This window comes from Rhinatrema bivittatum, chromosome 5 (genome assembly GCF_901001135.1).
Source record: "Rhinatrema bivittatum chromosome 5, aRhiBiv1.1, whole genome shotgun sequence".
Classification (NCBI taxonomy): Eukaryota; Metazoa; Chordata; class Amphibia; order Gymnophiona; family Rhinatrematidae; genus Rhinatrema; species Rhinatrema bivittatum.
Genome location: NC_042619.1, coordinates 307,162,417 through 307,298,214, shown reverse-complemented (window position 1 = coordinate 307,298,214; position 135,798 = coordinate 307,162,417). Strand labels below are relative to the sequence as shown.

Sequence of the window (135,798 nt, the reverse complement as noted above, 5' to 3'; positions counted from 1 at the left end):
TTAAAGAGCCATGTTTTTAAACTTTTTCTAAAGGTTTTGATGTCTCTTTGTAATCTGTTTCTAGTGGCATGGTTGTTCCAAAGTATGGGTCCTGCTAATGATAGCGCCCTTTCTCTCACTTGGGTTAGTCTCACTGTTTTGACTGAGGGAATTGTTAGGAGTGCTTTGTTGGCTGATCTCAGGTTTCTGTGAGGGACGTGTACGCGAAGGGCTGTGTTCAGCAATTCTGTTTTTTCGTTATGTATTAATTTATGTATGATGCATAGTGTTTTGTATTGTATTCTTTGCTCAGTGGGTAACCAGTGTAATTCAGCCAGGGTTTCGGTGATGTGGTCTCTCTTACTTTTACCAGTCAGAATTCTTGCAGCAGAGTTCTGTAGTATTTGGAGTGGTCTTATTGTGGTGTGTGGTGTATGGTAAACCCAGAAGTAGGGCATTACAATAGTCAGTGCTTGCAAAAATTAAAGCTGGTAACACTGATCGAAAGTTGGTAGTTGTTAGTAGTGGTTTAAGTCTTCTGAGAGTCATGAGTTTGGCTTAACCTTCTTTTATTTTTAAAGATATATGTTGTTTCATGCTTAGTTCCATGTCAATTATCACTCCAAGGTTCCGTACTTTCTCTGCTAATTCTATTTTTTGGTTGTTTTTGAGTGTGATTGGGTTTTGAATGATCTCTTTTTTTTTTTTACGTTCTAAATGTAGGAATTCTGTTTTCTCTCTGTTAATTACTAATTCCATTTGGTTTAGTAGCTGTTTGATGATATCTAGATATATGTTATCTCTACATCTCTCTCTACATTACTGCTTCGCTGGAATCAGGTACTCGCTCCTCGAGGGCCTGCCCTCTGCTCCGGTGCCAGACCTCTCCTCTAGTGGAATCTCTGCTATTGCTAGTGAGTACAACACTACTGCGTCTCTCTGCTCTAAGGGATCAGGTACTCGCTCCTCGAGGGCGTGCTCTTCCTGTCTCGGAGCTCTCCTATTCTACTTGGGACTCTGAATGCTAATTCTATTGTGTGCTCATAACTCTGTCTCTTTCCACTACAGCACTGCCTACAGAGGATCTGCAGTTCCAGCGTCCTGTGAGAGACACACCCAGCCGGGATCTACAACCACTACTCACTACTGCTACCTCTGGTGGTTCCGTATACCGTTTAATAAAAGATTCAAATCTGTGTTTGTCTGTCCGGAGTTTAGCCTGACACTGTGGTCCCTCACGGGACTGGCCCCCGTGGGCGTGGTCAGCTGCCACAGTGTCCAAGGATCCACCCAAACACCAATAACCATAACAGATTGCTAACTCCATGGAGCTGGCTCAGCTCAACGCCTTGCAGGCCATTCCAGGCCTGGCCTTGCGCACTGCTGATCAACAAGATGCATTGGAGAAACTCACTTCTGCATTTCATCAGCTGCACGCACAGAAGAATCAAAGTTCCATATCCAGTAATGAAGGTCAGTTACCTGAAGTAACTATAAAGACTATGGTGCCTCTTGCTGCTCCAGTACGTTTTTCTGGAGAGATTCACAGATCAAGAAGCTTCTTAAACCAGTGTTGTATGCATTTTTGCAATGCAACCTACTCATTTCCCCACAGCCTATGCCAAGACTACTTATATTCTATCCTACCTGGATGGAAGGGCTCTGACTTGGGCTTCCCCGCTGTGGGAATGCAAAGATCCCATACTTCAGGATATTGACGGATTTAGGGACTGGTTTTTGATGATCCTGCTCGATATACTGTTGCTGGTTCTACATTGGTGGACCTGAAGCAAGGCAAGCGACCACTGGCTGATTTCGCTATAAAATTCAAGACTCTTGCGACTGAATTACATTGGGACCCTAGATGCCTGAAAACTCTCTTCTTCAAAGGTTTGGATTCCTGCTTGAAGGACGAGCTGACTGTTCGTGAAACACCTGACTCGCTGGATGAGCTAGTGGCCTTGGCTACTAGAATTGATGACTGGCTTCGTGATAAGGTGCTAGAGCTCAAGCCTTGTAAAGGACCTGCTCAGAAGGAAGTTCGTGCTAAGCCTGCACTCAGGATGGTTCCATTGACTCCCGTTGCCAGTGCGGAAGAACCGATGCAACTTGGTCGCAGTCACCTGACATCCAAAGAGAGAAGACTTCGGAAGAGGAATGGATTGTGCATGTACTGTGGACAAGCTGGTCATGCAGTCCAAACATGCCCGATACGTCCAGGAAACGAGTGGGCCTAAGTCCTGTGGGAGGACTCTTCTTAGGCCTCACTACGTCCTCTCCTGCGCTCTCTCTCCCTGTCTCTCTGATCTGCGGACCGTTGGAGTTTCAGACTCTTGCCCTGGTGGACTCAGGCACTTTCACCCGGTGCTTATTTTTATAGGTGATTTTCCATGTATCCGCTCAAAAGATTTTTTTCAGCAATAATCTTTACATTTTTATATTTTAACAATTATATAGGAAAACGGGTGGTAGTTTCATATATTATAAGCAACCATCCAGGTGCCAATGTTTTCTTATGTAATCATTAACAACCTCCCGCCTCCAATTTTTATTTAATTTTATAGCATTAAAATATATTGAGCTGGATCATGAAAAATCCCATTTTTTTATATATGTTTAATTTTTATTTTTTATCCATATTGTTTCAATAAAATCTTCTTTTTGTGGCTAGCACTTTTCTATATATGTCTTTTCAGCCGCCAATGGAAGAATCACGTTTACTTAGCTTTAATGAATATCTTTTGTACTCCCGACTTGCGCAAGTTTCGACATTTGCTGTCTTCCTCAGGGTATATTCATTCTTTAATTGATCTTTTTCAATAATAAAGATGTCAAAATTCTCCGGTGCTTTCAAGAGCCTCCATCTTCATTCAGTTCCTGACGGCATCTGTACTCTCTCTTACTTCCGCGTTCCTTTTAAACCCACTTCCTGGATTCTGTCCTGACCTATCAACAGTCTTTAAATCAGTGAAAACCAATCTAATTGGTCGTTGAGTCCTAATGGTTGTTCCGTATGCAGTCTGAATATCCACGCTTGCTCACGATGGTTAAGAGCCGATTGTCCTCCTTGATTTTCCCCCATACTGTCAATGACAGTCCATTTCAATTGTTCAAATGTATGTTGATTTTCCAAACAATGCTGAACAATACATTTGAACAACATACATTGAACATACATTTGAACAATTGAAATGGACTGTCATTGACAGTATGGGGGAAAATCAAGGAGGACAATCGGCTCTTAACCATCGTGAGCAAGCGTGGATATTCAGACTGCATACGGAACAACCATTAGGACTCCTGCCTTGTGCTCTGGCAGCAGGCTATAAACAAATTTCACTGCTAAACGTGGAAAAAAAAATTTATCAGAATGAAAATCCTATTGTTTGAGTGTAGTCAAAGGCTTCTCTTCCTTTGCTTCCAGAGGCAGCGTGATGACCACACTCCACACTGTGCTGCATCTTTTGGATTCTGCCAGCCTACCAATTAAATGGTTACACACAGCACTTATCTCCCAGTGATTACATATGGCCTGGGGATGTGGGCAATCACTTCAAAGCAGAGGCCTTCTGTATGGCACTGCTGTCATTTCCTGTTCTACATCTGCTCCCAAACATTTCTTCAGACACAGAATAAATTACAATGGACCCACTTTAGTTAATCTACTATAGCAACAGTTAGTTTAACAATGTTATGTTTCATAGGGAGAGAGGGCTTCCAATTGCCCAAATGGCTGAAAATCTGCAGGGGCTTCCAAGTGTGTTTACTTAGCTGGGTTAAAAAGGTGCATTCTCAGAGGCAAGTTTAGATCAGGGTCGAAGACAGCACATGTACTTGGCATATTCAACAAGTACATGCACTATCCTCTGGGTAACTAACACACACACACACACACACACACACACACACACTGAAGTATGCGGCTGCTTTCAGCTTTCTTACTTCATGGCCACTGCTTTTCAAAAGCAAATAATGGCACATCATTTCCCTTAAACATTTTTGGTGCAACACATGGGGGCTAAGGGCACCCATGCACATTGCAAACACAAGCTCAACATTTAGACACCATCTTTAAATATTGGTCACTACTTTCATGATGAATAAATGCTATCATCTTGGCACTCATACATTATATGGTGGATGAAGGAAAATTAGTATCCTTACCTGATAATTTTCGTTCCTGTAGTACCACGGATCAGTCCAGACTGTTGGGTTTGGCCCCCCCTCTAGCAGATGGAAACAGAAGTTTAACAACAAACTCTGCCTTAACTGGGCTGGTGCCACCTACAGTCTGGCAGTATTACTAAATGTCAAAGCAGAATGGATTATAAAAACCCCACATTATCTATATACAGAAACCAAACAACCGGAAAAATTGGCTCATGGAACCCCCAGATGGGATCAGCACCCAAGGGCTGCAGAATAACACAATTGGTCTGCAAAAAGCTAGACAGGAATACAATAGCGAGGACTCTCCAAACTGATAAGACCCTAACGAGGGCGGGACTCTGGACTGATCCGTGGTACTACAGGAACGAAAATTATCAGGTAAGGATACTAATTTTCCTTTCCCTGTACGTACCCAGATCAGTCGAGACTCCTTCATCTACTTGGGATGGGATCAGGAGAGGCCCGCACGCAGTACTCATGCTCCGAATGCCCCTGTCCCTGATGCCTGAACATTCAAACGGTAATGTCTAGCAAAAGTGTGGAGCGACTTCCACGTAGCCGCTCGACAAATTTCCTTGGGCGACACCTGATGACTTTCTGCCCAAGAGGCAGCTTGAGATCGAGTAGAGTGAGCCTGGAGACCCACCGGTAATGGTTGTCCACTTAACAAGTATGCAAAGTTTATGGCCTCCTTCAACCAGCGAGCAATCGTGGTCTTAGAAGCCACATTACCTCGATGAGGTCCATTCCAGAGTACGAAAAGATGATCGGACACCCGAAACTCATTAGTAAATTCCAGGTAACGCAGCAAAGCCCGAACATCCAAGGTCCGTAAATCCTTATAACTGGGGTCCGACCGGTCCGAAAAAGCTGGTAGTTCCACTGACTGATTCAAGTGGAAAAGAGATACCACCTTGGGTAGAAAGGACGGAACCGTATATAAGGAAACGCCTGAATCAGAAATCCGCAAGAAGGGTTCCCTACACGACAACGCTTGGAGCTCTGAAAGCTGACGAGCTGAGGCAATTGCCACCAGAAATACTACCTTCAAGGTGAGATCTTTCAAAGTTACCCTACGCAAAGGTTCGAAAGGTGCTGCCCCCAAGGCTTTAAGAACCAAATTCAAATTCCAAGACGGACACGTTTCCCGGATAGGAGGCATCAAATGCTTCACCCCGCGTAAAAATCGGGAGACATCCGGGTGTGACGCTAGGCTTAGTCCATGTATGTTACCATGCAAGGAACCAATCGCGGCCACTTGCACTCGCAAAGAACTCCAGGATAAGCCCTTTCATAAACCATCCTGGAGAAAACCCAAGACATCCGAGACTTCCGCTCGGGTAGACACAACACCAAGCATCAAACACCTTCCAGATCCTGACATAAGACAAGGAAGTGGAAACTTTACGGGATTGTAACATCATGGAAACCACCGCATCTGAATACCCCTGGGACTTCAGACGTTGCCTCTCAAAAGCCATGCTACTAGACAAAAGCATTTGACCTGATCGAAATAAACCGGACCCTGATGGAGCAAGTCCGGTAGATCCGGAAACCTCAAGGGGCAGTCGATGGCCAGATTGATGAGATCTGCGAACCATAGACATCTCGGCCACTTGGGAGCGACGAGAATGACCTCAGACGGATGCACTTCTATTCTGCAAAGAGTGCAGCCGATGAGTGGCCAAGGAGGAAATACATACAGAAGAACGCCCATCGGCCATGGAAGAACCAGCGCGTCCATACCCTCCGCACATGGTTCCCTGCGGCGGGCAAAGAAGTGGGGCGTCTTGCTGTTCTTGAACGTCACCATTAGATCTACCCAGGGTGGCCCCCACCGAGCGCAAATGCGAAGAAAGGCTTCGTCCACGAGCTCCCATTCCCCTGCATCTATGCAATGTCGACTGAGAAAGTCCGCTCAAACGTTGTCAACCCCGGCGATGTGGGAGGCGGCTATACTGAACAAGTTCCATTCCGCCCAAGAGATCAACAACTGAGCTTCCAACGCGACTGGTCGACTCCTCATTCCTCCCTGTCAGTTGATATAAGCCACTGTGGTCGCATTGTCGGAGAGGATGTGTACAGACTTGCCTCATAGCATTGGAAGAAAAGCCTGCAGAGCTAACCATACCGCTCGAGTCTCTAGACCAGCGGTTCTCAACCGGTGTGTCGCGACACACTAGTGTGTCGCCAAGCACCGGCAAGGGTGTCGCGTGTTCCCGGACTCTCCCGCTGCTCTTTCTTCCCTGCTGCCGTTGCCGCCGGGCTATCAGCACGTTCAAGCCCAGCGGAACGGCAGCGGTGCAAAAAAAAAAAAAAGCTGTGGCATCCGTGGCTGCCCTTTACTTCTTCCCGCGCCTGCCCCCCCCCCCCGTGACCCGGAACAGGAAGTGATACGCGGTGCGCGGGAAGAAGAAAGAGCCGAGTGATAAAGTAGCAGCGGCCGCTGCAGCATCGGCCCCCGAGCAATTGAAGCAGCCGGTAATCGGGAAAGGAGAGAGCAGCAGGAGCCTCCTGCGGCCGATGGGATTCTTCTTTCTTGGCCTGCGGGGGCTGCGGCAGCTACCATTTGTGCTCGGGGAGGGGCGGGGAAGAGGAAGTGAGTGAGAGAGAGAAGCAGCCAGCCTGCGTGTGATTGAGAGCATGTGTGTGAGTGAGAGAAACTGGTCAGAGAGCTGATGTATGTGTATATGTGAGAGACAATGAAAGTGACTGCTAAAGGAGATGACTGATGTGTATGTGAAAGTGTGAGACATTAGTCAGGGAGGTGACTGATGTGTGTGTGTGTGAGAGAGAAAAAGCATTGAAGTGAGAAATCTGGGTATGTGAGAAAGCATGGGCGTAAGAAGCCTGGTTGGGTTGGGGGGGGCGGGGAGGTGTGTGAAAGAAAGCATGGGAGTGAGAAGCCTGTGTGTGTGTGTGCATGCATGAGAGAGAGACTGGTGTGTGTGAATATGAGAGAAAGAATGTGATTCAGGGAATGAGAAGCCTGTGCAGTGGAGAGCGAGCATGGAAATGAGAGAGAGAGAGAGAGACTGGTGTGTGTGTGTGTATGTATGTGTGTATAACAGAGAGAAAGTGATTATGGGAATGAGAAGCCTGTGCATGTGAAGAGAGTGAGCATGGGAGTGAGAAACCTGGGTGTGTGTGAGACACAGCATGTGAGGGAGAAGCCTGTATATGTAAGACAGAACATGGAAGTGGGAAGCCTGTGTGTGTATGCATGAGAGAGATCAGGTGACTGGTGTGTGTGCATGTGTGTGTGTGTGAGAGAAAGAAAGCGATTATGGGAATGAGAAGCCTGTGCATGTGAAGAGTGAGCATGGGCGTGAGAAACCTGGGTGTGTGTGAGACACAGCATGGGAGTGAGAAGCCTGTATATCTGAAAGAGAACATGGAGTGGGAAGCCTGTGTGTGTGTGTGTGTGTATGCATGAGAGAGATCAGGTGACTGGTGTGTGTGTGTGTGTGAGAGAGAGAGAGAAAGTGATTATGGGAATGAGAAACCTGTGCATGTGAAGAGTGAGCATGGGAGTGAGAAACCTGGGTGTGTGTGAGACACAGCATGGGAGTGAGAAGCCTGTATATCTGAAAGAACATGGGAGTGGGAAGCCTGTGTGTGTATGCATGAGAGAGATCAGGTGACTGGTGTGTGTTTGTGTGTGTGTGAGAGAAAGAAAGTGATTATGGGAATGAGAAGCCTGTGCATGTGGAGAGAACAAGCATGGGAGTGAGAGACTGGTGAGTGTGTGTGAGACACAGAAAGTGATTATGAGAGTGAGAAGCCCGTATATGTAAGTAGAACACGGGAGTGGGAAGCCTGTGTGTGTGTATGGCATGAGAGAAACTGTTCAGGAAGGTGACTGGTGGGTGTTTCAAAGACTGTTTGGGAGATGATTGGTGTGTGAGAGACAGAAACTGGTCATGGGGGCATGACTGGTATGGTGTGTGTGTGAGAGACATGGGCACTAAGGAAGAGGTCCATGAGTATAGAGCTTAGCCTCTACTGCTGCTTCTGCTGTGTGCTATGGCCTGCATGGAAGAGGAGTAGGAGAGCTGCTAGAGGGGGTAAGTAAAGGTGGCTTTTTAAGTTTATTTTTCTTGATTGACTGCCATTTTAATTATTTAATATTATGTGATGTGTCTGCTTTTTTTGAAATATTTTATTAGTGTTTGGAGAATTTTTAATAGTTTTTATGAGTTTTTAATTGTTGGATGTTATTCTGTTCATAGCTGTTTAGAAACATTTATTCTGCTTATTAGTATAGTTTTACAATTATTTCTGTTTGGGGATCCTTAGCTGCTTGTTAGTTCTGTTTTCCTAATAAGAGGTGTATTGGTGTTTAGGGTCTGATGTAATATTTGTAGTGTTGCCTTTTCATAGATAGGGTTGCTCCTGTTTGAGTGTATTCCATAATACAGGTGTAACTGTGTGTGGATTAGTTTATGTGCATTACTACAGATCCTGGGAGTATGTTAGGTCGGTTCTGTGTCTGTTACCGAGATGAGATATTTTACTAGCATGTAAGAGTTTTATCAGTCTTATTTGTTGTGTTTTCTCAAGAGGACATGCATTGGTGGTAAACTGCTGTCTTTTCATAAGTAGGGCTATTGAGCCTGGAAGTAGAAGGAGTTTGAGTTGCTGTTACTGAGATGACACCAGAACCAGAATATCTTTTTTGTAGGGTGAGTTGTATGGGGGATGTCATAATTCTGCTTTACATCCATTATTGTGGGTCAGGGGGGTTCCCGTGGATGCAAACTGTACTTTTACATCTAGCCCCGTGATGATCATGGGTCAGTGTGTCACGCATGTGAGAACCATCTGTCAGGTGTGTCCCTACAGAAAAAAGGTTGAGAACCACTGCTCTAGACGGTTGATGGACCAACATGCCTCCTGCGGTGACCACCTGCCCTGCACCGAGGTCCTCTGACAAACCGCTCCCCAACCATAAAGGCTGGCATCCGTGGTGACCACCGTCCACTCCGGAATAACCAAGGGTACACCCCACCATAGGTTGTCCCGGTTCAGCCACCAGGCCAGGCTGGAGCGAGCGTATCCCCGCAATGGCAATGGAATGCGAAACTGTTCTGAAACTGGCTTCCAGCGGGAAAGCAAAGGCTTGCAAAGGCCTCATATGAGCGAAAGCCCAAGGAACCAATTCCAGAGTCGAGGTCATGGAACCCAGCACCTGTAAATAATCCCAAACTATTGGTGGAGACTTGGCTAATAATGTCCGACTCTGACCTTGAAGTTTGATCACCCGTTCTTCCGTGAGGGTGACCATACCTCGCCGGGTGTCGAACAAAGCTCCCAAAAACTCCAAGGACTGTGTGGGAGTCAGGCGACTTTGACAGGTTGACTACCCAACCAAGGTTGCGTAGCAACTGTAGAACCCGACGGACCACTTCCTGACACTGCAGTTCTGACTTTGCCCGAATCAGCCAATCGTCCAAATATGGGTGGACTAGATATCCTTCCGAAAGGACTGGTTCCTGCCCATAGGGCGGGGCGCTTGATAGTTGTTTCTGTATGGATTGAAGCGCTGTGAACTTCTGCCCCTGGCGGGCCGGGGGAAGGGTCGCTGGTGTCTCCTCGTCCTGTCCTCCAGTAAGTGCAGCAATGGGGACTCGCCCCATTTGTTGGCCAGTTTCTCTAGCTTGCTGCCGAACAGGAGGGATCCTTTGAAGGGCATCCTTGTGAGGCGAGTTTTGGAAGATGCGTCGGCCGACCAGCTTCGGAGCCAGAGTTGCCTCCTGGCAGCCACCGCAGAGGACACTCCTCTGGCCGCCGTGCGCACCAGATCTGAAGCAGTGTCCGCAAGGAATGACCCTGATGGTTCCATGACTTCTCCAGGGGTGTTGCTCCTGGTCTGAGATAAGCAGGCACGTGTCACTACGGTGCAGCAGGCCGCTATTTGTAGGGTCATAGCGGCTACGTCAAAAGACTGTTTAAGGATGGATTCCAGACGCCGGTCATGTGCATCTTTCAGCGCTGCTCCTCCCTCCACTGGGATAGTGGTGTGCTTCGAGACCGCGCAGACCATGGCATCAACTCTTGGGCATGTGAGAAGATCTTTGGCCGCCGGGTCCAGGGGGTACATGGCTGCCATAGCTCGTCCCCCTTTGAATGTGGACCCTGGAGTGCTCCATTCCAGGTCAATTAGCTGCTGGACGGCTTGTAACAGTGGGAGGTCTGGCAGAGGCCCTCCAGTAGGGGATTCGGCTTGGGCCCCCCCGAAGCATCTGGGCCCGGAATAGCAAGCTCCCTCAAGCTGTGGGTGACCAGGTCAGGGAGCTCGTCCTTGGTGAAGAAGCGTCTCATGGTTCGGTGAGGCTGTCCCCGGGGGGAGCTCGTCCTCTTCTAGGGGCTTTGCTTCCTCTTCAGAGTTGTCCATGTCCCCATAGGTGGGGCTCCTGGGCATTGGAACCCTTTGTCTAGGCCTCGAGGGGCCCGGGGCATAAAGATCCTCTGGCAGAAGATGTGGCTGGTCAGCCAGGAGTTCTGTTTGCATGTGAACAAAGGTATGTAGCCCTTTGAAGAACTCCACCCATGAGATAAGACGCTGGATCCAAGCTGAGGGGAGTTGGGGCCCTGGGGGTCCCCGTTTGTGGGGGTGTCTCGCTGGGAATTGCAAGGTCCGGGGTACCCACTGAGGAGCTATTAATTGGCCCTGATTGGGACTGGCCCTGGGCTGGATCTCCCAGGGCCTCCTCGCACTGAGCGCACAGGGCATTGGCCTCCTCGCTTTGTGCAGCTCTGATATGGCATGCTGGGCAGAGACCTTGAGCCTTTATCTCTGTTTGTGGTGGTGCCATGGTTGTCGGCACGTAAAACCTTATGCGCTCCGGTGCGTCTAGATGTGCGTGTGGGTTGTGCGTGCAGTCATGTTATGCGCTTAGCCTGGTAGGTGCGCGGCGCGCGTATATCTTGTGTGAGCTGCCCTTGTGCGTGTAACTTATGCGCACAAGGAATATGTGGGTGTAACTTTATGTGCACATGTAATTTCTGCGCCTAAGTAAACTTGTGCCCGGCCCGAGACTACGAGTGGAGCGGCGAATAGGGCCAAGATGGCGACGGCGACCACGCGGGCAATATGGCGACTACCTCGGAGGGTCTCCACGTGGGTAGACCCTTGGATCTAACCGGGGCCCGGCCCTGCTAGGGCGGATCAACCTGGCTGCACTGGTCCCGGCCGGCGACCTGTGCGACTCCTCAAACCTCGGAGACCGGAGTCGGCGCTGAAGATTTCTACCTTACCTTGTCTTCGGCGCTTCCCGCTTTCGTTCCAGGCGGTCTCCGGCTGCGGGGGGGAGAGGGAAATACCTTCACCACCACACTCGAGGGGGGCACCCGCTGCCTCTCAGCCGTGCCCGGGGGCTAGGTCCTCGCCGCGATTCGGCCGCTGGACCGAGGCTCACCTCTGAGGGACCACGGAAATCACCTCGGGAAATCTCAACTGGGGGAGGGACCCGAGGGTATCACAGCAGGAGAGTGGGGCTCGTCTTCAGAGGTAGGTTTCGTCTTCAAATTTGGGTTTTCTTCTTGAATTGGTTCTAATGCTGCAAGAGCGTGCAGATAGTCCCTAACTGCTATGGAGACGGAAAATACTGAAGAGCTGCACTTCCTGCAGGGGTATATGTACTAGGGGCTGACGTCAGATTGAAATCTGATCCGTCTCCAACTGCTATCAGGCGTATACTATACCCATTGGTCCTGAGTCCATCTGCTACACGCTAGGAAAACATGCTTATTCTGCCGCCCACTACGGGGACCGAGGAATGAGCCGGCACCCCATCATTGTGAAGCCTTCCTACTTGGTGCTCCCTGTCCGGATCCGGGTCTACTGAACCTTCTTCCCCGAAAGGATGGAGTGTAGGACTACTGTCTATTGGCATTGTGACGAAAGGAAGAACCCGAACCTCTGGGTGTCCGGGTCCGGCGACCTCCTTGAAACCAAGACCTGGAAGGGAAGGACCCTCTCGACTTCGGCTTATCCTCCGGAAGGCAATGCCCCTTGTTCTCGCCCAAAGACTGCACGAGGTCCTCCAGCTCCTTGCCGAAAAGAAGTTTACCTTTAAATGGCAAGGACCCCACCTGTGCTTTCGATGAAACGTCCACAGCCCAGTTCCGAAGCCACAAGAGACGCCGAGCCGATACCGCTGACACCATGGTTCTGGCCGATGTGCGAAGCAAGTCATGAAAGGCATCCGCACTGTAGGCAATGACCGCCTCCAAACGACCAGCCTGAAGGGATTCTTCCTGGGATAAGGACTTGTTGGTCAGGAGCTGTTGAGCCCACCGGAGACTTGCTCGCAACAAAAAATTACTACATATCGCTGCCCGAATCCCTAGGGTGGATACTTCAAATATCTTTTTTAAGTTGGGCTTCCAGCTTACGATACTGCAGGTCCTTCAGGGCCATGCCCCCTGTGACTGGAATAGTGGTCTTCTTGGTGACTGCCATCACAACTGAATCCACCTTCGGAATCCTCAAGAGTTCCAAAGCCTCCTCAGGCAAAGGATATAGCTTATCCATGGCCTTCGCCACTTTCAGTCCCAAATCCAGACTGTCTCACTCCTTAAAAAGTAAGTCTGAGGCTGAGAAATGAAAAGGGAAAGCAGTAGGAGGGCCTCGGGAGCCCCAAATACACCGGGTCCTTAGCGCCCAGGCGAGACTCCTCCTGGGGAAGCTGAATACTTAATTCCCCCCCAGAATAGCCGGGATAAGCGGTCCTAGCTCATCCCTGCGAAAAAGACAGACTACCTTTGGATCATCCCCGTCCGTCCCATGGGCTCCCTTCATACCTGCTTGCTGCCGCCCTGCGTCTCCCTCCACCCCCCGCGGGGGCTGAGAGGTCCCCTCCAGTTCTTCTTGGTCCTTGGACTCTGAAGGGGAGGAATCTGTGTCGACCACCTGCGCTCTCAAGGGCTTCGGGTGTGGGACCGGGAAGGAATCCGCATCCTGCGGAGTCTGTGCCCACTTGGAAGGACCGGGCAGTGAATCCCCCAAAATAGGTCTCTTCTTAGCCGCCTTGCGTGCCCTAAATGCCTTATGCATAAGGAGCACAAAATCAGAAGAAAAAGAAGAATCCGACGAAGAATCATCCCCAGTCCCTGCAACATCCGGGTCAGCCTGTGGCTTGCCTCCAACCGCGGCCCTATCCCCCCCTCAGGGACTCCGCGCTGCGGGGACAAACAAGGAGGTAAAACTTTCTCCCTCTGCAATGTCGGCGCCACTGGGGAGGGAGACAAAATGGAGCCCGGAGGCAGGGTCGCCTGCCCTGAGGCATTTAAAATGGCGCCCGTCCCCGCTCTGTCTAGGAACAGGGCAGGGATCACCTCCGGTAGCTGCCCCAATGCACCCATAACGGATTGTACCCGAATCAGGACTCCCTTCGGAGCTGCTGAGGCCCCTTCGCTGCCGGAGACAAACGCGGTGCATAAATTTTCTCGACAGGCGCGCGCCATGCCGCAAGTCCAACGCAGTATAACAGGGACGAAAAATGAACCCCTGCAGCCCGAAAATGCAGCGGGACGGCCCAAAAGAACCCCCCCTCGCAATCGGAACGGCTCATGGAGTTAAACAGCGCAAAAACAAAAAAATTGACTTTTTTTTTTTTTTTTTAAAGTATCTGTCCGGCACCTCTGGGTCCTGAACCTACCGGGAGGAATGAGCCGGGCTCCCCGGTGTCACCCTCAGTAGTGGTATGTGTTGGATGATGGGTCCTCAACCCCCAACACCCACTGCCTCTGAAACCAGGGAGGATGGTCCCCTCAGGACCTCACAACCCCCTGGGAGGCGGGAGACCCTGACCTGCAGGAACACACTGCGGTCAGCCTCTGTCCCTGGTTTTTTGTTTTTTTTTTTATTATTTCTTTTACCTTATCTCTTTTTTTTTTTAAATTTGCCAAACCCTAACTAACAAGCAGGCCGATGGAGTGCACTGTTAACCGGCATTTGGACGCGCGTTTGACGCGCTAGCTTTACCCCTTATTTGGTATTAAGTCGGAGGGTGCACAGAAAAGCAGTTTTTACTGCTTTTCTGTACACTTCCCCGGCACCGGCAGAAATTAACGCCTACCTTTGGGTAGGCGCTAATTTCTTAAAGTAAAATGTGCAGCTTGGCTGCATATTTTACTTACTGTATTGCGCGGGAATGAGTAATAGGGCCATTAACATGCATTTGCATGTTGCGGGCGCTAATAGTCTTGGGGGGTTGGACGCGCGTTTGATGCGCTAGCTTTACCCCTTATTCAGTAGGCGTTAATTTCTGCCGGCGCCGGGGAAGTGCACAGAAAAGCAGTAAAAACTGCTTTTCTGTGCACCCTCCGACTTAATATCATGGCGATATTAAGTCGGAGGCCCCAAAAGTTAAAAAATAAAAATATTTAAAATGGGCCCGTGGCTTGAAAACTGGACACTCAATTTTGCCGGCGTCCGGTTTCCAAACCCGTGGCTGTCAGCGGGCTTGAGAACAGACGCCGGCAAAATTGAACCCGCTGACAGCCGCCACGCCTGTCCAAAAAGAGGCGCTAGGGACGCGCTAGTGTCCTTAGCGCCTCTTTTTACTGTGGACCCTAATTTAAATAAATTTACTGTATTGCACAAGTGTCCTGCGATTTTTACTGTATCGGCCCGTATGCTAGGCCCTAACTCAGACTGTAGGTTTGGCCCGTCTTCCACCTGCTGGAGACAGAAGAATACTGCCAGACTGTAGGTGGCACCAGCCCAGTTAAGGTGAAGTTTGTTGTTAAACTTCTGTCTCCATCTGCTAGAGGGGGGGCCAAACCTAGGAGTCTGAACTGATCCGGTACGTACAGGGAATGGCAGAAAAAGGCCAGGGACCTACCCAGCCATTGCTGACCATAATCACTAAACATATATAGCACAGATTTGTCTTTCTTGGCCCAAAAGCTTCCTCCTGCTCTTTTGGGCCTCCAGCTCAGTCACAAGCAGGACTGGGATCTTGGTGCAACACCCCAAGGTTTTCTTACCCTATTTTAAGTCGCCGTCCCACCTCACTTAACCCAGTCATTGCACCACTGTCCACTTCTGGAGCCCTGCAGTCATGGCTCCCAAGTTCAGGCACTAAGTGTTGCCATTGCATAACTGGAACTCTTGCTCCCTGGAAGCTGTGACCACTGCCGCTGCAGCAGCCCCAACCCAGCAAGTGGCAGACTGGACACAGCAGTGCCACTGAAGCACTGGGCTGGACTTTACTTTTCTAAACAACTTTACATAGGCATTGCAATAAGCAACCAGCATTCTATTCACAAGTTCATTCTATTAGATATGCCCTCCTGCCCGGAAGGAAGGAAGAAAAATTGATCATCAGCCCCCAGAAGCCAGGAAAATTGTCTTTTTTTTTTTTCCTTCAAAGTTAAAAATCCAATATTGCTCCTCTGTACTTAACTGCTAGAAAGACTTGTCTTGGCTCATATTTTGCCCTTCGTACAAGCTGTCATACCAAGTGACGAGGCAGGCTTCAGACCAGGCCGGAGGTGTGGTGGGTTTTTGCTTATGCTTGCATCCATTTCAAGATGTACCTCTCTCACACACACACACCCGCACAGAGACTCCCTCTGGGCTCTTGCACACACCAACACACCCGCACCCAGGCTCCCTCTGGGCTCTCGCACACGCACACACACACACACCCTCACACAAGCTTCCTCTCTCTTTCGCACACACAGCTTTTTTGCCTCTTAGGCTGTGCATTCTCTGCTGATCTTTGCCACTTCACTCATGGCCCAGCTGCTGCCACAGGCCAGATTGTGCTTACTTGTGGACCACAGGGCCTCTCTCTCTGAAATTCTGCACAAAAACTAAATTCTGTACTCAGCCATAGCACAGAATTTCCCCAGGACTATGAATTGTTTAGTTTACAGTAGTTATGGAAAGCACCTCTTTGAACATTTTTCACATTCTGCTGTATCAGTCTTGTACACATTTAAAAAACAATTTTTCTATTCAACATGATACTTTACCCCTTTGAGGGCCAAAAAAATGTATTGGAGACACAAACTATAGAAGTGTAAATTAAAGTGAAATCCAACAATTGGCTGTCTCCACTGCCTTGAATTATTACTTGGTGGAAGGACCTTTGGCAGCAATTACAACTGAGGCTGTTGGGATAGGTCTCTACCTACTTTACAACCTAGATTTGTCAGACCATTCTTTACAGAATTGCTCAAACTCTGAGAAGACTGGTCAGCCTGATGTTGGTGCTGGGCAAAATGGTGAAAGCTATTCTTAAAACAAATTACTGACCATGTCCTATAGCTAGTCACATTTTAATATGGGAAATTCAATATGGGTTTTGCAAAGGGAGATCTTGCTTTACCAGTTTACGCTCCTATCACCCACACAGGGGACGTGCTCTATATAATAGAAAGCAGTGCTCATCTCCCACTTTTTCTACTGGTAGCTACTGAGCAAAATGTTTTTCTATGAGATGCAGTGTAGTCTCTAACACTGTTCTTTGAATACTGAGTCAAGCAGAAGTCAATGAGGGAGATCCATGTTACTAACCAGGTGGATTCAGTGTTTAGTCATGAGGAGATGCACAATGGCACTGCTTGTAAGGACTTCATCTGTCAGACTATCCCACACCCCAAATCAGATTCCATAAGGTACAGCACCTGCTGGGGCTACTAATACATTGTTTCCCCCAAAGTTAGATGATTGTGCTTTCTCTTTATTTTTCATACAGGTAACTTATCTTTAACTCCAAGTTGTTCATGGGCACTCAGCTTTGGCACATTTCTTGTGTTACAAGGTTTAATAGATTAAATCTGTTACGGGCCAAAGAGCGGGTAAAGACAATCACTAACGGGCCGATACAGTAAAGTCCGCGGGAGAGCGGACGAACGCCCGCTCTCCCAGCGTGCGCAATTCTGTATTTAAATTAGTTGACGTGGTAAAAACGGGGAAAAGGAGGCGCTAGGCACACTAGCACGTCCCTAGCACCTCCTTTTTGACAGGAGCAGCGGCTGTCAGCGGGTTTGACAGCCGACGCTCAATTTTGCCGGCGTCGGTTCTCGAGTCCGCTGACAGCCACGGGCTCGGAAACCGGACGCCAGCAAAATTGAGCGTCCGGTTTTCGGCCCGACAGCAGTGGGCCGAATTCAATTTTTTTTTTTTTTTACTTTGAGACCTCAGATTTAATATCGCTAATTTCTTCCGGCGCCAGGAAAGTGCACAGAAAAGCAGTTTTTACTGCTTTCCCTACCTTTGGGTCGGCGCTAATTTCTGAAAGTAAAATGTGCAGCTTGGCTGCACATTTTACTTTCTGTATCCCACGTGCATACCTAATAGGGCCATCACGTTGAGGGCGCTATTAGGTGCCGTGGGTTAGACTCACGTTTTCCTCCCCTTACTGAATAAGGGGTAAGGGAAAATGCGCGCCCAAGAGCAGGCTAACAGTGCGCTCCGTCGGAGCGCACTGTACTGTAGCGGCCTGTCTAGCAGGTAATGTGCATGTTAGAGAATCAGCCTCATTGAAAATAACAGGGCCTATATTGAAGTACTCACTAAAGGGTGTACATCAATATAGGCTATATCTTTTTGTATTAAAAGACATTTTGCTTTAAACAGGCTTCTTTTTAAACAGAAAACCTAGTTTAAAAAAAAGAAGCTATCCACCTTAAATATATATTTTTTTTAAATCAGTGGTTTTCATTTACTGTTATATTAGCCTACAGGTATGCACAGCACCTACATAAGATTTTTGCTGCATAATCATCTAACCTTTATAAGCAGAAAAAGTAATCAAGTTCATACAACTCTTTATTTTATTTTTTAAAAGTTAAAAAAACAAAGATGAACTAGACCAAGTCTTGTTCTTTTTTTGAACCCAGGATGTTTAGGTCAACTGTAAATCCATGATTTCCCTTCCCTTCAAATGCTATGCACATGAAGTGCTGCTGGTGGATCTGTGGTACCCGGACCAGACTGCACAGACAGCCTGTTGCATTTCTTTTCCTCCTATCTTAGAACTACTGAAAAAGCAAGTCTTTATGCAAAGGATTGGTTAGGCAGCTGCCTGTGGGGCCCCTGACCACAGGTTTACAAGCCATGCCAACCGAAATCAGGAACACAACCCCATCCAAAAAATATTTCAAATCCTATTTAGCTTGCATAAATTAAAATATACTATTCGTAACTTAAAACTGATACTTAGTGCCTCAGCCCAGAAATGACAGTTCCACCCACAGCCTGAGGATTTGCTGCGGTCTGTCATTTTTTTTTCCAGTTAGGGATTGATGTGACAAGTGAGACCTCTTACAAGCAAATTCCAGAGCTCTACATACTCGTGTATTTATACAGAATAAGGGAATTCTATCCCGAGGAACTCTCTCCCACTAAGCAGATCCCGCTCTGGCTGGAAGGCACTCGTAGAGAGAGGGCTGGTACAAGCTGACTGGTGCAGAACCCCCACAAGCCCTCAGCATCTATTGCAGTAGAGCAGGAACAAAAATGTCCTACTTTAATGAATCCACTGCACCATAAATGACACCATTGTGGGAAAGTAGGCGGCCCTTTTACCAACTGAACATACTTTACTGAACCTCTGCAGGATTTCTTGCCTTCATCTGCATCATGAAAGAAACAGAAAGTCTGAGGAAAACTGAACTCAGACTGAGGTCTTTTAATAAACCAACCTATAACTGTAAATGTGAATTCTGAGTTGTGATTTACCTAAAACATTACTCACAAACCCAAGCTAAAGCTATCCCTCTTCCCTATGTTTTACAAGCAGAAAGTCAACTAATACTGTTCAGTCCCCGCTCTGCTGAGGCTCCACCACAGGAAAGTAGGTCTGATCCACTCTGCAAGAACAGTCTCCAGTTCCAGGGAATGGGCTCAATGCTGCACCTGCCTCTTCACCATCTCTTCCTGGATTCGCTGTTTCAGTACCTTCCTCATTGCTGGCTCCAGCTGGTTCTTTGAACAGATTTTTTCTGTCACCTCATCTGGATCATCCTCCTACGGAAGCAGCCAAAAAAAAAACACAAACAACTTACAGTTAATGCCCAGGCCAGTTAATAGCTTGCACAAAGAGGTCAGGTAGATGTTAAACAAGACAGCAGAAAGCACAGAGCCCTGGGCGACCCCAGTTGTCACATTATGCCATGACTGTGTTTACTTGTTGCATACAACTCAGTCAGATAAGATGCAAACCACTGCTGGACTGGTCCTGAAATTTCAATCTCTGCAAGAAACTTAATAAGATGGAATAATTAAGTGTATCAAAGGCAGCAATGATAGCAAGAAGCACCATTACACAGTATGTACTCCTATTAAACCCACATCCGATGGTATCAGTACTGGACAGTCACAAAGTTTCCTTGCTAAATAGTTTTCGGAATCCAAACTGAAGTTGGTCCAAGGAAATGTATGTGTAGTTACTGTACAATAAAGGGTCTATGGACGGCCTTCTTTAAGAGAGGCTGAATTGAAGCCTTCTTGAAAAAAAAACCCTCCTTAAGAGAAAGGTGAACAACCTTTACTATGGAAATGCTCAGATCTTCCTGTAGAAGCTTTATTAAAGGAGGATGACCCATTAAGCTGGCAAGTAGATGGATTTAACTTCGCCACAATCTGTAGAATTTCATCACTTGTGAGTACAGAAAAAGAACGCCATACTGAGATGGCAGCAGCAACAGCAGCATGTGCTCCTAAAGAGGGATTACACCCCTGAAACCTACTGCAAATTGTAAAACATTTTATCTTTAAAAATTTGAGCAAAGATCTCCTAAATCTCTGATTTATATGAAATAAATGGTCTTTTTCTTTATTCTCAGTAGTTTGAGAAGTCAAGTTCTTGACTAGGTGGAATAACTCATACAGGTTACTGTCCGAGGCAGAAATCTTAGCAGGAAAAAAAACTTAGCCACATTTTCTAGTTCTATAATTTCTAATACTTAATATGCATTTACTTGCTGAATCAGCTAAACGATTGTTTGATATGTTCTCCTTTAGCTATGGAAGCTGGTCTAATCACGTTAACCAATCACCCTGTTCCACTGCGATATGTCTTGGTGTGGATCAAATGTTCCCTGAGCTAGGATTAGTTGAGTTACTGTAAATCCATTTCCAGTCACTGCTTGTTTCTTTCTAACAATACTAGCAGTGAGCCTGCTTTTGTCTCCAGCTTAATTACTGGTAATTTACTGTGAGATTGTTGTAGTCTAAGTCTCTTGCATATTATGATACCTTTGCCAAGCATTTTTTCAATGAACTACTGTGGTTGCTGGCTCATTAATTAGCTTTACCTCTTGGTGATTGTAAATTGGGTTTAGCTTAATTAGGGGCGGTGATAACATTGATTCTCTTTCTTTTTGAATTTCTTGTTCCTACTCTGCCTCTGCCATGTGTGCTGTGCCTGCCGTGTTACTCAAGTTCCTGATTCTCTGCCCACCTGTCCTTTCCCTTTTCTGGTGTGACCCTCGTTGTGCCTGGGGTGATTTGAGGCTGATGCACAATTCTGCCTGCTGGACTGCATGCCGGCACATGGCAAATACGTGCTGTTCGGTTTGCTGCAAGGAACGCAGCTTGTTGCAACCACAGAATGTGGGCCTGGGTCAGAAGGCCATCTCGCAGAATGAGATTCAACCACCAAGGAGAACAGATGTTGGGTGCAGGTGGTTTAGGAAGGATAAGACAGGCTAGAATGACATTTAGAAACGGTTAATACTTGGCAAAGGTAACTAAAGAAAGTGTATATAAGCCTTGTAAGATCTTATGCATTCCACTTTAACTGATGCCATAGTGTATAAACCTTCTTTTGCATTGTACTTCAACACTTCTTGTATTGCTAGTTCTCAACATTTTCATACTGCTCAGATGGCAGGTTTTGTTCTTACTATACAGTTATCCCCTTCAAATGCTTCCTATTTATATCCTTCTCCTGCTTGCCCTATTGCTTCTTCTGCAACCTGTTTATGGTAATCACACTGTTGGTTTTCCATATTCCGTTCCCCCTGCTTCTAACCTCAAACATACTGAATTTGGTTATTCCCCTTTTATGGTTTTTCTGTATAATGTATCTCCTTTTAATGATATGTTCCCTCCTTGTCCCCAGCATTTACTTCGCCAACTTATTCTTGTTTTTATTGGGAAAAATGGACCATGTGTGATTCTTTACCTATTCTCTGCATTTCTTCTATTCCTCTTCCCTCCTCACCTACCTGTTTCTTTTCTCATTTTGATTCTATTGTTGACTCTTGACTCTGAGAACATATATGGCCTCAAACAGTTTTCCTATAATGCTGCCTTTTATTGTTTTCCTTGTACCCATTAAGAACAATTCATTCCTCTTGCAGATTGCTGTTAGTTTCATACAGTACCCCCCCTGCTCATGCATTGTAAATCACAACTTAAGACTAAATGTCATGATAATGTAGCCGCACGTGCAGCTCGACAGAGCTGAATGACTTTTAGTGGAACCCAGGCTAACTGATGAAGTGTGTGTGTGTGTGTGTGTGTGTATATGTATGTACATATATATATGTACCAGTGGCGTAGCCAGAATTGATTTTTTGGGTGGGCACAAGGTTAACATGGGTGGACTGTAGGCATGCAGGTCTACTAGTTGTTTTTTTACTGATAAATAATGCCAAATTATGCAGCATAGCATTCACATCTACGCCTAAGTATGAGGTTTACTTAATGATACAAACATAATTCACGGTGATTTGTGGTACTTTAGCCTTCTTATTATTACGATTTTATACACGGCTCCTACCTGTCCATAAATTTTGAGAGAGTGGTTGTGTTACTTATATTTAAATTGCTAACATCTCAAAATATAGATATATATTTTTACCTTTGTTGTCTGATCTTTGTATTTTTCTAATCAGTTGGTCCTGGTCTCTTTTTCCCATTTTTTCCCTTATAGCTCATTTCCTAATTCCTTTTCAGTGTCTTTCTTCTATTACTGTCTTCTTCCCTTCCACACACACATACACGCTTTCTCTCACAGACTCCCTCTCACACACTCAAGCTGTCACTCTCATATGCTCTCCCCCCCCCCCCCCCCCCCACAAGCTCACATTCAAGTTCTCACTTTCTCACCCCTCCCCAGGCTTATATTCTTATGCACACACAGACGCACATCCAGGCACCCATTCTCACCCACACACATAAACCCAGACTCCCATTCTCACCCACAAACCCATGCTCCCAGTCTCACCCACACATATTCAAGCTCCCATTCTCATCCATACATATACACATTTAAGGTACTATTCTCACCCACACATACACACATTCAAGCACCCATTCTTATCCACATATTCAAGCTTCCATTCTCACCCACCCACACAAACCCAGGCTCTCATTCTCACCCATATATACACACATTCAAGCTCCCATTCTCACCCACCCACAAACCCAGGCTCCCATTCTCAACCACACATACACACATTCGAGCTCCCATTCACCCACATATTCAAGCTTCCATTCTCACCCACATACACACCCAGGCTCCAGTTTTCACCCACACACACTCCCATTCTCATCCACACATTCACATTCAAGCACGTGCACAGCTTCCGCTTTCTCCCCCAGAGCAGGAAGATCAGCTGCCTCTCCTGCTGCCACCGGCCTCCTGCTATCTTTGGGCGTCGGGCCGTACTGCCCGCCGAACTTCCTGTCGGGGGGGGGGGGGGGGAGCGGAAGCGCAGCGCACAACGTCCGCTTCCTCCCTCCCCCCCCCCAGCAGGAAGATCGGCGGGCAGTACGGCCCGACGCCCGAAGATAGCAGGAGTCCGGTGGCAGCAGGAGAGGCAGCTCATCTTCTTGCTTTGGGGGAGAAAGCGGAAGCTGTGCGCGGCGCTTCCGCTCCCCCAAACAGGAAGTTCGGCGGCCGTTTGGCCCGAAGATAGCAGGAGAACGGGTGGCAGCAGGAGAGGCAGCTGATCTTCCTGCATTGGGGGGAGGAAGCAGAAGCTGCGTGCGGCGCTTCCGCTCCCCCCCCCCCGAACAGGAAGACCGGTTGGCCGGTCTTCCACGCCTCGCGCTTCCCCACGTGTGCCGTGATGGCGGGCGAGGCGTGGGTTCTCTTGTTCGCTGTCGCGGGGATGGGATCCCGCGACAGCCTTGCAGTTCCGGTGCCAGTTGGGTGGGCCTGGGTCTAAGTTGGGTGGGCACCTGCCCACCCAGGCCCACCCGTGGCTACGCCACTGATATGTACCTCATATACACATATGTATATGAGATTTCAGCGTCGAATGGAGAAGGTCGAGAGCTATGGCTGGAGCAGATGGCAGTGACCCCTTCTAGATGGCAGCGGGTGACAACCAGCAGGGAAAAGACTGAAGAGGCAGGCTGGAAATCATTTTTCTACCATCTCTGCTGCAAAGGAGAGCCCAGAGTGAAAACTTTTGTATGTTAATGTGACTGGGTTCTAGTTTTTGGTGCAGTGCTGTACTAGAGGAAGCCTTTATGCTGCACTGTATTATGGGTGTAAGCTGGGGAGCTGTTTGGGGAAGGATTGGGGTGATTTTAGGTTGACAGTGGGGTTGTGATGTAAATTGGGCAATAATGGAGATGATTTGAAGATACAGGTAAAGGGAAATTTTTGGTCAGAGGGTCTGAAGGAGGGGGAGGTTTCTCTTCATATGGTGGGGACCAACATGAAAATTATTTCATTAAATACAAAGGGGGCTGAACTTTCATGGTAAGAGGCATCTTATTCCAGGAAGCTGAGAGTTTAGGGCCCTCAGTAATCTTTTATCAGGAGACCCATTTAAGAAGACGCAATGAAGAAGTTTTGCGTTCTGTTCTCTATCCGTGAATTTTTTTTTTTTTTTTAAACGACCACGGTGAGGCATAAATATAGCCATGTGGGGATTTTAATATCTAGACACTTAAGTGGCCCATGTTAAAGCCTCTATGAGGGATACAGAAGGCAGATACGTGGCTGTCGAGATGGTGGTAAATAGGGTTCTTTACACCCTACTGAATATATATGCACAATACAGGCCAGGGCTCCTTTCTGAATAAAGTTTCAGTTCTGATGTTGGAATGGGCAGAGGCATAGATGCTGATTTCTCACTGAATGTGGGACATATGGAAACAGATTTGCTGTGATAGTCCAGCAATCTAAAAATGTAACAATACTGTATTTTAAAAAACCTCTTAAAGTGAGAAAAAAAACCCAATCATATACACACATGCTGAATGTGGGACATATGGAAACAGATTTGCTGTGATAGTTTTTTTTTTTCTCACTTTAAGAGGTTTTTTTCAAATACAGGAATGGGCAGAGGGTCATCTTATTATAAGAGGTGATTTCAGTCTTACCCATTTTTGGATAATTCTAAGCGAGGTGATACTGAGTCTGAGCACCTTCCTGGTCACCATAAACAGATGATTGACAGAGGTTTGGTGGACATGTGGAGTTTTAAATTTTGATTAGAATCTAGGTTATATTTCTTTCTTATAGATAAAACATTGGTGGCTACGACAGTAGATATAGGGATAGGCAACATTACTAGGTCAGACCATGGTCCTGTATGGGACCGGATGCAGTGGGAAAAATTGTGGTGCCTAAATTTTAGCCTTCTGGATGTTGCAGGTTTTATGAAGCAGTTGTTGGGGGACATGAGAGAATATGTAAGGAAGAACAACACTGGGTAATGCAATAACCATATGGGAATGTTTGAAAGCAGTATTTAGAGGTAAATTTCCAGGGCCACCTTTGCACAAAGATAGAGAGAACTCTTGGGTTTATTTTATTACAAAAGATAGCAAAGTTGGAACTGATCCATAAGCATTCCTTAGATTGTGAGGTGTTGGAGAAATTAGAACTGGTTAGGCAAGAGCTGTGGTCTTTAGACCTAGCTTATTGCTCATCAGTTAGAATTGGTACAACAGGAGGCTTTTGAACATGGAGACGAAGTGGGATGATTTTTAGCTAGGAAACTGAAAGAGAGCAACCCAATCATATTACAAAAATCAACAATCAAGAAGTTTTTGTTTGATTCCAGAGGGATTGGACGAAGACAGTAGGGATATGTTGAATGGGGCAATTAGGGCCAAGGAGATTGCTCTGGTTATAAGAGTTGAAATCCAGCAAGGCACCAGGGCTCGATGGGTCCACTGGTAGATATGTTTAATGTGTTGGCGAGGGATGGGAAGTTGCTGTCTGCCGCCAATATAGCAGGAATAACTATTTTGGCGAAGGAGGGGAGGGATGCCACTTTATGATCAATATTGCGCTAAAGATATTAGCAAACGTTTTAGTTAGTAGATTGGGACAGATAGCTCAGAGCTTGATTCATGGGGACCAGTCTGGGTTTGTGCCAGGGAGGCTTGCATTGGACAAAGTCTGAAGAGTGTCTAATCTGATGGTCTGGATCGGACAGCAGCATATTGCTGCAGTTTTGTTGCTGGTGGATGCTGCAAAAACTTTTAACTATCGGGAGTTTCTTTTTTGGGTCCTGAAAAGAAAAAAATGCAGATGGGTGCTACTTTTATTACTTGGATCTGGAAACTTTATGCAGGGCCGCGGGCTTGTATAAAAATAAATGGTGGCTATATAGAATGCTTTGAGGTCCAGAGGAGCACCTGGCAGGGGTGCCCTTTATCCCCCTTCTTGTTTGCATTATCGCTGGAGCATTTCTGGGAGCGGATACGCAGAGACAAAAGGATGAAAGAGGGCACTTGTTATATTTCTCTCTTTGAGGATGACCTGTTTACTTTAATGGAGCTGGAGGCATCCTTGCAGAGGTTGCTGGGAGAAATGCGGAGCTATGGATTAATATCTGGCTTCAAAGTGAATGAGGATAAGTCTGAGATTTTAAAACACTATGCACAATCCACAAACTAATCTATGAGGAAAATACCGATTGGCTAAACACTGCACTACTACTACATGTCCCCCAGAGAAATCTAAGATCAGCTAATAAAGCTCTACTAACCATCCCCTCTGTAAAGACAGCAAAACTGACACAGGTAAGAGAGAGAGCACTATCCCTGGCCGGTCCAATATTATGGAACACACTACCACTCAAAATAAGACTAATGAAAGATCTAAAACTCTTTAAAAAAAAAGCTTAAAAACATGGCTCTTCAAAAAAGCTTTTCACAATGAGTGGGGAGTAAGGAATACTAGTGGACAAGAAAGAGAACTCCGGCACACTGTTAAAAGTCAACAAATAGCAGTTATCCCTCCTTTATTATTTTATCTCATACCTAAAGATTAATTTAAGAGTATAGTATTCTCTTATATGGATATCCTATTATTCATATAAATGGAATTTCCAATCCACAATCCAAATAGCGTATATTATTTGAATCATGTAACCGAAACTTTATTGGCACCTACTAGCTAATTTATAATCCTAACCAGACTTATGTGCCTATCTGTAAACCGTTGTGATGGTATACTACTAAACGACGGTATAGAAAAGTTTTAAAATAAATAAATAAATAAATCTCACTCTCCAATGAGGGCATGGATAGTTTAAAGGCCTTATTGCGGTTCAAAGTTGCCAAGGGGTGAGCGAAGTAACCAGAGTTCATATAGGACCTGATGGGGACCAATTGTTTAAGTTAAATTATGGAGTCTTGATTAATAAGATCTGAGGATTTAGACAAGTGGGAACGGTTACAATTCTCTTGGCTGGGATGGATTTCTGTGATAAAATTGAATGTTTTTTTCCCAGGCTGTGTTATTTTTCCATACCCTCCCGATTAGCATCCTGACATGTTTTGAAATTGAGAAAAAAAAAAAAAATTGTTTCATTTGGAGGAGGTGTCCCCCAAGTATAGCTAGAAGGATGCTGTTCCAGACTAAACTGAGAGGGGTTTGGGGTTCCAAACCTAGAATGCTATTATGTGGCATCTCATTTACGGGCTCTCAGACTGGCAGAGAGCTAGGAATGTGAAACCTTGGATTAGGCAGGGTGTGTTCATTTGGGCACGAGGGTTTGGCAAGGTGGGAGGGGGGATATAGCTGGGTTGTCTCCATGTTCTAGGGTGACCTTTGAGATTTGGATGAAATGGAGAAAGGTGCTAGTGGGGAATTCACATTTTTATTATAGTTTGTCTATTTCACAGAGATTTTCCCCCGGGCAATACACTGGCAGCCTCTTTTCAGTTGAGGAAGAGAGGTATCACTAGACTAGAACAGGTCTGGGTCGGGGGTCAGAATGTGATATTCTGGGACATCTTTAGGAATAGATTTTCAGTGATGCAGTTGTTTCACTTCATGAATCAAAAGGCAGGCTCTGTTGGACCTTCGGAAAGGGAAAACTCTTTTGAAAACTGTGTGTGAGCAAGTGGACAGATTGAAGAAACCAATTTCTAGAGTATATGGGATGTTAAATGGAGAAGGATATGGGAGGAAATTTGGGATCTCTGCTTCTTGGCTAACAAAAAATGTTCAGTCTACAAAATATTGTACAGATGGTATCTGTCCCCTGATTGAAGATTGGTGTTGGAAGGGTTGTGGTGATAGAGGGATGTTCTTTCATATGTGGTGGGGTTGAATTGTGATGAGGAAAATGTGGGAGGAGGTTTCTCCTCCCACATTGAGGTATTGAGGTGACTAGTGACCCTAAATTGTTTCTCCTGGGGATTAATGATGATAACCCGAGAATGAGTACAAGCTGTTTAACCAGCTGGTGCTGGCCACAAAGTGTGAGGTGGCCTATAAATGGAGGGAGAAGCTGTTGTCCCAAATATTTGTAACATCAAGATGAATTTAAATAAGGTTTGTGTTATGGGAAAGTTGACAGCAATTAAAAATAAAAACCTTAAAGGATTCCAAAATATTTGGAAGCCATATTGTAGGTGGGTGGATACCTTTGAGAAATCTGGAGTAGATTTGAAAGAGTCATGACAAGTATACCTCCTGGGCTTAGTCACCACTTAACACGATATGTAATATTCTTGCTAGTTTATCTCACTCTTTTGTTGTGCAAATAGAGGGAAGGGTGGGGTGGGGTGATATAGGATAATAAGATGCCAGGATATTGTTGTCTAGTTTTTTTTTTTTTTTTACTTACCTCATTGTGATGTTTTCTGCACGGTATTTGAGTATCTGATTTTCTAATTCAATAAAGAAAATGGAAATGGGGGGAAAAAAAACAAAACCCAAAAAACCCCACACACATCCAACCAGCAATCCTCTGCTGTGCCCGTTAGGGCGTGGCTGCAAAACTGCCCTGAACGCAGGTGGACAGAGCTAGGCGTGATTCACTTCACTAAGACTGTTATACAGAGACAGTCTGGTTGCCTATCAGTCAAAAGATCAACCATAGTGTCATTTTTTTTCTCATTTGAATTCTGACCTGAAGAAGAGAGTATTAGCTATCAAAAGCTAATCAAGAAATGCATAATGTTAATCCATTAAAAATGTATCACCTTATATATTTCTTTAGTTTTTATTAGCCTTTTATTTCTGGGATTATATAAGTCATAAAATATGTCCAGACTGGGTGGAAGTCTTTAAACATTATAATACGGAGTATCTGAGGTGATGTGGGACTATGTTTAGTCAAGAAATTTTTATTTTATATTGTACTTATTTTTGTATCTTGTTTTATGTGGTATTTTATTCCTGTACTTTTGAATTCAATATTGTATTGTTTTATCATCTTTTGTAACTGGAGGGGCAGAGTTGTAATGGGATTGGCTATTTTATTGTATATTTTATTTGAATTTTATGCTAGTGTTATTGTATAGGTTTTGTCGTACCCTGTCCAGGGTCTCTAGGTGACTGGGCAAGAAATCAACTTTTTATGAATAAAATAAATGCATTCAAAGCTGTAGCCAAGCTCTGTGACATCGCTTCCCATAGCAAAATACGATAAAATGGCTGCTGCCCTGCATGCCTTTGGGGAAGACACCCCAGATAATGTTTTTATTCAAGAGTGACAGGGGAATATTTCAGGAAAAATCATTTAAAAATTCAAAAGGTTGATTTTTGATAAATATTGTCCTAGCAGAAACAACAAATTATGGAGGATCAGGTTGTTCATACGGCATTGCTCAGGGTGCTCAGAGTTTCTATATTCCTGCCAGATATACCTGTCAAAACAATTAAATTGGTACATCAGTTGATATATGCTGCCCGATGTGAAATTGCAGCTTCATGGGGAAAACCGTGTGCTTTTCATAATTGTGTTTGGAAAGTCTTCTTTACGGGGAAATTGACTGATTCAAAAAGAAGCTTGTATAACCCGCTCTTAATTTATGGTAGCCTTATCTTACCTTGGCAGGGTAAATCTACATAATTCGGGTGTTATTATATTTGTAATCACCTCCTTGTGCAAGTTTACACTGTGAATTTGGGGGGTGGGGTAGGTGCAACTTATTTTGCTATTATGTATTAATAATAGTTCAATAAAAATTTAATTGAAAACCCCCCTCCCAAAAAAACCCAAACAACTATCTAGGAAAGATTTTCTTACATAAACAAATCCTCAATTATCAGTGGTACCAAGAAAGGAGTGATCATAGACGTAAGCTATACAAGGTTTGATACAATATTTTTAAACTTTGTTGGTGGGGAGTGAGGGGGCTGATTACTAATAGGAGGTGAGTAATTTCTCATCTTTCATCTCTCCTTACTAAACTGGAAAGAAAGAAGTGTTGTCCCGTTTCTCTGTCTTTACCTAACTGGGTAATCCACACACACCTTATGCACAATTACAGATGTGATTTCTCCACTGTCTGCTTCATACTCCAAGCAAAACAATTCTGACCCTGGAGGTTCTGGGTCAGCACTGGAACTACTTTCATTGGATTCCTCATATTCCATGCCTGGTGCCAGGTCTCCTCCTCCTGAAGGAGAAAGAAATAGAAAAAAAATGAATCCACCGAGGAATGAGAAATCAGACCGATTACTAGTCAGGTATCTAATTCTCATTCTCATGTGCGGACACCTGCAAAATGGCAGAAAGCACTCTAAAGCAGTGGTCCCCAACCCTGTCCCTGGGGGCCCACCAGCCAGTTGGGTTTCAAGATATCCACAGTGAATATGCATGAGAGAAAATTTGCATGCACTGCCTCCATAACATGCAAATTTTCTCATATGCATATTCATTGTGGATATCCTGAAAACCCGACTGGCTGGTGGGCCCCCAGGACAGGGTTGGGGACCACTGCTCTAAAGCTCTCTCCAAGAGCTACTGTTGCCAGGACGACTTGCTTTATTTTCTGGCTCCCTGAAGGTCATCGTAGAAAAAATAGGCAATCAAATATTCAAGGCACCCTTTCACTTTATGTCTTTGTTCCCTGCCTCCTTCCCATTCTCTGCCAATGCAAAGTCAAGCCCTGCAGCATCCTCTGCTATATACCAGGACAGACACTCACAAAGCTCTAGCAACTTGCCTCGGTCTGACCAGCTCGACATCTGCTATTACATTACTGTACATAGTCCTCTGTGAATGCACTTGGCTCCTAAACCATAGATCCTCCACCATCCCTGTCTGACTCAATGAATCACTTGTTTTTGGATGGCAAGATGAAACATTAGCAGGAGGCTTAGAGACAAATCAGAAAGAACACCAGACTGACTTCGGCAAGACCAAACTGTGGTCCACCGGCAGACAGTGAAACTATCTGGATGTTCTTCAAATTTAGCATCAATTCAAGTTTTCAAAGAATCAATCGAAATAATGTTCTGCAAGCAGAACTCCAGACGGTGCTACCACAGCATCTTTCAAGAGAAATCAGAAGAAAAACTTATGGCGTTTTGTTCTTCCATGTTGGTAACCAAATGGCACGAGTTAAAATTCGTCCTGCAACCAGGAACTAACTTAACATTACTGTGAGCCAGCACGGAAAGGAAAGGGTAATGGCCTCACCTCTGTGGCGAGGATGGTAGACCTGCAGATCTGGTTTCTTTGGCCGGGAGGGCAAAGGTGTGTGCCTTTTCTTTTGTTTCTCCTTGGCCTGTTTCACCTCTCTGTCATAATCATCCCTGAAAGGTGATGAAATAAAAAGATCATTCTCCCAGAAAAGCAGATGCAGATCAGCCATAATCTAGGGGAAAAAAATGAATGTGGGTTAAAAATTCCTGCAGCACTAGTGGGGTAGAAAAAGCAAGCTTGCTTACCATAAAACAGAGTTCTCTGTAGGCAGCAGGATGAATTAGTCATGATGTGGGAGCCGACATCCGGCTGCACTGAACGGACCTCTCTTACGGCAAGATTTACTAAGACTTTTCTCCCATTCTGTCTCTATGGGAAAAATGAGGCCCTTAACTAGAGGAGCTTTTGCTCTGCTAAGCATGTGAGAGAATTCCCATTCAGACGTTACCTTGTGAACCCCCTCAGTCAATTTTAGAGCTAAATTTAGCTTGGTAGTTGACTTTTACAGTCTAAGATATGAAGATCTCTCTCACCTTCATGTGTGTGCAGCCTCAGGAAGAATAAAAGCTTGACTAATATGAAAAGTTGATATTACCTTCAACAGAAGCTTTGGTTGGGTGTGAAGCACCACACTGTTGTGGAAGAATTGGAGCAGATTTTAAAAAGATAGGCGTGCAGGGTACATTTGTGTGTGCTACCCGGCGCGCAGAAATGTATGCCCAATTTTATAACATGCGCGCATGTTATAAAATCAGTGGTCAGCGCGCGCACCTTGTGCGCACTGAGCCCTCAGGAAGATCAGCTGGCTTGCCCCGTTCCCTCCCCCCCACTTCCCCTCCCTTCCCCTACCTGTCCCACCCCCCAGCCAAAAAAAAAAAAAAAAAGATATCCTGTACCTTTGGCGGGCGTAACTTGCGCGCAGCGGCCGAGTGCTGTGCCCGCGATCCCCCAGCTGCTGTGCCGGAGTCCTCGGCCACGCCGCCCGGACCGCCCCACCACACCCATTCAGAAAAGCCCCGGGACATACACGGTCTCTGGGGCTTTACGCGCGTCGCCGGGCCTTTTGAAAATAGGCCCGGTGCACGTAGGGCTTTTAAAATCTGCCCCATTGTGAATAAAGTGGACAATGAACTAAAGCCTGAAGCTCGCTGACTCTTCTGGCTGATATTACTGCTACTAGGAATATTATTTTCAATGTTAAAATTTTTTATTTATTTATTTATTTTATTTAGCATTTGTTTATATACCGAGGTACAGCTGACATAGCCTTCACTCCGGTTTACATTATAACCAAACCAGTTACATTTAAATTCATAACAGTGTAAAGAGAATGAATCAGAACATTAACTTAAAAAGTCAATAAATTTGAGAGAAGCAGACTCCAATAGTTCATATGGTGGCCTATTCAGTGGTGCCAGAGCCATGTTTAGATCCCAGGAAACAGGTGGTTGTACAACTGGATGTTTAGTATGCCATAAGATTTTCATGAGTTTGAATACTAACAGATGAGCTAAGATAGGCTTACCCTCGATTTGAGGCTAGTAAGCAGCTATGGAAACAAGGGTACTACTTCTCCTTATGACCTTGAGCAAGTCACTTCACCCTCCATTGCCTCAAGTACAGACAGATTCTGAGCAAACTGGGGAAAAGGGAAATACCTGCAGTACCTTTAAATAAAAAAAAAAAAGCAGCAGAATATAAATCAAATAAATAAAGTTGTACTCTCACAGAGGAGCTGCTGAGGCCTGAAGCAGAAAGAGTGAGCAAACAGTTCAGAGAAAGTATGGGAAGCCAGGAGAAATGCAAGCATATCCAGACTCCATAATCTTGAGAACCCAGCAATCTCTGGTGATCTTGCAACACTCCTCCAGGAAGTGCTGGATAGGCCTCCCTACTGGTGGGAATAGTTGCTGGGTTTGAAATGAAGTCAAAACAGGCTTGGGCTGGCATTGCTGTGCTGCTTTCAGTTGATGTCATTCATGCTGTCAAGCATGAGCCAGAAGTAGTAGTTATTGTGGAAGTATAGGTAGAATCTGGTATCGCTGGAATTACCGAAGGGGCATCTCTGGAAATATGGCCTTTGAAAATGTAGATGTGCCTTGCAGAAGACTAATGTTACTGTCCCATGGAGGACAACTGGACTGTCATGTGTTGATCCTTTATTTGAATCTGTTTCTCCATGCTTTTCTCCAAAAAAAGATAGTCACCAATGCAGGGATGGTTTACCAATTTGTTGCAGACATTATCGCGCAGATTACTGGCTCTCAACCAAGCCATGCAGCGATGGATGATGAGGAAGAGTGTGCCATGATATTGAATGTCTCCGATGAATCGAATAAGATAGCGTATACGCTCTTCGTTATCTAAGAGTGGTTGAGGGTATGCGATTCTACCTTCACTGACCAGAAGAAAAGGTTTCAGTTTTTGTATACAATCATAAATATTGAACTATGTAGAATTAGTAAGTGGAGATTCATGCACTAAGCACAGAGCTTTGGAACACTTTTTTTTTTAAACCAAAATTGTCCAGTAGCCTCGAAACCTTTTCTAGCAGAGTTTCAAGAGCCTATTCTAACACAATTAACTGATGATGTAATTACAATATTCCAAACCCTGGGGATTTTTGTATTCAATACTCAAGGTCTATTTCCTGTGCCCTAGTTACAAGGAAACTAGGATTTCCCCCACATTTTGGTTTGCAATTCTTGCAGGATATCATGGATTAGGATTGCTGCTGGCTTCACAGGTGTTCCAGAATTTAGAGGAAGCCAAAAAGACATTTGCGCACATTAACTTGAGTGCTTTTCCCAGCTTGTCCAGAAATATGGAGTAAGAAAGGTCCTCTACTGGAGACCCCTTTCTGGAGGTCAGAAAGGATCCCTGTTGACCCCTCTTCAAAGCCTAAAGGAGTGGGAATTGATCCAGGACCCCAATTATGAAGATGACTGAGAAAGGTCCTTGATTGCCTTGGAGGGAATACTCCTGTGAACATCCTGAGACTGGCTGGGCTCTGCTGCAAACAAATGCCATGGACTAGAACCATCTTGCAGGGGTTCTGATGGCGTAGTTTAGTTTATTTATATCTTAATTAATCACAATTTTTACAACTGGGAATACTGGGACTCCTCCTCGCAAGAGTAAATTTAATATTCCTAGAAAGGAGGGATTGTAAGGTACCCTCCTCCTTATAGTAACTACTACAGAGGTAAAAAAAAAAATCCTTCACCAACTATCTGCCAAAGGGTTGATGTGCCCTTTGTTCAGCAGTGGGTGGTGGAATATTCTCTTTTGATATCAGAATGGAATCTTTCGCATATTCTGGGCTCTGCAAAATTTGAATTGGAGGCCAATTAGATGTAAAAGGTACCAGAAAGCAAATGGGATCTAGGTGTAGCACGTGTTCCATTAATTTTGTTGGCATAAGGGCTCTGGTAAGTAAGAGGGGTAGCGGTATCATATCCCATTCTGCCCAGGCCAGCAAACAGCTGCATCAAAAGCACTGAACACAATGTCTCAACGATGAAGCTACCTGCCCAGATGATAAAATGTTGAATTTTACTTTCTAGGGCTCAATGCATTGAGGACTGTGCTGATGCACCCGAGCCTTGGTGGTTTTTTGTACGCCGGCTGCAGAGTAGCACCTCTTCAACACGTCGCTTATTCGACCCAGAGAATTCTGCTTGTTCCTCTAATGGGGGGAGATATTTTGAAAAGCTCCTGTCCAACTCTGTTCCATGGGAAGCAGATAAGGCTGTGCTTCAGGAGGAGGACGGACTGCAGCTTGTGAAAGACTTATGCAATGCCTTAATTTTCCAGGCCCTCGATCTTTGGATACTCATGGACATCCATCCACAATGGTAGCAGTTGGCCTGGTCGTGTCTGCTCCCAAATATTGGTAACAAAGGTCATGTTCATTGGTAAAGAACATTTTTCTACCACAAATATAGTTCTTGAACCCACTCACCATGGATTACTTCTTACCAGACATAGTGAAAAAGATGGTCTTCATTTTTCTTTGGTAGAACTGAAAAATGCTGTTTGGAGGCTACTGAGGCAATTTTAAAGAAAATTGTGATCGACCCAAGATGGTGGCGTGAACGGTCGCAGAGGTAATCACTCTGTGATTATACATTACCTGGAAGAAGAGGCCTCCTAAAAGAAAAGGCAAGGTTTGGGTTTTCCCTCCGGAGTCCACCTTACCTCCTGGGCAGAAGCTGATAATTCTTTTTTCCGACGACGACGGTGGAATTCAGAGGTGAAACTATCCCCGCTTCAGCATCTGGAGAGGGAGCTTTGGTGCTGTATGGGGAAACTACTCTTAGTCCACCCCCCGATTATCGGCTCCCACTGCTCCCAGCATCGCGGTTGCAGTCACAAGAAGCAGCGCAGGAGGATGACATCATCGACCTGGCGGGAGGGGGAAGCAGAGGTGGAGGAATGGAGCAGCAGCCTCAGTTCTCCTCCAGTATGCTGGAAACAGCATCGGTAAGGGTCCCAGAGGAGCTTGAATCATCTATATCCCCGGTGGATGCTGTGGAGGATTTCAGCGGCGCAAGCAGTGGAGCTTCCAGGTGTGGTGGACGCTCGGGAAGGGGGTGAGTTTTTTCAATTGCCCCCGAAACTGGCCGTAGTGACCCTGGATGCTAGCCTAGGAGGGCTAGTGAAGGATTGTGAAAGCAAATATGTAAAATTAGCTTCGGAGATACAATCCCTTAACCTTAATTTGGGAGGCCAGATTAAGGATCTTAGCAAGAGAGTTGAAGTGGTGGAACAAACTATATCACAAGTTCAGACTATCAACTTTGTATTCCATAATTTTTTATCAATTTAATCTAAAAGACTAGAGTCTCTGGAAAATCATGTTCGACACCTTAATTTGAGATTAAATTTTCCACGGGTTCTGGGAAAGAACACTCATAGCACGCTCAGAAAATATTTTATGGAAAATTTAAAATTTAAAGAGACGAAACTTCCTCTGGTTAATAAGGCATATTATAGATCAAAAGCCAGGAAAAATATTAAAGATAATCAGCTGGAAGTTCTTGACAACTTGACTCAGTTTTTGGAAAGTTCAACAGAAGAGATTCTAGACCAAGGAACGTTACTTGTCTCTTTTGTGACAGAGAAAGATATTAATGATGTAATGAGAAAGTATTTCCAAAATGTATCCCTAACTTTTTATGACCAAGTTATTAAAATATTCCCCGATTTTTCTAGGACCACCCAATTAAGGAAAAGGTAGTTTTAGTATGAAACTTCAAGTATTAACCTTAGGCTATATGTTTATATTAAAATATCCTTGTAGGTGCATGGTTCGAGGAAAAGATGAATGTTTTGTTTTCACTATGTGAGAACAGCTGAAATCCTTCTTAAATGCCAGGAATTTGAACATCAATCCTGTGTAATAGAACCCGTAAGATAATCATTTAGACTTAGTTTTTGGGTACTTGCCAGGTTCTTATGGCCTGGATTGGCCACTGTTGGAAACAGGATGCTGGGCTTGATGGACCCTTGGTCTGACCCAGTTTGGCATTTTCTTATGTTCTTATTGTAATACACCGTATCCGTTAAGCCAGTTTTTTTTCCCCGTTTCCTTATATTCTTCCTTTACATTTCCGGGTCTGGGTCTTTTATTGCCTTTGTTTAAAAAGAATATTTACCTCGCTGAAAGGTGTTGTAATTGGTAATAATTTTTCCTTGATTATGTTTAATGTAAAATTTGATATTATACATATCATTTCTTTTCTGATGGAGTAAGATGTATGCTTACTTTATGAAAATTAATAAAATATGAATTATAAAAAAAAGTGATCAAGATTTTCACAGAAAAAGAGAGCGATAGAGGTACATGTCCATACTAGTGCTTAGATGGAAAAAAAAAAGACTGAGGGGGTTTAAGATGCAATGCTCGAGCAGGAATTCCTACACAAGCCCAGTAGAGCAAAAGCAAAAATCTGGATGACATCACCCATGTCATGGCTAATTCAGCCCTGCTTGTCAATGGAGAATGCAGGGGGGGGGGGATTTTTTGGCTCCCCCCTTTTTTTAAAATCCCAATATATATTGGTCTACTTATCTCACAACAGTTATAAAATGGAGAAATTACTTACCTGATAATTTCGTTTTCCTTAGTGTAGACAGATGGACTCCGGACCAATGGGTATAGTGTACTCCTGATAGTAGTTGGAGACGGATCAGATTTCAATCTGACGTCAGTCCTAGTACATATACCCCTGCAGGAAGTTCAGCTCTTCAGTATTCTCCTCGAAAAGTAATTGTGGATATATGCATGACTGAAACTTGGATAACTTGATTACTTTGAACTGGTTGAATTGGTTATAGCTAGATGCTGCCAGTGCCCTCAACCGAGAAACGTCGACACCGGTAGGGTGGGTGTCCTAACTGGAGGAAAGCATGGCTTACCCGTGAATAACTCGCTCTCGGGGATGTCACCCGAGAATTCCATGAATGATGGCAGCTGTGGGTGGGATGCTGAGTCCATTTGTCTACATTAAGGAAAACGAAATTATCAGGTAAGTAATTTCTCCATTTCTTAGCGTGTAGCAGATGGACTCAGGACCAATGGGATGTATAAAAGCTACTCCTGAACCAGGTGGGAAGCTACCTGTGGTCCACTTAGTACTGCCCTTGCAAATGCTGTGTCCTCTTGAGCCTGAACATCCAGGTGGTAGAACCTGGAGAAGGTGTGGATGGAGGACCATGTCGCCACCCGACAGATCTCGGCAGGTGACAGCATCTTGGTTTCCGCCCAGGAATCTAGTGGAATGGGCTTGACTTGTAAAGGCAGCGGCTTGCCTGCTTCTACGTAGGCTGCCTTGATAACTTCTTTGATCCAGCGGGCTATGGTTGCTCGCAAGACCACTTCCCCTTGCTTCTTCCCGCTATGAAGGACGTACGGATTCCGACCTTTCCAGGTATCGGACTAAGAGTCTACAGACGTTGAGGTGACAGACTGCAAGACTCTTCCGAATTCTTATGCTCATCTGGTGATGGTAGCGAGATGGTTTGGTTGAGATGGAAGTGAGAAACCACTTTGGGAAGGAAGGACAGGACCGTGCGTAACTAGATGGTTCCCGGAATGAGTCTGAGGAATGGCTCCCGGCAGGACAGTGCTTGTAGCTCGGAGATACGATGGACCGAACAAACTGCCACCAGGAAGGCTGATTTCAATGTTAATAGTCAGAGAGACAGGCCGCGAAGAGGTCTGAAGGAGGCTCCTGCTAAGAAATCTAGGATCAGGTTGAGGTTCCATAGAGGCACCGGCCACTTTAGGGGCGGTCGGATCTGCTTGACTCCTTTCAGAAAGCGGGAGACATCCGGGTGAGAGGCTAGGCTGCCACCCTCACTCTTGGTTCTGTAGAATGACAATGCGGCCACCTGTACCTTGATGGAGTTGAGAGACAATCCCTTCTGTAGGCTGTTCTGCAGGAATTCCAAAATCGCAGGAATTTTGACTGAGCGTGAAATGTCGTGGTCCTCACACCGGGCTTCGAATACTCTCCAAATCCTTATGTATGTTAGGGATGTGGAGAACTTGTGTGCTCGGAGCAGGGTGTCAATTATTGCCCCTGAGTATCCGCTCTTCCTCAGGCAAGACCTCTCAATGGCCAGGCCGTAAGAGAGAATCGAGCTGGATCTTCGTGGAGGATCGGCCCTTGTTGGAGCAGGTCCCTGTATGGTGGTAGCGGGAGGGGGCTCCCTGTCAGCAGCCTACGCATGTCTGCGTAACATGGTCTTCTTAGCCAGTCCGGGGCCACTAGAAGTACTGGTCCCTTGTGGTGTTCTATCTTGTGGATGACTGTGCCCAATAGGGGCCCCGATGGGAAGGCATATAATAGAGTTTCCTGTGGCCAGGTCTGTACCAGGGCATCGATTCCCTGGGACTGAGGTTCCCGTCTGCAGCTGAAGAAGCTGGGCACTTGGGCGTCGGACTGGTTTGCCAGGAGGTCCATAGTTGGTGTTCCCCAATGGTTTACTATCAATTGGAATGCTGTGGTCAACAGTCTCCATTCTCCTTGGTCTAAACTTTCTCTGCTGAGGTAATCCGCAGCGACGCTGTCTTTCCCGGCAATGTGGACGACCAAGATCTCTTGAAGGTTTGCCTCCGTCCATGACAATAGGGGGTCTATTTCCGGAGACACCTGATGGCTTCTGGTTCCTCCCTGACGGTTGATGTAGGCCACTGTTGTGGCATTGTCCGACATGACTGATTGATTTGTCTGAGTCTGTGACCGAACCATAGGCAGGCTAGTCTGACTGCCCAGGCTTCTAGGCGATTGATGTTCCATCCCGACTCTTCTTTGTTCCAGTGCCCCTGGGCGGTTAGCTCCTGGCAGTGTGCTCCCCATACTCATAGGCTGGCGTCTGTGGTGAGCAGGATCCAGGTTGGTGAGGATAGCCTCACTCCCTGGCTCAGATGGTCTTCTTGTAGCCACCATTGTAGTTGGGTCAGAATTTTGCCCGGGAGCTGAAGACGTATGGTGTGGTTCTGGGACAGTGGATTCCATCGTAATAGTAGTGAGCGCTGTAGGGGTCTCATGTGAGCTCTTGCCCATGGCACTACTTCCAGTGTGGATGCCATGAGGCCGAAGACTTGGAGGTAGTCCCATGCTGTGGGACGAAGCTCGCTCAACAGGGTTCGCAGCTGGGTCATCAGTTTCGATCTCCTTGTCAGTGTCCGGATGACCTTGTCTTGTTTGGTGTCGAACCGAACTCCCAAGTGTTCTAGAGATTGGGAGGGCTGCAGACAGCTCTTGTTTGTGTTGACCACCCACTCGAGGCTCTCTAGTAGAGTTTTTGACTCTGTTGGTCGCCTGGTGGCTTTCCTCTGGGGATTTCGCCCTGATCAGCCAATCGTCTAGATAAGGGTGTACGAGGATTCCTTCCTTCCTCAGTGTTGCTGCCACTACCACCGTGATTTTAGTGAACGTCCGGGGTGCTATGGCTAACCTGAATGATAGTGCCTGGAACTGGTAGTGGTGGTCCAGGTTCGTGAAGCGTAGAAAACGCTAATGCTCGATAGACCGGAATGTGTAAGTAGGCTTCCGACAGATCCAAGGAAGTAAGGAACTCTCCCGGTTGTATTGCCCTTATTACGGAGCGTAGGGTTTCCATGGGAAAGCGAAGAATCTTCAGGTGGCGGATGACCGACTTGAGGTCCAAGGTGGGCCGGAACGTTCCTTCTTTCTTGGGAACAATAAAATAGATGGAATAATGTCCAGTATTTATTTGTTGTGCGGGCACCGGTGTTATAGCCTCTAAGGCTAGCAATATGGTCAGTGTAGCTTCCACTACCATCCTCTTGGAAGGGTCGTGGGGTAGGGGGATTCCACTTGTCCGGAGGGAGGTGGTGGAAATCCAAGTAATATCCCTCTCGAATGATGGCTAGGACCCACTTGTCCGAAGTTATTTCGACCCATCTTTGGTAGAATAGGACAAGTCTGCCCCCTATGGCTTCTTCCTTTGGATGGGTCAGCTGATTTTCATTGTGAGGTGTGGCTGGGACCTGGGCCCGAGCCGGTTCCCCTTTTGTTGTGCTTGTTCCGAAAGGACTGGCTCCTGCCTGCAGGGTGAGCCGCTTGATGTGTGCTTCTGTAGGGGTTGAAGAGCTGTGATCCTCTGCCCCTGGAAGTTCGGGGGAAGGGTCGCTGGTTTTTTTTATTCCTGTCTTCTGGTAGCCGCGGCAGTGGGGATTTGCCCCATTTGTTGGCTAGCTTCTCTAGTTCGCTTCCGAATAGGAGGGTTCCCTTAAAGGGCATCCTTGCGAGTCTCGTTTTGGATGATGCATCGGCTGACCAGCTTCGGAGCCAGAGTTGTCTTCTGGCTGCCACGGCTGATGACACTCCTCTAGCTGCGGTGCGCACCAGATCAGAAGCAGCATCTGTGAGGAGTGATACTGCTGGTTCCAGGGCTTCCCCGGGAATGTTGTTCCTGGTCTGTGATAAGCAGGCGCGTGTCACCACTGCACAGCAGGAGCGATCTGTAGAGCCATAGCGGAGACGTTAACGGACTGTGTGAGGATGGATTCCAGACGTCTGTCTTTAGCATCCTTGAGTGCTGCTCCTCCCTCAACTGGGATAGTAGTGCGCTTCGAGACTGCACAGACCATGGCATCCACTTTCGGACATGCCAGGAGATCTTTGGCAGCTGGATCCAGAGGGTACATGGCTGCCAGGGCACACCCTCCTATGAACGTAGTCTCCGGGACCTCCCATGCCAGGTCAATTAGCTGCTGGACAGCTTGTAATAGTGGGAAAGGATGGGAGGTCTGACAGAGTCCCTCTAGGAGGGGATTCGTCTTAGGTTCCGCCGAGGCACTAGTGCCCGGGATAGCAAGCTCTTTCAAGCTGTGACCAGGTCTGGACCAGGTCTGGAAGCTCGTCCTTGGTGAAGAAGTGCCTCATGATTCGGTGGTGCTCGGTCCCTGAGGGGAGTTCCCCTTCCTCCAGGTGTTCTGAATCCTCATCTGAGTTGTCCATGTCCCCGAAGGTGGAGCTTCTGGACTGTAGAATCACTTCTCTGGCGGAGGTTGTGGCCGTATTATCGGAGGCCCGGCACAGTAAGCGTGTGGCTATGCACGTCGCTTGTGCGCATGGTACTTGGGCGTGTGACTTTGTGCGCACAGCTCGCCTCTGTGCGCATGGGTCGGGGCAGCGGACAGGTCAAGATGATGATGGCGACCAAGTGGACAATATGGCGACCACCTCGGAGGGTCTCCACGTGGGAGGATCCTCGGATCTGACCGGGGTCTAGCCCGTCTGGGGCAGATCAACCCGGTGGCACTGGCCCCGGCTGGCAACCTGTGCGACTCCTCGAGCTTCGGAGACTGGAGACTTTTAGATAGATTTCTACCTTACCTTGTCTCTGCGCTTCCCGGTCTCGTTCCGGGCGGTCTACGGATGCGGGGGGAGAGGGAAATACCTTCACCGCCACGCTCAAAGTTGCACCCGCTGCCTCTCAGCCTCACCCGATGTCGGAAGCTAGGTCCACGCAGAGGGTCGGCCGTCGGACCGAAGCTTACCTCCAAGGGATCGCGGAAATCACCTCGGGAATTCTCAACTGGGGGAGGGACCCAAGGGGTGTCACCGCACGAGAACGGGGCTCATCTGTAGAGGTAAAATTTCTTCTTGTTTTGGTTTTCTTTGGTAAATTACTCTAACGCTGTGCTAGCGTGCATAGAGTCCCGAACTGCTATGGAGACGGAAAATACTGAAGAGCTGCACTTCCTGCAGGGGTATATGTACTAGGACTGATGTCAGATTGAAATCTGATCCGTCTCCAACTGCTATCAGGAGTACACTATACCCATTGGTCCTGAGTCCATCTGCTACATGCTAAGAAATACTTTAATCTATATAATACGGCATTGGCAAGCTTCATCTTTACTAAGAAGAAAGAACTGTGAGGCCTTAGAAGCTTTTTGACCACTAAACAAGACAAACAGATGATCCAATCTACAAAAAGCATTTGTGATCTTCAAGTATCTCAAGAGAGTCCTTCTGACATTTACAACATGGAACTCCTGAGACTGTGCCACAGAATCAGACTGTGGTCTCTTGAAAACTGGCAACTCAATTAACTGACTTAGATGAAAAGCAGAAGTCCTTTTGGCAGAAAAGATGGAACCATGCAGACAGAAACCCCATCCTCTGAAAAGCAAAGCAAAGGATCCTCTGACTAGAGTAAAGGAGCACCCCTGCTTGCACCTTCATTACGCAGTCCAGGGAATAGACAGGCTTCCGGCAGATACACAAGCCACAGACTGGATGCCAGTCACGCTTCTACTAGGATATCCAAACCCCATGTGTCCTTGCTTTCCCTTTTTGGCTGAAGAACTTCTTTGTCTAGAAAGTTCATGGGGCTGATCTGAAATCCACTCATGGAAGTGCAACACCTGACCCCCAGTAGGGCAAAGGCCACTTCTGCTGGTCCTTACCTTTCAGGATCCCCAAACTGTCAGCTTAAAGCATTCGCCTGTACAATAACAGTGTTGGTCATGTGGGCTGTTGCTCAGTCCTGCAGGGGAACTCCATCCTAGACTAAATCAGACTCATTTATCAGGATACCTGAGAGCTAATTCCCTCAGTTTGTTCACATCAGCTAAAAACATTCTATTGCCCACTATCACATGGGCTGCCTTCTTTTGAGCTAGCTTTCTAGAATGATAGACCTCGACCTATTGGTTCTCAACTAGGATTCCTATTTCTGCTTCAGTTGCCCCGGATAACAACTCCCCTCTTAATCTGTAAAGCTAATGCCCAAGGTGCAAAACAACCCTGACGGAGACTAAAGATCTGTTCCCTTCAGGTTCCAACTGTGAAAAAAACCCCATTTGCTAGACTCCTTATAATCTCCCTAGAGAGAGAGTTACTCCTGGGGGAATTCTGCACAAAAAAATTTAAAAATTCTGCAAAAGTCTATAAACTTTATATTGGTCAAAACAACACCATTTATATGACAGTCTAAGTAATTACATTTTAAATTAATACAGAAAAAAGTTATTACTTACAGATGCAGAATTTCCCTAGAAATTCACTATAAGTGTCCCTTCCACTTGTTCTCCCTATTCCCCTGGCCATTTCGCCCTCTCAGACCCCAACTCCTCCACCTGCCAGTCTCTCTTCCCTCCACTCTATCGCCAGTCCCAGAGTTTGACCCCACCCACTATCTCACCCTCCCCTCTCCCACAATCACCTTTCACTCACACACATTCACTCTCACCGAGGCCTTCATCGTCATGTGCTCTGTTCGTGGAATGCCAGGGTCTCCTCTGCCATTTTCTGTGCAGAAAACGGTACTTTTGTGCTGGGGGGGAATTCTGCGCAAATTCTGTGCTCTGCAGTAGTGTAGAATTCCCACAGGACTAAGAGAGGGAAAAATAGCTTGCAACTCTAGGCTAATGAATATCATCCTGAGAGGAGAGTGACTTGAAAGATGCACTTGGGTCTGTAACTAAGGTACTACATTCAGGTCCATTGCTCTGGATCCTAGAGCCTGAGATATGGAATGGGAGAATTTGACACCAAGAGTGAGGCCTTGTACCATGTCATCCAAAGGTCACTTTTTCTTTGTCAAAGCCATGAGGGCTTCCTTATACTCCAAAGGCTGGGAAGGACTAATTGCTATGCGAGATAATTATCAGTCAGCCTAAGGTTTCCACCCGTACATTTTTGGGCTTTCCTGCTTAATCTTGGTCGTGAATGATCAGATGTCTGATTAAAGGAAAAACAAGACTCCCCCCATGTATAGGGAGGTCTTTATACTCCTTGATCAACAGGTCTCTGTAGTCCTGGTTAGCACAAGGAGAGAGCCTTGCAGCTGCTAGTGAGGAATCCAGGATATAACATCTGAAAATCTGGACGTAATTCTTGAAGAGAATAAATGGGAATGCCCCTATTAGTACTGGGGGAATTCTGCGCTACTGCACAGTGCAGAATTCGTGCTGAATTCCCCCCTGCGCAGAATTGCCAAATTCTGTGCTGAAAATAGAAGAGGAGACCTCGGCATACCGTGAATGGAGCGTGTCCGTGTAAGCTGCGGGATGCACTCCGTTTACGGTGAAGATGAAGGACCCAGTGCGCCGCTCGTGGCAAAGATTGAAGGCTCCGGTGAGAGAGAATGTGTGTGCGAGAGAGGGGAGGGCGAGAGAGAGAGCAGGAGGGTGTGAGAGAGCATGGGAGGTAAGAGAGGGGAGGGGATGCTTGAGTGTGGGTTTCAGAGAGAGGGAGTCTACATGTGAAGGAGTGTGTATGTGTGTGAGAGATTGGGAGCTCATGTGTATGTGAGAGTGCTAGCCTGTGTGAACGGATTGTGTATGTGTGAGACAGAGCCTGTATGAAGGGGTGCGTGAGAGAGAGACATAGGTAGCCTGCGTGAGGATGTATGTTTGGGAGAGAAAGGGAGCTTGTGTGGGTGTGTATGCAAGAGAATGAGGGAGCCTGTACAAAGTGTGTGTATGTGTACTAGAGAGAGGGAGCATGTGTGTGAGAGAGGGAGGGACAGAGGGAGCCTGTGTGAGGGGCAGTACTGAGAATGGGGTCAAACTCTGGGACTGGCAATAGAGTGGAAGGAGTTGAGCCTAGATGTGGAGGAGAGAGATACTGGCAGGTGGAAGAGCTGGGGCCTGAGCAAGCAAAGTGGCCAGCGGAGTAGGGAAAGCAAGTGGAAGGGTCACTCTTACAGTGAATTTCTAGGGAAATGCTGCATCTGTAAGTAATAACTTTTTTCTGTATTAATTTAAAATTTAATTACATAAAGACTGTCATGTAAATTGTGTTATTTTGACCAATATAAAGTTTGCAGAATTTTAAGTTTTTGTTTTGTGCGCAGAATTCCCCCAGGAGTACCCTGTGTGTCTATGTGGGGAACCACCTATAAGATAGGGTCTGCCATTTTTCATAGGTTCCACAAGAACAGAAGAATTCACTGCCTCTACTAGGAAACCTGAAGAGTATTACACCTCTGACTTTTTTTTTTCCAAGGAGGAGATAGAGCCCCAAAACCTCTGACTGATTAAATCTAATACTATTATCCCTGAGGCCTACACTGAGGGCACAAGGAAGCCCCCTAATGGTGTTCCACCCCACAATGCAGAAGAGTACAAACTGTTTCCATAAAAGCGCACACCCAGAAGCCTGCCACGAAGTGGAAACTGCCCCAGCCAGATTCATTATCCTGGAATATTTCCACAAGAGAGAAAGCTGCCTGAACAGATTACTTGTAGCTCCCAACCAGGTCTGGCGCTGACGGGGGGGGGGCTTCCGATAAACGCCTCTAGCTGGTCTCTGAACTTTGGTCTCTAAACTTCAAGACCACTCCATAAGACAGTTCTCAGCGAGGATAAAAACTATACAAAGGGGAAACTGGAGAAACAGCAACTGTAGCAACAAAATATGTAATAATTTGTCACCAGGCCAAAAATGACCAGGGAGAATACGGACAAGCACCAAAACCTGAAAGTTGTCCCAACTGTACTTTCTATACCTATCACTTTACTGTCATTTTGTAGTTTTTCTTCTTCTTTTAACCATGTATCCTACTTGGGCAAGAAGTATAAGATTATCATACCACTAAAGTTATTTGCATCTGAATCTATAAAGTTTATAAAGATTACTTGGGGCGAGAGGCTCTTCTCCCCTATAAAGAGCAACTGTATTGTGTTCATCTTCACAGACTGCCTCTTCCACATATATCCTCCGCCCACTTCCGGGCTCACCTGGCGATCTGGTTTCTGCGGATGTGGTGCACGAAGCCGTGGTTCATGTCCAGCCTGGCTCCCGGCCCCACTTTGCCAGACGAGTCCGGCTCCTGCACCTCCTCCCTACCCATGGGAGAGGGGCTCTGAGAAGCAGCCCGGGGCCTTCCCGGCGACTTCTCATTCATTCATTCAGCCGCCGGCGAGGCCGAGCGGCCTCGCAGCCACTAATCACTTTTCCCCGCCCCGCGGGACCGTTACCAACCACCCAGCGCACTAGAGGGATGACTGACACCCGGAACACGCTCAAGTTGCCAATTAGAGGGCCGCTATTTTTATACAATTAAGATGAGGGGGTGGTGCGAACTCTTTGGCCAATCAGATTCATCCATTTAAGGACGGGGGGCGGGCGATAACGAAAGAGATCCTTGAAACGCAAATTCCTGGGCGAGGTGTCCAACCTCGTTTTGAATTATAGCGTCACGATTACGTAAGGCGGAAAGATTGGATGGGTTGTATGGGCACGGTCTCTCGTCCTGTTCTATAGTTTTCATTGGTTGAGCCTGGCAAAAGAAGCGGGGGTTCAGCTCCAGAATGAGGCTTGGAACGCAGAGAAGGCCTGAGGGTTTGGTTATTTGCTGTGTTGGCTGCCGGTGCCGGAATTTTCCGGCGTGAGAGGGAAAGTAACATGGCATTAAAGCGGCGGTTGAAAGCTGGCAGCATGAAGATGCCTCTGTGGGTGAAGCGGGAGCGGGATTTGGAGGAGGATGAGGACGATGATGAGGGTGAGGGAGTCCTGGATATGTCGCAGTCTCTTGTATATTTCTCCCCGGCCTCGTAATCAGGAGCTTTCTGTCTGTGATCTGTGGCTGCACTTGTTGAATAAGGAAGGGAGAGGGAGACGTGCTGTGGGGACTCGCATGCCTGTGCAAGAGAATTTGGCACTCTAGGCGAACCTTTAGCCCTGCACTCATCCCCCAACTTACCTCCTGCATAGGACTCCCTCCTATCGGCTGCAGTAGCTCCAGCACAGCACTTCCTTATTTGGCAGTATTTATTCTGACACAACAGCCCTTTGGACCTTATGTTTGTCGGATTTTTCCACTCCCAAAATGTTGGCGTTTTTAAGCGACCTCCTAGTTTGCCTAATGGAAGCACTGGCCTTGGGTTAAGCGCTCCTGGAGGGCCCGTTATCAAGATTACTGCTTTGCTTACGGTTGTGCTCTTGCATGAGGTTTAGGAGACTTTGAGACAACAAGTTATGTCACGTCCAACTGTGCAGGAGTCTTTAGGGTTCTCATTTCTGAAGATCTCGATGTATCGCAACATTGTAACCACCAGGCCCTAGCCAGAAGGATGTTAGATTGCATAGGGAGAGGCTTAACCAATAGAAAAAAAGAAAGTGATAAGGCAGTGTCACTGGTGAAGCCTCATGTGGAATATAGTGTCCTCTTCGGGAGGTCAAATTTGTGGAAGGATATAGAAGGTAGCCCAATGAAAGGTTACTACAACAGTGAAAGAAAGGTCTGCACCTAAAGCTATGAGATCAGACATGTAGACCCTGGAGAAGAAGAGAGACTGACCTGACATGATAGAAACTCAACTCAAAAATATAAATAATGCACAAGAAGTATCTTTTGGTGGAAAGTTCTAAAACATGGCTTCCCATACCTGCCCTGGGGATCCCACAGCATTTGGGTTTTCAGGATGTCTACAATGAATATGTATGAGGTAAATCTGCATATGCTAGATTTATGCATAGTGGATATCCTGAAAACTTGATTGACTATAGGGCCTCTAGGACAGATTAGGGAAGCCCTGTTCTACAACAAGAGGTCACAGTTTCAATGGGGTAGATTTAGAGCAACATCAGAAAATATTTTTTCTCACATGAGGTAGAAGATGCATGGAATGGACTCCCAAGGAGATGGTAGAGGCAAAAAACGAACAGTTAAGAAAAACCAGAAAACAAAAACGAAACAAAACCCTGAGATAAGTACCAAGGATCCCACCTGCAGAAGAAGTGAAGGGAAAGCCAGAGATCAGCTGGGGTTTGTGGTCGTAGTAGTCAGGGAAGCCATCTGGGCAGACAGAGTGGGTCTTGCTGTCCTCATCTATCAGATTTTATGTTTCTGTGTACACTAGAGTTCCTATCCTGGAGCCAATTAATCATTGCTCTTGGGACCCTAATAAGTCATATGACAATCCTGGTGTATATAGGTATATTAGACAAAGTGAATTTGAGGGAGCCTATTTACTAAAATATGTCGGTGAGCTAATTCATTTTAGTAAATATGCACCTAAAAGGAGTGAGAGAGTGAATAGTGCTTTTCTGCTTCATTCAGTGGAAATATTTTAAGCAGCTTTTAGAAGATAAATATTGTGTAATGTTATTTTATGAGCTGTATTACAGCACTGCTGTGTGATGGGCAGGTGGGTATGGTAATACTTTTGAACAAGTATTACCTCTATTCAATTGCCCAGTAAAATAGCTTACAAGATTTTTTGGCCGTTGAATACATGTTGGCTCATATACATTTCACATTTTGTAGATATCTGCATAATTGTAAATGTCTGAATAAAATACAAGACTGTGTTGGTGTGTGTGTATATATATATTAAAGAGCTTAAAAAAAAACTAATTTCATAGTTACAAACAAATTTTTATTGCATATCAGTTATTTTAAAAATGTTTGAGTAAGCATTAGAATCTGTGTTAATTTCCCAAAATAGATTATACATTAACACAAGAAAAAAAGTAGTTATCCAATCATTTATACACTCACCATTTAAAAAAAAAAGTATGTACAAAAATACATAACTATGTATTACTATTTCAACAACCACAGCAAACAACAAAGTATATTGAAACTTAAAAACAAAATGCAAGCAAGTTTCTTATATATTATACGATTTTCAAATACTGTTTCTCATAATCTATTTATGAATGAAGTTGCTAATCTCACTCTGATATTTCTATTGAAATACATTTATGTATTTCCATAAATGGATGTATTGATTTGACAACCCGTCAATACTAATGACAGTCTATATTGGATCCAAACAGTATGTTCTCACATATTGTGAATCTTTTAAAGGTGCAATCTGTTTCTTTTCCAGTGATTAGCAAACAGCAAATGAACCCTCGGTGTTCTTCCAGCTGTTGCAAGAGGTTATATGGACCTCCACAAAGGCCTTCATTTCACCCTAACATGGGCTTCTTCAGGGGGATTTACCGCTATTATGCAGTAGGTTATCTGACTGATGAGTTGGTTATTCTATTAGGCAAGTAGCAATACACGTCCTATGAACAGTTGAAAATGCCCGTTTTGTAATGAAGTTGGAGACTGGGACCCAGTGTGATTGAAGCCCAGTTGTGAATATTACTATGATTAATCCTGTTGAATTGTAGTTGATTGCTGTTTCCCCCTGATGAAGCCCATGGTAGGGTGAATTGAAGGCCTTTGTAGGGGGTCCATATAATATCTTGCAACAGTTGGAAGAACACTGGGGGTCCATTTTATGTTTGCTAATCGCTGGAAAAGAAACAGATTGGACCTTTAAAAGATTCACAATATGTGAGAACATTTATGGAAATTACAGTTACAGCATATTGGAGTGAGATTAGAGACTCTGTTCATAAATGGATTATGAGAAACAGCATTGGAAAATCGGTTAATATATAAGAAATTTGCTTGCATTTTTTGAACATTTCAATATACTTTGTTGCTTGCTACTGTGGTTGTTGAAATAGTAATCCATAAATATTTGTGTTTTGTACATTAATTTTTTTTAAAATGGTGTGAGTATGAATAATTGAATAACTACTTTTTGTCCTGTGTTTGTTTTTGTATAATCTATTTTGGGAAGTTGAGTAAGCATTAGAATCTGAGTTAGTTAAACATTTTAAATAATTGATATGCAATAAAAATGTTTATAACTATGAAATTAGTTTTTCCCTGTATGTACCTGGATCAGGCCAGAGCTCTGGGTTTTGCCTCCCCACCAGCGGATGGAGACGGAGAAGTTTTGACTGACTGCCCTGTACCTGAAGGTGCCACCTACAAGTCCGTAAGTATTTCTCTGTCTTCAGCAGATAGTGGAGGTGCAGAACCTACAGTCGGAGCTTAGTAAAAAAAAAAAAAAAAGTTCTTGAACGCGTAGAAGGGTTGGCAGGTCCTGAGGGGACCATCCTCCCCTGGTATTAGAGGCTCCCGCATGGAAGGGTTGATGACCCGTTGACCACTTCCTACAGCGGGGGAATGATACCGGGGAGCCCTGCTCACTCACCCCAGGAAGGATAGCACCTGCACAGGTTTGAAAAAAAACAAAACAAAAATCGAGGAAACTCTGAAACAGGAGAAAATCCTTACTGTGCGCTTCCTCCCGGGGCTGTTTTTTCCTTCGCTTCGGCAGCTGACTCTTTGACCGTTGCGGTTTCTTTCTCTTTGACTGGCCCCTGGTGTTAACGTGAGATGCCGCGTGGTGCGGTCTGCTGAGTGTCGCCTGGGGTGGTCTTTGTTCCTCGTGCCTCCCCGGGGGGGTGGAGAGGGCACGTTGGTAATTGCCGGGGGTGGTGGCTTGGGGTTACACTGAGTCGGGAAGGCCTGGGCGCTCGCAGCTTGCCTCCTCTGATCCGTTCCCGCTCAGTGTGGGAATGGATGGCATTTTGGCTTCTTTTCGCGAGGCAACGCTGGCAGGGAGAGGGGCTTCCCCTCCTCTTTCCCCGCAGCAGGAGGCCTCCGAGGGGGGGGGGGGTGTGATCTTAAGGACTCGGCTGTTGTGAGTGAGGATAGCCCTGCATGGGGCTTCGGACTCCTCATTTTCTTCCAAATTTATTTTGCTGCTGCATAAGGCCTTTAAAACCAGGAAGTTAGCCAGGAAGAATTCTGAGGGGAGCTCTCGTTGGCGCTCAGCACCTCCTTCGGGCAACTTTGCAATCCAGGCTCCCAACAGATCCTCTGAGGAGAAGGTAGCTCCGAAACTTAAGTGCCCCCTTTGGACCATGTTATCCCGCTTGCCAGAGGATTCCTTCGACGAAGATTCGGCGCATGATGATCAAGGGGCGAGGGGCAAGCCTCCTCGGGGCTCGGACATGGAAGGTGACAAGGACCTTCCTGCAAATCAGGGGTCCCACGTGGTCGATGGGGATGACCCTAAGGTGGTCCGCCTCTTCAGAAAGGATGAGCTGAGTTCACTTATTCCTGTGGTTCTGGAGGAATTGGGCATTGATAGCCCTCAGGAGGACTCTTGCATGGAATCGATCCCGTCATGGTGTATCTTCATTGCCCGACCAAATCTTTTCCCTTCCATCTTTCTGTCACAGATTTGTTATTTCGTGAATGGTATACACCGGATTTAGGTTTAAAGGTCAGCAAAGCAATGGACAAGTTGTACCCTTTGCCAGCAGAGGCTTTGGACCTCCTTCGTGTTCCCAAGGTGGATGTGGCACTATCGGTGGTCACCAAGAAGACTACTATCCCAGTGACGGGTGCGACAGCCCTCAAGGATCTCCAGGATCATAAGCTGGAGGTTCAGCTGAAAAAGATTTTTTGAAGTCTTGGTGCTTAGAGTCCGGTCGGCCATGTGCAGCAGTTTCTCCTTGAGGGCAGGACTGTGCTGGGTGCAACAATTGCAGAGTAGCACGTCTCTGACAGAGATGGAAGCTGTTCAATCTGTGCGTCTGGAAGCCACTGTTGCTTACAGTGCGGATGCCCTCTATGATTTACTGCAAATTTCAGCCAGATTTGTGATTTCAGCTGTCTCTGCCCGCAGGCACCTCTGGTTGAGGAACTGGTCAGTGGATATTTCCTCTAAAGTTCAGCTGGGTTCTTTGCTCTTCAAAGGCAAATTGCTCTTCGGAAAGGACTTAGCGGACATGATTCAATCCTTGGGGGAGAACAAAGTCCATCGGCTGCCGGAAGATAGGCCCAAGGGGTGAGGCTCCTTTCAGCCTAGTCGCGTTTCCGAGGGAACCGTAGGTTTTGTTCTTCCCGGTCTTCAGGCTCTTCATCTAGGCAGAGCTCGAGCAGACAACAGTCCTGGTCCCAGATGATTTGGCAGAACAGGGATCCCCCAGTCCGCAGGAGGAACTAAATCCTTCCAATGAAGTGAGGCCGGTCCATTCCTCGATTCCGGCGGTAGGGGGCAGGTTGTCTCTATTTTATGAGAAATGGACCAGGTTGACGACAGACCAGTTTGTCCTCAGTGTGATAAGACAAGGCTATGCGTTTAGATTTTGCTCAGCGACTTCACAACCGCTTTCTCGTTTCCCCTTGCACGTACGCAGAGAGGCAGTGAGGGACACATTGCTGCGTCTTCTCGAGCTCGGAGCCATCATTCCTGTACCCCCAGTGGATGGGGTGCTATTCCATTTACTTCGAGGTGCCAAAGAAAGAGGGTACTCTTGTGCCCATCCTCGACTTGAAGAGTGTCAAGAGATGCCTTTGAGTTCCACGGTTTCGCATGGAAACCTTAAGGTCGTCATTGCTTCAGTGTGCAAGGGGGAATTCCTAGCGCCCTGGATCTCACAGAAGTGTATTTACACGTCGGAATTCATGCAGATCATCAGAGATTCCTGTGGTTTTTCATCCTGGGGCAACACTTTCAATTCAGCGCTCTCCCTTTCGGCCTTGCCACGGCACCCAGAACCTTTACCGAGGTGATGGTAGTGGTGGCAACACAGCTCCGAAAGGAAGGGTTCTTGGTTCATCCGTACCTGGATGATTAGCTGATTCGAGCGAAGTCAGAGGCTTTCTGTCACTCGGCGGTTCTCCGGATTCTGCAGTTATTGAGGTCGCTTGGTTGGGTAGTCAATCTTGCCAAGAGCAACCTGGTTCCCTCTCAGTCCTTGGAGTTCCTGGGAGCCCGATTCGACACATGAGTGGGGAGAGTGTTCCTTATCGAGGAGCGAATCAGCAAACTGCAGGGACAGGTTCAGGAATTGCTGTCCAAACATACTCCCAGGGTCTGGGATTACTTGCTTCCACCTTGGAGTTGGTTCTATGGGCCTTTGCACATATGAGGGTTCTTCAGTCCGAATTACTGTCGCATTGTAACCTGGTGTCTGAACAATTTCATCTACCACTGCCTCTTATGGACAATGCACACTCCAATCTCCATTGGTGGCTCCTCTCTGACAAGTGCTGCGTCAGGGGCCCATTTGTTTGGAAGAGGCAGATTGCTTTTGTCTAGCGGCATGGCTTTTGAGAGTCAACGTCTGAAGAACAGGGGTAATTCGGATGCGGTTGTAGCTACCCTTTTGCATTCCAGGAAGACCTCTACTTCTTTGGCCTATGTCAGGGTATGGGGGGTCTTTGAGGCCTGGTGTGTAGACCACAAACTTGAGCCTACTCTGGCTCAGGTACCTGATTTATCTTTTCTACAGGCCGGCTTCGCTAAGGCCTATTGGGTAGCTCTTTGTGGGTACAAGTAGTGGCCCTCGGTTGTTTTCAGGGCAAGATACAGGGGGTAGCCTTAGCCGCACATCCGGATGTGGTGCATTTTCTCCGAGAGGCAAAACATTTGCGTCCTTGGGTCAAGAATCCTTGCCCTTCATGAAGCTTAAATTTGGCTCAAAGCTTTGTGTGCAGCGTCCTTTGAGCCACTGAAGAGGGCGACACTGAAGGACCTTACGTTGAAGGTGGTGTTTCTTGTGGCTATTTCCCTAGCTCGCCGGGTGTCAGAACTTTAGGCGTTATCCTGCAGGGAACCCTTTTTAAGGATCACAGACTTGGGAGTCTCGTTGCGAACAATTCCTTCCTTTCTCCCGATGGTGGTTTCCTCTTTTCATTTGAATCAGTCAGTGGAACTCCCATCCTTTACAGATTTGGACTGCTCTGATCCACTGTCTAGAGACCTGAGAAAGTTGGATGTCCGCAGGGTGCTGTTGCGTTATCTGAAGGTTACAAACAGCTTCCATATGTCGGACCATCTCTTTGTATTGTGGAGTGGCCCCAAAAGAGGACACAAAGTGTCTAGGGCGACCATCGCTCGTTGGTTGAAAGAGGCTATTGGTTCGGCGTACCTGCTTCATGGCCGGGCGCTTCCAATTGGTCTTTGAGCACATTCTACCCATTCACAGGTAACCTCCTGGGCAGAGTGTCAGCAAATTTTGCCGCAAGAGATTTGTAGAGCAGCCACATGGAAGTTGTTGCACACCTTTGCTAGACATTATCGCTTGGACATTCAGGCCCCAGTATTTGGGGAGTTTGGTGAAGGTGTGATCCGAGCGGGACTCTCAGGGTCCCACCCCACGTAATAAAGCTTTGCTACATCCCAGGAGTCTGGACTGATCCGGGTATGTACAGGGAAAAGAAAATTGGTTCTTACCTGCTAATTTTCGTTCCTGTAGTACCACGGATCAGTCCAGAGTCCCGCCCTTTTCAGTATGTGAAAATGGAAAGTCCGCTTATTCAGTGCTGTTCTTTTCTTCTTTGCAGATTAGTTTCAAAGTTTCCAAGTTTTTTTCATGGGTTCTGCTCCCGCTTGGGGTTAATGAGCGGACTGACTGAGGGTGGGGTTTTTTCCCTTGTCTTTTCGAGGATGAATTTGAAATTTATAGTGTAATACTGACGGGAGTGGAGGTGGCACCTTAGGGTATAGGGCAGTGTCAGTTAAACATCTCTGTCTCCGTCTGCTGGTGGGGAGGCAAAACCCAGGACTCTGGACTGATCCGTGGTACTACAGGAACGAAAATTAGCAGGGAAGAACCAATTTTCTTATTAAGCTCTTTAATATCTGCAGAGAGGAGGATTATTGTGTATCTTAGATTCCTCCACACTATATATATATTTTTTTTTCTTGTGCCAATATATTTGTATATATATTTATATATGTGTATAAACATCAAAGGCTGGTCAGACAAACAGATCACTTGATTTGGTTGATGTATGCTTCTCATTTTTGTTTTATGTTTATGCATAAACTCTTGTTGAATGACTAGTCTTTGGAGCTGTATATATGTCTGAATCGACTCGTGGATGAAAGTCTCGTGCTTTTAAATGAATGTGGAACATCTGCATGTATTAAATCTCTCTCTCTTTTTTTTTTTTTTTTTTTCCCTTCCCCTGAAAATCCCATCCACCACCATCAATAACAGTTTCAATGAGGTATCGCAGGTACGAGCCTGAGGATAGGCGGAGCAGACATTGTCCATACCTGGACACCATAAACAGGTTAGTGCAGCGAAAGGAGTGCTTAGAAAGATCTGCTTAGAGTTGTCTGGTTGAGAGTCAAAGATATGGGTGGAAAAACTTGTACAAAACTTGGATACCAGACAGAAAGTTTTAGGAGCCTGGCAGTGTTTTTTCTTAACTTTTTTTTTTTCCTCAAGTTTTGACTCTTTGCTCTCTTCTTCTTCTGTTTTCTTTCCTGCCCTCCAGCTGCTACTCCCCTCCTCTCCAAGTATATTCTTCCAGCCTCTCTACGTGCCATGCTGGCAGCTGTCCTTGAAGCTCAGTGTGGGTCTGGCTGCAGTGATGGCTTTTCTGCCCAGGCTGGTGGCAGGCACCCAATTTTAAGTGTCTAGGGTTTTTCCACCCTATTCAAACATATATTGATAAAACATATGATCTTCCTGACTTGTAGAACTTATTCAGCATGATACCTTTTTCCTACTTCCCTGTACGTACCCAGATCAGTCCAGACTCCTCGGTTATTCATTCCTGCCAGCAGATGGAGATAGAGAAGGTTTTACTGACACTGCCTCATAAACCCCAGGGCCACCTGCAGTTCCTCAGTATTTCTCTGTCTCCAGCAGATGACAGAGGGTGTGAAGCCTGCAGTTCTCCACTTTTTTTTCTTTTCTTTTCTTTTTTTTTTTTAAGGACTGTGTTCTTTTGAGCCTTCCTCCTGGGGGTTTCTTTTTGTTTGCTTGTTTCAGGATTCCTTCAGGGTCCTACCCTGTCTGGTAGAGGCAGGGGGTTGTTTCCTTCTGTGTGCCTGTTTATGTGCCTGTGGGGTGCACATATAGTTGTCCAGATCCCTCCACTCAGGCGGCTTCAGGCTCCAAGGGGTTGTTTTTTTCTTTAGACCCTGTTCCTGAGGCTGCCTGTTCCTTGTTATTACAGGGCTTAAGTCTCAATGTTTGTTTTCTGGTAAAGTTTTTGTTTAAAAAAAAAAAAAAAAAAAAGACTCAGGCAGCAGCACAGCAGGCAACTTCCTCCTTTTTGCCAGTAACATAGACTCAATTCGGGGGGGGGGGGGGGGGGTGCTGGAGTTGTTTTGATTTTAGTTCGGTTTTTTCATGTCAGCCTTTTTAGTCTCCCCTTGCTGGCACTTTTCTCCCTCCACAGTATGGCCTGAGGTGCCGCATGTAGAGCGTGTAGCTCTGTATGATCTTGGCTCAATCGAGCCAGTCTCTGTTCAGCTTGTTCTGAGGGCAGTGGGGGCGGAGGAGCCCTCCAAGCGGTGTCGTGGCTCCAGCGATCACAGCATTAATTTATGCTGGGACTCTGTCCTCGGTGCTGCTTCTCTCCTCAGATGGCGTGGGAACAGTGGCCATCTTGGATTTTTCTGTTGCTGTTTTCACGCCATCAGGGGGTGTGGGGGAGAGTCCTCAAAGTTTGTCTCTGGCCTGGTCCGACTTGGCACTCGATCGGGAGGGACCTGCTGCTTCACGATGCGTTTTTTGGCCAGTCAGCATCCAGCGTGGGCTGTCAGTTTGGACAGGTCCGTGCAGGCAGGGCCTGGGGGAGCAGCTGGAGCGGCTTCTGGTTCGGCCCAGTTGACTAGGCCTACGATCTCCCTGGTTCAGAGATTGCTCGCTCTGCCGAGAGATAGCTCTGAATCCGATCAGGCTCCCAGAGTTTCAGGGGAGGAGCCTGACCAGGGGACACTGGTGTGTCCAGTTGACTGGCAACCAGTGATGAGATTCTAGCAGACGACCAGGGACTCTTTGCTCCTGGCTCAGAGGATCCGAAGGAGGTTCGTTTTTTCAGGAGGGAAGAATTAGAGGTTTTGCTCCCATTAGCTTTTCAGGTGTTAGGAGTTAAGATGCCCCAGGGTGACATGGATTTAGAAGGGGCGGACCCAGTCCTTGATGGGGTGAGGGGTCCCCCAGCTTCCTTCCTATTCCATAAGTCGGTACGAAAGTTGGTTCGCTACGAAAGTTGGTAGGAATGGGGGACACCCGATGCGGGTCTGAAGGTTGCTCGGACCATGGGGAGGCTTTATACCCTGCCAGAGAAGGATTTGGAATACTTTGCACTCCCGAAGGTCGATGCAGCGGTGTCCGCAGTTACTAAAAGGACCACTATTCCTGTGGTGGGTTCCGCGGCGTTGAAGGATGTGCAGGATCACAAATTAGAAGTACACCTCAAGCGGATTTTTGGGGTCTCAGATTTGGGGTTGCGTGCAGCGATTTGTTCAAGTTTCATGCAGTGTGTGTGCCTCCTCTGGGTGCAGCAGATGCAGGATCTTCTTCCCAAGATGGGGGAACACACAGATAGTGTCGAGTGAGTCAAGGCGGCGATTGCTTTTGGTGGATGCTCTCTATCATTTGGTGCGTACCTCCTCTAGAGCTATGCTTCGGCTGTGGTGGCCAGACAGTTACTCTGGTTGCATAACTGTTCAGCGGACGTCTCCTCAAAGGTGCAGTTGGGCTCCTTGCCTTTCAAAGGTTGCCTTTTGTTTGGAGAAGACCTCGAACAGCTGATTCGGTCTCTTGGGGAGAACAAGCCCCTCTGTTTACCCGAGGATAAACCTAAAGTCAAGAGATTTATTCAGGTTAGGTCCAGGTTCCGGCCCGATAGAAGATCCAGACCAGTGAGGCCTGTCCCTGGGTCTCAGAGGCAATTCACTCTAGGGGGCAGTCCTTTCGAGGGGCTTGCAGGCCTTTTCGGGGAGCCGCAGGAGGATCTGCTGCCGGTGGCAAGTCCTCGCAATGAGGCAAGGCCGGTGCTCTGCATCGTTCCTATTATAGGAGGCCGCTTGGCTCAATTCTACGACGAGTGGACCAAGGTTATGCAGGACCAGTGGGTGCTCATTGTGGTAAAGGACAACTACATGTTAGATTTTGCTCGACCCATTCGTAAACTTTTTCTAATTTCCCTCTGTGGTCTGTTTCGGACTGGGTGATAGTTACCACTGATGTCAGTCTCTCTGGCTGGGGAGCGGTTTGTCAACATCATTCAGTCCAGGGTATCTGGTCTGCGAGAGAATCTGCATAGTCTATCAACTGTTTGGAGACCAGGATGTTTTGTCTAGCTTTGAGGGACTTCTTGCCGTTAGTAAAAGGGCGCTCGATGAGGATTCTTTCCCACAATGTGACGATGGTGGTGTATATCAATCAGCAGGGCGGCACCAAGAGACAGTCAGTAGCTTGGAAGCATGAGTCTTAATTCGTTGGGCGGAGTCCCACCTCTAGGGGATTGCGGCATCTCACGTAGCCGGGGTCGAAAATGTTCAAGCGGATTTCCTAAGTCGGACTCAGTTAGATCCAGGCGAGTGGGAATTGTCAATGCCGCGATGCAACTAGTCAGGAAGCATTGGGGGGGTCTCCTCACGTGGATTTAATGGCAACTCGTCAAAATGCCAAAGCATTTCTGTTCTTCAGTCAAACGCTCTAGTTTCTGTTTCTGTTCTTCAGTCAACGCTCTAGTTCTGTCTTGGTGGCAGGGGGCACTACTTTGTGTTTCCCCCTTGGCTGTTAGTGGGTAAGGTGTTGCGCCGCATAGAGAAGCATTGCGGAGAAGTGATTTTGGTCGCTCTGGAGTGGCTGCGGCATCCATGGTTCGCAGATCTCGTCAACGTAATGGTGGACGGGCAGATTTGTTTCGGTCATCTGAACAGTCTTCTTTGTCAGGTCCCATATTTTCAGATCATGCCGCTCACTTTTGCCTAGCGGCTTGGTTTTTGAGAGGCAGGTGTTGAGGAGTAAAGGTTATCTGGAATCTGTGGTCACCACCTTATTGCAAATCAGGAGGCAATCCACTAATCTGGCTTATGTTAGAGTATGGAAGGTGATCAAGGCCAAGACTTGACTCTCAAGGTAGTTTTTCTGGTAGCAATATGCTCTGCTAGGTGGATATCAGAGTTGTAAGCTTTGTCCTGTCAGGATCCTTTCCTTCAAATTTTGGATTCGGGGGTTTCGTTGAAGATGGTATCTTCTTTTTTTGCCTAAGGTGGTTTCATCCTTCCATATAAACCAGACAGTTGAGCTGCCAGCTTTTCCATTGGCAGAGGCATCCATTCCACATGCAAAGGAGCTCAAGAGATTGGATGTTCGGCGGGCTGTATTGCGTTATTTAGAGGTGACGATTGATTTCGGGAGGTTCGACCACCTTTTTGTTTCGTGGTGCGACGCAGAACAAGGTTGCAAAGCTTCTAAAGCTACTGTTGCACGTTGGTTGAAGGAAGCCATTGGTTCCACTTACATTACTGCCGGTCGGGAGATTCCGGAGAGTTTACGTACTCATTCTATCTGTTCGCAGGCGACCTCCTGGGCGGAGGCGCAGCTGGTGTCTTGAGATGTGCAGAGCAGCAACTTGGAAATTGCTACATACCTTTGTGCGACACTATCGTTTGGATGTGGGAGATTCAGGTTCTCCTTCCTTTGACGAGAGTGTTCTGCGAGCGGGACTTTCCAGGTCCCACCCTACATAGGGGGCTTTGGTAGATCCCAGGAGTCTGGACTGAACTGGTTAAGTACAGGGAAAGGAAAATTAGTTCTTACCTGATAATTTTCGTTCCTGTAGTACCATGGATCAGTCCAGAACCCGCCCGTTTTCTGAGAGGAGGAGAGTCACCCGCTCAGTTCTAGTTTTGTCTTATGAATGCAGATTTGATTGAAACAGTTTTCATAGTTTTGCAATATGTTTGGCTTACATGTTTTTGCATTGGATTTTTCTACTTTCTCCTTGGGTATAGATCTATACTGAGGAACTGCAGGTGGCACTGGGGTTTATGAGGCAGTGTCAGTAAAACTTTCTAGGCCTCCATCTGCTGGCAGGGATTAATAACCCAGGAGTCTGGACTGAACTGTGGTACTACAGGAATGAAAATTAGCAGGTAAGAACCAATTTTCCTTTCCTTGTTTAGCACCTCATCACACAAAAGGCAAACCATAATTAGTAACTGGTTATTTTTTTCAAAAGTAACAATTTATATAAAAATATGTTCTGAATTGTGAAGGGTTTACTTTGTGAACCTGCAGACATTTTTAGGCAGCAGCTGCTATGAATGTAAGTGTTTTGAGTCTACCACATTTTCCTTTGGGTCAGCTAAATGTTGAATTGTCACTGGTCTGGTTGGTTAGCACTCCATGAGGACTCTGAGGGAAAGATTTGTTTCATTTCAAAGCAGTTACATTGCCTTAAAAACCAAGAGTTACATGAGGATTGTTCTTGGCTGGGGCGAGTAGCTAATTACAAAGATTGTCATTATTGCTTTTTAGTGTTTACAAGGGGGGCAGCACATTGGACATTGCAGACTAGACAGCGCTATGCAGGGTACCAAACTCATTAAAATTTTGTTATAGAGATATATGCTGGAGAATTTGGTCAGTCTAATCCTCTGAATCATAGTACCGCTGTATTTTATGGACCTGGTAATGGTTTTAATGTTATAGACTTGATAACTTCAAAAGCTTTCTTTTCTGCTCAGGAGTGTTCTGGATTTCGATTTTGAGAAGCTGTGTTCCATCTCCCTCTCGCACATCAATGTCTACGCCTGCCTGGTGTGTGGCAAGTACTTCCAAGGTGAGTGCAGAGACGCATCATGTGTCACTTCTTGCTTTAGAAACCTCAAGGTTGTTTGCTCTAAATCTCAGGCCCTTCTTGTCCTCGTACCCAAGAATCCATGTCTGTTAACAACCAGATGAATTTGAGGAAAATGTTGTGCAGCTGATTGCTCAATGATGGTCATTTTATATTATTTATTTGAGAATTGTCCTTGGAGACAGAGTACATTTAGATTGAGACTGAAAAGATTTGAGCACTTGCAGAAGGAAACACCACTTGAAACACTTATTAATTGCTTGACAATCCTTTATGTGCAGTATATCTATAGTGCCTTATACAGAGTGTCTTACAGTAGTACTACTGATCTCCTGGGTTTTTTTTTTTTTTTTTAAAAACACCATGAAATCTGCATTCCCTGTATGCACCTAGACCAGTCCAGACTCCTGGGTTTTGCATCCCTGCCAACAGATGGAGACAGAGAGAGTTTTACTGATACTGCTACATAATCCCTGAGTGCCCTGCAGTTCCCTCACTATTTCTCTGTCTTCGGCAGATGGTACAAAACCTTCAGTTCTGCAGTTGAAAAAAAAGAAAGAGCCTTCCTCCCAGGGGGTTTCTAGGTCCTGGTGGGACCATCCTCCCTGGTCTGAGGTGGACAAGCTGGGGGTTTGTGACCCTTTAATACACTCTGTCCTTAGCTTCGTGGGGTGCAAATCTGGTGGTTCAGATTCCTCCCCTTCATGAGGCTGCTGAAGCAGCTTGAGGCACTGTGAAGCAGCCTAAAAACAGCTTGTTCCCACTTGCAGCTCTGTGTTCCAGCTTGCCTCAGGGAAGTATGCTTAATTTTGCTGTTGGCTGTAAAGTTGTTTAAAAAAAAAATTTGGAAGTTTTTCAGGTTTCCTGCTTGTGGCGGCTAGTATATTTTTAGAGCACTTCTACTCAGGGGCAGAAGGATTACAGAGGGCGGCTGTAGCTGAGGGGATCCTTGCAGTTGTGGCTATGTGTAGCATGGCGTTCTTGGTCTGCCTTGCTTGCACATTGTCTCAATTGCATCTCAACGGGGCTGGGTTATGCGTGGGCTGTGCGCCGGGTGGAGAGAGGTCTTTGGGGAGACCTGCCACTGCATCAAAAGAAAAATCTGCGCTCACTCCTGCTCTTCAAGTCACGTCAGGGTTCACAGCAGGCTGGGGCTTCTCTTTCCATCAGCATGAGATCGGCGGCCATTTTGCAATCTCTGATGGTTTTTGCAGCGCTGGTAGGGGGAGGGGGATTCCCCTCAGAGGCTATCCCCAGCATTTTCGGGCTCTGGAGAGGAACATGGGGGCTGCTCTGAAGGGGAGAATTTTCCTGGTATCTTTATTCCTGAGCCCACTCAGCCTATTTCTGGGTCTATGTGGCCTTTTTCCACGGACTTTATTCTGTTGATGCATGAGGCCTATTTAGTTAAGCAGCTCTCTAGGGAGGCATGATCTGGGACCTGGGCCCAGCCTTCAGAGAATCCGCTTCTGAGTCACAAGCTCGGGTAGACAAAAAGGAAGTGGCCTTCGCCCGTCCTGCATAAATAGGACCTTGCCTCAGGGTCGGGAGACGCAGTACATAATTCTGATGATTTGGATGTTGCTACGGAAGTACCAGGGGTGCCCCAGGGGGTTGATCCAGGCAGCACGGATCAGGTGACGGATCCAGAGGAGATCCCTGTTACAGAGGGTGATGACCCCAGGGTGGTCCATCTTTTTCATAAAGAGGAACTGTTGGGAAGGAGTTCTGGTACATCCCTATCTGGATGACTGGCTCATTCAGCAAAGTCGGAGGGCCTTTGTCGTTACTCGGTATAGAAAGTGCTGTTGTGCTTAGAATCTCTCGGCTGGGTGGTGAACCTGGCAAAGAGCCATTTTGTTCCCTCGCAGTCCCTAGATTATCTGGGAGCTCACGTTGATATGTGGAGTGGCAGAGTGTTTCTCATGGAGAGAATGCTGAAGCTGCAGGGGCAGATTTGTTGGTTGTTGGGACTGGTAGTGCCCAGGGTCTGGACTATTTGCAGGATCTGGGCTCTATGGCTTCGACCTTGGAGTTGGTGCTTTGGGCATTCGCACATATGCGACCTCTTCAAAGTGTTCTTCTCTCCCAATGAAATATGCTGATGGAGGAGTTTCATCTTCCCCTGCCACTTCGAGGGGGTCAGCAGGGACAGTCTATCATGGTGGCTTCTTTGGTCCAATCTGGACCATGATTTGGAACTAGAGGTTCCGGATTGGGACCAGCCTGTCCAGTGGGGGGTGGTGTATCAGCATCAGTCAACGCAGGGCTAGTGGTCCACGGAGGAGGCTTCTTGGTCTATCAATTGGTTAGAAACCAGAACGGTACATTTCGCTTTACTTGCTTTTCTGCCGCTATAGAGATGTTGGCCTGTAAGAGTCCTGTCTGGTGACCTATATCAACCAGCAGGGAGCAATCAAGAGTTGGGCAGGAAGCTCAGGAGTTTTCTCCGGGCGGAGCAACACTTGGAGAGGATAGCGGCGTCACACATCACAGGTGTTGACAATGTGCAACTGGATTTTCTGCGTCACAGGATATTGGACCCTGGAGAGTGGGAGCTATCTGAGTTGGTGATGCAGCTCATCTGTGAGACTTGGGGTTGTCCTCATGTGGATCTAATGGCATTCTGGTTTTTCAGTCGGCAAAGAGAGCACGGAACGGAGGTCATCGAAGCTCTGGTTGTTCCTTGGCCTTGGAAAGTTCTATTTTATATTCTTCCTCCATGGTCCCTAGTAGGCAAGGTTTTGCGACAGATAGAGACATCCAAGAGATGTAATTCTGGTGGCACCAGAGTGATGCCGATCTTGGTTCGCAGATCTCATCAACATGGCTGTGGATGGACTGCTGCGCTTTGGCAATCTAGCGAATCTTCTTCATCAGGATCCAGTATTTTTGGATCAGTTTTGTCTAGCGGCCTGGCTTTTGAGAGGCAACCATTTGAGATGCAGGGGGTATCCCAAAGCAGTAATTGCCACTCTGTTACAGGCTAGGTGAAAGTCCACATCTCTATTGTATGTGCAAGTCTGGAAGGTTTTCGAGGCCTGGTGTATTGCTAACTGGGGTACAAGCTCTCAAAGCTGCTGTGCCTCAGATTTTGTCCTTTCTTCAGTAGCGTTTAGTCAAGGGTCTGGCTTAAGGAGGCGATTGGTTCGATTTATATAGCTAAAGGTTGACTGGTCCCTGAAGGTTTCAGAGCCCATTCAACACGATCTAAGGTGGCTTTGTGGGCCGAGGCTCAGCAAGTTTTGTCTCAGGAGATTTGCAGGACAGCGACTTGGAAGTCGCTGCATGCTTTTGCTGGGCACTATTGTTTGGATGTTGGGGATCCGGCTTCCAATACCCTTTGGTAAGAGTGTTCTGTGAGTGGGACTCTCCTGGTCCCACCCTGGTTAGGGAGCTTAGGTACATCCCAGGATTCTGGACTAATCTGGGTACGTAGAGGGAAAGGAAAATTGGTTCTTACCTGCTAATTTTCGTTCCTGTAGTTCCACAGATTAGTCCAGATTCCACCCAAACTGTGGAAAAGGAGTCGTCAGCTTGTTCTGTTCTTGGCATGGAATGCATAATTGTCAGTTGGATTCAAACTATTGGTTTTGCGTTAGACTTGTAAAGAGGTCACCATCCTCCGGTTCTGGGAGGAAGTTAATAATTAGTTGAAGATTAAGTGGTTATTTAGAAATATAGTGTTTTGGCTTGGGTAAAGGTCAATACTGAGGGACTGTAGGTGGCACTCAGGATTATGTAGCAGTGCCAGTAAAACTCAGTCTCCATCTGCTGGCAGAGATGCAAAACCCAGGAGTCTGGACAGGAATGAAAATTATCAGCTAAGAACCAATTTTCCTTTTTTGCCGTGAAACTTATTTGTTTGTGGATACTTTGGAGATTTTGACATCTCTGTCATGAAAAAGTGACACTGCACTATTTCAGGTAAAACAGTTTTTAAATTCTTGCATTATCACCAGCCTCACCAGTTGTCATTGGATTTATCAGTCTAGAGCAGTGGGTTCTCAACCTTTTTTTCTGTGAGGACACACTGAGAGATGATACTCACATGCATGACACACTGAACACATGACCATCATGGGACTAAATATAAACATATGCTCTGCATCAACAACAGGGGTGTACAGTGAACTGTACAGTGAACTGTACACCCCTGTTGTTGATGCAGAGCATATGTTTATATTTAGTCCCATGATGGTCATGTGTTCAGTGTGTCATGCATGTGAGTATCATCTCTCAGTGTGTCCTCACAGAAAAAAAGGTTGAGAACCCACTGCTCTAGACTGATAAATCCAATGACAACTGGTGAGGCTGGTGATAATGCAAGAATTTAAAAACTGTTTTACCTGAAATAGTGCATGAAATAGTTGATGCAGAGCATCTGTTAAATATAAACATATGCTCTGCATCAACAACAGGGGTGTACAGTTCACTGTACACCCCTGTTATATGTAAACCGGCATGATGTGTTTGCAACATGAATGCCGGTATATAAAAATTTTAAATAAATAAATAAATAAACAGGAATCTCCCGCTTCCTAACAATGAAAGCATACATAAAAAAGATATTCAGATTCTGGTGTCATCTTAATAACAGCATCACAGACTCCTTCTATGACCATTGTAAAATAATACAAACAAACCCCACTCTGTACATGTCTATCAAACCTACCATACCTCAACAGCACTAACTCCAAGAAATGAAACAGTAATAGCCCTATCCATGGAAAGGCAGCAATTCACCACCAGTGCAATATCATAGTGAGAAAATACAACAAATAAGACCGCTACAAATTCCTACATGCTGCATCTCAGTCACACACATACAGAATACAGACAGACCTACCTTCATCTAATATAGAATAAAATACCACAAATTACAAATGCAGAAACAAAAACTGGAATGAAACACCAAGACCTGCATGCAGTGCAAAACTGGAGAACTAGAAACAGAAATATATTTCCTCCTACACTATGCAAAGTTCAAAGATAGAAGAAATGCATATTCTCAAAACGGGCAAATTATGGCTCTTGTACCACGTTACTCCCCATCATGCTCCCATCACCCCTCACTTCTCCTAACTACTCAGTCGTTCCTTCACATGCTCATATCCCAGTCCAACATTTGACACCACCCACCCCTGCATCCTCTTCCCCGTGCCACCTCTCTCCCCTGCTCAACTCTCCCTGCCCTTCCCTCTCCCCTTCTCCCCCAACCCAGCAGGTCCCACACCTCCATCTATCCCTCCACTTCCATCTCCTCCCTGCCCAGCAACCCCAACCTCCGCTCTCTCACCCCTTCCTACCCAGCAGACTCCTGACTCCCTATCTCCCAAGGCCTTCCTGCCTAGCACATTTCCCCCTCCTCCTGGCTCCCAGCCAGAAAAAGCCTTCAGTCCAATCCAAAGTCTCCCTCCTACTTTATCAGCCGCAGATGAGGGCAAGAAGCATTGAGGAGAGGAAGAAGATGAGGCAGCAGCAGCGGAAGTCAGCAATGGATCTATAGATCATGCACCTCTCTCACTCATGCTCCTGCTTTCATGTCCAGAGAGCATCAGGAGCCTCACTGCCAAGCCAGGGAGATGAATAGCCTAGTGGTTAGAGCAGTGGTCTACGAACCAGGAGACCAGGGTTCGAGTCCCGCTGTCGCTCCTTGTGACCTTGGGCAAGTCACTTTACCCTCCAAATTATGGCTCTTGTACCATGTTACTCCCCATCACCCCTCACTTCTCCCAGGTACAAAACTTAGATTGTAAACCTTCTGGGGATAGGGAAATATTTACAGTACTTGAATGTAAACCAATGTGATATCTCAGATCAAATGTTGCTATATAATAAATAAATATTAGGTTTTTAAAAAAAATATTAGATAAAGTTGGTGACTGGCTGGTCCCATGTGAACAGGAGTTGGTGATATCTCGCTCTGATCTGGGTGAAAGAGAAGGGAATAATCTCCCACTGGGCCAGGAAGAAGAGAAGGAAGGAAGAGCAGCTTCCTGTCATAGCCAATAAAGGAGAAATCAGCCAACTCCTGCCCAGACTGATGAGGAAAGAGCAGCCTTCTGCTGGGTCTGTGACACACCTTCCATGACCTCGCAACACACTAGTGTGTCCCAACACACCTGTTAAGAACCACTGGTTTAGAGGACACGTTCTCCGAATAGTGGAATTTTATTTATTTATTTAGATTTTTATATTCCACTTTTCATACTTTTTTCAGCACTTCAAAGTGGATTACATTCGGGTACTGTAGGTATTTCCTTATCCCCAGAGGGCTCACAATCTAAGTTCATACCTGAGGCAATGGAGGGTAAAATGACCTGCCCAAGGTCACAAGGAGTGACAGCAGCACTCGAACCCTGGTCTCCTGGTTCATAGCCCACTGCTCTAACCACTAGGCTACTCCTCCACTCCACATTCATACACCCATGATCAGGAATATAAACGAAAAATCATTTCAATCCTCAAACAGAAATTAATCATTGTAGAATAAAACAAAAAGCATAGGTGACTTTGTACTGTGGAAAAAGTGACAAACTGTTTACTGTTTGATCCTTTAGAGGCTGATCTTTTATTTAGCTTGGAAAATCTGTTACTGTTTGTGAACCTTCAGGTTCTCAGATGTCCCTTCATCAGAGGTTTTGCAATCTGCCATTATGTGATACATTGTTAACTTGGAAACCTAATGGGAGAAGGCTCAGTTGGGTGGAGCTTGGTCCCCTCCTCTACCAAGCTCCACTCCAGGAATACACTTTTTTTTTTTTTTTACACTTCTGCCACTTTATTTGCAGACATCTGTATCTTTTTCCTGGGACGTTGTCTGTTCTGGCTTACTTGGACTGCCCAGCCCTTCTGTCCATATTCTGCATGAGAAAGGGTCGACTTCATTGCACTGACCAACAGATCTTGAACCATTCCACGCAGTAGAATCAGTGAAGTGTAAAATGGAAAGTCAGTGTGCCAGAGCAGGCACAGCTCTGAGCATCAAGTCTAAAGTAGGAGTTGGCCCCTCCTGAAATGCTGGTATATTTCATTCTGTTGCTGTTGCTCTCTCCTCCCCTGTGTCCGCAGGTCGAGGATTGAAGTCTCATGCCTACATCCATAGTGTACAGTTCAGCCACCACGTCTTCCTCAACCTACACACCCTGAAGTTCTATTGCCTGCCTGATAATTATGAGATCATCGACTCCTCCTTAGAGGATATCACGGTACTCCTCTTCCTGTTCTCTCATCTGTTGGCTTGCTCTGTTACGGTGTAAGATCAGGTCACTCCCCTGCACTTCTTGGAGTTAACATCAAAGGATTCATTCTGTAGCAGTTAAGGATGCAGCCTTACAAACACTAACCATGTTAATTCGGCTATGATCAGAATGGTCTTCACTATTCTAGTGCTGTAGAAACATGGGGTGAATGTAATGGAAGCTGGTACAGCATCGGGACACATTGGGAATGGGCAAGGGGGAACAGTGTCAGTTTTTTTTATCCAGTGACATCAGAGTAAATGAAAAGGCAGTGAGACGAAGTAAGTTTTCCAAGGTATCGGAGTCAGCAAAAGAGGAGTAATTAGAATTCCAGAAGTTATTAAATATAATCCCTATTGCTACCTAAGGTTTCTGTTTCTCCCTTGAGTTCTGGATTTCAGAAGCAATAAACAATGATTTGTGGAAAGAATAAAGAAGAATCCGGCAATGTGGTTGTTTTTTTTAATAAATATCATGAATTAGTTCCATAGTTTCTAAATGTACTTGTATATAATAAGAGATGTTACTCATTGCTCATATTGATGCATTGTGTACTGTAAAATGTTGCTTCCAGTACTTCTTAACTTCCAACATACACTGTAAGAGACATCACATAAAATCCTTTTTTTCCATTGTTCTTTTCAGTATGTTTTGAAACCCACATTCACAAAGCAGCAGATCACCAATTTGGACAAACAGGCAAAACTCTCCCGAGCTTATGATGGCACTACCTATCTGCCAGGCATTGTGGGATTGAACAATATCAAGGCCAACGATTATGCCAATGCAGTACTCCAGGTATGCAGGGCTGGCGGATGCACTAGGTGAACTGGGCCTAGGGCACCGACCATTAGGGGGCACCAACGCTCTCGCAAGCCAATGAGGCAGGATGAGTCGGCTGTTTCAGGCGACAGAATTTTGAAGTGGCAAAAAAGTGCCCCTTCAAAATTCTGCCCAGCCTCCACCTCACCCTGCCTTCCCCCCCTCCCCCCCTCCCCCAAGACTTATGAAAACCCCTGGTGGTCCAGCAGGGGGCCCTGGAGCGATCTGCCACTAACCAAAATGGCACTGGTAGCCCCAGTCACATGGTATGGGCTAAAGGCCACCAGTGCCATTTTGGTTGGTGGCAGCCGATGGCCTGGGAGCGGCAGATCGCTCCCGGGCCCCCTGCTGGACCACCAGGGGTTTCGTGAGTCTTGGGGGGGGGGGGGGAGTCAGGAGGAGGGGTTATTTTATTTAAATTTGGGGGGCAGTGAAGTGGTGGGGGAGCGGCGGCATGTGGTCCCCCCACCCTTGGATGTAGGAGTCAGGGGTGGGGGTGGGGGGCAGCGCAAGGCAGAAGGTGCCTAGGGTGTCTAATCCCCTTGCACTGGCCCTGCAGGTATGACCAAGGCCTGAGATATTGTGAATAGGCAGAAGGTGTAGCCTCCCAGGAGGCCGTTCCTTTTTATATCTCGGGTGACTTCAAAGGAATGTTTATATTTTGGGAATTTCATGTTTTGGTTTACATTTTAGAGGTTAATGTGTGATTATAGTTATGGCTTTACATGTCCCACCTTACAGCATACAACAGGAACCAGACTGACACCACAGGATCTTAGTGACCTGAACTTTAGTCCCCTTTAACCTTCCCTGCCTTAAAAGTGGGAGTTGCTCTGGGAGCCTAGCTTAAGGAGCAAATCAGATTTCACTCATTGCTCTTCTGTGGGCATAATAGGAAAATCAGCTCTCGAGTTTAAGGCTCTCGAGTCTTCTGTGGCAGAGCACAGTTTTGGGGAAGGATGGTTCTACAGTTATTGATGAAAGCTGGATCCACATTTTTTTTAATTAAATTATTCTATTAGGGACTCCACAGATAGTCATGAGAAGAGCATAAATGTGATCCACAGGTTAGAAGTTACTTGCACAGAATGCAGATCTCGGGAAGACTTGTTTCAGGAGCTGACAAGCATTCTCTGATGTTGATTCTTTAACTTTTTACTTTTAAGGTCTCTTTTTTTAGAAGGTAATTTATATGATCAGAGTCTCCCTTTTTAGGGAATACAGCAATGGCTTTTTGGTTAACAGCTTTAAGCCTATAACAGTTTTTTGCTAAAATAATGAAAATGATCCCAGTCCTATGAGCAACTGATGTGCTTTTTATGATGCCTCCACAGGCGCTTTCCAATGTGCCCCCCCTGCGGAATTATTTCCTGGAGGAGGAGAATTACCGTACCATTAAACGTCCCCCCGGAGACATCATGTTCCTGCTGGTACAACGGTTCGGGGAGCTGATGAGAAAACTCTGGAACCCCCGAAACTTCAAAGCCCATGTATCGCCCCATGAGATGCTGCAGGCGGTCGTACTGTGCAGTAAAAAGACCTTCCAGATCACAAAGCAAGGTACACAGACTAGGGGAAGGCAGGGATGCTGACTCTACTAGATGCTAAAGGTGATAATCTTGCGCAATGAAAAAAACATCCAGATCGCTAACTAAAGTGCAGGAGCTGGGGAAGGGGAGACTACAGGGCCTAGTTGTTCACATTACTCTGCTCCTCTACAGTTTGTTCGTGGTTTCAGGCTCTGCTGCTATAGTAATTGTAATTAATGATAAATAAGAATTGTCTGTCCACTTTGCTCCTGCTGTTGTAACACAACATGTCCTTCTCATTCTCTAATCAGCACCTTCCCTCACTTGTACCACTCCCCTTTGTATTCTGACCCCAGGCCCTGCGTGACCGGGTATGCATACCGTGCATTTGCACTGGGCGGCAGGGCCATCGGCAGAGCTCAACCTGCTGGCAGCTGAAGGAGAGGCTGGGTGTTTTTATTTGTGTGTGCGTGCACAACTTCCACTACCCCCTCGTTGGGCCGAGGTGAAACACATCCCATCATGGCCTGTTGCCAACAGAGGAGGCCCTGTATGTATATGTGAGCTTGAATGTGTGGCTGTGTGAGAGCCCATGTGTCTGTGAGAGCCTGTGTGCTTGCATTTTGGATATTTTATTTAACTGTTTGAAATATTTATTATTTATTTATTTTGAAAATCTGTTTATTGAATGCAGAAAAACATATACAATTCCAATCGAGGGAGAAAACCATCCCTCCTCAAAGGTAACAAAAGAATCCACATACATCAATGTCAAGATAGTAAAGTCATACAACAAGCTGGCGAGGATGTGCTTTCTGCACTTATATAAACGCCCACCCCCCACTGACCCTGAGATCGGCTAACACTTATTGTATTTTTAATGTGTTAACAATGGCACTGCGGATTCGGCTTGATACAGAGTCCAGGTACGGCTTCCAAATTTGCAAAATTAGTTTTTGTCTACTTCAGTTTTTCTTAAGAACGGACAATTTTTCCATCAGCACTAAATTATGCATCTGATTACGCCATTCCAATAATGAGGGGCTATCGGGAGATAACCAATGTATTAAAATACACTTTTTAATCACAGCAAGCTTTTTGAATAAACAATAACAAAGCTTTCTCCGCTATTTCATATTCATCGAATATATCTAAAAGACCCAAGGATGCATCCAATGGTACCTCCCTTCCCGCCCACGAAGATATATGCTGGAATACCTCGTTCCAAAATTTCTGGATGTTCGAGCAGGACCAGAGACAGTGGAAGAGAGTGCCTTCTGCCCCCCCCCCCCACACACACATTTTAAACAAGTTGGGCTTTGTATGATACCCGATTTATATGTTTGAACTGGAGAGAAATAAAGTCGGGTGAATTACCTTAAACTGTGTTTCTCGCAAATTAGCACATTCAGTTATGCTCCCCAACCCAATTAGGGCAAATCTAATGTCATCTTCTTCCAGTTCCACATCTAAATCTCTGGCCCATTTTGAAGTAACAGAAGTAAAGGAATCGACCGACCAATATTCCATCATATCACTGTAGAGAGTAGAAATTAGCCCAGCTTTTGATGGGATTTTAAAAAACATCCCTTCAAATTTCCCAGCTGGCAGAATTGTGAGATTTCTTCCCAACAGGGATTCAATATAGTGACGTACTTGTAGGAAGGCAAAGAAGTCTTTATTATGTATTGCATATTTTTCTTGCAGCTCCTGAGAGGTGATCACCCCCTGATATGAGTCCAATAAAAATTGGCCTATAGTTTTAAGACCAGCTGCCTCCTATTTATAGAAAACTACCTGGGTCAACCCAGGGGAGAAGTCACAGTTTCCTCGAAGCGGCAAAAAGATCGAAACTTTGGGGGGAGCGCGCATACTTAATTTGAGCCCATGCCCAAGCCTGCCTTACTGAAAGAAACAACGGATTCACCGGAAGTCTGAGAGGCATTGCTCGTTTACCACTGTCAGGTCGATCCAGTAAAGTGTGCTCCGTCGGAGCGCACTGTCACCCTGCTCTGGACGCGTGTTTTCCCTTACCCCTTATTCAGTAAGGGGAGGAAAACACGCGGCCCACCCGCGGCACCTAATAGCGCCCTCAACATGCAAATGCATGTTGATGGCCCTATTAGGTATTCCCGAGCGATCCAGTAAGTAAAATGTGCAGCCAAGCCGCACATTTTACTCTAAGAAATTAGCGCCGCCCAAAGGTCGGCGCTAATTTCTTCCGGCGCCAGGGAAGTGCACAGAAAAGCAGTAAAAACTGCTTTTCTGTGCACCCTCCAACTTAATATCATAGCGATATTAAGTCGGAGGTCCCCAAAAGTATAAAAAAGTAAAAAAAAAATAAAAAAATTTTGAATTCGGCCCACGGCTGTCGGGCCGAAAACCGGACGCTCAATTTTGCCGGCGTCCGGTTTCCAAGCCCGTGGCTGTCAGCGGGCTCGAGAACCGACGCCGGCAAAATTGAGCGTCGGCTGTCAAACCCGCTGACAGCCGCCGCTCCAGGCCAAAAGGAGGCGCTAGGGACGCGCTAGTGTCCCTAGCGCCTCCTTTTCCTCGTTTGCACCGCGTCGCCTAATTTAAATACTGGATCGCGCGCACCGGCGAGGGGCCGGTGCGCGCGCCGGGAGAGCGGGCGTTAGTCCGCTCTCCCACGGACTTCACTGGATCGGGCTGTGTGTAAGAGAAATTTATCCCTTAAAGGACAAGTCAAACTATCATCCATGGTAACATCCCTCACCGTACTTATCCTGCTGAGCCAGACATAAGCTACCCGAAGGAGACATGCCACATTATAAACCCGAAGATTGGGAACCCTAAGACCCCCATCCCACATCCACAATTGCATTTGGGTCAATTTCATATGCGCTCTCTTATTGTTCCAAATAAATTGAGAGATTAAAGTGTTCCAAAGTAGCACACCTTTGCTTGTGAGCCAAATGGGTAATGTTTGTAAAATATATAGCCATTTTGGTAAAATAACCATCTTAACCAAGTGAACCCTTCCAAACCATGATAGTGGAAGAAACCTCCAGCTCTCCAGCAACCATTTAGTGTGATTCAGTAAGGGGTTAATGTTAAGCTGCTATAGTTTGGAGGGGTCCCTAGGGACCTGTAGGCCTAAATATGTAATTTTCTCTTCAGCCCATCATAAAGGAAATTCCCCTTGCAATGTATGTCACAATTCCCCAATAAATCCAGCACTAAGGATTTATCTGTTTAACTTCAACCCCGAGATATTGACAGTCACTTAATATAGATAACAAGGGCTTTAAAGAGTGTAGAGGATCACCCAAGGCCACTAATAAGTCACCCGCAAATAGAACCAGCTTAACCTCACAGCCCCCACATTTCCTAGCGTGTAGCAGATGGACTCAGGACCAATGGGTATAGTGTACTCGTGCTAGCAGTTGGAGACTGATCAGATTTCAATCTGACGTCAGCACCTAGTACATATACCCCTGCAGGAAGTGCAGCAGATCAGTATTTTCCGTCTCCAAAGCAGTTAGGAGCTATCTCACGCTCGCTGAGCGTTCTACCAAACAAATTTAAAGAAATATCCTACCTGAAGACGAGCCCCGCACTCCTGCGGTGATACCCTCGGGTCCCTCCCCCAGTCGAGTTTCCCAAGGTGATTTCCGTGGTCCCTCGGAGGTAAGAGCCTCGGTCCGGTGGCCGATTCGCGGCAGGGACCTAGCCCCCGAGTGAGAAGGGCTCGGGCGTGGCCTAGAGGCAGCCTCGGTCCGGAGCCATTCGCTGAGAGGACTTAGCCCCCGAGCGAGATGAGTTCGGGCGCGGCTTAGAGGTGGCGGGCGCACATCCTCGAGCGCGGCGGTGAAGGTAATCACCTTCTCCCCCCGCAGCCGGAGACCGCCCGGGTCACAACCGGGAAGCGCCGAAGACAAGGTAAGACGTACATCCTTTACTTACTGGTCTCCGAGGATCGAGGATTAGCAGGGTCTGCCCACGTGGAGACCCTCCAAGGAGGTCGCCATCTTGCTTACCTGCTCGCAGTCGCCATCTTGTCTTTGTTCACCGCCCTCCGCCCGCTCGAGCGCTCAAATAAAGCTAAGCGCTCAAGTAACGGGTGCGTATATTAGGCGCCCAAAAATAGTTGGGCGCCCATTAAGCTAGGCGCCCAAGGATTGGGCGCGTATCATAGGCGGCCAAGGTTTGGCATGTATCATAGGCGCAGATATTTGGGCGCATATTATAGGTGCACATTAATAGGCGCACATCCTTAGGCGCACGTTGGTAATCCTCCGCACTTAAGCCTCGCGCACACTACTAAGCGCACATCTACGGCTGGGAGCGCATCGGCGCACATAGATATCAGACGCAATGGATCGCACAAGAACCCACGCATCCGCAGAAGCGGCACCTCCAGAGTCAGGCATAATGGCTCTAGGCCTCTGCTCTGCATGCAACCTCAGAGCCGCACAGAGCGAGGAAGCAGACGCCCTATGCGCCCAATGTGAAGAGGCCCTAGGAGCTCCAGCCCACGGCCAGTCTCACCCACGATTAAGTGCTAGCTCCTCAGGAAACACCCTGGACCTAGCAGGCCCCAGCGAGACCCTCCCTCAGACGGGGACACCCATAGACCTGGCACCCCTCAACTTAGAACCGGCCTCGCTCTCCTGGGTGGAATTATTCAAAGGGATCCACGCCTTTGTCAGGATGCAGTCTGAATACCGAGCAGACCCATACCCACCGGAAGACCCTCATGCCCCAGGACCCTCGAGGGCTAGGCACAGGCTCCCACCTCCCAGAAGCCCCACATACGGGGAAACGGATTACTCCGAGGAAGAAGTTGAGCCCCTCGAGGAGGGAGAACTTCCCTCTGGGACAGAACCGCATCGAACCATGAGACACCTTTTCGCAAAGGAGGACCCTTCCGGACCTGGTATCTCAATGCCTATCGGAGCTCGCTATCCCGGGCCAAGGCACCCCGAGGGAACCTAGAATGAACCCCCTGCTAGAGGGCCTCCGACAGATGGCCCACCATTTTCCCCTCCTACAGGCGGCACAACAGCTAATCGACCTGGAGTGGAATGCACCAGAGTCCTCATTCAAAGGGGGTCGAGCCTTATCCACCATGTACCCCCTGGACCCAGCGACCAAGGAGCTGTTAGCATGCCCCAAAGTGGACGCCATAGTTTGCGCAGTCGCTAAGCGCACCACCATACCAGTGGAGGGAGGGGCGGCCCTCAAGGACGCACATGATCGGCGCTTGGAAGCCATACTGAAACAAGCCTTTGAGGTGGCAGCCATGTCCCTTCAAATTGCGACCTGCTGCACCTTGGTGACACGTTCCTGTTTATCTCAAGCCAGGAACAACACCCCGGGAGAAGACATGGAATCAGCTCTCTCCTTCCTCACGGACGCCGCCTCCGATCTGGTACGCACAGCAGCCAGGAGAGTGTCATCCTCAGTGGCAGCCAGGAGACAACTCTGGCTGCGAAATTGGTCGGCCGACGCCTCCTCCAAGACACGCCTTACAAGAATGCCCTTCAAAGGTTCCCTCCTGTTCGGCAGCGAACTGGAGAAATTGGCTAACAAATGGGGCGACTCTCCATTACCTTGTCTGCCAGAAGACAAGTCAAAGAGAAACCAGCGCCCCTTTCCCAGGCCATCCAGAGGCAGAAGCTCACAGCGCTTCAACCCTTATAGGAATACCTACCAAGCACCTCGTCCTCCGGCCAGAAACCAGTCCTTTCGGAACAGGCACAGCAAGAGGGGAACCGGCGTGGGTTCAGGTCCCAGCCGCACCCCACAATATGAATCAGCCGACCCATCCAAGGGAAGAAGCCATAGGGGGCAGACTAACCCTATTCTACCGCAGATGGGTCGAGAGAACTTCGGACAAGTGGGTCCTAGCCATCATCCGAGAAGGGTACTACCTAGACTTCCTTCGAACCCCTCCGGACAAGTTCGTGGAATCTCCCTGCCACGACCCCCGCAAAAGGACGGCAGTGGAGGCTACGCTGACCAGACTCCTCACCCTACAGGCCATAACCCTAGTGCCTTCACGGGAGATAAATTCTGGACATTACTCCATTTACTTCAATGTGCCCAAGAAAGAGAGGGCACCTTCAGGCCCATCCTGGACCTCAAGTCAGTCAACCGACACCTAAGGGTCCCAAGATTTCGCATGGAAACCCTGCGGTCAGTCATACGTGCAATACAGCCAGGAGAGTTCCTCACATCCCTGGACCTGTCAGAGACCTACTTGCACATCCCCATCCATCAGGAACACCAGTGCTACTTACGCTTCAAGGTCCTGAACCAACACTTCCAATTCCGGGCACTACCCTTCGGGTTAGCCACCGCTCCGCGGACCTTTACCAAGGTAATAGTAGTGGTAGCGGCGACACTCAGGAAGAAAGGAAGGAATTCTCGTCCATCCCTACCTGGACGATTGGCTGATCAGGGCAAAGTCACTGGAGGAGAGCCACCGAGCAACCAACAGAGTCATAACTACTGGAAAGCCTAGGATGGGTAGTCAACACGAACAAGAGCTCCCTACAGCCATCACAGTCGCTGGAATACCTAAGAGTCCAATTCGACACCAAGGAGGACAAGGTCAGCCTGACCCCCACGAGGAGATCAAAACTGCGGAACCGACTCCAGACCCTGCTGAGCGCCACCCGGCCCACAGCTTGGGATTACCTACAAGTCCTCGGTCTAATGGCATCCACATTGGAAGTGGTACCATGGGCGCGAGCTCACATGAGACCTTTGCAACGCTCTCTCCTATCTCGGTGGAGTCCACGATCACAGAACTACACTGTACATCTACCTCTACCGACCAGAGTGTGGACCCAGCTATGGTGGTGGCTACAGTCCAACCACATGAGCCGGGGATCAAGAATATCCTCCCCAACCTGGACCCTGCTCACCACAGATGCCAGCCTAAGCGGATGGGGAGCACACTGCGAAGAGCTAACCGTCCAAGGGCGGTGGAACAAAGAAGAGTTGGGGTGGAACATCAACCGACTAGAGGCACGGGCAGTCAGGCTAGCCTGCCTGCGATTTGCCCACAGACTTCGAAACAAAGCGGTCAGAGTGATGTCGGACAACGCCACCACGGTGGCATACATCAACCGACAGGGCGGAACCAGAAGCCAACAGGTATCCTTAGAAATAGCCCCCCTGATGTCCTGGGCGGAAGCAAATCTCCAGGACATCTCCGCCGTCCACATCACCGGGAAAGACAACACCACAGCAGTCTTCCTCAGCAGAGAAAGCCTAAACCCGGGAGAATGGAAGCTGTCCTCCACAGCCTTCAAGATGATAGTGGATCGGTGGGGGACTCCGGAAATGGACCTACTGGCGAACAGATCCAACACTCAAGTACCCAGATACTTCAGTTGCAGGCGAGACCCACAGTCACAAGGGATCGACGCCCTGGTAAAATCTGGCCACCGGGGACCCTGCTATACGCCTTCCCCCCCCCCCCCATGGCCCCTGCTGGGCACAGTCATTCACAAGATTCGGCGACACAGAGGTCTAGTCCTGGTGGCCCCGGACTGGCCAAGAAGACCCTGGTACGCAGACATGAGAAGACTACTGGCAGGGGATCCTCTACCCCTGCCCCCACACAGGGACCTACTACAACAAGGCCCCATCCTCCACGAGGATCCAGCTCAATTCTCTCTTACGGTCTGGCCATTGAGAGGGTCCGACTGAGGAAGAGGGGATACTCGGGGTCAGTAATAGATACCCTCCTCCGAGCACGCAAGTTCTCCACATCTCTAACGTACGTAAGGATCTGGAGAGTATTTGAAGCCTGGTGCGAAGATCACAGCACCAAACCACATTCCGCCAAAGTTCCCATAATTTTGGAGTTCTTACAGAATGGACTTCAGAAGGGACTGTCCCTCAACTCAATCAAGGTTCAGGTGGCAGCCCTGGCATGCTACGGTCCCAGGAGCGAGGGCAACAGCATTGCCCCCCCACCCAGATGTTTCACTCTTCCTGAAAGGGGTCAAACACATTCGCCCCCCTCTGAAGTGGCCAGTGCCCCTGTGGAACCTCAACCTAGTTTTGGAATTCCTAGCGGGACCTGCCTTCAGACCCCTTCGAGGCCTATCTCTCCGTCTACTAACCCTTAAGATGGTGTTCTTACTGGCCATATGCTCGGCCCGCCGGATCTCAGAGCTACAAGCGCTGTCCTGCCGTGATCCATTCCTCAGAATCAGCCCAGGGATCATCCATCTACGCACGGTTCCCTCCTTCCTACCCAAAGTAGTCTCACACTTCCACCTCAGCCAAACCATATCATTACCAACCATGGAAGGTTTGAAGAAGTCGGAAGAAGGTCAATCCCTGCGCCATCTCGACATCGGCAGATTGCTATCCAAATACCTGGAAATGTCGGAACCAGTACGAAAGACGGACCATCTGTTCGTCCTTCACAGCGGGAAGAAGCAAGGGGAAGCGGCCTCACGGGCAACCATTGCCCGCTGGATCAAAGAAGTCATCAAGGCGGCCTATGTAGAAGCGGATAAACCACCACCTCTACAGGTCAAGGCCCACTCTACCAGAGCCCAGGCGGTCTCCTGGGCAGAAACTAGATTACTGTCGCCTGCCGAGATCTGCAGAGCGGCAACTTGGTCCTCCATCCATACCTTCTCCAGATTCTACTGTCTGGATGTTCAGGCACGGGAGGACACAGCATTTGCAAGAGCTATCCTAAGCGGACCTCGGGCAGCCTCCCACCCAGTTCGGGAGTAGCTTTTATACATCCCCTTGGTCCTGAGTCCATCTGCTACACGCTAGGAAATGGAGAAATTACTTACCTGATAATTTCCTTTTCCTTAGTGTAGACAGATGGACTCAGCAGCCTACCCTCGGCTGCTGTTATACATGGTTGTTCATCAAATCAAGGTAAGCCATGTTTTTCCTTACATAGGGCATCCACCTGCCGGGTGTCGACGCTTTCCGGTTGAAGATACTGGCGGTCTCCAGCTATAGCCAATCAATCAGTTCAAATAATCAAATTTTAACGTTGCACCTAAATTATCAGAGTTAAACTCATTAAGTTAATCAATCACACGCATATCCATACTGCTTTGCAAGGAAGAATACTGATCTGCTGCACTTCCTGCAGGGGTATATGTACTAGGTGCTGACATCAGATTGAAATCTGATCCGTCTCCAACTGCTAGCACGAGTACACTATACCCATTGGTCCTGAGTCCATCTGTCTACACTAAGGAAAAGGAAATTATCAGGTAAGTAATTTCTCCATTTTCCAATAAGAAGGAAGCTGCAGAACTTTGGAACTCATTATATTAAGCTGTAGGTAAATAGACTCTTGAACAATGTCAGGAAATTATTTTTTCATGGAAAGGATGCCTAGAATGTCCTCACAGGGGAGATGTGAAGAAAAAAATGGTGGTAGAATTCAGAAGGGTTTGAGATAAATGGAAGATCCCTAGTGGTAAGAAGATGGAAACAAAGCACTGGGAGTAGCTCTTGGTAATGTTTCTGCATAGGGGTAACCTAGACAGAATGGCTGTTGCCTTCTTGCCTTCTGTTTAGGGCTGAATCCCACACAAAATAGCAGTTATATTCCTAAACACCTTATTGGGCAGACTGGATGGGCCATTTTGGTCTGTGTGTGTGTGTCCTGGGAGGAGCACATCCTGGTTTATAGATATGACTTTTCCTCCCCCTCAACTGTGCTGCTGTCAGAATGGAAAAGCAACACAAGGGAGAGACAAAATGGCTGCCCGTTGAAAGTCACGCAAACGCTCCGCTCTGACTTCTCAAGTTATCTCCTTGCTGAAGATATTCCTTAAACGATGATTAATATGCCTCACACGAAAAGAAAAGCAATATTGAAGTTTCCTTTAATTACCTTGAGTAAGGATATGTCGCAGAGGAGCATTTCAGAGTGTTTTGCTGGGCCCCCAACTACTCCCGTTGAGAGGACCGCTGAGGGAGGGGACCTGAAGTGAGGTCTCAACTTCCACGTCGAGGAGATCTCGTTAAGCCCGGGAACGCTGGATTCATCATCTCCCCCCGGTACTGGTGAACTAACACCAGGGAAAGAGCCGGGGGAAACCCTAGAATCTGCCATGGTATCAGAGACTTTTCAGAGAGCAAGGGGAGAGAGCGCTATGAGCGTGGAGAAGAAACCTTGTCAGCAGGCAATACTAGAGATGCCTGCTTGTGGGGCCTTCAGAACCTCTCCCCTAACACTTATGGAGGCTAGTATGTCGGTTTCGAAGGACTCTGATTGGAACAACAGGCATGAATCGGGGGCAAACCTTAGAGCACAGGTCAGTGAAACTATAATCATTAAACCACCTGTAATCACTACAGAAACTATGGAATCTTATCATAAGGTTAGATTCATCAATATCCTTGTTGACTCAAGCAGTGACAGAAACAAATAACGCTCTCAAATTGAATACAGAATCTCTAAAGAGACAGGAAGGGAAAACTGAGTTTGGATAGTCGTCTTACTCAAGTTGAAAAAATTCAATATCAACAAATGCAGGCTGAGAGAGAAACTATAAAAAAGATTGAATATCTTGAGAATAACATCCGTGCATTAAATCTGAGAATATTAGATTTCCCTATTATAAAGCAGATGAACTCTGTTGAATTGTTTGAAAATTATATATCACAAGTTTTGAAGATACCATCAGGATGTATGCCAGTGGTTGTTAAAGCTTATTATATTCCCCAGAAGAAAGAACAAATGCAATCTGAAGGAACTGAAAGAGAAGATTTACCACCGTTGGAAACATCCATAAATATATCGTGTGTCTATGGGAAAATAGTTGAATAAATCGAGCAGTGGAGGGTGAAGTGACTTGCTCAAGGTCACAAGGAACAGCAGTGGGAGAAGTGGGTTTCCTGTATGTACCCATGTCGGTCCAGACTCCTGGGTTTTACCTTCCTGCTAGCAGATGGAGACAGAGAAAGTTTCACTGACACTGTACATAACCCAGTATGCCATCTGCATACCCCCAGTATTTCTCTGTCTCTAGCAGATGGTAGATGGTGTAAACCTACAGTTCAGAGAGAGGAGAAAAAAGATTAAAAAACAAAATTTCTGGATCCTCCCAGGGAGTTGTGAAGTCCTGGTGGGCCATCCCGCTTGGTTTGAGGTAGATAAGCAGGAGGTTGGTAATCCTTCTGATAGCTCAGTCTATGGGGTGGACATTTGGTAGTCCAGATCCCTCATACCTGAAGGCTTCTTTCAATGTTTATCCTCATTTACAGGTAAACAGACCTCAGTTAGGTTAGAAGCATTTATTGGTATACAAAATAACAGTATCGGGAAGGAGAGACAAATGACTGACCTGACAGTCGCTGTCAGAGCTCCTTCAGTTTTCTGCCTGCACATTATCTGCTTACATAGAGAATTTTTCTTTGTTTACCAGCTTCCTCTTATCTCAGCACATCATGACAGTTGGATCTGTTTGTTTTCATCTTAGCCTAGCCCAATATTGTTGCCCCAACGTTAGTATCTTTCCTGTTCCCACAGGCAGTTATCTCTCTTCTGAGTTTCAGCCCCACCATGGTGCCTGTGCTCATGAGTCTCTTTTGTCTGGTTGTCAGATCTCCCTGCTGTCGATGTTTCTTGAGCAACCCAGTTGCACTTCTGCACATACACAATATGTCTGCTAGAGTTGTCTCTCGATCTGCAGATATACAGCCCCCACGAGACAGCGTAGGAACCTGCTGGCAGTTCTGCACTGCAAGCCCAATGGAGCAGGGAAGTATTCCTTTTATACGGTTTGTCCCGGGCTGGGTTGCTAAAGCTTGGTGAAAGGATACGGATATAGCCAGTAGCCTGACTCTATTCTGATCTGCCATGCTAAAGGCACTCCTGGACCCAGAACCTCTGCACCAAAGGAAAGTATTGGTTTCTGTGTATCTTTATTTATTTGTCCTCAGAGAGTGAAAACAAAAACAAAAAACAAGGAACTAGTTAGAGGAATCTGTGCAGCATCGGGGTTCTGGGGGGAGCTCAGTGAAAGGGGTTTTTCAGAAGCTTCTCTGCCTGCAGAGGAGAAAGGGTGTTGACTCTGTGGCGCTGAAGGACTCTTCCCCTGCTTGCCGTTGAGGTGCTGGTGGTGCCACAGGTGTGGGGAGGAACAGCATGCGTGTGCAGCAAAATTAGCATGGTGTTTGGGAGGGGGGAGGTGTCTGCATCGAGCATGGCCGCGTTGGTAGAACAAACCTCACGGGAAACGGGGTCTAGCACTGAGGCTTTCCCTGTCAGCGAGGAAATTGTGGCCATTTTCAATTCCCTAGCAGCATCGGTGAGAGAGACAGGGGAATCCCCTCTTCAACTATCACTGGTGGGTCCTTGTCCCACGGAGGTGCAGAAAGGCACTTGCACCAAGGAGTCGTTTCTGGTTCTGGTAGAGGTCTTCTACTGGTTTTAACTTGCTTATGCTTAAAGCTTGTTTAGCAGGATGCTGACGCTCGGTCCCAGTCTCCAAGGATTCTCGGCCAGTCAAAAGGCCTGAGCTGTTGAGAAGTTCTTCAGGCCTTCGATGATTTTTAGTACCACATGTTGAATGGATCCGGGCCTAAATGCGCTGAAGATGCAGGCAGGCTTTGCTTAGCTATGAGATAGGCCTTGGCAGTGGTTCTTTTCCTGCTTGCGTAGGCAGGTGCATGCGCATGGACCTGTGCACATAAGGCCGCAGCCTAGATTTAAGCACGTCCATCTATGACCTAGATTTGAGCACTTATTTGCGTAGGTACTTGTGCACGTAAGGCCATGACCTAGACTGGAATGCGTATTTGTGCAGGTACTTGTGCATGTAAAGCCATGACCCAGACTGGAATGCATATTTGTGCAGGTACTTGTGCATGTAAAGCCATGACCCAGACTGGAATGCATATTTGTGCAGGTACTTGTGCATGTAAAGCCATGACCCAGACTGGAATGCATATTTGCGCAGGTACTTGTGCACATAAGTCTAACCTAAATTTGACCATGCATTTGTGCAGGTAGCTGTGCATATATGATCACAGCCTATACGAGCACGTATTTGTGTGTGTGTACGCCCAGGTGGCATTGATGAGCGTGCAGGAGGCCACCTAGCGATGACGTTTAGGAGAGCTAGGTGCCGCGGATCAACAGGTCCAAGCACCTTGCTATCTGTGAGGCTTGTCTGATAGCAATACAGTTCTCACTATCTCTGTGACGGAGCTGTTTAGCTGCTCAAAGCGATTTGACTACTACAGCTTTTGCTCATGTTGGGACATCCCCTCAGCCTGTGGTGTTTCTGGAGGGGAGTGGAGTGGGAAGTGAGGCAATGGTCAGTTATCCTCCTCCCTTGTTCCTGAGGGCAGAAGCTTCCCTGAGAGAGAGAGAGGTTGGAGCGAGCAAATTTAGGCCTATGGGTTCCGGTATAGATCCATCCTCCTCCTCCTGGGTGGAATGTTTCCAGGGCCTGCAGACATTTCTGCAGGGGCGCCAAGTGAAGGCGAAGCAAACTACTATGTAGGGATTGCATGCTCGGGCCTCCCATTTGTCAATCACAGCGGGTAAATGCAGGAAGGCTGTCCCTGGTAATGTTTAAGGGGATGTGGATCATGAGACATCAGAGGATTCCGATGGAGAATTGGCTTTCTCACCTTTTAGAAGAGTGAGAAATTGCATTTGATTGAGAGCCACTTCGTACTCTCCTCAGACCTTTTCTTTTTTCACAGATATGTCTTGTTGAGTTTGTTGGCTCAAACTCTGAACACACAAGCAAATTTTCAAACAGCTACACACATAAATAACAGAGCATAAGTAGTTTCCGTGAGCTGGCCGGCTGCCGGTGGGCGCTTCCCCGAGACAGAGCCTAATGGCCGCTATCCCGGCCAGTCTCCATCCTGCCACTCCATGCCCATACCACGGCCTGCCCCCTTTTCAAGGCCCGGCACTTCTGCACCTATCGGGCCCTTCCAAATATGCGAGCTGGGCCAAGCACGTAACCCCTGTTGCGAGCAGAAATACCGGGCCCTGAAAAAGGCGTGGGGCGGGATGGAGACGGGTCGGGACAGCTTGTGCCGGCTGGCTGCCAGCATGCGGAAACTACTTGTGCTCCGGAGGAGCAGTCAGTAGTAAAATAAAAAAAATTGGCAATAGTTAGCTTAGGTTTAGGGGGTGGGGAGGAGAGGAGAAGAGGGAGGAAGATTAGGTAGGGGGGTAGGGAAGTTCCCTCCAGTCCACTCGAATTAAGGAGCAAACTGGGGAGGGAACTAGGGGAGTCCTGATTGTATCGCCACATCTATTTAGCAAAAATCCCCCCCCCCCTTGCGCATGGCCATTGGATTTTATAAATGCATGTGCATGTTATAAAATCAGTGCATGCCAGAAACCACACACACATGGACGGCCACGTGCTGCTTTTAAAATTGACTCCTTAGTGTGGTCAGAGGTCAATTTTAAATTAAGCATCCTGTTTCTTTCTCCCCCTGTATCCAATTCAAGAGATATAGAATTTAAAGAAAACCTTGAGCTGCATTTACCGTTTCTTCATGGAAACTCTGAGGTCCGTCATAGTGGCTGTACGTAAGGGAGAGTTCTTGGCATCTCTTGCCTTGACAGAGGCATATCTGCACATAAGCCATCAGACTGGAGCACCAGAGATTCCTGAAGTTCATGGTACTCGGAGAGCATTTTCAATTTCAAGCCCTTCACCTCGTCTGGTGATGGCTCCACATACCTTCATCAAGGTGATAGTGGTAGGTGCGGCCCCATTGCAAAAGGGGAGGGTGTGTTGGTGCATCTGCATCTGAATGACCGGCTCCTTCGTGCGAAATCAGAGGACCTCTGTCCACAATCAGTACAAAAGGTTCTGATGCATTTGAAGTCTCTAGAATGGGTGATGAACCTAGCAACGAGCCATTCGGACCTCTTTCAAACTCTGGAGTATCTCAAAGCTCAGTTCAACACACTGGTGGAGAGAGTGTTTCTCAAGGAGAAAGAGTGCTGAAATTGCAGAGTCAGATTAGGCTTCTGCTAGAGCTTTCTGTGCCTAGGGTTGGGGGCTATTTACAGGTCCTGGGTTCTATGGCATTAACATTGGAATTAATGCATTGGGTGTTCCCCAAGTTAAGGGGAGCTTAGATACATCCCAGGATTCTGGACTGATCTGGGGCATGTACAGGGAAAGGAAGACTGGTTCTTATTTCCTAATTTTTGTTCCTGTAGTAACACAGATCAGTTCAGAAACCTGCCCATTTACTGGGAGGGAGTCCACTGCTTGTACTGTTGCTTTATATATAGTGCTGAGTTGTTGGAGGTTTTCAGTGCTGATCGCTTATGTTAAATTTGGAAACTTGTTTTCCATTGTTTTTTTGGGCAAGTTCTCCTTCTTCTGGCTCATTGGAGGGCAGGGAGTTTGCTTAGAAATTTGGTTGTTGTCGTCTTGACTTGGTACAGGTCAATACTGAGGGACTGCAGGTGACACACTGGGTTATGTACAGTGTCAGTGAAACTCTCTCTGTCTCCATCTGCTGGCAGGAAGGCAAAACCCAGGAATCTGGACTGATCTGTGGTACTACAGGAATGAAAACTGGCATGTAAGAACCAATATTCCTATTTGAAAGCTGGCGTCCCTGGCTCTCAGTCCTCTTCTCTAACTATTACGCTGCTCCTCTACTGGCAAGTTGCTTGTTCACAAAATTTGTGGCAGCTGATCTGTCCTGTGATCTTTTTATTAAAAAGTCATATAGTCATTCTTTCTTAACCACTTTTTCTTTTGAGCCATCTTTCTCTGCTCTGTCCTGTGCAGTTTATTTATTTTTTCTCTTGTCTGGTCCTAGTAGTGTGTGTGACGCAGTTTGGCCCCAATGCAATAAGAAGTGAATGAAAAATGCTAGGGGTGTGCATTCATTTTCGATGTATTGGCAATCCGCAATGTATATGTTCCTGTTTGTTGTATTTGTGGGGTCATGAAACGTATGGCGAACCCCCATGAATACAATGTATCTAACGAATAAAACCACCCCCCTTCTGCCCCCCCCCCCCCCAGACTTACCAAAAGTCCCTGGTGGTCCAGCGGGGGTCCTGGAGCAATCTCCTGCACTCAGGCTGTCTGCTGCCGGTATTCGAAATGGTGCCAATAGCCTTTGTCTTCACCATGCCACAGGGACTACCAGTGCCATTGGTCGGCACCATCTTATGCTCCTACCATGTGACAGGGGCCGACCAATGGCACCGGTAGCCCCTATGACATAGTAAGGGCAAAGGCTATTGGCGCCATTTTGAATACTGGCAGCCGATGGCCCGAGTGCAGGAGATCGCTCCAGGACCCGCGCTGGACCACCAGGGATTTTTGGCAAGTCTTGAGGGGGTCAGGAGTCGTCGTCCCCCCATCAAGGCTTGCCAAAAGTCCCTGGTGGTCCTGGAGCGATCTCCTGCACTCGGACCGTCGGCTGCCAGTATTCGAAATGGTGCCGATAGCCTTTGCTCTCACTATGTCACAGGGGCTACCGGTGCTATTGGTTGGCCCCTGTCACATGGTAGGAGCACAAGATGACGCCGACCATTGACACTGGTAGCCCCTGTGATATAGTGAAGGCAAAGGCTGTCGGCGCCATTTCGAATACCGGCAGCTTGATAGCCCGAGATGGGGAACTGCCTGAGGAGCCTCTTGAGGATTTTCCGAGGGTTGGGGACCTGGATAGGGATCCGGATAAGGACCCTCTGGAGGAAGGGAAAATTCCAGTAGCTGTTCTTCTTTCAGTTTGTTGAATTGATGGCTATTATTACGCAGGTCTCGGCGGAGCTGGGAATCAAAGAAAAGAGAGCAGAACCAGTTGAGGAGGAGGATCCTATTTTAGAGGGGCGTAGGGGCCTCCCCTAGGACCTTTCCCTTTCATTGGATGACTAAGGCCATAGTCTTTGCAGAATGGGAATGCATACTGAAAGTACACATCTTCTTTACTCACACACTAAAAAAAATTAACTCCCAGTGTAGTAAGATAACGTATGCTGATGCATCAGGGGTTAAACCTCCACACGCATAAATACAAAAATCTGAGCATGTATGTGCATTGTGTCGAAAACATGATTTGTGTGCATGAAAGTTGTGCTCCTAAAGGTTAGGTACATAAAGTTAGAAGCACAACTTCTGTGCTCCTGACTCGTGTTTTGTGCATACAGCTTTTGTGTGCACACATTGTTTTCTGCATACAACCATGCACATATATGCACAAATGGTATGTTTTCCTTATTCTGCTAGACCAATCCAGATGTGCTGGGTTTATGCCATCCTGCCAGCAGAGGGAGACAGGACCACAATCTTTTTAGTAACTGCATCGTTGCCTTAAGAAAAGGTGCTGATTGAATTATTTACCAGTATTCTCTCTTCAGCAGATGTACACAAATCCCAGATATCATAGCCTCCAGATTCAGCCCCAGATGCTCTACTCCACCTCTGACCTTGAGTTAAGCCTATGCATCTCTGCACTGGGGAGTTACAGCTAATGCCTTCATTAATATAGGATTTACATGGAAGAGTGCCAGTTTGTGTGCAGTTTTACTCATGTTCATGTGCATATTCTTTATGCACTGAACTCCTTTTAATAGCAGAAGTAAAGTTGTATGAACAAAAGTGTGGGCACAGTTGAAGGCACCTGAATTATATCTGAACCCTTGATAGCAATCAAAGGGTTTTGGTAATAAAATATACAGCACTGAAAGCACCAGTTGGGCAGAGAATGTGGGGGCCACATTTTCATATGTGCCTGAATTTGCTGATGACTCTTTAAAGAAGAGTTTGGTTAAATATTGTATATTTTATTACATGTTTATATTGCACTCTCTCATCCTTCTGTATTGTCTGTCACAGGTGATGGAGTCGACTTTCTCTCCTGGTTCCTCAACGCTTTGAATTTGGCCCTTGGTGGGACGAAGAGAAAGAAAAAAAGTATGTGACATGGGACTACCCCCATTCCCTAAAGGGTTTTCTTCCAGTTTGCCAGAGGAAGTCTTAAATAACATCTCATTTAGCTTTGGGGACTGATGTTATAGCAAGGCAGACTATAATCAATTTTAGCACATTACACGGCAGGACGCCTTTAAGAAGCTGGCTCGGTGGTACCTTGCACATGGTTTCTGTGCTTTTTGACAGTGCAGTAAGACTGGAAATACAGCTCTGCTCTGGGGCTGAATCTGAGGGCAACCTTCCAGTGCTATTGTAAGTTCTTGTGTCCTTTCAGTTTTCTTTTGCCATTTTTACAGAGTTGGTGGCGTAGGAATGATGATGGCACAGAGTAGCACACATAGCCCCTGAGTGTCAGGTAGAATAGGAAATGGGAAGCTGATGGCAGGTAAGTGCTGGTGCAGCAGCAAAGGATCCCCGGGATAACCTGTCTCTCCTTCCCCAGAGGGTGCTCTTGTGTGTCTTCTCTCATTTGCTGGGTGTCCTTAAGCAAGGACATTACGACAGGAATATAATCGTGTGAATTGTTTTGTACAACGCTTTTATAAACACATTTAGATTTTGTTTTGACCCAGCAGGTTTTTCCTGCTCCTTTGGACTTCCAGCCCAATTAGAAACAGCCTCCATTGGACTTTGAAGCCATGAACCTTAATTTGCAATTATCTTACAGAGGGAGGGTTTCAGTTTATTTTATAACTTCCAAGCCTCATCTGGTTCAGCCTCAGCAGTGGTGGTCCTTAGACTGTAGCTCCCTCCAAAACCTGGGTCGCTTGCACCGAGTCTGGCTAATAGGTGTTACAGTTGTGCAAAGATTAAGATTAAGGCTCCCCACCACCACCACCAGGGACTGTGGCCAGCCACGGGGAGAGCAATAAAGCCCTTTCTGCATGTAAAATGTTGTTCCCTGTGCGTTCCCAGATCAGTCCAGACTCCTGGGTTTTGCCTCCCTGCCAACAGATGGAGACAGAGAAAGTTTCACACACACTGTACATAACCCAGTGTGTCCCCTGCAGTCCCTCACTATTTCTCTGTCTCCAACATGTGGTAGATGGTGTAAAACCTGCAGTCTGGAGAGAGAGAAAAAAAAAGATTAAAAGACAAAATTTCTGGATTCTCCCAGGGGATTTGTGAGGTCCTGGTGGGGCCACCCCTCCCCTCAGTTTGAGGTGGACGAGCAGGGAGTTGGTGACCCTTCTGACAGCTCGGTCTGGAAGTCCATGGGGTGTACATCTGGTGGTCCAGATCCCTCATCCTCCATGAGACAGCAGTGGAACCTGGCAGTTTTAGACTGCAAGCCCAGTGGAGTAAGGAAATATCCATTTTATATAGTTTATCCTGAGCTGGGTTGCTAAAATTTGGCGAAAGGAGGAGGATATAGCTAGTGCTCTGGCTCTTTTCTGATTTGCCATGTGGCCTGCATTCCTGGAACTGGAACCTCTGCACCAAAATGAAACTATTGGTTTCTATGTATCTTTATTTGTTCTCAGAGTTAAAAAAAAAAAAAACCAACCCCCCCCCCCCAAAAAAAAAAACAAACAAGGAACTAGTTATAGAGAAGTTTGCGCAGCAGGGATCGGGGGTGGGGGGGAGCTACCTTAACAGCTTGGGGAGCTCAGCAATGGGTTTTGTTTTTTTTTAATTTAGCAGTTTCTCTTCTTGCAACGGAGGCCAAGTGTTAGCTCTGTGGTGCTAAGGGTCTGTTCCCCTGCTTGCCATTGAGGTGTTGTGGGTGCAGGGAGGAACAGCGTGTGCATGTGGCAAAAGCGGCATGGCATTTGGGGATCTGCATCGAGCATGGTTGCACCGGTAGAACGAGCCTCACAGGCGTCGGGGTCACCCAGGAGGCGTGGAAAAGCTTTCCCCATTAGTGCAGAAACAGCGGCCATTTTTTATTCCTTAGCAGTGTTGGCAGGAGAGGCAGGGGAATCCCCTCCTCAACCCTGTTGGTTTTCTGTCTTGCGGAGGTGCAGAGGGACACCGAGGAGGAATCTGTTTCTGGTAGAGGACTTCTGTCGGTTTTAATTTGCTTATGTGCAAAGCTTGTTTAGCAGAACAAGCAGCGAGGAATGCTGACTCTCAGCCCCAGTCTCCATGGATTCTCAGCCAATCAAGAGGACTGAGCTGTTGAGAAGCTTCCATGATTTTCGGTGCTGGACATTGAATGGATCCAGGCCTAAATGTACTGAAGGTTCAGGCAGGCTTTGCTTAGCTGTGTGGTAGACTGTTCGTTTCCCGCATGCGTAGGCGTGTGCGTGCATTCTCGCTGAATGGCGATTGCATACGCAGGGATCTGTGCGTGTAAGGCTGCGGCCTAGATTTGTGTTTTATTTGTGCAGGTAATTGAGCACGTATTTGCGTAGGTACTTGTGTGTATAAGGCCGCTACCTAGACTGGAGCCTGTATTTGTGTGGTTACTTGTGCGAATAAGACTGCAATCTAAACTTGAGTGACCACAGCCTATACGCGTATTTGCGCATGTACATCTGTGCTTATGATTGCGACCTAGTCTTGAGTGAGTATTTTCGCATGTCCTAGAGGGGTATGCATGTTCGCCTTGTGGCATTGGTGTGCTCACAGGAGACCACCAAGAGCTGAAGTTTGGAAGAGCTAGGCACTGTGGGGATGTCTTGCTATCTGTGAGGCTTGCTGTCAGATAGCAATTCAGTCCTCACTCTCCATTTGTGTCAGTGCTGTTTAGATGCTCAAAGAGATTTGACTACTAGAGCTTTTTCCGATGTTGGGACATCCCCTCAGCGTATGATGTCTCTAGAGAGGAGTGGAATGGGAGGCGAGGCAACGGTCAGTTATCCTCCTCCCTTGTTCCCAAGGGCAGAAGCTTCCCCGAGAGAGAGAGAGAGAGAGAGAGAGAGAGAGAGGTTGGAGAGAGCAAGTTTGGGTCTATGGGCTCCAGTATAGATCCATCCATCTCCTCCTCCTCCTCCTCCTAGGTGGAATGTTTCCAGGTCCTGCAGACATTTCTGCAGGGGCACCCAGCAAAGGCAAAGCAACCTACTATGTAGGGATTGCACGCTTGGGCCTCCCATTTGTCAGACATGGCTAGGAAATGCCGCAAGGGGGATGTCCCTGGTAATGTTCAAGGGGATATAGATCATGAGACATCAGAGGATTCGAATGGGGAATTGGCTTTCTCACTTCTAGAAGAGGGAGAAATTGTATATGATTGAGAGCTGCTTCGGACTTTGCTCAGATCTTTTCTTTTTTCACAGAGATGCCCTGTTGAGTTTGTTGGCTCAAACCATGAACATGGTTAGTGTGGCCAGAGGTCAGTTTTAAGTTAAGCGTCCTCTTTCTTTCCCCTTGTATCCAATTCAAGAGATGTTGGATTTAAAGAACTTAAATGCGGCTCTCAAGGTTTCCTGTTTCTGCATGGAAACTCTGAGGTCTGTCATAGCGGTGGTATGCAAGGGAGAGTTTTTGGCATCTCTCGTCTTGACAAAAGTGTATCTGCACATAGCTATAAAGCCAGAGCACCAGAGATTCCTGAGGTTTATGGTCCTTAGGGAACGTTTTCGGTTTCAAGCTCTTCGCTTTGGCTTGTGACGACTCCAGTGTATCTTCACCAAGGAGATGGTACTAGGGACAGCCGAATTACAAAAGGAGTGTGTGTTGGTGCATCCGTATCTGGACGACTGGCTCATTTGTGTGAAATCAGAGGACCTCTGATAGGTACTGATGCGTTGATGAAGTCTCTAGGATGGGTGTTGAATCTAGCAATGAGCCATTTAGTTCTCTTTCAAACTCTGGAGTATCTGGGATCTCAGTTCTACTTGCTGGCGAAGAGTGTTTCTCATGGAAAGATATTGCTGAAATTGCAGAGTCACATTAGGCTTCTGCTAGAGCTTTTGGTGCCTAGGGTCTGGGACTATTTGCGAGTCCTGGATTCTATGGCATCAACATTGGAATTAATGGATTGGGCGTTCGCGCATATGTGGCCTCTGCAGGGGGTTCTTCTCTTCTGCTGGAATCCGTTATAAGAAGAGTTTCATCCCCCTCTTCTGTTAGAGGGGGAAACCAGGGACAATCTTTCGTGGTGGCTTACTTGCACCAATCTTGAGCATGGTGTGGTATTGGAGTTTCCGAATTGGGTAATATTCACCACTGATGCAAGCCTCTCCGGATGGAGGAGTTTGGTAAAATCAGTAGGTACAGGGACAGTGGTCAAAACAGTAGGACTTATGGTCTATCAATCAGTGAGAGACGAGAGCAGCACATTTCGCATTGCTTGCCTGTCTGCCAAGGTTACACAGCCATCCAGTATGGATCCTATCAGAACATGCGACAATGGTCTACGTCAACCGTTGAGGCAGAACTAAGAATCAGACGGTGGCTCGAGAGGCCCGGGAGTTGATTCTCTGGGTAGAGCATTATCTGGAGTGGCCAGCAGTGTCTCACATCGCTAGAGTGAACAACATTCAGGTGGATTTTCTCAGTTGGAGAAAGTTAGACCCTGGGGAATGGGAGCTCTCAGAGGCAGCGATGTATCTCATTCACGGAAGATGGAGGGTATCCTAACTAAAGAGAACACAAAGGCATCATGGTTTTACAGCCATTGAATAGAACATGGTACCAAAGGAATCTGAGCTCTGGGTCTTCCTTGGACTCGAGTGATTCTTCTTTGTCTTCACTTCATGCATCTTGTGGACAAGAAATTATGGAGGATAAAGCAACAACGAGATCCTGGTAGCTCCAGAATGGTCACATTGACCATGCTTCCCGGATCTGATGACCATGGCCATAGACGGGCCCCTGAGTTTCAGACATCGGTCGAATCTTTTCCACAAGGGCCTAATATTTTCGGGTCAGGTGGCTCAGTTCTGTCTTGTGTGTTCACTTCTGAGAGGAGACGACTGAGATGGAGGGGATATTCCGAAGCGGTTATTTACACCTTTTTGCAGGCTAGGCAACCTTCTACATCTTTGATGTATGTGCGAATTTGGAGTATCTTCAAGTCCTTGTCTGCTGTAGACTGACTGCAACCTCAGCCTGTTCAGGCTATGGTGTCACATATTTTGGCTTTTCTACGGGAAGGTTCTAGGCAAGAGACTGGCCTTTAACTCTGAGAGTCCAGGTAGTGATATTAGATTATCTCCGGGGTAAGGTGCAAGGGTATCTTCTGTCTGCACATCCGGATGTTATACGGTTCTTTTGGGGCGTTAAGAACTTGAGTCCTGAGGTGTGGAATATTTGTTCATCTTGGAATCTGAATCTAGTCTTTAGAGGATTGTGTGAGGCTCAGTTTGAACCACTAAAGAGAGCTTGGTTAAGGACTTGACTCTTGAAGTGGTTTTCTTGTGGTTATTTGTTCAGCCAGGAGAATTTTGGAGCTCCAGGCACTGTCATCTCGAGATCCCTTCCTACAGATATCTGATTCGGGGGTATTTTTATGCATGGTGCCTTCTTTTCTGCCTGAGGTAGTAACAGCGTTCCAGGTTTTCCAGATTTGGATTCCTGTACACCACACACGGGGGAGCTTAGATTCTTAGATGGGAGGCATGCATTATTGAGTCATCTGAAGGTCACTTATGATTTCTGTAGATTGGATCAACTCTTTGTACTGTGGATTGGTCCAAAGAAGGGAGGTAAGGTGTCTAAGGCTACAATTGTATGGTGGCTGATGGGGAGTCGACTTACATTTCTAAAAGAGCAACTGCTACCGGGGGGGGGGGGTGGTGTTAGGTGCGCACTCGATGCTTTCTTAGGCGACTTCCTGAGCTGAGTCACAACAGATGTCTCCGCATGAAATTTGCTGAGTGACTACTGGGAAGCTGTTGCACGCTTTTGCTAGGCATTATTGCTTGTATGTTGGGGCTACAGCTTCCATGTGCTTTGGTGAGAGTGTTCTACCCGAGTTAAGGGAAGCTTAGATACATCCCAGGAGTTTGGACTGAACTGGTTAAGTACAGAGAAAGGAAAATTGGTTCTTTCCTGCTAATTTTCATTCCTGTAGTACCACAAATCAGTCCAGAGACCCGCCCATTTACTGGGTAAAGGGAGAGTCCACTGCTTGTACTGTTGCTTTGTATATAGTGTGGAGTTGTTGGAGGTTTTCAATGCTGATTGCTTTTGTTAAATTTAGGAAACGAGGTTTCCATTATCTTTTTTTTTTGGGCAACTTCACTTTCTTCCAGTTTGTTGGAGGGGAGCGAGTTTGCTTAGAAGCTTGCTTAGAAATATATAGTTGCTGTCATCTTGGCTTGGGTACAGGTCAGTACTGAGGGACTGCATGTGGCACACCAAGTTATGTACAGTGTCAGTGAAACTTTCTCTTCATCTGCTGGCAGGGAGGCAAAACCCAGGAGTCTGGGCTGATCTGTGGTACTACAGGAACAAACATTAGCAAGTAAGAACCAATTTTCCTTTATGCTCGTGTAAATGGGCTTTTTGATTATTGCCACCCTGTACACAGGTAAAAGTACTCGCATATATCAGCAGCATGGGCATTTATTCCAGGGGTGGGGTTTCGTTGGAAAGCAGTTATGTGGGTAGTTTTAAACTAAAACTACCCATATAAGTTTGCCTTAAAAAAAACAAAGTACCTCATAAAAAGCAGGTGTAGGTTTGTTTGAGTACTTTTTTGTGGGAAAATAAAGCAAAACCACCCAGGTAATTTTTCATTTGCTTCTTTCAACAAACCCCACAAGTAACAATTTCCTGCACGGTTTGCCAAAATGCAGGCAGTTTAATTGTCTACTTCTGAATATATTTTACAGTTTTTAAATTCATTAATTTGTTGTGTTTAGCTTTGGATGCTGATTGTGATTGCTTCTAATTTTTCTTTCTTTGGGAAAACTAGGTTTTTTGTTTGTTTTTTTTTTGGAGTAAATGGATAAGATTTTGAAGTTTTTGCTTTCTATTTTTAATAAGTTTCAGTTCCCTATAATTGGTCTACCTGGGGTATACTAGGATAAAGCTAAGTGTTTTTCCTAGATTCTGGTGACTGATGGGGTAACTCGGAGCATGAATGTTAAAGAGTTCTCTCTTTTCCAGCAATTGTGACTGACGTGTTCCAAGGATCCATGCGCATATTCACCAAAAAGCTGCCACACCCAGATTTGGTAAGTTTCTTCAGCCACTTGAGTTTTTGCCTGTTCTGCTTGTGGCCCACCTCCAAAGAGGATGCTGGGAGCAGAATTTGGATCTGAAGCCTGGAAGGACATCCCAAGCTTTATCTTTAGCCTTCATAGAGACTGCCTTGTCCCCTCATCCATTAGCATTTGACTGTATCCCCTTAAAAAGGGCCCTCGGTACCGGAATAGCAAGGGCTGCCACAGGGGAGGAATAAGGAACATTGGCAGAGCTGTGGCTACAAACGGAAGATTACAATAAATAGTTTTAATTTTAAAAATAAATCACTGGATTGTCTTCACTTCCCCAAACCTTGTCTGGTAAAATGTTCTGTTTCTCTTACCATGTGCATTCTTTGCTTTGCTGCTCCTGGATCTTCTCTCCTTAGCCTGCAGAGGAGAAAGAGCACCTTATGCACAACGAGGAGTACCAGGAGACGATGGTGGAATCCACATTCATGTATCTGACCCTGGACCTCCCCACTGCCCCGCTGTACAAAGATGAGAAGGAGCAGCTCATCATCCCGCAGGTTCCACTCTTCAGCATCCTGGCCAAATTCAATGGAATTGCAGAGAAGGTAATTGTTCTTTCACCAAGTCTGTAATGAGAAGTTCAGTGGAATAATGTAACCTCTTACCTGAGTGGTCTGAGCAACCTCTGACCTTGGGGGAATATATTTCCCATCCTTATCAGTGGCCTGTGTTCGTGCAAGGGAGACAGCTTGTGCCGTATGAACTTGCAGGTGCAGATTTATCTTGAGACTTGTGTCCCTGGAGAAGCATTGCTCAGATTACAAAGTAGGGGCTGCAAACTGTTCACTTCCTGTCACCACTCGAAGATTGTCTGATAAAACCTGTACATGTGTGTGCCATTATAGGGGAGGTCTGGCAGTCCATGTGTGCAGGGCAGAGTGGGAGAGCATTCTCTCTGCGCTTTTATATCCACATTTTTCAGCCTTTAAAGTAGAATTTACAGAAGTACTTATGAGATTAATCATTGTTAACTTGAACAGTCCTTTCTGAAGTGTGGCTACTGATAATGTTTTGGATTTTTTAAATGCAATTTTCATTGAACTCTCAATTTTGGTACAACAACAAAAATGCCTCCAGGATTGGATATTATATTCCTGCTGAGGTCTTGCCAGCATCCTGTTCAGAGACCTTATCACATCCTTTTTTTGGTCTACTGGTCCTGCCTCTCCTTATGCACTCTTGAATTCCTCTGGCTCTGACCGCTGCCATATTGCACTGTTTCCCCAGAAATCAGAATCATAAATGATCCCCTGTGGTCTCTTTCTTGCTTTGTTCACATCGATATCTCACCCCATCACGTCTTTCACTCTTGGATTTCTGACTCCACATTTTTTTTTTTTGCATTAAAGCTTAGTTGCAAGGCGCTTGACCACTTCTCGAGCATTTCCTCGTTCTGTCTGCTCCACCCTGTTACGGATCTTAGTGTCATCTGCAAAAAGACTAACTCTTCCTTCTGTCTTGCCACATTATTGCGGATGAAAATAGTGAACAGAACTGGGCTCTGGATTGATTCTGAGGCACTTCTCTAGTCACCCCCTCAGCCAATGTATTTATTTACAAATATTTGGTGACCGCTGATAAATTTCTGCTTTAGTTGGAGGTGCATTGGGTAGCATGCCATGAGTTCTTGCAAGCACAACATATTTGAACATTGCATGTTTTTCAAAGGCACTTTTCAGCCCAGAGAATAACCCATTTTTTCAGTGTTGGATCTCTCTGAACCCTACTAATCTTATTCTTCCTAGACCTAAAGTACTCGGCTTGCAGCAGATGAATGATCAGTATTTTATTTCATTTTTTAAAATCTTTCCCCCATGGAATTTCCCCTTTCTTCAAATCCATGTCCAATGCTATCATTGGCATCAGTGGCATGGGATCTTCTTAGTGTTTGGGTAATTGCCAGGTTCTTGTGGCTTGGTTTGGCCTCTGTTGGAAACAGGATGCTGAGCTTGATGGACCCTTGGTCTGACCCAACATGGCAATTTCTTATGTTGTTTAAAGAAACAGCTTTAAGGCTATCTGTCGTCTTGCCTAGCAAAACTTGGCACTCTTGGTGGCACATTTTCGAGTTGGAGCCACTAACTGGCATTCCATTGTTTCTTCTGTGCCATAGGTGAGTGTTGGAAAGTGTTCAGAAGTAAAATAAGCTGAAAGCTGTGCGTAGGGGACACACTGATACTATACTGTTGCTGTGGTTCTGCATCTTATCTACCAAGGATTGTGATCAGCATATGATGTCTTAACTTCCTTTTTCTTTTAGGAATATAAGACCTACAAGGAGAATTTTCTGAAGCGCTTCCAGCTGACCAAGCTGCCCCCATACCTTATCTTCTGCATCAAGCGCTTCACCAAAAATAACTTTTTCGTGGAGAAGAACCCGACGATTGTCAACTTCCCTATCACGTGAGTACCTGCTGCTCTTGCCCCGCTTGCGGCAGTTTACCACGTCTGTGCCCCCCATCCTGGCCTGCTACCAGCAGCTTAGCATATTCATTCTCTTCATCAGCGGTCACCAAATATTTGGCCTCACAGGCAGCTTAGTGCATCAGCTTGCATCACCCTTTCACCCTACCATCGTTGTTCCCCATTGTATCAGAGCATAGTGCTGTTCACTGTCTCTTGGCATCATCCCAGCACTTGGTTATCTGCTTCTGCCTCTCACCTCCTTTATGCTTGCATCCACTGGAGAATGTTCGATGACCCCACTGCATGTCTGAGTCATTCCACTTTTTACCATGAGTTAATTAGCTACACCTAAACTGCTAAGGAAATCCTTCCCTAGGTTGGCAGGTACAAAATCTTGTGTACGTGCTCATGGAAAAGCTTGCATGACTTGAATTTGTACATGATAGAGAGTTGTAAAATATCCCATATGTGTAAAAAAAAACCCCCCAAAAAAAACAAAACCAGGGAAAACACAAAGTAAAAATGCATTAAAGAAGGTGAATGTTAAAACAGTTATGTGCAAAGAATATGATTGGTGCATCTTCTGTCTCTTTTTCTCTTCCTCTTACTGCATGCTGGTGCGTATCATTTTCCTACAAGCAGCGGCAGTGACAGAAAGCAGTGGGGGACAGTGTGGTGGCTGCTGTGGTTTGTTTAGCAGCCTGCAGTGATCTCTTAGAAAAACAGATAGGATCTTATGATATGATAGGCTGTACATAAGCTACCCATGCTGAAGCACACTGATGCTATGGTCACCAGATATTGTGTATGAAGTTCTAATCATGACTTCTGGAGTTAAGCAGTGCTAAAGATTGCGGTAGTATAATATTTTCTACCTCTTGTAGCTCCTTTCGTGGAAACAAAGGAACGTTTCTTAGAATTGAATACTGCAAATGAAACATGCAGCCATCTCTGAATGGGAATTCGAGCTCCCGGCTTTAGTTCATGATCTGTATGGAGGCCTCCAAAGGAGAGAGGAAATTGCTATTATCGAATTAAAGAGTAAAGTACAGAAACATGCTATTAGTGGGAGAGTGGGGATATGGAATGAGGCAGAGATCTGGCCAGCATTGCACAGAATTTGTGGAAAAGCCGAGCTTACCCTCCCAGGTCCCAAGAGTAGCTCTCTGCTCTGCATGAATTGTTCAGTACTGTGGAGCCGAGGATTTAATGCTGGCCTTGTCTGGAATCAGGGGGCCTGGCAGGAGATTGCTCAGGAGAATTTTGGCAAGAGGAGTACTAAATCTTTTTGCTGACTTCTGTGCTGACAAACGGCAGAGTTAAAGCTGAGTTCTTGCTTGCACTATGTTGTACGCTTTGTTGTGTAAGAGCAGCAGTCCTCTTTGGGGCAGCGATGGCTTGAGGACCCCGAAGCAAATTCATTGCCCACATCCTTAGAAGGGACGTGAGGTGCCGCCTCCTGACAATACGTGCGTATTAGTGAACAGAAAATTGGGACTCAACAAGTCAAAGTAACCAACAGAAAACTAAAATATTGTTGAAGATTTTGCTTTCTATTTTATGGTCTGGACTATTCCACAACTGAATGTGTTCTGAGTCCTTTTTTTTTTTAATATCTGTGGGTGCGGCACTGCCCCAGCTGCTGGCTCTCCAGGAAAGGGCAAAAAGAGCATTAAAACGTAGACTAGGTAGTGCTGCTTGTGAAACATTTAATCAAAAAATAATCATACAGTAGACTGAGAGACAAAAACAAATAACGGGAAGGTAATAGAAGTACATAAAAACAGCGATCATATGAGACAACCAGTGCTTCCACAAGCCCAGAAGAGGCAATTTGTAACCAGGATAGGTTTAGTATGCACACCAAACTGAATAATTAAACAGAAGATGGCAGCAACATTTATACAGAGTAATTAATGTAAAATGAATATAAGAACCAGTAAGCATATATCCAAACTGAAGATGAAGCTTGTGACTACAACAAGGACCTTGAGGATGGAACAAAGTAATTCCCAATAAGCAGGGCTGACCCTAGGAAGGTGTGGGGTCCCCTTCACACTGTCATATGTGACAGCGGGAGGTGCCCCTGAAGATCTCGTGAGTGGAGAGGAGGAGAGGGGAAGGCAGTGCTGCTGCTTACTGTCTTGGCCATAGCTTGGAGGAGCAGCAATGAACAGCAGTTCTTAAGCTCCCAGTAGGCCAATGGCCCCATCGGGGGGTGGTGGTAGTCTGACTTGACACCTTGCTTGTCCTGGCACTGCTCATCAGGTTATAGGGCAGGATCTTTACTGCTGGAGCTGTTGTGGTGCAGGGTCCAGGGCAATTGCCTCAGTTTGCCCCCGTCTTTTCCAAGGGTAGCTCTGCTAACAAGGACCTTGTTGCAGTACAGTAAATACCTGCACTGGAGAAAGCTGGCTTCACAGACTGAAATACAATGGGATTGAAGGACATAGGTAATGAAATGAAATACTTATAAATTATATCTTAAACATGGAAAACTTGTTGCCATTTGAGAAACTATCATTCCAAAAACAGCACTGCGTAATCTACTTTATAAGAAGTTTAGTTCTTGCAGAATCACAATCATCTTTTTATTATTTGTACCCAGTGAGTCTCCCTAAACCTCCTTTTTGCTTGGCCTTTCTCCAGAAAGGGAACTGCAGAGAGATGTATAGAGATTGCTGATCGGTTGTCAATTTTATGGCACTCTTGCAATCCTGCTTGTGTAATGCCTCAGTTTGTTCTATTTGGGAAGTTTTATTTTATGAAAGTAAATTACAATTTTTCAGTGGTTTGATCAAGGGCTGTACTTGAATTTTCTCCTTTAAGCATAGTTCTGCTGAGTGTTTCCGCTTACTGATAGTGGTGTAGCACCATGGTTTCCTGTGTATGTTGATAGGCTGTGTGACACTGACGCATTCATATTTTTGTGGTCTGTGCAAGCCCACAGCAGACAGATGAAAATGTGAGTTCTGTTCATCCTCCAGATCAGTCCAAACTCCTGGGTTTTGCCTCCCTGCCAGCAGATGGAGACACTGCTAATTAACCTAGTTTGCTACCTGCAATCCCTCAGTATTTCTCTGTCTCCAGCAGTTAGTAGAAGTGTAAAACCTGCAGTTTAGAGTTACATTTAGAAAAAAAAAAGAAATCAAAGATAGGATCATTGTTCCCAGGGATGTTAGGTTCTGTAAGGAACCATCCCCCCGGTTGAGTAGGGCAAACAGGGGTTGGTAGCCTTAAACTGTCTCAACCCACAGTTGGTGGGGTGTTGAAAGCCAGTGGTCTGGCTCCCTCTCTACCCCACGAGGTCCTGTCTCCCCCTTCTGGAATCGACACAGCTAGCGGCTTCAGGGAAGTGTTTATTTTCTTGTTACCTCGGGGCAGATTCTTCAGTGGGGCTGTGTTTCTTTCCCTTTAGAAAAAAAAAAAGCAGAAAGTTTCTGCCAGGAAATGTAGCCACTGTTTTTAGCTTGAACAGACATTGAAAGGAGGAGAGAGTTGACGAGAGCCACTGCAGGAGGCCATGGAATGGTCGGAGCAACATACAGTGGCCGAGGAATTTGCCAGGGAAGACACAAGTGACGAAGCAAGCAGGAGGAGGTGCATGCAGCAGGGCCATGTTATGTCAGCGGTAGTTAAGTGTGAGAAGCGCTGCTGCCAAAAGCAGCAATTGTGGTTTTTCTGGCGGGCCTTTATAGAACAATGTGTTTCACAGGAAGAGAGCAGTATTGAGGCAGTTAGCACAGCTGCATGGGAGAAGAGGGTGACCCAGTCAGCTGGGGCAGGCCGAGCTGTTCTCCCTGACTGCGGAATGGTGGACATAATTGAAAGGAGCAATCAATAAGATTCTGATTGGGCTGTGGTCTCCTTTGATGAGGATTTAGTCGCAGCAGAGACCTTTTTCTCAGAATTTGTGCTTCTTAGGCGCAAGGCATTTTTGGCTCAGATTGATGCACGGGGGAAGCACCCCAACTCCCAAACTCTCCTGCATCCTAGTAAAACTAGGAAAATGGATTCCCGAAGGGAGGGGGATCTTGAAGGGGCCTCTCCATACCCTTACCCAAAGAATGAGATCACGAGAACATCTGAGATCTCGGCGGTTTCAGAAGGGGACCAGAGTCCTGAGAAGGATCCTGTGGCGTTGGACCAGGAAGGGGTGTACCCTGTCATGGTCAGTTTGAGAGGTCTGGCTAAAGAGCTTCCTTTCTACAAGTTGGTGAAGTAGTTGGTCGTCGCTCTTAAGTCTGTGACGAAGTTGTACCCATTACCGAAGGAGACACTCAAGTTTTTGATGCTTCGGTCATGGTGGTGACCAAGAAAACTACCATTCTGGTGACAGGGTCCACTGTGTGGAAAGAGGTGCAGGTCTGGAAGCTGAAAGTTCACCTCGAGGATTTTTTTAGGTTTTTGCTTTGGATATTTGGGCTGCGGCATGCATAACTTTTATGCAGAGAGCTTGTTTGCACTGGGTTCAGCATTAGGTTCAGCAGTTGCAGGTGAAGGAAACATTGTCATCTTCCACAAAGCAGGCAGAGCACTTGGAGGCAGCAGTGGCCTATATGGTGGATGCCATCTATGGCTGCATTGGGGCATCTTCCTAAGTTATATTGTCAGCAATTTCAGCTGCTCTTTTTAACAAACTAGTCTGCAGATATCTGGTGAAATTCTGAGCTAGGAGTCTTCCTAGTCAAAGACATGTTCAGGGAGCATTCACTGCAGCTGGTGAAGCATCTGGGAAAGTCCAAGGAACATAGATTGCTGGAGGACAAGCCAAAGGAGGGAGAAAAGAACTCCTTTCCTACCAGCTATTCATGTTTTAGGGATTATAGATGATATTGGCAGAAGACGACACCCTTTGGTAATATAGAGGTAAAGCTCAGGCAGGACCCAGTCCTTTTGAAGTAGGCAATAGCTGACTCAAGATATCCCTAGTCGAGGAACCGGGGGAGCTAAGTCTTCACAATGAAACAAGGCTGATTCACTCTTCTCTTCCAGCTGATGGGAGACGGTTGGCCCACTTTTACGAGAGTGGACCGGGATCAAAGCAGACCAGTAGGTCTTGGGAGCGATTTAAAAAAAAAAAAAAAAAAAAGGCTACATGTTAGAATTTGCGTGCCTGGTGTGGAAAGTCTTCATCTCCTCTTGAGCTACTTGTGCCTAGCAGGTACTGGTTCACCACATGGTGTACTTGCTGGCATTTGCTTAAGAGTGATGGAGCCAGTTCCCCGAGAAGAATGGGGAGAAGGTCTGTATCCCATTTATGAAGTTCAATTTGGATTTAAAGTTCATTTTGGATTTAAAGAATGTCATTGTGGCCCTCAAGATACCACGGTTTTGTGTGGAGATGCTGCATATGGTCACAGCACTGCTTGCAAGGGAGATTTCCTGACATTACTAGATCTCAGAGGCATACCTAAATATCCCAGTCAGGTGGGAGCACCAGAAGTTCCTGCGGTTTATGATTCTGGGAGACCATTTCACTTTCGTGCCCTTTCGGTTTGGCGACAGTGCTGCGTACACTCACCAAAGTGATGGTGGTGGTGGCAGTAGCCCTTGGAAAGGAAGGAGTGTTGGTACACCCATATCTGGATGACAGGCTTATTCGGTCAAAGTCTGTGACCTCTGTCAGCTGGCGGAGCAGCAGGTCTTAGAGGTCGAGAGCTCTGGGCTGGGTGGTGACCCTAGCGAAGAGCCATTTAATGCCATCCCAATCTGGCTTTCTTCCTGTACCTAATTTTTTATCAGTTTTCACTTGAAGAATCTAGGGATTCACTTTGACACCAAGATTGGCGAGGTGTTTCTCAAGGAGGACTGGATGGTGAAGCTGCAGTCAGGTTCACCACCTGTTGTGACTCAAGGTATCCAGAGTTTGGGATTATTTGCAGGTCCTGGGAGCCTAGGGCATTAATGTTAGATCTAGTTCCCTGTGCAGTTATGAATATGCAGTCCCTTCAAAGAGTTCTCCCTTCCCATTCGATCCAGTTATTGGAGGAGTTCCAAATTCCCATTCCCCTCGGGAGTGCAGGGCTAGTCTTTCGTGGTGGCTTGGTCGGGTCCATCTAGAAGGGGGGATGGAGTGGAAATCCAAGATTGGGTCGTAGGGACTGCCGACGCCAGCCTCTCCTATTGGGGAGCAGTTTGTTAGGGCCAGACTGCTTAGGGTCCATGGTCAATGTAGGAGGTATTGTGGTCTATTAATCAGTTAGATATGAGAGTGGAACGCCTAGCCTTGTTTTCCTTTTAGCCATGGTTACAAGGTCAGGCAGTGCGAGTTCTATCAGACAGTGCAACGACAATGGTTTAGATCAACCAACAGGGAGAGACCCAAAGTTGGATGGTTTCTCAGGAGGTTCAGAAGTTAATTCACTGGGTGGAGAAGCACCTGGCAGTTCTGGCAGTGCCCCAATAGCCAGGATGGACAACGTGCAGGCGGATTTTCTCAACAGGCAAAAGATGGACCCCGGAGAATGGGAGTTGTTGGAGGAAGCAATGATTCTCATTCAGGCCAGGTGGAGAACGCTTTGCTTGGACTTGCTGGCATCGAGACAAATGCCAAGGCAGCATGCTTTTACAGTCATAGGCGAGAATACGGAGCAGAAGAAATCAAAGCTCTGGTGTTTCCACGGCTACCGGGGATTCTTCTTTAAGGCCTTCCCCCATGGCCGTTGCTGGACAGGGTGTTACATGACATAGAGAGATACCAGGTCAAAGTGATTCTCAAGGCTCCAGAATGGCCATATCGGCTGTGATTCGTGGACCTAGTAAACTTGGTGGTGGACAGTCTATTAAGGTTTGGTTACCTTCTGAGACTGTTGCACCAAGGCCCCCTACTTGCGGATCTGGCGGATCACTTATATCTTGCAGCTTTGGTTTTGAGAGGAACCGCGTGAGATAGAAGGGGTATTCCAAAGATGATGTTGCCACCTTACTGCAGGCTGGATGACCATTGGATTTTTGAGGCTTGATGTATTCAACAGGGCATAGAGCCTTCTTGGACTTCAATTTCCCATTCCTTAGCCTTTTTACAAAATGGTCTAGTGAGGAGTCTAGTCTATAATTCCTTTTGGGTACAGGTGGCAGCTTTAGGCTGTCTTTGGGGTAAGATGCAGGGAGTGTCCGTAGCCTCGCATCTGACTGTAATTAATTTTTCTTCGAGGGGCAAAACACTTGCGGCTCCCAATGTGGAAGGTGTATCCCTCGAAGAATCTTCTTTTGGTAATGGTAGTGTTGTGTAAGGCTCAGTTCAAGCCATTGTGGAGGAAGGCACTAACGGATTCAGCCCTGAAAGTAGTTTGGCGATTTGTTGGGCCAGAAGAATTTCAGAACTTCAGGTGTTGTCTTGTAGAGATCCCTTTCTTCAGTTTACAGATGATATGGTGTTCTTGCGAATGGGGCCCTCATTTCTGCTGAAGGTTGTTTCAGCCTTTCATCTTACAGTGGAACTTCATGCCTTTACAATTTTGGATTCATGTGTGATGCACATGAAGGAACTTTGTGTGTTGGATATACAGCATGGTTGTTTAGGTATCTCTTGGTGACTAATAGTTTCCAGAGATCGGATCATATATTTTTGCTTTGGATTGGGGCAAGAAAGGGGTGCAAAGCATCCAAGGCTACTATTGTGAGATGACTGAAGGACACTATTAACTCAAAGAATATTTGTAAAAGCCATCTTGTGCCGGAGGGTCTAAGGGCTCACTCGATTCAGACACAGGCAACCTAATGGGCCAAGTGTCATCTGATTTCTCCACAAGAAATGTCGGGCGGTTATTTGGAAGTCATTACACACATTCTCCAGGCATTCCCGGTTCGATGTCTGAGTTCAGGACTTGGTGGGATTTGGAGAGTGTATTATGAGCGGGGTTATGTTCCTGCCCAGTATAGGGGAACTTAGGTACATCCCAGGAGTCTGGGATCTGGGGAATGAACAGGAAAGGAGAATTGGTTCTTATCTGCTAATTTTCGTTCCTGGAATACCACAGATCAGTCCAGAACCCTGTCTGTTCAATGAAGCCCACTCATCATGGCAGTTTGTTTGGTTATATGATGTGCTGCTCAATATTGTTGGAATCAGTTTTCCATAGAGATTCTGCCTTCTTTCTGCTCGTTGAGAGTCTCAGTTATTGTTATAGTTATTCTCACCTTGGTTTGGGTACAGGTCAATTTGAGGGGACTGCAGGTGGCACACTAGGTTAAGTAACATTGTCAGTAAAGCTTTTCTTCTCTGTCTCTATCTGCTGGCGGGGAGGGAAAACCCAGAATTCTGGTCTGATCTGTGGTATTCCAGGAATCAAAATTAGCAGGCAAGAACCAATTGCCATTGTTTACCCCCAAAAATTGTTAATCATACTCAATATGATGTTTTTAAATTAGTATGGATGTATTTCTAGGAGGCTTAAAAGTGACAATAGAGGGGAAGGGGAGTATCCAAGACCTGACCAGAGAAAAGCACTGTGTGAAAGGATAACAGGCATGGCCTGACTTGTACAGCAGTTTTGTTTCTGCTCATCTTTTCCTTCCTAATGGAGTCTGTTGTCTCATCATGTTCCCTTGACCTGGACTGGCTTGTCTTCCTGTACCTTATTTCTATCAGTATTTCCTAGCTGTGTTTTACAGGAAGCCTAAAGCAGAATCTTTTTTACAGGCTATCATGCACATTTCTGGTTCCCCCCCCCCCCCTATTTTGCTTGGTTGTGGTTTCTTGGTATTGGAATCTCCTGCCAGCATGGGTTGTGGCATTAAGGACCTGCTTTGCAACAGAACGTTATCCTTGAATTTCAAGGGCTGCCATCCACTTGGATTGTTTTTCTCCCCCCTCTGCAGAAATGTGGACCTGCGGGAGTACCTCTCCGAGGAAGCACAGAATGTACACAAGCACACCACATACGACCTAGTTGCCAACATAGTGCACGACGGGAAACCAAATGAGGGGGCCTACCGCATCCATGTACTGCACCATGTGAGTTCCATACGCAGAGGCCCTGCCCCTGTCTGCAGCTTTTGAATTGCTCAGTGCATTTCATGAACTTTCTTTTATTTGTGCACTTTACCGTACAAGGTTTTCATTGTATTTCTTACATTTTGTGTAATTCTGTAACTGGAAGAAGTGGACTATCTGCAAAATTTTGCACTCATTGTCTTAGCAGCAAGTTTAAAGGTATGCAGAAATCAGCTTAAAAATAATCTTGTAAGTACAGAGGCAACCAAGCCATGGAAACGTAGTATTACCCAACACAAAATTATTATTCAGTGGGGTTAGAAATGCCATGAAGTTTCCTGCTTAAAACCAGCAGCCACACCAGAATAAAACCAATTTTGGTTCACAGCAATACAATCAGATAAAAACATTGCTGTAAAGTGATCAAGGCAAACAATATGAGATTGCATTTGGGGATGAAAGTATTTCTAATAGCTACTTAAGACCTGTCTGATATCCAAAAGGAGGAGTGTCATGAAATAAAATGTAATAGAGTAATAAAAAATCTTAGTAAAATTCAATAGCATAAAGTATCAGTCTGTTTATTTTATTATAAATATTTTTATGGCCCAGCCCCATGAATCAGTGGCGTTGCTGTGCAGAGGACCTGGATTCAGCTCATAGGTCAGATCTTCCACTCCCTGGGTTGACCAACACTGTGGAGGCAGCATTCCCAGCTCATCGTTTTCAGTTCGTGCACCACATCCAGCTTTTGGCAATGCACCTGGTGCCCAAGGACCATGACAAATTGTTTGTAAACTATTTTTATTAATTTATTTCATTATTTCTTAATAGCGAATAGGGAGAATCAGTTATTATATACAGCAGCCGGATTTAGGGCCCATGATTGCAGTATCCAGAAGGCCAATCGCTGCAGTGACAGGAATAAAGTAAACTAGGAGGGAAGAGAAAAATTTGCAGATTCAAAGGAAGGCTCAAGGTGCTAGATCCCAGCCCTGGATTCAGTTTGAGCTGAAAGTCCAAGCAGGAGAGAACTGCTGGGCCAAGATAAAGAAATATAACTTTCACAATGGATTCGATAAGTGTTAGCTGCCCCATCAGTCGATGGTGGTCAAATGTGCCCTCAAAAGGGCCAAGCGCTCTCGGACTCATTCCTTGGCGCCTCTGGGGAAGGATCATAGAGCGATAGATGCTCTTGGGAAGAAAGTATTTCAAGGTGCCATGCTCATTTCCTGCATTGCTGCCTACCAGCTCTACATGAGCCAGTACTCGCAAAACATCTGTAAGCAGGTATAGGAGGTGGCCGAGCAGCTGCCTCAACAGCAGCAGGACACTCTCATGTCTCTGATGCATAAGGGCCTGGAGTGTGGAAAGCACGAGGTTCGAGCAACCTAGAATGTTTTTGAGATGGCAGTGATAATCGGCACTCATGGAATGGCATGGCTGTGGGCATCATATCTCCGACCAGAGGTACAGGAATGACTCGCTGATGTGCTATGTACTGGGTAGGAATTGCTTCAGAGATAGGGTGAGGGAAGCTGTGGCCCAACTTTGTGACTACCATGTGCCTCCAACAACTCTCTGCCAGCATTCCAGACCCGTCGTCCTCTTCTAGGAGACTGGCAAGACAGGGGCCCAGGAAGTCTTTCTTTTGCCAAAGGAAGTACTATCCTCCATCCCGTTACTCCCGCCCACACCATCAAGGCTCCCGTGGCTGTTCCAGGCAGCAGAGAGCCCCCAAGCCCTAGCCAGCTCCTCAGTTAACTCCAGGGACAGGGTTTTCACCAGGTTGTAGGGAGCATAGACCAGTTGCCCATACCTGGAACGTTGGACCCTCTGGTCGGGGGCAGGCTGCGGTTCTTTGCAAACTAGTGGCCCAGTATAACCTCAGACCAGTGGGTTCTTTCCATTAAGGGTACCAATTGAATCTATTGGGTATCCCGCCAAATTTCCCTCTGTGCCCATTTATTTGGGGCATTTCGGTAGCGCATCAGGATGTGGTACTAGCAGAGCTCCCTCTTAATGACCAGGGCTGTCGAATCTTGCCACTAGGCAAAGAGGGCGGGAATTCTACTCCAGGTACTTCCTGATTCCAAAGAGAACAGGAGGACTTCAACCCATCCTAAACATGAGAGCCTTGAATAAGTTTCTAAAAAAAAAGAAAAGTTCAAGATGGTTTCCCTGGGCACCTTGATCCCCCTTTTACAAAACGGGGACTGGCTTTGCTCCCTTAATCCAAAGGATGCATACACTCACATCAAGCTCTTCCCTGTTCACAGGAAGTATTTCCAGTACTGGGTGTTGCTGTCCAGACTAGCATCAAGCCCCCACGATTCTTCACAAAATGCCTGGCCCTAGTGGTGACGCACCTTCGAAGGCTGGGATTGCATGTTTTCCATTTTCTGGACAATTAGGTGATCAAGAGCACATCTCAGGCAGGGGCCGTCTGGTCCATGCGCTTGACCATCCTGTTGTTGGAGTCACTAGGATTTGTTCTCAACTACCCAAAGTCCCATCTCAGTCTGTTACTTCAATTGGACTTCATAGGAGCCTTGTTAGGCACGGTCAAGCCAAGGCCTTCCTTCCTCACCAGAGGGCTGTCACTTTGACAACCATCGTGGCAGAGATTCAGAGACAGCAGGTGTCAGCTTGGCACATGTTGAGGCTGTTGGGCCATATAGCTTCATCCATCCATGTCACTTCCTTGGCACGTTTACACATGGGTAGAACAAAATGGACCCTGAGGTTGCAGTGGCGCCAGGCCGCTCAGAGCCTCTAGGATTGGATGCGAGTCACCTTGTCTCTCTAGGACTCGTTGTCCTAGTGCCGGGTACTTTCAAATATGGAACGGGGATCTCGTTTCGAGGTTTCCTTACCCAAATTGTCCTAACCATGGATGCGTTCACCCTGGGGTGGGGAGCTCATGTAGATGGGCTCAGCATCCAGGGGCTCTAGTCCGCTCAATGATGTTCTTGTCAAATCAACTTCCTGGAGTTTCAGGCGATCAAGTACGCGCTATGAGCTTTCAGAGATTGGTTGTCCAGCAAAGTTGTCCTGATCCAAACCGAAAACCAAGTAGCCATGTGTGGTATGTCAACAAACAGTATTTGAATCCTGACTTCTCTGGTTTGCAGTCTGCTGCTCTAATTGCTAGGCTACTCCTACGTGAGTTGTCCATCTGAAGACCGATCAGTCTGGAGACTTCCCCAGATCCCATCAGACAAGATCAAGGCAGGCTGCAGCATCCCAAACTCCAGGCCATGTTGCTCACAGCCTGGATGTTGAGAGGTTAATTCTGGTGGCTTCTAGAAAGCCTTCCACTAGAAAGTCCTATAGACTGAAGTTCATCTCATTGAAATTGGTGCATACCACCAAGGTATAGATGGGGAAAACCCATCTCTGTACAGCCTATAGTTGTACAATTCATGCAAGGCCTGCTTCAATTGAAGTCTTCCCTAAGGTCTTCTGCTGTGTCTTGGGACCTCAACGTGGTGTTAGCTCACCTGATGAAAGCTCCTTTTGAGCCGCTGCGCCCTGTGACCTGAAGTATCTGACCTGAAAGGTCATATTTTTAGTGACTGTCACCTCAGCACGCAGGGTCAGCAAGCTTCAGGCCTTAGTGACTTATCCACTTTACACTGTTTTATCATGACAGGATGGGCTTATGTACATATCCTAAGTTCCTGCTTAAGGTGGTGATGGACTTCCATCTTAACCAGTCCTTCATCCCGCCAACATTCTTTCCCAAGCCCCATTCGCTCCAAGGCGAACGAGCACTGCACAGTTTGGACTGCAAGCAAGCCTTAGCCTTCTACCTGGAGCAGACAGAAGTCCATAGACAGTCCACCTAACTTTTTATTTCTTTTGATAGGAATAGGTTGGCCATTCTGTTGCCAAATAGTCACTATCCAATTGGCTAGCATATTGCATCTCCTTCTGTTACTCAGGTGGGACTGCATCTTGGGGGTAATGTCAAGGCTCATTCTGTCAGAGCCATGACAGCGTCAGTGGCCCACTTGTGAGCAGTTCCCATGGAGAAGATCTGCAAAATTGCGACTTGGCGTTCTCTCCACACATTTACATCTCACTATTGTCTGGATAGGGATGGCCAACACAACAGTAGATTTGGCCAGTCTATCCTTTGGAACCTGTTTGTGGTGTAGAACCCAACTTTCCCCGCCTAGGGCCTGTTTGGGTTCAGGCTGTTTCCCCCCCCCCCCCCCCCCCCCCCCCCCCCCCCCCTCTGTTGTACCTGTTGGCATCTGGTTAGGTGGCTGTTGGTCCCTTTTTGTGTTGGGGAACAGTCTGTAGCTATGTGTGAGGAGTACTATCCTACTTGTCTTCGGAGAGAGCAGAGTTGCTTACCTGCAACAGGTGTTCTCTGAGGACAACAGGATATTAGCCCTCACGAAACCTGCATGCCACCCTGCGGAGTTGGGTTTTCTTCTATTTTTTTATTTTAATTCTGTGATACAAGACTGGAGAAGGATCCCACATGGACACATGGTATGGGGCATGCTGTGCATGCTCAGTGTTCCTAGTCAAAGTTCTAGAAACTTTGACATGTTTTATGCATCAGGGCTCTATCTAATGATGGCACCCATGTGTGAGGTCTAACATCCTGCTGTCCTCTGAGAACACCTGTTACAGCAGTGATTTTCAACCTTTTTTGAGCCGCGGCACACTTTTTACACTTAAAAAATCCCGGGGCACACCACCAACCAAAATGGCACAAAATGACACTAAAACAGTACATATTATACATATGTTTAAAAATATAGATTCTAAATGTATCTATACTCATTCAGTGTGAAACCTGGGCCTGTTTCGATGAACACAAAAGGGATATCCTGGCAGGAATGGTGGAAAGACACACACGAAGCTCTTCCTCAACAGTTCTCAGTCTCTCCCTGTTTTTAGTTTTTATGGCAGTCAAGCTTGAGAAGCCCAGCTCACATAGATATGTGGTTGAAAATGGGAGCAATGTCAAAATAGCTTTGTTGGCCAGAATGGGGAACTCCTTGGCAACAGATAACCAAAAACTGTCTAAAGGAAGATCAGCAAACTTTAGCTTTAAACCGCGATCTTGCTTCAGTTCAATGAGTTCCTCTTGCTCCTTTAAAGTCATGTCCTTTCCAGCAACGGATAATGAACTGTATGGGTCCCTAACCCAGTCAAGGCATTCTGTGAAGGCTGAAGAGAAATAAAACGACAATTTCTCCTCAAGAGTTTTCAAATGTCTGCCAATCACCTCGCACATTGCAGCAGTGTTGCCATCATGCAGTTTCTCGGTGAGCGGGAACATCTGAAGGTTGCCACCCTGAACATGTTGTTGCCAGAGCTGCACCTTTAAACGGAATCCGTTCATTTTATCAGTGCTTGTAAGCAGGTTTTCATTTCGGCCTTGCATCCGTGTGTTCAGTTCATTCAGATATTGAAATATATCAGCCAGGTATGCCAGCTTTGTACACCACTCATCACTTGCAAGCAGCTTTGAAAAATCGGACCTCTCGTTTGTCAGAAATATTTTAAGTTCCTCTCGCAACTCATACACACGGGCCAGCACTTTGCCGCGTGACAGCCACCGGACCTCCGTGTGGAGCAATAAGATTTTATGTTCCGCTTCCATTTCTGTACACAAAGACGCAAATAAGCGACATCGCAAAGGTCGCATCTTCACAAAGTTCACTATGCGCACAACATCATCCAACACAGGAACTAGATCTGCTGGTAAGGTCTTTGCAACGAGGGCCTCACGGTGCAAGAAACAGTGGGTAACAAGAACATCTGGGTTTCTTTCTTTAACCCTACTTACAAAGCCTTTGATGCGCCCGACCATGGCTGCGGCTCCATCAGTGCAGACACCTGTGCAGTTTTCCCATGTAAGTCCACTTTTATCAAGATATTCCGATGTGACCTGGAATATTACCTCTCCTGTTGATTTTTCTGGCAGTGCCTTGCAAAATAGGAAGTTTTCTCTAATGGCTTCTCCATCCACAAAACGCACATTGGCCAACAGCTGACAATGTCCACTGATATCCGTCGACTCATCAAGTTGCAAGGCAAATTTCTTACTGATGCGCACCTTTTCCAAAACAACTGTTTCAATGTCAGCAGACATGTCATCAATCCGTCTGGAAATTGTGTTATCAGAGAGAGGCACTTTAGCTATCTCTTTGGCTGCGTCAGGGCCAAGCATCTCATTTACAATAGCTTTACAAGCTGGTAGTATTAATGTTTCTGCCACAGTGTGAGACTTTTTTGATTTAGCTATGAGTTCAGCAACAAGGTAGCTAGCTTTGAGGGCTCTCTCATTTACCTGTGTGCTTTTTCTCAAAAAAGTTGCTTCTTTCTCATTGTTTGTACGTAAGCGTACAAAATACTCCATCGGCTTGTTTTGAACGGAAGAGTGTTTCGTTTGGAGATGGCGTTTAAGCTTGCTTGGCACCATGGCGCTATTGGATAGCTTCTCACCACACACCAAGCACAGTGGTGTTGGTGCTGTCGCATCCCCAGTGAAAGTAAATCCAAATGAAAGATAGCTTTCACTGTATTGCCTTGAGCTCACCGTCTTGTCTTTTTTCTTTTGTCGACCTCTCATACTAGGGCCTTCATCTAGGTCAGAATTGTGTCCAGGGTCCTGTTCGGCATTTGCCTTTTCCATTCTCAAATACTTCTCCATCACTGCTGAGATAGTGTGCACAGCCACACACTAAAATAGAAGAGTATTACATTATCTGCCACACTTAAAGGACCTCTGCCAAGCATATACTGCAATATAAAGGGGTACAATGAGAAATACTATGGTCATGAGGCCAGAGTACAAGTACCAGCTCGGTGATGTCATTAAGTCGTGCGAGCGTTCAAAGCTCGCGCATGTGTTATTGTACACGGCTCCTACACTGTAGGAAGCGTGACTGCGCATCGTAGGGGAACAAAACACAGGGGGCACTATAGTTTGGGGAACTTTCCCCGCGGCACACCCGACCATGTGTCGCGGCACACTAGTGTACCGCGGCACACTGGTTGAAAATCACTGTTACAGGTATGAACTCTGCTTTCTTCATTGTAGCCTATTAGAATACAAACATTAAAATATCCATTTTTCTTTTTTCCTTCTTTCTTGTAGAGAGGGTATCTTTAATTCCTTCATTCTCTGTGCATGGCTTAGAGGCCATGCCCTCATTTGAATTGCCTCCACCTTATCAATGTCCGTTTTGTTCTAATGAATCTGCTGTTGAATTTAAGTAGAGTGCATATGTTCTCTCTTGTAGTTTTTTGGCCTTATTTCAGTAGCTACAAGGAAGGGATAATTGTATCTATTTTTACTGAAATTTTTAATGCCAGGAAACTGTGCACAACAAGAAAAAAGAAAAACCCAAGAAATAAAAAAAGAAATTGAAGGTATTATCAACCTTATCTCTGATTGCCTTTGAATTTGTTGCTACCAAAGTTCTTGCAGCTTTTGCTTTGCAATTTGTGCTCTGCCAGCAATGTGGGAATGTAAACATTTTTTTCTAGCGTGTAGGTAATTTAGTTTGAAGTGAAAACCAGTGCAAAGATATGAACAGTTAGGGTTGTGTATTTACCTATAGTGTATAGTTGCAGTCTCTGAATTTTCCCAGGCTTAGCTCCTGGGAAAGCTGCAGAAGTTTGGTTTTGTGCATGTGATGAAGCTGTGAATACTGAATGTCCTCTGGCTGAGGTCATGAAGAAAGCTGCCGTGAGGGTTGAATAAATGTGATTTTGTTCATTGCATGGAACTGCAATCACCAAATATTTAAAAAAAAAGTTTTTTCTTTCTGAGGGTGTATAATGTTGATTCCTGTTCATACCCAGATCAGTCCAGACAAGTGGGTTTATGCATCCCTACCAGCAGGTGGAGGCAGAGAACAAAAACTTTGAGGCAATGCTACATAACAGAGAGTGCCACCTGCAATCCCTAAGATGGTAGTGGTGCATACCTGCAGTCTGTTAGTTAAAAAAAAAAAAAAAAAAAAAGTAAAGTTAGTTTAGAGCAGTGGTTCTCAACCTTTTTTTGGCCGGGACACACCTGACAAATGGTTCTCATATGCGTGACACACTGAACATGTGACCATCACGGGGCTAAGTGTAAACATGCACTCTGCATCCACAGGACTCCCCTCAACCCTCAGCAATGAGTGCAGAGCAGATCTAGGGCATAACCCGTACAACTCACCATACAAAAAAAAGATATTCTGGTTCTGATGACATCTCAGTAAAACCAAAACAAACTCCCTTTACTACCAGGCACAATAGCCTTCCTTATGAAAAGACAGTAATTTACCACTAATGCATGTCCTATTGAGAAAACACATCAAATAAGATTGATACAAATGCCTACATGCTAGTAAAACACCTCACTTTGGTCACACACCCAGAACTGACCTTCACCAAGTACAGAAAAAACACAAATTATAAATATGGAGACAGAAACTGGAACGGAAAACCAAAAAAGCCACTCTGCATACAGTGCGAACCTGGAGAAATGGAAAGAGAAATATAGCACCTAACAGACTCAGGATTTGCAATAATGCACACAAACTAACCTGCACAAAGTTACACCTGTATTACGGAATACACGCAAACAGTAACAACCCTATCTAAGAAATACAACTATTAAACCAGGCCCTAAACACTAAAACATTTCCTATTGGGAAAACAGAATAAGCCAAGCTGCTACAGAGCCCCACACAGAAATCATTGTAAAGTTATAACAAAAATGTTACAAAGCAGCTGCTGAACAGAATAATATTCAATTAAATACTCATAAAAATTATTAAAACATGTCCAAATATCAATAAAATATTTCAAAACAGCAGACATCGCATAATACCCAATAATTAAAATGGCAGTCAATCAAGAAAAATAAATTTAAAAAGCCACCTTTACTTACCTTCTCCAGCAACTCTCCTACTCCTTTCCCTTCCAGGCCCAATAGCACTAACCAGAAGCAGCAAGGGCTGCTGAAGCTCTGTCCTCAATCTTCTTCCTTAGCATCCACAACCAGTCACTCACAACACACACACCCCCAAATAGACCCCACGACCAGTCTCGGTCTCTTTCACACCAGTCATCTTCCTGACCAGTTTCTCTCTCTCACACAGAAACACATCACCTCCCTGACCAGTCTCGCTCTCTCAATCACACTCATGTTCTCTTATATACAAGCTCTCAATCACACACAAAAGCTCTTACACCCATTCACACCAGCTCTCACCCAGGCTTCCATTCACACCCCTACACACAAGCTCTCACCCAAGCACCCATTCACACCCAATGACACAAGCTCTCACCCAGGTACCCATTCACACCCACAGACACAAGCTCTCCCCCAAGTACCCATTCACACCCTACGACACAAGCTCTCCCCCAAGTACCCATTCACACCCTCAGACACAAGCTCTCACCCAGACATCCATTCACACAAACAGACACAAGCTCTCACCCAGACATCCATTCACACCCACAGACACAAGCTCTCACCCAGGCATTCATTCACACCCTCAGACACAAGCTCTCACCCAGGCATCCAATCACACCCACAGACACAAGCTTTCACCCAGGCATCCATTCACACCCACAGACACAAGCTTTCACCCAGACATCCATTCACACCCACAGACACAAGCTCTCACCCAGACATCCATTCACACCCTCAGACACAAGCTTTCACCCAGACATCCATTCACACCCACAGACACAAGCTCTCACCCAGACATCCATTCACACCCACAGACACAAGCTCTCACCCAGGCATTCATTCACACCCTCAGACACAAGCTTTCACCCAGGCACCCATTCACACCCTCAGACACAAGCTTTCACCCAGACATCCATTCACACCCACAGACACAAGCTCTCACCCAGGCATCCATTCACACCCACAGACACAAGCTCTCACCCAGGCATTCATTCACACCCTCAGACACAAGCTTTCACCCAGGCATCCAATCACACCCATAGACACAAGCTCTCACCCAGGCACCCATTCACACCCACAGACACAAGCTCTCACCCAGGCATCCATTCACACCCACAGACACAAGCTCTCACCCAGGCATCCAATCACACCCTCAGACACAAGCTTTCACCCAGGCATCCAATCACACCCATAGACACAAGCTCTCACCCAGGCACCCATTCACACCCACAGACACAAGCTTTCACCCAGGCACCCATTCACACCCTCAGACACAAGCTCTCACCCAGGCACCCATTCACACCCACAGACACAAGCTCTCACCCAGGCACCCATTCACACCCACAGACACAAGCTCTCACCCAGGCACCCATTCACACCCACAGACACAAGCTCTCACCCAGGCACCCATTCACACACAAGCTCTCACCCAGGCCCCCATTCACACACAAGCTCTCACCCAGGCCCCCATTCACACACAGACACACCAGCTCTCACCAAAAATAACTTCTTCCTTCATTGCAGGGATGGGCTCCGGTTCCGCCGTGGCTTTAATCCGGTGGGCCTTCTTTTTTCGGCGCCACGGGGATGGGCGCCTCAGTCAGAGGTCGGGTTTCCTCTTCGTCGCTAGGGGTCGGGTTTTCCTCTTCACCGCTACGGGGCTGGGCTCCCGTAGCAGCCTTGCACCGTCGGGGTCGGGTTTTCTCTTCACCGCTACGGGGATGGGCTCCCGTAGCGGCCTTGCACCTTCGGGGTCGGGTTTTCTCTTCACCGCTACGGGGATGGGCTCCCGTAGCGGCCTTGCACCGTCGGGGTTGGGTTTTCTCTTCACCGCTACGGGGCTGGGCTCCCGTAGCGGCCTTGCACCGTCGGGGTCGGGTTTTCCTCTTCACCGCTACGGGGATGGGCTCCCGTAGCGGCCTTGCACCGTTGGGGTTGGGTTTTCTCTTCACCGCTACGGGGTTGGGCTCCCGTAGCGGCCTTGCACTGTCAGGGTCGGGTTTTCCTCTTCACCGCTACGGGGATGGGCTCCCGTAGCGGCCTTGCTTCGTCGGGGTCCTACACTGCTATTCCTCCCACCCCACTCCCGGACAGTGCCATGCCTGCCTCACCGGCCAATCAAAGGCTTCCTCCCTTCTTCCTACTACCACTGGCAGGTGGCAGGGAGGAGGCTTCCGATTGGCCTGCGCGGGGGAAGGCAAAATGAAGGAGGCTTCCCATTGGGCAGTGGGGGTAGGAAGAAAGGAAGCTTTCAATTGGACCGCGGGGGCTGGAAAAAGGGAGAAGGAAAGTACAATGGGGCAGTGGGACACCGGGAGACGCGACACACCTGGCGGTGTTTGGCGACACACTAGTGTGTCGCGACACACCGGTTGAGAAGCGCTGGTTTAGAGTAAGGAAAAGAAGATCCGGAGCTCCCAGAGATGTTAGGTACCTTGGTGAAGCGGGGGTGGGGGGGGGGGGGTGTGTGTGTTTGGATATCCCCGGCTAGGCTCGATCCTTGATTCCAGGGGGAGGGAAAGCCAGGGGTACTGGTTCCCTTGCTCCCTCTGAGTGCCTCCCTCCGAAGCCGGCCTGTGGAAGCCTCCTGAAGCCCCAGAAATAGGAGAGTACACCTTTCTGTCCCCTTTTCTGTCCTTCCCGGAGGGGCTGAGGGGTTGGGGGCTCTCAGCACAGGAGCAGTTAATTTTCTTTACTTCCTGTGATCAGTTGGCACAGCATCGGGAGGACAGGCTTGTGTGGCTTATGCTGTCCTTTCAGCACCCAGAGCCCGGACAGCGGCCATTTTACCTCCATGGGCAGGAGCCCTGTCTTGGATGTGGAGAGCAGGGATTCACCCACTTTCCCCTGTAGTTCAGGGATCGGAAGGGGGTGAGGAGGCGCCAGCAAACATGGGAAAGGACCTAGGGATTGCGGAACAGGTGTCTCACGGTGGTTTTTCCACTGATTGTTTTGCTGATGCATGAGGCCTATCTCGCCAGTCAGGCGAATAAGTGACCAGCCTCTCAGCTGGTCCGGATGGCCCGTAAGAGACCTCGGACTGAGGTACCTCTGTGGAAGGGGGGATTTTTGCACCTGTTGGGTCTTGAGCGTTCACTTGCTGATGATAACTTTGTTCTGAGGGTGATGATCCAAGGGGCGATGATCTGCAAGGGTCGCAGGAGGACCAGGGCACGGATTCTGGAGCTGGACCTCTAGGGGACCCAGATACGGACGAGGTCCCTTTGACAGAAGGGGATGATCCCAGGGTTTTTAAGTTGTTTCGCAAGGATGAATTGCGACCACTTATCCCTCAGGGTCTTGAACTGGGAATTATGGTGACACAGGAGGACTCCGACATGGACGGGGTCAACCCGGTGTTGGAAGGTCTGCATGGACCACCCAGGACTTCCCCTTGCCGTAGCAGGTGAAGAAATTGATTTATCGGGAGTGGGAACCCCTGGAAGCTGGATTGAAGGTGGTCAGGGCTATGGCCAGGTTGTACCCCCTGCCTGAAAGCATCTTGGAGATGTGAAAGCTGCCGAAGGTTGATGCAGCTGTGACTAAGAAGATGACCATTCCGGTGGCAATGTCTGCAGCTTTGAAGGATGCCCAGGATCGGAAGCTGGAGATCCTCTTGAAGAAGCTGTTTGAGGTCTCTACTCTGAGCCTGAGAGCTACAATCTGCACCAGCCTTATACAGAGAGCTTGTTTTTGCTGGGTGCAGAAGGCACAGGAGTCCGCCACAGGTACCCCTGAGGCTGCTGGCCAGGATGCTCTTCTTAAAACGGGTGTGACTTACGTGGCAGATGCCCTCTATAATTTGCTTTGCACGTCGGCTAGGAACATGGTGGTTGCATGAATACTTCTGTGGCTCCGCAATTGGTCAGTGGATGTTTGGTTGAAGGCACAGCTTGCTAATCTCCCCTTTAAGGGACAGTTGTTGTTAGGTGAGGACCTGGAGAAGCTGATGAAGCATCTGGCAGACTCAAAGGGGACTAGGTTGCCCGAGGATAAGAAGGGCATTAAAAAGGCCTTTCCGTCTCGTTCTCTTTTCCATGAGATAAGGCGTTTTCGTGCCAGCAGTTGTTCACAGAAGCAGGGTTCAGGAAGGCAGCAGTCCTTTCTGAGGGCCTGAAGACCGGCCAGAGAGGGTTCCGGACAAGGGTCCGGAGGTGCCAAATACGCTCAATGAAGGCAGACTGGTCCACTCCTCTCTCGTGGTTGTCTGAGGCAGGTTGTCCTGTTTTTACAAGGAGTGGACCAGAATTACCTCGGACCAGTGGGTGCTGGAAGTTATTCGAGATGGCTTTGTGTTAGAATTTTCTCAGCCCATCAAGGAGGCCTTCATAGTGAGAGGTGGTGCAGGACACTCTGCAACGCCTGCTGTGATTGGAAGCCATCCTCCCAGTTCCGCTTGGAGCACGGTCAGGGCAGGTATTCAGTGTACTTCGTGGTTCCCAAGAAGGAGGGGCATTTCGCCCATTCTGGATCTCCAAAGGGTCAATGCGACGTTGCATGTCCCATGTTTCTGCATGGAAATGTTGCAAACAGTGATTGCGGCGGTGCACAAAGGAGAGTTCCCGGCCTTTCTCGATCTGACAAAGGCATATCTCCATATTCCCATCAGGATGGATCATCAGAGATTTCTGTGCTTTACAGAGCTAGGAGAACATTTTCATTTTCGAGCCTTGCCCTTTGGGTTGGCTACGGTGCCGAATGTCCATGAAGGTGATGGTAGTAGTGGCGACAGCTCTCAGAAGCGAAGTATGAAGCGGAGTGTGTTGCCTCCATTTGACAAGTGACAGAGCGCCTGGAGTCCCTAGGCTGGGTGATATACCGGGAAAAGAGTCAACTGGTTCCATCTCAGTTGGTTGGACTACCTGGGTGCCAGATTCAACACCCTGGTGGGCAAGGTGCTCCTCACCCCGGAGAGGATTCTCAAGTTGCAGTTGCAAGTGGTTCATCTGAGGGATCTGCCAGTTCCCAAGGTCTGGGATTATTTACAGGTACTAGGGTCCATGGCGGCTATGCTGGATCTGGTGTCATGGGCTTTTGTGCACATGCATCCCTAAAGAAAGCTCTCCTATCCCATAGGAATCTGATGTCAGAAGAGTTTCAAGTGCTGTTGCCGCTCCAGGAAGAGGCCAGATCTGGTCTCTCATGGTGGCTTTCGCGGTCCAATATGGAGAAGGGAGTGGATCTGGAAGTTCCAGACTGGGTGAATGCCAGTCAGCGGTTGGGGAGCGGTGTGTCAAGGATCGGCGGCACAGGGGCAGTGGTCACAGTGGAAGTATCCTGGTCTATCAACCACTGGAGACAAGGACGGTTCAGAGGACGCTCTTGTTCTTTCTACCTCGGCTTCAGGGACGGGCAGTTTGGAGGTTCTTGGACAATATGATAACGGTGGCCTATATCAATTGACAGGACGGAACAAAGAGTCATCTGGAAGTTTAGGAAGTTCATGAGCTCTTTGCCTGGGTGGAGCTTCATCTGGTGGCTTTGGCAGCATCTCACTTAGTCCGCCTGCACATTGGCCACACCTGCTATCTCAGCAGGCAACAACTAAACCCAGGAGAATGGGAGTTGTCGGCGGAGACCTTTGCGCTTCTTTGCAGGTGGGGAAAGCCCCAATTCGATCTCATGGCAACAAGGAAAAATGCCAAGGCAACCAAGTTCTTCAGCCGCTGGAGGGAGTTAGGCTCCGCAGGGATAGACGCCCTAGTTCAACCGTGGCCAGTGAGGCTACTACTGTACGTCTTTCCTCCGTGGCCACTTGTAGGTCAGGTGCTGCATCGCAATGAGCAGCATCAGGGACAAGTGATCCTAGTAGCCCCGGAGTGGCTGCGGAGTCCGTGGTTTGCGGATCTGGTGCAACTGGAAGTTGACCGGCCCGTTCGTCTAAGCCATTTGAAGGGTCTGCTGCATCAGGGACCCATCTTGTCAGAAAAGGCAGATCGCTTCTGTTTTGCAGATTGGCTTTTGAAAGGTGACGTTTCCGCCTAAAGGGGTACTCTGAGCTGGTGATTACTACTCTGCTGCAGGCTAGGAAATCCTCCACTTCTTTGGTGTATCTCAAAGTTTGGAGAGTGTTTGAGGCCTGGTGTGGAGCCCATGCCACTGATCCCTTGCAGGCAAAGGTGGCCAGGTTTTGGCCTTTTTACAGGAAGGGCTGTCAAAAGATTTGGCCTACAATTCTCTGAGTCCAGGTGGCAGCCTTAGGCTGTTTCAGAGGAAAACTACATGGTAGACCTTTAGCTTCGCATCCAGATGTGGCGGGTTTTTTTTTGAAAGGGATAAAGCATCTGCGTCCTCCAGTTCATAAACTGTGTCCATCCTGGAATCTCAATTTGGTTCTGCCAGTCTTGTGTGGCCCTCCTTTCGAGCCCTTACGCAGGGATTCGCTGAAAGATCTTATGCTGAAGGCGATGTTTCTAATGGCGATTTGCTCGGCAAGGCGGATTTCTGAGCTCCAAGCCTTATCGTGCAGGGAGCCTTTTTTGCGGATTTCCGATGATGGGATCTCACTGCAGACGGTTCCCTCCTTTCTGCCCAAGGTAGTGTCGGCTTTTCATCTTAGCCAGACTGTGGAGTTGCCAGGGTTTTCGCACTTGGTGCCCAATTCTCCCCATGCGAGGGAACTTCATCTTTTGGATGTGCGTCGGGTTCTCAAGGTAACTAATGAATTTAGGACTTGGACCACCTTTTTGTGTTATTCAGTGGACCGAGGAAGGGTGGTAAGGCGACTAAGAGTACAATCTCCCGTTGGTTGAAGGAGGCAAATCCTTTGTAAAGGACGCCTAATCCCTGAGGGGTTGTGGGCACATTCCACTAGGGATCAGTCTGCTTCCTGGGCTGTCAGTTGGTGTCACCGCAGGAGAGTTGTTGGGTAGCCACGTGGTCCTCTTTGCACACTTTCTCTATGCATTACGTTTGGATGATAGGGCCCCCAGAGGAGGATGCCTTTGAGGAAAGTGTGCTATGTGCAGGTCTTTTGGGACCCCACCCAGTGTAAAGGGGCTTGGGTACATCCCACTTGTCTGGACTGCTCTGGATATGAACAGGAAAGGAAAATTGGTTCTTACCTGCTAATTTTTGTTCCTGGAATATCACAGGTCAGTCCAACTCCCGGCCCATTCTGACTGATTATTTTTCAAAATACCTCTCCTGGTTCTGGATGCTGCTGGTGATGCAGAGTTTAAATTTGTTCTGAAGAAGACAATTGTATATGGTTTTTGCAGTTTGGAGATTTAAAATTTTCTGGGCCAGGGTTTAGGGGTCAGTTTGATTGGAAGTTCCAACTTGTTCCCCAGCTCTTTAGGGGAGGAGATATTGGTGGTTTAGAGTTACACATCTTGGCTTGGGGGACTGCAGGTGGCACTCTTGGTTATGTAGCAGTGCCTCAAAGGTTTTGTTCTCTGCCTCCATCTGCTGGTAGGGATGTATAAACCCACTTGTCTGGACTGATCTCTGGTATTCCAGGAACGAAAATTATCAGGTAAGAACCAGTTTTCCTATTTTACCAGTACATGCTAGTTGGGAGGGAGCATTTATTTTAGAGAATGATCTCTTTATGATCTCTCACTGTGCCAGCAGGAATTATAACTCATGCTTTCCAGTTCTAGTTTTGTCTAATCCTGGTTACCCTGTTGCATATAATGTGTCAGAACTGTCACCATGGTAAAGCTTTAAGTTTTCCAGTGTTGAAAATGGTTAGATATTAAGTTTCTACAATTTATACACTTAGGTGCTGACATTTAATTTTTTTTCTTTCTCTCTCTTTCTTATATTTATTTATATACATATTTTCTGTTTTATTAATATCTATATTTTAATCTAGTATTTGTCCTCTTTGTACGTGCACCATTTTATTATTTTTTTTGCTATACATGTTTATTGTGGTTCTTTGGCCTTTCAATTTGCCAAAGCTCCTGCTGTGTCAGTGATTCATGGTGCCCTTCACACCAGTTTAGCCTATTTGTCAAGAAAGCTGCTCTGTACAAGTCACCATGTTCAGTTGCTTGCTGTTGTAGGTAAAATGTTTTTATTTTCTCTTGTATTTTGTTAGGGTACTGGTAAATGGTATGAACTGCAGGACCTGCAGGTGACAGATATCCTGCCCCAGATGATCACCCTCTCTGAGGCGTACATACAGGTAAGAGGTATAGCAAAGCAGTCTGGGAGGTCATAGACATGATTACTGGAGGAGACACTGAGCTGTGAGCATGAGGAGGTCAGATCAAGACACATACCTTTAATAGCCAAAGGGAAGCTAACAGAGCTGGGAGAGAAAGATATAATTAGTATTGGCTGGGTGTGTGGCTTGGCTGGCACTGGGAAGGTCTATGTTGAGGGATCCTACTTGTAGCTGTGGATGGCTTAAGGATGTTTTTGAGATAGGAGGGAGGTCTCGGCTGGTGCAGGCTACTGATGGTTGAAAATGCTGACATTCATGCTATAACAGTATCAAATCAACTAAAAAGAAAAGCACAGTTGTAGTGGGCTGTGCCTTGGCTAACAGGGGAGATAGATCGAGAGGTGGGGATAAAGCTGTTGGCAGTCTAGTAGTATGTAGTACCTAGATTTTGGGTTTACCCTGTCTTCATGATGGTGTGTGATGCTAGGGCAGGTCCTGGCTGCTATGGAATTCCCAGTAGGCAAAAGGCTGTGGCCTAGTTACAAACCGTTCTTTCTGAAATTACGTACAAAAGACTGACCATGGCAACTGGATCTTAATTACTTTTAAGAGGCAACAAACAAAAAAGTGTCTGAAAGTGAGAGTATCTTCTCTGAGCTGCTCTTAAATGCACTGACAGGCTAATGCAATAAAGTATACCCAGCCCAGTGCATTTGTGGTTAGATGCGTGTTTCGGGTGCACAGTCCATAGTGTCTGAATTGTGCAAGATAGAGCAATTTTCCTTCAAACATATAAGCCGTGTTCTTTTACTGAAAGCTAGCTACAACTGGAATTTTAGCTGACTTTCCCCCAGGAGCATCGGGATGCTAACGTGTGCATCCCGATACTTCCAGGCTGGTTCTTACGGAGCCCCTGCCACCTCTATAGAGGCGGCTGTCAAGAAAAATGTTTAAAGAAATGTAGAAGTGTTGCAGCAAACTCCTTGCACACCCCTGCTCAACTCCCTCCCTTCCAATAAATGCCACTCCCGACCCCCCCCCCCCCCCCCCGAAAGATCCAAATTGTAGTGGCTGCTACCATCGGGGAGGGAGGGGTGGGCCATGCACCACTTAACTTCTAGATTTTTTTAAACTATTCTCTTGAGGGCTGCCTCTAGGGATCGTGGGTGGGGGTCTCTCACACTTTGGGAATGGGGGGGGGCTTTTGTTGGCCATGATGGCTCTTTTAAGAATGTGCACTACCTCTGATACAAAGATATGCTACTAAACCAACTCAGAGGGACTCGGCAAAATATTATGCCCACATTTTATTGTTCAAATAATTTTAGCAACCATGTTACATCACCACTATGCGACCACAATACCTACTTATGTCTAAAAACATAAACATACATACATTACCCTTCATTAGTACGGTAGCAAATATGTGACTAGGTTTTAGGAGATATGTGATATGAATGGTATGAGTGGTGTGAATGAAGGGTAATATATGTATGTTTGTTTTTAGACATAAGTAGGTATTGTGGTCGCATACTGGTGATGTAACATGGTTGTTAAAATTATTTGAACAATAAAATGTGGGCATAATATTTTGCCGAGTCCCTCTGAGTTGGTTTAGTAGCATATGTTTTAAGAATGTGGCAGTCAGTCCTGAGCAAAGAGGCTGTCAGTGTGCACGTTTTTGGTGTATTACTAGGTGGTATTTTTTTTCTTGTGGAATTTTATCACTAGAGGAAGAAAAATGCACGGTTTCCAGAGCTGTGCAATTTTTTTGCAGAGCAGCTTGGTAAATGACCCCCTAAGTTTGTACCAGAGGCAGTGGAGGATGAGATGACTTGCCCAAGGTCACAAGGAGCATCAGCAGTATTTAAATCCTGACTTCTGTGGTTTGCAGCCTGCTGCTCTAATTACTAGGCTACTCCTACACTCCATCTTTGTAACTTGTTAAATTCTGTCACAGTTATGTTATTATCTCAGCCAGTAGGTTAATCCAAGTATCCACTACCCTTTCAAAGTATATTTCTGCAAGGCTGGCAGAGAGGAGATTTCTTTGTGTCCAACCTGAGGGGCCAGCACAAAGCAAGAGCCTCAGATCTATCCCTGACCCAATTCCCTGCTCTTTGGATCAGCTGGGCCTGGGACTGATGATAAAATAGCCTCTGGATTTTAGAGCCTCCTTCAAACACTTCACTATCAAGGATTTTGAGGCCTTCTGCCCCTTCTTAGGCCCACTCCTCAGCACAAAGAGATGGTCAGACACCCTGAAGCTATTGGTGACCTTGAGATAACACAACAAAGCTCACTTTACATCCACACATCGCAGGTCCCTTGTGTGTGGTGATGGCACATCCAAATTTGGGAAAACTGGAAGCTCTACTGTCTGAACACCGACACAACCTTTGGGAGAAAAGAGGGCACTGTATGCAACGAGATCCTGGAATCCGAGATCTTCAACGCTTGAAGCTCCGAAATTCTTCTGGCCGAACAAATTGCCTCCAGAAAAACAACCTTCAAAGTGAGATCTTTCACAGTTGCCCTCCTTAGAGGCTCAAAAAGAGCAACACACATTCCTTTTAGGACTAAGTTAAGATTCCAGGAAGGACATATTTTCCACACCGGAGGATGCAGATGATTTGCTCCCGAAGAAAATGCACTACATCCGGATGAGCGACCAAGGACATTTCCATGTACCTTGCCACGAAGACAGTGCAAGGCCACAATCTGCACCTTGAGAGAGTTAAAAGCCAAGCCCTTCACCAACCCTTTCTGCAAAAAGGTTAAGATGTGTGCTACTAAGGCCAGAGTAGGACTTATTCCCTGATCCGTAAACCAGGCCTCAAAGACTTTCCAGATCTTCATAGGACAAGTAAGTGAAGATCTTTCTAGCCTGCAGCAAGGTAGAAATAACATCCTCCAGCTATCCTTTTGCCCTCAAATGCTTCCTCTCAAAAGCCAAGCCACAAGACAAAAGCGATTTGCCTGATCGAAAAATATTGGTCCCTGATGAAGAAGCTTCGGTAAATGAGTGAGCCGCAATGGACCATCTACCGCCAGATGGATCAGGTCCGTAAAACACGTCTGCTGTGGTGCCACCAGCATCACCTCTCCTGGATGACTTTCTATCTGCTGTATGACCTTGCCCATCAGTGGCCGCGGGGTGAAACACGTAAAGATGAATCCCTTGGGGCCAAGCTAGACCTAGGGCATTGACTCCTTCTTCTGCCCTATGTCTCTTCTGTGACTGAAGAAGCGGGGCACTTTGGCATTCCGTCACGATATTATCAAATCCAGGTGGGGTGTACCCCACCAGCGACATAGCAGAGCCATAGTCTCCTCTGACAACTCCCACTCCCCGGGGTCTAGCTTCTGACAACTGAGAAAATCCGCTTGAACATTGTCCGCTCCAGCTATGTGGGACACTGCTAGCAATTCCAAATGCTGTTCCACTCGGAGAAACAACTCCTGGGCACCACCCGACTTTTGGTTTCCCGTTGTCAATCGATATAAGCCACAGTGGTTGTGTTGTCCAACAAGATGCACATTGGGCGGCCATGAATTAGAGGCAGAAAGACAAGCAACGTGAAACGCACCACCCTCATTTCCAATCATTTGATAAACCAGGACAACTCGTCCTTGGATAATTGACCCTGGGCCACCTAAGTCTGGCACACAAATCCCCAGCTGGAGAGACTGGCATCAGTTATAACCACCACCCATTCTGGAACATCCAAATCCACTTCACCACTCAGATGGGTCAAGCCACCATGAAAGACTTGACCTCTCAGCCTCCTCTAGCAACAGCTAAAGATGAAACTTCGACAAAGGATCCCACCAGGAAAGAAGAGACTTTTGCAGAGGCTGCATGTGCACAAAATCCCAAGGAACTAGCTCCAACATCAATGCCATAGAGCCTAGCACCTGAAGTAGTCCCAGACCCTGGGGACTACAGCATTCATCAGCCTGTGAACCTGTGTCTGCAGCTTGAGAATGCAACCCTCAGTAAGAAAAAGCTGATGTTGAAGCACGCTCCTAAGAACTCCAAAACCTGAGACTGGTTCAGCTGACTTTTCGCTAGATTCACCACCCAGCCTAGAGACCTCAACTGCTGCAAGAACTAAGACCTGAGACACTGCTTGACTGTAGAGGACTTCCAACTTTGCCCAATGAGCCAGTCATCCAGATACGGGTGAACATAATGCCCTTCTTTCTGACCACTGCCGCCACAACCACCATCACCTTGGTAAATGTACGTGGAGCCATTGCCAAACAGAATGGAAGGGCACAAAACTGAAAATGCCTCCTGAGGATCATGAACCTCAGGAATCGTTGGTGATCTGGGTGGATTACTGTGTACAGGTATGCCTCAGTCAAGTCTAGAGAAGCCAGAAACTCTTTCGCGCACTGCTGCAATAACCAAGCACAGGGTTTCCATGCAAAAATGAGGAACCCTGAAAGCCACATTCACCTTTTTCAAATCCAAAAACAGATGGGAAGGATCCTTTCTTTTTTGGTACCACGAAATATATAAAATACCTTCCTGTTCTTTGTTTCCCTGTAGGTACGGGAACGATAGCTTCCAACCTCTAATCGATCCATGGTTTCTTGGACCACCTTCCTTTTGCTGAATGGAGCACAAGGGAAGACCATGAACAAGTCTTGAAGCGATCGAGAGAATTCTAACACATAACTGTTTCTTATCACACTTAGGACCCACTGGTCTGAAATGGTTTTGGCCCACTCCTCGTAAAACAGAGTCAGTTGCCCTCCAATAGGAGGAATATAGAGGAGTGGACCAGCCTCGGTTCATTGTGAGGACTTGGCTCCACCAAATCCCTGGCCGAGACTATCCCTGTTTGGCTTTCTGCTCCCTCAAAAGGACTGACTCCAGGATTGTTGCCTCCCGGCTCCTGCCAGAGGTCTACTCTGCGAAACCTTCTATTTGGCTGGAAATGAGAGCACCCTGCAGAAGAATCCTTGTTTCCTTTTGGCTTATCCAGTGGCAGCCCTATACCCTTTGGTTTTTCTGATATGCTTTACAAGCTCCTCTACATCCTCTCTAAATAGAAGCTTTCCTTTGAAAGGTAATGCTTCTAAGCATGATTTGGACCAAACATCCGCCAACCAGGTCCTTAACCAAAGGAGATGCCTGGCCGAGACTGCTGACAACATAATTCTTGAAGTTCTGATAAGGTCATATAAGGCATCCGCGACAGAAGCCACTGCCACCTCCAAACAGGCAGACTGTTTGGCCTCAGATGTAGACAGCGATCTCGTATCTGCAACTGCTGTACCCAGCGCAGGCTAGCCTTCTGTATGAAGATACTGCACACGGCAGCCCATATGCCTAACTCAGACACCTCAATCTTTTTGAGGTGAATTTCCAATATCCTGTCCTGTATATGCTTCAGTGCCGTTGAACCAGGCACAGAAATGGCGGTCTTAGTGACCGCTGACACTGACATGTCCACCTTAGGGAGCGCTAAAAGTTCAAGTGTGTCTTCAGGCCACGGATACAGCTTTGCCTACCTTCAGGCCTGTCCCTGGAGTATCCCACTCCCTGACCACCAATTTCTTCACCGATTTGTGAAAGGGGAAGGCTTTCGTTGGACCCCTTTGGCCATCCATGACTGGGTCCACTCCTTCTTGATCAGACACTTCCTGGGGAGCCTTGATCCCCCAACTCTTCAAGAATATGGAGAATCAAGGGCCACAGCTCCTCCTTACGGAAGAGATGCACCACTTTAGAGTCGTCCCCTTCAGCGACAGGTACCTGACCCAGCCCCTCATCTGGCTCCGCCATATCCGGGCTAGTATAAGGAGCAGCCAGGTCATGAGAAGCAGCTGTCGCTGAATTCTTTCCTCTGATTCCCCAGAGCCTTCATTTGGACCCTGTGAGTCCACTTTCATTCGGACCCTGCGAGTCCACCTAGGAACCTGATCCCTGGAACTCCGAGGCCTTTTACCAGGAAGCGGTCCAAGGGATCCCTGAACCCGATCTGACTGCTTCCCAGCTGCTTTCCTTGCCAAGTATGCCTCATGCATAAGCAGCACAAATTCAGAGGAAAACACTGGGGGGCTTTCAGACTCATCCTTGGAGGCCCCCCTCTTCATCAGAATCAGGCTCCCTCCTGTTCGTGGAGCTCTGTGGTGCCAGAGACAATGGGGGAGGACGATCCTCCGATCCCCTGAAAGATACTAAAGCCCCTTCAGTTGAGGACAACATGGCTGCCATTCTTGTGCCCGGCGGGAGGGTACTTGCAGCCTTCAGAGGCCCTCTTCTGCCTGTCTTCTACTTTTCCTGCTGCTCCGACGCAGCCTCCACCTGCCTCGATCTGTCCTCTCTCTACAAGAGAAGCATTGTAAGCAGCGCTCGATGCATGACAGTCGCGTTGGCATGAGCGGCAGGCACTGCCACATGCCATCAGCCTGACTAGAAAATAAGCCACTCCAGACAAAAAGGCTCGACTGCATGGCTGACGAGCTGTGAGGCCCAAGAACTCCCGCCCCAGCAAAGCAAAAACTAAGCTGGTACCTCCCACAGCTTTCCCGGCTGCAACAACACTGCCGCTCTGCTTACTTTTAATTTTTTTTTTTTTTAATATAAACTTTTATCAAAGCAGAATAAAGAAAGAGGGTACTGGCAGCAGAAGAGCTGCAGGACAGCACGAGTTCTCCTGGGAGGGAGGGAACTGGCACCACCAGATATCCACTCCCAGCAGCGAAAGGACTGAGACAGGCAAAAGACCCCAACCCCCTGCTCGTCCGCTTCAGTACCAGGAGGGATAGCCCCACCAGGGCCTAGCAACCTCCTGGGAAGAATCCTAAAACTATCTCCTTTGCTGCTTTTTTTTTTTTCTTCTTAGACTGCAAGATTTGTACCTCTACCATCTGCTGGAGACATAGAAATACTGAGGGGGACTGTGCAGGTGGCACACCAGGTTATATGGCAGTGTCAGTGAAACTTTCTCTCTCCATCTGCTGGAGGGGGAGGCAAAACCCAGGAGTCTGGACTGGTCCGGGTATGAACAGGAAGCATCATTCCCTGATCTTTCTCTGAAGCAGGGAAACTGCACACCAGGCTTCATCCTTTCTAGAGTGCTGATAATTCTATAAATTGTGACTTACATGAACTAGATGTGTTCAAAATGATTGTAGTTGTAGTCCACTTCTGGAAGGGATTTAGTGTTTTATGCTCAATGCAATGTGATGTCAGCAAATTGGGGTAAAAAATGCTTTCCTCTTCATCCAGTCAGACCAGTCCAGATGAGTGGGTTATGCATCCTGACCAGCAGATGGAGACAGTGACTGGTTCACTGATGTCACTGCTATATATATATTTGGTGTGTGTGTATATATATATATATACCTGCCAATATTTTGTCTCCAGCAGACTGTACAGGTGCATCTTGTGCTGAGAACGGAGCCCTGATAGGCTAGGAATTGGCTAGGGGCAGTTCCTTAGGGGAAGGATAAGCTCTCCCTCCATCAGTTGAGCAGAGCCCAGGGGTAGCTGGGCTAAAAGAGAAGAGAGGGTGAAGAAGCAGTGCCTGAGGTAAAAGCAGTACTCGCCTCCCTCAGTTGAGAAGAACCTGGTCAAGAAAGGGAGGCTTCCAGATTTGGGATTCCTTCTCTTCTCCCTATGATCCTTCTCTTCTCCCCCTTCTGCCATGGTGGGCCGCCTCTGCTGGCATTTTGTATCTCCTTCTTTCCTCTTGCTTTTTTGTTGCTGCTCCGCTGCTAAAAGTGCCAGCCTTGGGCCAGAAAAAAGTGATGATCTAAGCTGTTAGTACAGCAGTGGGAAAAGGCGCCTTGCAGATTCCAACTGTAGCAGGACTACTGGGGGAAGTCTTAAGCACAGGAGCAGGCCATAATGGCGAGAGTGGCAAAGCGCAGGAAGACGCCTGCACTCTTTCAGAGTTGTGGTATTCACAAGGCTGCTTCAGGGGGAGCTTCAAAGTTATGCCGTGCCTCTCAGTGTGTGAAGAGAGAGCTGTGGGATTGTGACTTTGCATCTACTGGGGGACCTGTAGCTGTGCAGCAGGCAAGACATCTGTGTGCTGCTGTGGCTAGTTATTGGGATTCTGGGTTGGCAGCATCTTAGGACTGCGTGGTGGTGCAGGGGAGCTAGGCCCCCCCTTTTCTCAGCCCCAAGGAGCAGATGTTAGCGGGGGTGGCGGGGTATTCCTGCAAAGGAGCTCCTGTTTCTCCCATTTTGGAAGCTTCTGCTTCTCAAATTTGGGCAGCACTTTCTAAGGAATGTAAGTGTTTGCAGCAGGCTTTCACTGTGGCAGAGTTCATTCCAGGGGTCCCTTCAGTGTATTCCAGGTCTCTCTGGTTCAGCAGCTGTGAGTAGAAAAAGGCCCAGAGAAGAGGACAATAAGGAGGTGGGAAAGGAGCATCTTTCAGGATCAGATTCTTTTAATGATTTTCTTTTCAATTTAATTTTTATTGAACAAAATTATGAACAAAAATGGTATTCCACTAACTTTGGATAATTTTAAGAGCTTGGCTGATGATGATTCTGGAGAGGATCTGGAGAAAGGTGAATATCCTCCAGAAGGGGGAGGATGCTGCTATGTTCCTTCTCTTTCATAAAGAGGAACTTGCAGCCTTAATTACGCAGTTGAGTATGCTAAATATAGCAGAAGAGAAGAGACTTCCAGTTTGGTGGAGGATCCTATTATGGTCCATATCAGCCTTCCAGGCCCTTTTCATTGTACCAGGCTGTGAAGGACCTTATTAATCTGGAGTGGGTTTCCCCAAAAGCAAATTTTTAAGAGGGATCACTCCCTCCCTTGGTGCCTCAGGAAAGACAGGATTAGGTTCCTAAAAGTAGATGCATACTTTGGTTATGAAGCAGACTCCAATACCAGTGGAAGGGGGTGCAATGTTGAAGGACATGCAAGACAGAAGAATAGAGTTGGTGCTACAGCAGGCCTTTGAGGAGTCAGCATGGCTTTACAGATAGCCTTTATTGTGGCAAGGTCCAGTTTAAGGCTGACAGTATAGGTAGGAAGAAGCAGTTGATGAATCTTTTCAATTAGAGCCAGGGGCAGTGTATTTGACAGATGCCTCATTGGGTCTGGTGTGTGTTTCTGCCAGGGTCATGGTGTCCATTGTGGCAGCAAGACGACTACTCTGGCTGCGGAACTCGTCTGCGGAAACGATTACGAAGTCCAGTTTAACCAAGTTACCCTTTAAAGTTTGTGGTTATTAGGAGAAGAGAAAATGGCAAATGCATAGGGTGAGTCTAAGGTGCTGAGACTCCTGGAGGATAAGCCTAAGGCTTTCTTCCATCCCGAAATAGATGGGAGAAAGCCTCAAAGAGATTTTAAACAGGGGTGCTTGATGTTGAACTTATTTGTTTTTATACTGCTCAGACTGAGGTTCTCAGTCATGGAAGCCCTCCATTTTAGCAGAAAAGAAAAAAGAAGGAAGGTATGGAATTTGATCTTTGATAAGTTGGATTGTAGGCCTTAAATTGTCCAAAGTTAGCTTATTACAGGTAATACTGGCAGGCTGAGGTCAGCACGGATGTATTTAAAAGTGACATCCGTGCACTGTTTTTTTTCCTCTGTTTGCATCTGCTGGTCAGGGTGCATTACTCACTCATCTGGACTGGTCTGACTGGACTCAAGGAAAGGAAATTATCAGATAGTAACTCATTTCACTATGATTGTCAAAACAAGCTGGGACTTTGGAGTAAAAGGTTGGTGCATTCTGTTGCAGTATGACTTTAAAAACCACGTTAGGAACACAGCTGCTTTCACTGTTCCTTTATTTCCCTCTATAGATCTGGAAGAGGCGCGAAGATGATGAAACAAACCAGCTAGGAGCATGAGAGCAGCTGAGCTCTAATTAATTCCTCTACTATTGATGAGGAAGGTCCAGTTGGAGGAAATGGGGCTGAGCGAATGAAACCTGTTGGTCATCTATTTCAAATGAAGCACAGCCTCTAAAGCCTGTTCACCTCATCAGGACTTAGCTGAAGGCAGAGGTCATCGGTTGGAAATGTTGGGAGTATGGACTATTCACTGGACACTGCTCATAACCATTCACCCTGCACTGGAGAACATATTGGATCTAGAAGATCTGCAAGCCCATCTTACTATGTTGTCTTTTGCTGGAAATGTGGAGGCTTGTTATAGGACAATGTATCCTGGACCACGCTGTGTGCCAATAGGGAGTGTGTGGAGAGGGGAAGTGAGAAGCAGCATGTCCTCTTGGCTCTTGATATGCCCATCACAGGGGAAAGCTTCTATCTAGCTCTTTGTATCTGACATGAGAGCTGTTTGCCAGCTGTGAGAATGGCATGTGGGAATCCTCCCATCCTGTTTCTTTTTTTTCTAGTATTGATTAAATACTATGTTGTGTTTCATATGGCTTATCTTTTCTTTCAGTCACTGCCATCTGTACAGCTGACAACAGTGCTAGCCCCCCTTACCATTCAATTCAGTCTTTTCATTTTCTGACCACGTGTAAGCATGTAGGGGCTTACTTACTAAAGGCATGCTCCCATTGTGTGTCTATTGGAAAAATGCTTAGTAAATAGGGCTTTTACCCCTAGATTTATCATTTTGTTATAAAATTGTGAAAATAGCGCTTGCAATAAAAAAAAAAAACCAAACAAACCAAAAACATGGTTAGGGTAATTTTCCAGATACTGCATCACATAGCTATTTTACGCTAGTTAAATGCTGGCTAGAGAGAGCATGTGAGCCTCTTTATAAGGCTCTGATATAAATGAACTATTTATACCGCTGTAAGAGGGGCAACTAGTAACTCGGGGTGAGGTTTTGGTGGTGGGCTAGGTTTTGAGGGGCAGTTTTACATGTATGGTCAGAGGTATGAACAGCACAGTAGACATCAGTGAAGATTTTATATGATTTGGAGTGATGACAGGTACACAAAGATAAGATTTGTACATTGTACTCTCGACCTAGCTTGATAGCAGCTATGTAGAGAGTGCTTCAACTCAGTCAAGAGAACATTGTACAAAGCTCATCTTTTTATACTTTTCATCACTCCAAATCACAAAATATTTCACTGATGTCTACTGTGCTCTTCGTACCTCTGACTATGCATGTAAAACTGCCCCTCAAAACCTAGCCCACAACTCAATCTCACCCCGAGTTCAGAATGGTCCCTTTTAACAATGGTATAAAAAGTTGCCTAATATGTGTGCTTCCCCAGAGTGTATCTCTCTGTGTATGTGTGTGTGTGTGTCGCTCTGTCTCTGAACATTTAAGAGAGATAATCTCTATCTCTCTCTAAAATTTGCATACACATCTCGAGATGCATTATGGTATTATTACCCTAACACCCGTGATTAGGCCTTAACAAGATTTGAAAAATGACCCTCTTAATTAGCTACACTGGTATAAAATACATAGTGGGAGACCTGGAGTTGGTTTGCTTTTAGTAAGTACTCTTAATAATCGTGATTGTGTCAGACACCTCCTGTGTCAGTAGGTGGTGCTGTGAGCGCCTGAGTGTAAAAGCTCTTTATATTGTTGAAATTAAACTTCAGATAGGAATAGACATAGATTACAATCCATAGTGTGCATACAACAGACTTCTACATACAGATGCCACCTGACTCCTTTTCATTCATATCCAAAGCTTTTATTGATTTGCTTTCTAAAATGCTTCTACTAGACTAGAATCATTTACTAAAGCAGCAGCAGCAGCAAACATTTCAGCTAGAGCAGGCTATCTACCATTTTCTTGGGGATTGGAGTACAGAGGTGGTGTAATAACATTATTATACTTCAGTACAGTTGTATGTAGGGTGCATTGTGTAGTTTCAGAAGAAATGTATGTACAATAGACAGGGGCACAGTATGTA

General features: G+C 46.8%; 2 protein-coding genes across 4 annotated transcripts; one reads left to right on the top strand and one right to left on the bottom strand.

Annotated features, from left to right (window-relative positions):
* Positions 1 to 17,923: 17,923 nt before the first annotated feature.
* Positions 17,924 to 46,515, bottom strand: C5H2orf68 (chromosome 5 C2orf68 homolog). 2 transcript variants are annotated; one of them, XM_029604270.1, is made up of 4 exons: positions 46,220 to 46,515; positions 30,979 to 31,094; positions 29,808 to 29,953; positions 17,924 to 19,141 (listed from the first exon to the last, which is right to left on the bottom strand). In XM_029604270.1, exons 1-4 carry the CDS (start codon positions 46,384 to 46,386, stop codon positions 19,019 to 19,021), a joined length of 552 nt encoding a protein of 183 aa, XP_029460130.1. In that variant the 5' UTR covers positions 46,387 to 46,515; the 3' UTR covers positions 17,924 to 19,018. The 2 variants fall into 2 exon arrangements, with proteins under 2 accessions (XP_029460130.1, XP_029460131.1); XM_029604271.1 differs by having other exon boundaries at positions 30,979 to 31,156; positions 46,220 to 46,352.
* A 138-nt stretch (positions 46,516 to 46,653) lies between these two features.
* On the top strand, positions 46,654 to 134,328 carry USP39 (ubiquitin specific peptidase 39). Of its 2 annotated transcripts, none has more exons than XM_029604269.1 (13): positions 46,654 to 46,688; positions 55,299 to 55,374; positions 60,803 to 60,897; positions 67,990 to 68,126; positions 68,805 to 68,957; positions 70,316 to 70,541; positions 88,336 to 88,413; positions 95,437 to 95,504; positions 95,903 to 96,091; positions 97,807 to 97,949; positions 106,776 to 106,911; positions 123,882 to 123,968; positions 133,744 to 134,328. In XM_029604269.1, the coding sequence occupies exons 2-13, from the start codon at positions 55,304 to 55,306 to the stop codon at positions 133,789 to 133,791; spliced, it is 1,431 nt and encodes a 476-aa protein (XP_029460129.1). In that variant the 5' UTR covers positions 46,654 to 46,688; positions 55,299 to 55,303; the 3' UTR covers positions 133,792 to 134,328. The 2 variants fall into 2 exon arrangements, with proteins under 2 accessions (XP_029460129.1, XP_029460128.1); XM_029604268.1 differs by lacking the exon at positions 46,654 to 46,688 and adding an exon at positions 46,726 to 46,983.
* The last annotated feature ends 1,470 nt before the right edge of the window (positions 134,329 to 135,798 follow it).

Bases quoted from the DNA above. Each gene is read 5' to 3' on its own strand.
- USP39 (XM_029604268.1), top strand. From the start codon at position 46,887: ATGGCATTAAAGCGGCGGTTGAAAGCTGGCAGCATGAAGATGCCTCTG. The intron at 70,542-88,335 runs GTACACAGACTA...TGTCTGTCACAG, and splicing joins CTTCCAGATCACAAAGCAAG to GTGATGGAGTCGACTTTCTC. The intron at 97,950-106,775 runs GTGAGTACCTGC...CCCCCTCTGCAG, and splicing joins ATTGTCAACTTCCCTATCAC to AAATGTGGACCTGCGGGAGT.
- C5H2orf68 (XM_029604270.1), bottom strand. From the start codon at position 46,386: ATGAATGAGAAGTCGCCGGGAAGGCCCCGGGCTGCTTCTCAGAGCCCC. The intron at 31,095-46,219 runs GTGAGCCCGGAA...ATCACCTTTCAG, and splicing joins CGCAGAAACCAGATCGCCAG to GGATGATTATGACAGAGAGG. The intron at 29,954-30,978 runs GTGAGGCCATTA...TTTCTCCTTCAG, and splicing joins CTACCATCCTCGCCACAGAG to GAGGAGGAGACCTGGCACCA.